At 37.9% G+C, this 128969-nt stretch overlaps 3 protein-coding genes across 14 annotated transcripts; 1 reads left to right on the top strand and 2 right to left on the bottom strand.

Moving 5' to 3' along the window:
* Nucleotides 1-1090: 1090 nt before the first annotated feature.
* Nucleotides 1091-15856, bottom strand: cuedc1a (CUE domain containing 1a). Its single transcript, XM_052117197.1, has 11 exons — nucleotides 15696-15856; nucleotides 8398-9002; nucleotides 6929-7030; nucleotides 6358-6484; nucleotides 5051-5279; nucleotides 4324-4389; nucleotides 4058-4147; nucleotides 3712-3805; nucleotides 3182-3237; nucleotides 3028-3103; nucleotides 1091-1896 (listed from the first exon to the last, which is right to left on the bottom strand). Coding segments are annotated over exons 2-11 (1173 nt in total). The 5' UTR covers nucleotides 8730-9002; nucleotides 15696-15856; the 3' UTR covers nucleotides 1091-1895.
* Nucleotides 15857-19571: 3715 nt separating this feature from the next.
* vezf1a (vascular endothelial zinc finger 1a) lies at nucleotides 19572-51561 on the bottom strand. 3 transcript variants are annotated; one of them, XM_052117174.1, is made up of 6 exons: nucleotides 51464-51561; nucleotides 39524-40293; nucleotides 31313-31382; nucleotides 30939-31104; nucleotides 24329-24364; nucleotides 19572-22816 (listed from the first exon to the last, which is right to left on the bottom strand). In XM_052117174.1, the coding sequence occupies exons 1-6, from the start codon at nucleotides 51497-51499 to the stop codon at nucleotides 22455-22457; spliced, it is 1440 nt and encodes a 479-aa protein (XP_051973134.1). In that variant the 5' UTR covers nucleotides 51500-51561; the 3' UTR covers nucleotides 19572-22454. The 3 variants fall into 3 exon arrangements, with proteins under 3 accessions (XP_051973134.1, XP_051973135.1, XP_051973136.1); XM_052117175.1 differs by having other exon boundaries at nucleotides 39524-40290; nucleotides 51464-51524; XM_052117176.1 differs by lacking the exon at nucleotides 24329-24364.
* A 3962-nt stretch (nucleotides 51562-55523) lies between these two features.
* Nucleotides 55524-120750, top strand: myo18aa (myosin XVIIIAa). Of its 10 annotated transcripts, none has more exons than XM_052117153.1 (47): nucleotides 83643-83742; nucleotides 85282-85430; nucleotides 86068-86108; nucleotides 87881-88852; nucleotides 89476-89553; nucleotides 89736-89792; nucleotides 90224-90289; nucleotides 90975-91062; nucleotides 91663-91769; nucleotides 91878-92054; nucleotides 92145-92355; nucleotides 92823-92965; nucleotides 93074-93174; nucleotides 93469-93532; nucleotides 93610-93754; nucleotides 94885-95049; nucleotides 96183-96273; nucleotides 96361-96553; nucleotides 96713-96799; nucleotides 96935-97076; nucleotides 98171-98330; nucleotides 98528-98714; nucleotides 98884-99088; nucleotides 99993-100102; nucleotides 101287-101352; nucleotides 103122-103250; nucleotides 104249-104392; nucleotides 104861-104950; nucleotides 105110-105229; nucleotides 105436-105556; nucleotides 105787-105914; nucleotides 106188-106342; nucleotides 108862-108985; nucleotides 109082-109282; nucleotides 109383-109493; nucleotides 109578-109682; nucleotides 110791-110937; nucleotides 111042-111155; nucleotides 111908-112024; nucleotides 112126-112209; nucleotides 112309-112446; nucleotides 112693-112878; nucleotides 113506-113645; nucleotides 113913-113957; nucleotides 115186-115308; nucleotides 116206-117656; nucleotides 119437-120750. In XM_052117153.1, exons 2-46 carry the CDS (start codon nucleotides 85394-85396, stop codon nucleotides 117641-117643), a joined length of 7653 nt encoding a protein of 2550 aa, XP_051973113.1. In that variant the 5' UTR covers nucleotides 83643-83742; nucleotides 85282-85393; the 3' UTR covers nucleotides 117644-117656; nucleotides 119437-120750. The 10 variants fall into 10 exon arrangements, with proteins under 10 accessions (XP_051973117.1, XP_051973120.1, XP_051973113.1 ...); XM_052117151.1 differs by lacking the exon at nucleotides 83643-83742 and adding an exon at nucleotides 83878-84020; XM_052117154.1 differs by lacking the exon at nucleotides 83643-83742 and adding an exon at nucleotides 83886-84020 and having other exon boundaries at nucleotides 85331-85430.
* Nucleotides 120751-128969: the final 8219 nt, after the last annotated feature.

A 128969-nucleotide genomic window follows, 5' to 3' on the forward strand; every position in this document is an offset into this window, starting at 1 on the left:
ATCTTTAGAGGCAATATAATTGTGGGCAAGAAAAATATCAATATTTTGCACTCAGTACCTTTTGTCTTTGTGTCATCTTGGACTTCAAATCAAATCACTTATTGTCACATGACCATATGCACAAGCGCAACAGTGTGTGAAATGACATCATGACAGCTATGAGACATATACCAATTTACAATGAACAACATATTTACACAACACAATTTACATATATAATGTAGTGACACCTAGCTGCTTGGATGCAGCATAATTTAAAATCAATAGTTTTAAATTAGGACAATAGGACAGATACTGAGATTAGGTGAGTAGTATTCGGCTGGTCATGTGATTCTAACATGTCAGCCCCCATATGCAGACCCTCTCCATGTAGAATAAAACAGTTTTCATAAAGTTACTGATATGACTTCAGTCTTCATTTACTTTCCCACATTTCCTGCATAGTTACAATTTATGTCTTTAGGAGTTAAACTTTTTAATGAGGAAAAAATTACTAAGTGCACCTTTAAGTCCTTTTTTACTACAAATCTCAACTTTCTAGTTCACATTCTTCTTTTGTTTTTGGTGATTTACAATCCTTGTGAATATCATCACCTACTGGCCAGAGAGGTGAAAAAAAATAAAAAAAACTGTATAGTGATCTGTTTCTCACCATATTGCTCATTAAGACAATATTTACACACTGGAGTCATGTGGATTACTTCATACTTCCTTTATTTGCTTTTTGGATCTTCAAAGGTCTGGTTACCATTCACTTGCATTTTATGGACCAACAGAGCTGGGATATTCATCTAAAAATCTTTGTTTGTGTTCTACATGAGAAAGAAATTCAAACACATGTTCGATGGCATGAGGATGAGTAGATGGTAGAATTTTTACACTTTTTGAGTGAACTATCCCTTTAAACTTATTTATTTTATTTTATTATAAAATGCATTGTTCTTTTATCATTTCTAACTCTAAGTAAATTTGTACATGTGAAATGCATTTTATAAAAATACAAAAAACAGAATTTTCACTGGAATCGTTTTAAAAGTGAAAGGAGAAACGAGGATGTGTTGATTTCAAAATGTATTTTATTTACTAGCAAACAAAATGATTCCCCTGAAAATCAATACCAATCTTGCTGATTTACAGTGAGCTATTAGCCTTAAATTGTGAGAATTACAATTTTAACATTACAAACTTAATAATTGCTATCTTGGTGTAAATACACACAACCAGAGAGATCTTACTCACACTAAGAATCAAAATATCTTTCATTAATGTTTATTTCAGAAAGGAAGGTTGAATTTTCAAAAAACCTTGTACTTAATTTTCAAAATGCCTTTTTACATTGTGAGTAGGTTGAAAACCGCATACCAACTAAACCTGATACTTATATTTAATAAATCACCCAGAAATGAATCAAAGTAATATTATCTATCAAATAAGATCACAAGTTCCATTGAAAATATCTTTAAGAATGGAAAAAGCAATTATCTATAAGTATGAGCAGAACTGTACATGATACAGAGACTTTCAGGCCATTTGAATTCTCCTGAGATATAAACACAGATCTTCTTGTCAGTAAGCAGTAAGGTTTTGTGCTTGTGGATGTTCTAAGTCCTGAGTCCCAGCACATCATGAACACTGACACAACACGGCAGTCGTCTTAGCACACTACCTGATCTGCGACACTGCATGGCAGTAAGAAACTAAATCAGAGCCAGTGGAATCTGAATATTACCAACAATAGTGGATCTATGATGATTTCATGATTCAAATGTCACTTAAGCATTGCAGGAAAAAATGTATAATCTATAAAATAAATATAATTTATAAGTAAAATCTTGGTGGTTAAAGTAGTTTTCAGAAATGTGTTGTCTCTGGCTGGCCCGACCAGGATCCGTCCATCTGCCAGGGAACAAACAGGAAGGAATGGAAAAGCTCTTGTTAAAAAAGTGTAAATTAAAAAAAAAAAATTGTATCTCACACTCTCTCTCACACACACACACACATGTTGTGTTTCCATGTTTTATGGGGACTTTCCATAGACATAATGGTTTTTATACTGTACAAACTTTATATTCTATCCCCTAAACCTAACCCTACCCCTAAACCTAACCCTCACAGAAAACTTTCTGCATTTTTACATTTTCAAAAAACATAATTTAGTATGATTTATAAGCTGTTTTCCTCATGGGGAAAAATGTCCCCACAAGGTCAAAAATGTTGGGTTTTACTATCCTTATGGGGACATTTGGTCCCCACAAAGTGATAAATACACACTCACACACACACACACACACACACACAATTATGTATTACTTATTTTATAAAATCTTTCAAAATAGAAACAAAAGGACTGTGAGCTAAAATATTTATTTTACTTTAATATCTGGAGAAATCTTTGACAATCTGGTAATGTTTTTTTTTTCCAGTCTGCTGATGTTTAATGGCTATATTGGGAATAAAGTGCATGCATACTTTGCATACAGTATATACTGTATACTGCTTTCAATTTGTTTTTTAAAGTAGTATGCGAAAAAGTATGCAACAACACTTTTAAAACAGTAGTATGGTCATTGTCGTTACATTGTCCATCCATCCATCCATCCATCCATCGTCAACCGCTTATCCTGTGTACAGGGTCGCGGGGGGCTGGAGCCTATCCCAGCTAACAATGGGCGAAAGGCGGGTCGTTACATTGTATCATTTTAATTTGTATGTTTAATTCTCAGAAATAAATATGGTTATTCTGCAGTTGTATTCAAATTTTGTGTAAAAACACCATAACGTTTGCAGTCCGATTAAATAATTAGGCAAGAAGGGGATATGGCAAAAATATAGCAGATATTACTTCTAGTTCATTCACCACACTGGAAATTGAAGGTCAAGTCGAACAATTGTATTGTACCAATAAAAATGTAATGTAGTATGCTCTGTTGTATAGTGCACATGCTGGTAAAAGTAGGTCATCTGGGTTTTCCATGCATACTGAAAATGAGATTAGATGCTATTCTAAACATGTATTTGTGTCCTTACCACGATATCACTTTCTTATTTGACACCTCTCCCTTCTCTCTTCCTGAGAGCCTGTTGAGTTGGCAGCCTTCCTCCGCTTACAAACACATACACATACACAATTTGCATAATTATGTTTCACAAAATATATGAGAGAGGTAAAGTGAATTTTTACCTGGTGGCAGCCCTATATCATCCAGTAGATTGACAGTGGATGTGGCAGCGCACAGATTGAGAGAAAGTCAAGGACCACACCAGATACAGGAGTTCACATTTATAATATAACACCACTTATCAAATATATTTTCAACCAGCACTTATTAAATTCAAATGTGTATCTACAGGCATCAGTGCAAATCTAGATGGCAACAGAACGGACAAGTTAAAAGCTCTCATATCACTTATGAAAAGACACCAAGGTAATGCAATGTTTGTTTGGACATGTACCATTGCATTACCATTGTATAATTTGAAATACCTTGGAATACCATGTTAATACCATGGAATATGAATATGGTAAGCACTCAGATACAGAACCACAGTATATCGAAGTACCATGATATTACTATATGTTACCATCACTGTACCATGATACCACCCCAGTGCTTTTTTTGCAAGGTTCAATAGAGCCTGTGTCACAAAACCAAGTTTTTATTGTACATTTTTTATGTGTTGAGCTTTATCTGGAACAGATAATGAGGATATGAATGGTGTTTTGGCAGAGTTCTCTTTTTTGACTTCTTCCTTCTGGTCTTCTCAGAAAATGATCTAGCAATCTCAAAAAGCTTCTTCCTTGTAGCTGTAGAGATTAATACCGTGGTTAAAAATGAGTGAGAAATTTGCTTCATAAATTAGCAACAACATAGTCCATGACACTGAAAATAAATGTCTGAATTATTGTTTACATCAATATTGTTCCTCAATATCTTGATTTACAATCTAGTTTATCAAAGCAAATGTGTGTACAAGGCCTCCTCCAGTATGGCAGCACTTAGATTGAAGAAAGTGCAATGGAGATGCGGCCTCTGGTACGTGTGCATGTTTTTCTTACATTTGCCCATGTGCTTGAGTTTCTCCAGGAACAAGGCATCATCAGAGACATAAGAACAGGCCTCCTCAGAACCTGAGCCACAGTTATCACCTAAAGAAAGAGTTACACAGACTTTTCATGATACTGTTCTCTAAGGGAGATGTGTTATGCTCTACGTAGCGGAAAGACAGGATCAGATGAAGCTTCATGGCAGAGCAGAGAAGACTGTGGTCTTTCTGAGTTCTGCAAGTGCCATGTGGCTGATGGATGAAGATGAAGGGATCTACCTTCAGTGGAGTTCTCTGTGCAAGTGGATGAATGACCGCACTGTGTTTTCTCGCACCTCTGACGATCTAAAACACAGCAGGTAACAACGTAACTGAGGGCAGAGATGACATTCAGACACTCCAGAGCGAGCAGTAACAGTGGAAAGACACCACTGCACACAGTGTGTTAGGAATGAAAGCTCTTCATACACACTGTGCGTACAAATGCGTTTGAGCACAATGAGTGAGTAATAGCCTAAATATGATGATGGAAATAATAACAAAGATTTTGCATACAAATGGAGAGAATGTACAGGCTGTAAAAGAGGATTGCACTGTTGATTTATGAATTCTTTCTCTTGAATGAAATGCTAAATTTCATTTTAAGTGGAAGTTATTCATTATGAATTGAATATTTGATATGCATGAAAAAGTGAGAATGGGAATGTAAGAATGAGTCTGTGCATGTGTTTCTCTCCTAGCTACTTTCTGGGACATAAATGCTGAAATATATCCCCAGAAGTTTGCTAAATCTGAACAAATAACTTTTGGAGATGTCCTCAAAAGAAAACAATTATATTAATTATTAGAAGCTATAAAAGTAATTTTTTAGTAGGGTTGGTCTAGTAATTACATTTTATTTCATAGTAATTAGCTTAAGTAACAACCATCAATAAAAGTTAACAGGAAACATATTAATATAGGTAAGTGAATGTGTAAATGTATGTGTGTGTGTGTGTGTGTATACCTATCTCGAGAGCAATGAGGAAGTCTCTGTTACGCTGAAGTTCTTTCATGAACTCCTGATTCTGCAGGAAAAGAGCAATTCGCTCATCTTCCAAATACTGCTTCAACTTGCTGTCCTGTTCAGAGGACCAAACACCACCTGACAGAACACCACTGCTGGACGAAAGCTGTGTCAGGGAAGACAGGGAGGAAGAGGAGGAGGAAGGCTGAGACAGACTGCTCTGACTTCGCTGTGGGGGGATAGAAATCAACAAAGACATTTTTAATGATATGACATAAAAAAGCCATCCATGAGAGGAATGAGTCAACTCTGATCTGCCTTAAAGGGTGGTACGCAAAGGTTAGGCAATCACAACAGATGATCGGACATTTATAAATAGAAGTCTTAAAGATACAGTCACAAAAAACTAGAGGGTTAAACGGAGTCATTCGTATGTTCCCATGGTCCTATGTTCCCCAGATTTATACGGCACATAATCAACACATGACAAAGGGTCCCATGTTCCCCAGTTCCCAGGATCCCATATTCCCCAGCTCTATATAGCACATAATGGGAACCTGAAAAACATATTCCCAAGCAATTCATAACCACAAAATCTATATTTACTTTTTTTAATTTGTGGTGCAAAGGCCACATTTCCCTTGCTGTTGAAAATCTCATCAAACCAAATCATCAAAAATAGGGTCAAATCTGACCCACAGAGAACATTGGTTTTTAAAAGAATCGCATGCAGAAATAAAACATTTTGGGTAGTTTTGTGGATCAAACCCAACCCAAACCACAGATTGAGTCAATTTTGAGAAAATGTCATCCACAGAACCACCTAGACTCTTAAATGTTCTCTGCCGTGTCAGATTTGACTCAGAACACCACAGATCTAACATTGTTTTTAGAAACCTTCAAAATCAAATAAAATGATAACATTGGTTTTGTATTTATATAACTGTTTTGAAGTCATGTTCCAGTAAAAAAATTGGATAATATTTATGAAATATTTAATTTAAAACAGGTCAAATTTGACCCGAACACACTAGGGTTAATGTGTGTTAACAGAATATTGAACTGGGGAACTTAGGACCTGGGGAACAAAGATACGCTCCCTGTTAAACTAAAGCAACTGCTTTTGATACATTACTATGAAGCAAACTTCAGGGAAAATATTGGACGCTTCAAAAGTGTCGAATATGGGCCATGTAAATAAAGTAAAAATGTACAGTAAAGGAGTTGAGTTCGATTCCACTACTTCATACAATTACACTGCTGTTTCCTGATGAAACAGTCCAAGGTTGGAAGTTTTTGACATTTACCTGACGACTCTCTGACTGCTGAGGCAGGATCCTCAGGAAGTCATCGGGGAGGTTGCCTAGTAACGGTGGATTCCAGTTCCTGTAACCGCTAAGCTGTTGATGCCCAGGACGGGGAAAATCATCGAACCTGGCAACATAGAATAATATAATACATATAAAATAAAACCAATTTCTTCTCATAAACTAGAAAGATCAGGTGTGATCCTGACTTTGTGATTTATATAATTTATAAGATGCTGTTGTTTATTGGTTGTTGTTTATTTGGCTACACAAACTAAATGATCAGATGTGTCAATTTGGGATAAAAGGCATACTTTAATAAAGAACAATCAAACAATTTGGCCTCCAAGACTTTGATGTAAAAACATGAAACTACCAGGCAAACATGAAGGCAGTTTACACACTGACTAAAAGTGTAAATAACTGTTAAATTGATTACACTACTAGACTGAGAATCAAAACAAACTAAAATTTAAACAGTGAACTTTTACACTTATCAAGGAGAGACTAAACAGCCTCTTTCTTAGTTATTTCTTCAAAGGTGAGAAACACTGTTAGATGTTTTTCTTGCCTGGGTGGTGGGGTGGACGGAACATCTGCAGGATGCTTTCTGTCATAGATGTGCATGTCATAGGAGGGTGGGGCGTAAATGGGTGGAGGCTCCTCATCTGAACTGTAGAGGTCAGAGGTCACAAACATAGTCCAGATTCAACATTTTATTCTATGATGAGACATTAGGTGATATGTGATAAACAAATTCCAACACTGAATGGAATCTTAGCATGCAGCATTCAACCATCTCTGCAAGTCAAAAACAGAATGCCTCACAGTAATAAATGAACCGACCTGATGGTTTGAGTTTTCTTTCCTGTGTTGACGTATTTCCCATTGAAAGAGTAAGTTGGTGAGGAACATATCGAAGAGCTTGTTCCTTTTTAAAGAAATAGCCAATAGGCTTTAGTTTACAGCTTGGCCAACGCATTGCCAATGTGTGTCCAGTTGAACATGCTTAACATCAGGGCCGTTTACAGCTATAAGCGATATAAGCGGCCACTTAGGGCCCCTGAGCCACCAGGGGTTCCTGCAAAGCATGTTTTTTTTATTATTTATATAATTCCTCCAAGTAGGAATTTGCTTAGGGCCCATATGCTCAGAAACAGCCCAGCTTAACATTCATTTTTGCGTTTCTGTGGCGGTAACAAACCTAAGTACTCAATGGGGTGATATGGTTACTTTCAAAAGTCTGTAACATCAAACTAGATATGTTATTATTCAGGCAAGTTGCTATATATATATATATATATTTACTTTACCTTACTTGCAATATTCTTTTCAAACTGTTGCTCGCTGTAGAAGCCTTTGTTGCCACACTGCGTTGTGTTATGAATTGTGGTCTGACACATTTTGGAATGCAGCAATGCACAAAATCAAGCTTTAGTAGCTAGAAGTGTCTGGGTTTAAGAACTTGCGTAGAGTGGGGCCTGGGTAGCTCAGCGAGAATTGACGCTGACTACCACCCCTGGAGTCGCAGGTTTGAATCCAGGGTGTGCTGAGTGATTCCAGCCAGGTCTCCGAAGCAACCAATTTGGCCCGGTTGCTAGGGAGGGTAGAGTGACTCACATGGGGTAACCTTCTCATGGTTGCTATAATGTGGTTCTCGCTCTCGGTGGGGCACATGATAAGATGCACAGATTGACGGTCTCAGATGCGGAGGCAACTGAGATTTGTCCTCTGCCACTCAATTGAGGTGAGTCACTATGCCACCACAAGGAGAATGCATTGGGAATTCAAAATTGGGGAGAAAAAAAAAAGAAGAATTTGCATAGAGTATGTTTGAGCCTTAAAAGCCACAAAAGTCTAGATTTCATGGGGTCTTTAATTGATCTTTGGAAGCACACTGTCATGGTTTGCTTTGGTTAACATTTAACAATAAAATTAACTTATCTGCTTGTCAACATGTAAAGCTCCATAAGTCACGTAAGATTTAACACAAGTTCAATTGAGAAGATTCTCTTGTGTATCAAGATCAAAGCATCATACAAACTCTTTCTCCTGGTTCCTTGACTAACCTCCGGAGGAATGCTATCATCAGAATCCGAGCTGTCGTCCGTGGCTTGACTGTCCAAGCTAATCTGCAGGAGCTGGTCAATGGTGGAGTCCACAGAGCCACTGTTTGCCCTCAACACACACTCAATAACATCATGCTCCATGCTGGGGAACATAGTCTTAAAGTCATCCATAGCCTGGCTAAACTCCAAGCATCTAACCTGATATGGAGCATTCCTACTGAGCTCTGACGAGGTAGTGCTACCTCCCCGCGTACTGCTGTCATGGTTACTGTTCCCGTTACTCCGGCGGAAAAGGCTGGTCATCTTTTACAGACCTTCCCTGACTCCACCCACTCAAAACTGCCCATCCACCAGTGGCCCCACCCCTTTACCTATGCACCACCTCCAACCTCGCCGTTATCCACTCATAATACCACTGGAGCTGAGCAACTGTATGTAGAGAGGCAGCATCGGAAAATGTTTCCTTTGCTGCTGATATCCAAATCTCAACCACATCCAGGGGTGACTGGGATTCCCAGAATGCCTTTTTCTCACACTCTCAAAGCAAAAGACGAACAGCGGCCAACTTCCAAAGACCTAGATAACAACAGAAAAATGTTAATCATCAATGCATGATCAATGTAAAGCAATGTAACAGTTATAAATCTTTACATCTCTTATGTTTGAACTTGGATCATTAGAATAATGTCAAATTAGTGGCTTGGACTCTGGAACACAGTATAAAATCAATGTCAAAGTCCATAAAATGGCATTCGCAACTCATTTTACTTCCATATTGTGACATATTTCTATAAAACAGAATATGAACAAGAAACAAATAGTGCGGGACTTAAATTTTATCCACTGGAAATGTATTGGCTTGTAACATGTGGCCATCTCATACAAAAACGGAGTCAAACATTAATGCAAGTTTGTAGTCAATTGTGAGAGCTGGCAACCCCTTTTTAGGAGGCTTTTCAACCAGGATGTGGAGGCTGAAGGTCAAGCTCATCCTAAAGACATATCCCAACAATAATGCTTTAAAAAAAGGAATTAAAAAATATGTCTTTATTTGCAATTATTGCCACACGTTAACGTTAATCGCAATTAAATTACTGCATGACGCAAGATTTTAGAAAGGACAACAGTAGCCTAAAACAATGACTAAATTACTTTTTTTCCCATCCTAGGTCAAGTCAACCGAAACGTTGTTTTAGAGGTGGAACAAGTTAGTATATTTTGATACACACACACACACTAGGGATGTGCACGAGTAGCCTAATGGAGTAATTAAGTACTCATTTTACATCGAGGAGTTGGATGAGAGGAGACATTATGGATAATTGTCCATCATGTCTGTGGAATTCTAATTGAATTGTACCCTGCTTGTATTCAGTTCTTGTTGGAGTCATGCAAACCAATGGATGAGGATCTGCTTTTTATGTTTTTTATGCGTGTTTTACACGCACGCACGCAAGCACACACGCACACACACACACCATGAGCCATTCAGTGGTTATCTCCCATTGGTTATTAAATAGTTCAGGGTCACTGAAAAGACAAGGCTTCCTATGCATCCTTCATAAAGACAAGTTTAGTATTACATACACTTTCAAGTCTCAAACATGTCCCACCTACATCCCCAAACACTGTACTCTTATGTATACAATGTGTTTCATGTACTTAAATATGTGCAATTTCTTTATTATTATTGTCATTTATGTATGTATTTCATGCCAAATATATTCACAGACTTGCACAGTTTGCCGCTGAGTGCAACTGTAGCAGCTTACTGATGTGTCTCTGAAGTGCGGCTTTGCCCTTGTGAATAACATACAGCAGAGAGCTGACGTCATCCATAGTTAATACGGACGCTGAGCTGATATCGCTTAAGCAGGGGTCCATCTGACCCACTGAGATGGATCAGAGCAGAGGAATGCCACATGGTGGCAGATCTGATTGATAATCATGCAAGAGATTTCAACACAACAGGGGAGTCATCAAAACAGGGTAAACGCTAACAATCATTCGTCTTCAGCTTGTGGTGCAACACAGGAAGCTTGTTATTTCAAATTACATCCATCATCAAGAGCAAATTAGAGCCTACTGTCTCCATGGAAACTTCCATGTCTATCAATCCAGTTGTCTGCCAGCAGACCGTTGGAGTAACTGATTTGTTAAGCAAGCTCAAAATAAAGCAATTTTTTTTACAGCAGGAGTGTCATGTCAAATCAGCTTGCACCTTAGCATTGAACCCAATTAAAAGCTTGCAAAATCAATCTCGCAATTTGTCAGATACAGTTGATACTAAATCAATAAAAGTTGCAACATATGTGTGATGCATTTAGGAACTGAACTGAATTAATTCAGGTCAAACGGAGTCACCAAGTCAAGCACACTACAGCTAATTGAAGAATAATTTGTTATCATTATTTTATATAGTGCAAGATGTGTCATCAATAACTTTGGCTTAATGCTGCATTTCATTCAAATCGGAAAGTCGGATTTTCAAACTTCATACTAGCAAAAGTGCAATGGAATGCCATTTGAAGTTGGAATTCTAACATTGAAGCTTGTGCGGAAATATTCAACTTCTCCGAGATGCAGGTGTGTGACATCACATAAACATGTCGGCACCCAGGGAGATCCTCAAGTGATAAACATTCACTTTTATTAACTAATATTGTTCATGTTTCCACATTACATGATATTAAAGCTTGTTTAACAAACACCTGCAGAAACAGGTGTACTCCTTTGAAGATCGTACACCTGTAGCACAAATGCTTGCACTACATGGTCGACTTATCAGTTGGGTTGCTAAGATGTCTCTGGTAACAGCTAAACCCCTGCCAAGCTTGAATGGAATGCAGCATTAGAATGCCTGTAAATTTTAAATGCGTATCTGCTACAATTATAAATGTTTTTGTGATTTTGTGAACATTTCGAGGAGTACATTATATACAGGTGCTGGTCATATAATTAGAATATCATCAAAAAGTTGATTTATTTCAGTAATTCCATTCAAAAAGAGAAACTTGGATAATGTATACATTCATTCCACACAGACTGATATATTTCAAGTGTTCATTCCTTTTAATTTTGATGATTATAACTGACAACTAATGAAAAACCCCAAAATCAGTATCTCAGAAAATTTGAATATTGTGAAAAGGTTCAATATTGAAGACACCGGGTGCCACACTCTAATCAGCTAATTAACTCAAAACACCTGCAAAGGCCTTTAAATGGTCTCTCAGTCTAGTTCTGTAGGCTACACAATCATGGGGACAAAGACTGCTGATTTGACAGCTGTCCAAAAGACAACCATTGACACCTTGCACAAGTCAGTTTTAGATGCCATTGTAGAAATGTAATTTTCACAGTCACCCATGATTTCTTTAATAAATGAGTGAACGTGTCAAGTAACTGGACGGTTACTGAGATTAAGCAAGTAGTATTCGGCTGGTCATGTGATTCTAACATGGCAGATCCTCTCCATGTAGATTAAAACAGCTTTATAAGGTTACTGATATGACTGGAGTCTTCATTGTAACGTGAGTGGTCATGATTTCATACATATTTTGCAAAATAAAATTTATGTCTTTAAGAGTTAAACTTTTTTTAATGAGGAAAAAACTACTGAGTGCACCTTTTGATGTTTAGTGAGTATGTAAAATTATAGGCTTCACATTTATGCATTTAAACCCTCCATAAATTGGCCCCATTCACTTTCATTGTAACTTATATTATTTATTTATTTTTGAAGAAAGAAAAAGAGGGAAAAGTAAAAAAAAGAAAAAACACTGTGCCACATATGCTGTCGATTGAGCTTAACTATTGAACCCGGAATATTCCTTTGGACTAAACAAAAACCTTTCAATTTCATGGGGCTTTTATGGAAAGGATTAATTAAAAAAAACTGGCACAAGAAATACGCTGGCATGCATACAACCGTTGTTAATAACAATCAAGCATAAACAACATTTTTTAAAAGTAGAATTTTAAAGATATTGCTGCCAAAATCATCAGACTTTTCTGTAATACTTTGCCAAATTCCAATGCTGTGCCTGCGGCCAAGAGGAAGAGTGATATCCATACGAGCAGATTGTGGCGTCTGACAAGGAGAACTGTTATCACCACAGGAGTCGTCTGTGGGTTAGTGCTTATGTCAGAACACACACCTGCTGTCCCTGTATAAAACTAGCAGCACATTCACTGGCACCTCTCTATGCTACACTATCATTAGCTCTAATGGCGGAAAGAGCACAGCCCAAAACCACTAAAGTAAATCACAGAGGAACAGATTTCAGCAATGCGGAGATGAAAATGAGCAATACTTCAGCATCCTGAGGCAGGAAACACATACAAGCCATTGGTTACACGTCTCTAAACGTATAAGCTAGTTTACCCAAAAATAAACATTCTGTCATCAATTAATCATATAGTTTTTCGTGGAACACAAAAATAGATATTAGGCAAAATGTTAATCTCAGTCACCATTCACTTTCATTGGATAACTTTTTTTACAGTGCAATTGAATGGTTACAGTCTTAGTGTCAATCCCTAACATTCTGCCATACATCTCCTTTTGTGTTCCATGTAAGAAAGCATGCCATATGGGTTTAAGTTGACATAGTAAATGACAGAAATTTTATTTCCATTTTTTCATTTTTTTTTTTTTTTACATTTCTCGAAACATTTCATGAAACAATTCACTATTTTCTTGAGATTATAAACACAGCCTCAAAACTACACACCGATTTGTACAAACCACAAACTTCCATGTCAAAAAAAAAAAATTTACACAAAAATATTCTGACAAAACTTGAAAATTACTTCAAATGTCACAAACCCAACAAACACACAAACTATTGCACTGCACACAACACTTGTTGGATCAATTCAAAACACTGCTATAAAAATGTCTATGAACCAGGGACAGTTTTGCAGGTCAAATCTCTATATGTTTTGTGGTTATAGCACATTATACTTTATAAAATATTGAATTGTGTTAAAAAGTTTATTTGGGAGTAAGCCTTCATGACAATACTGTAAAGTGATTATATGTGAAATCACTGTCAAAAAGAAAACTCAGTGACTCTACACTAGCAAATTGTTACAGAGAAGTCAGCAATAGCATAAATAAGTAATGTAATACACTGTAAAACTGTAAGTAAGAGATGGCACAAAACATCATCCTACTCTGCATTGTAAGATGCTCCCCAGTTCTGCAGAAACACAGTGCAACCTTTTTGACATGGAGTGTCATTTTTTATTTTCCTGGTCAATAGCCTCCCATTCAGCTCATGGAAACACACGGTGTGATCATGAGGAAAGATTACATCAAGATATAGATTGGAATGCAGGTGCAGAATTTATATAAATAAGTCTACTGTACTCTCTCGCCATTGCTGGCGTGCCAGTGATTACCCCTCTGCATGCCACAGGTTGCCGACCCCTGCAGTAGAACCTGTCAGGTTAGACAAAGTAGACATCCATTTTCACAAATGATCAGAGCAAGTGTAATGAACATGTAATACAGTACAGTATGTGGCCTCTAAACAATAGAAGCACTGTAGGTTACTTGTCCACAGTAAGTATCAGTTACTGCAGTTCCAGTACCTACCTATTTTCTTGTCTGAACTTTTATGTAAATGATAGATGTAACCATAAAATGACTCAGATTTAGTTGGACTTGTTGCACAGCATTGTTGTACCATGCACAAGAACAGTCAACCATGTAGTGTAAATATCACCAGGGAAAACTGTTCTTCTGCCCCTTCATCTTCCTCTTCCCCTCAGCTCCTGTCTGCAGTCTTTCTGCTTTCCATATCTTCATTGTTGGAATCCATCCAAACCCTGAAGCAGGACCAGGACCTTTGATAATGTCCTTGTTTTTTTAGCTGGCTCAGCTGAGTTAAAATGGGCAGAGGAAGCGAGGACAGCAGAAAATTAACTCCAGTGTGTTCTTAAACGGATAGTTCACCAAAAAAATGTATTTCTCCCTCATGCCATCCCAGATGTGTATGACTTTCTTTCTTCAGCAGAACACGAACAAAGATTTTTAGAAGGATATCTCAGCTCTGTATGTCCACACAATGCAATTGAATGGTGGCCAGAAATCTGAACATTCAAAAAGCAGATAAAAGCAGCATAAAAATAATCCAAAGGGCTCCAGTGGTTAAATCAATGTCTTCAGAAGCGATATGATAGGTGTAAAAACAGATAAATATTGAAGATTTTTTACTCTAAATCTCCACTTTCATTTTAAAATTCTGAATTTCACATGTGGCACCTGGTTAGTTTCCCTTTCATATCTGAGAGTGAAAGTGAATGTAGAGATTTATAGTAAAAAAGGACTTAAATATTGATCTGTTTCTCATCCACACCTATCATATTGCTTCTGAAGTTAAGGATTTAATCTGAGTTTTATGGATTACTTTATGGATTACTTTTATCTGCTTTTTGGACCTTTACATTTCTGACCACCACTCACTTGAACTGAAAGGACCAGAGCTGAAATATTTTTCTAAAACAAATCTTTGTTTGTGGTCAGCAGAACACAGAAAGTCATACACATCAGGGATGGCATGAAGGTCAATGATGAGATAATTTTCATTTTTGAGTGAACTATACCTTTAAGCCTCTCAGTTGCTGGTAACTGAAGTTGAAGGCGTTTTTCAATTTTACCAGGAAAGCAAGATTGGTTTATGATAATAATAAGGTGTCCTGTCTTTATTTAGCTGTGTAATTAATGCCAAAACGTTGCTGATTTGTTTATTTTTGCACATCATTATATTGTTTAGAAATGCATATGAAACGCATCACAAAACCTTACTTAAATCCTGTTTTATAATTATAGCCTATTTTATATATAATATAATATATATATATATATATATATATATATATATATATATATATATATATATATATATATATATATAATGTTACAGAGCATTATTATTATTAGGTTGCTTAATGGATGCTGAACGGTTCAGAGGCACAGATGAGCCAGACTGTCGATAAATAACAGACTCTGCTGACTTTCAGACAGACCATCAGTACCACAACATGGGCCTGTTTATATAAATGACGTTATTAGAGCAGAACGGATTCATTTGAAGGCCTTTCTGGTTAGAAAAATAATAATAATAAAGAGTTTAACGAGAAGCAGAACGTCTGAGCAGCGCCTCTGTAATGATTAAGATATTTATAAACGCGCCCTGAAATTATCTAGTTGACTTTATATGAGATGAATCACGCAGTAGAATGAGGATGAAATCTTACCAGGCGGACAGGGAGATTAATCGACGCTACATTCCTCCATGCTGTAGGCTACAAAAAGTTACATTGACTGACAGCAGAGTGTTGGTGTTATTCCAGTGCGTTTACAGTGCGTCAGATGGTCTGGGTATTAATCGGCTCTTGAGCTCTTGTACTGTGGGCAGATTATCTTCATTTTACCGCAGTCAAGAGCATCCTAGTGGATACAGGTGGGTAAAGCATCTCATATCACGCCAGACATACTAATAACCTTAAATTAATATATAAATAAATCTTATGTCAATTAGATTTTTTTTTTTTTTACATTAGTATAGTGTTTTGTGCATAAGAAACATGTTACAATAGTTTTGTAATAAATATTGTTTGTATTTTAACATTTAGGCCTATATATTATATTGTAATATATAAATCTGCATTTCTGCAGAGCTACACGCCCACTAGAAACCTGCGGTCGGCTAAGTAACGTCGCCTTGTTGTACCAACAAAAGAGGCACCAAAACACTTTCTCGGACTTTCAGTTTCATCAAACCACGTTGGTGTAATGATCTTCCCAAATCCATCTGTGAAACTGACTCACGCATCTTTTCCAAGAGCACTTAACTAGTCACTAACAAAAAAACAAAACAAAACAAAATTGCACTTGTATATGTTTTGAGTATTCTGATGCTAGTGAAACTGTGTAATATTGCACTTTTCGTACAAATGTCTCCTAAGATGATTCACTTATGTTTTCCTCTTTTGGAAGTGGCTTTGGATAAAAGCATCTGCCAAATGAATAAATGTAAATATATAATATTAATATCTTACATATTAAAGCAATAATTAAAAGTGTCTGTAACAGACTCGAGTGGCTTTTTTGCTAAACAATAAAAAACACCAATGTGTATAAAATAGTTGCATTTAATAATAATAAAAGTATAATTATATTTAATTTTTCCCATTCATTTTTTTCCTCATAGACTTTTCATAAAATCCTTCATAAAGAGTTCTAAGCCATGAACCATACCATCCAGTTCTGAGGTGAATCAAAACATTACAAACTTTGATTTGAAGCAAAAGGGTATTTGAAAATCGGACAAAAAATATAGGTACAAGACTGTGTACTTACCATCTTTCATGAGGCCATGAACTACAATCCCATGAAGAATTGCACATGACGTAATCAAATAAAGAATGATGGAAATATATAGAACTGATTTTTGATTTTAGGTTGTTGATAAGTATAGAAACAATACATTTTAAATTTACTGCAAAATATTCAGATATATACAAATATATGTAGTTTAAAGGTGTAGTATACCGACGCGATAGCGTCATGGAAGTGAGTGCTCGCTGCAGGACACAGGCTCACCAAACTGGACAGTTAAAGACTGGAAAAACATTGCCTGATCAGATGGATCTCATTTTCTGTTGAGGTACACAAATGCTAGGCCCACTGCATTCTCAGTTTTTGGTTCTTGGCTAATAGAAGGGGATCCTGACTTCTGCTGTTGTAGCCCATCTGGCTCAAGGTTCGACATGTCATGCATTCTGAGATGCTGTTCTGCTCACTACAATTGTACAGAGGGGTTATCTGAGTTACCATAGCCTTTCTGTCAGCTTGAACCAGTCTGGCCATTCTTGACCTCGTTCATCAACAAGATGTTTCCAACCGCAGAAGTGCCCCTCGCTGGATGTTTTTCTGTTTGTTTTAGGCACCATTCTGAGTAAACTCTAGAAATTGTTGTGCGTGAAAATCCCAGGAGATCAGCCATTACAGAAATACTCAGACCAGCCTATCTGGTCACCAACAATCATACCACAGTCGAAATCACTGAGATAAAAACAAATTCCCATTCTGATGGTTGATGTGAACATTAACTGAAGCTCCTGATACATACCTGCATGGTTTATGCATTGCACTGCTGCCACACAATTGGTTGATTTGGTAAACGCATGAATAACGTGTACAGGTGTAGCCTACCTAATAAAGTGGTCGGTAAGTTTATGTACTAAAAAATAAAACAGAAGCATGTGGCTCCACACTGCCGAGATCGTGATTACTGTTTTTCTTTTTTACCCGTCAAAGTTTAAGGAGTGGATGGATGACATGAAGCTGGACTGAGGTTAGTTATGTTGATATCATAAACTACTTTGAGTTTTTATATCGTTAATTATGGAGACTGGAAACAGACAGTGGCAATTAGTGTCATCATGATGGTGCCCAATGTTTGGCCAGGAAAACTATGGATTGAATTCAAATAATCAGGCCCTCTTTTGGCTTCTATTTTTGTTGGTTAGCAGGCGGTAAAAATTTACTTCCGGGTTTCCCCGACTTTGTTTTGTGCAATAAAACAGCTTTTTGCCATGTTTTTCGCTGCAAAAGTAGCCACCACGTTTTCCTTAAAAGTAATGAATAGGTAAATATGGTAACAGGGCTGCTTCTACGACAAACCACGCCCCCAAGTGTATTTCATCCAATCAGAATTGAGTCGGAACCATTTGTTATATACAATTTTTTATTAATATATACATGTAGCCTATATAAATATATGTGCACCCCAAAAAAATTATAACAGAAATGCCCCGGATTCCCTTAGCTTTTTAATGAGGGACATAGCCCATTTTATTTAAAAATTTTACAGTTCTCAATGTTTCTGTTTGCAATCTCAATGTTCCTCAAACATCCAAATGAACTGCTTTCATAAATATTAATGAAGATAAATGCTCTTAAATACTAATACAGCTGTCTGTACTTACAGACACGGGCAGATGGCGAACAGTGGCGCCCTGAAAAAAGCGCAATTGTTCTTTCAATGGGGCTCATTGTCTTTCATCCCCGTTGTGAGGCGACAGTAAGGAGTGAAACAAAAGACCTTGAACCCGGAGCACCTGCTCATGGACACGAGATTAAACCCCGCGATTATTGTATTGGGATCCCGGGGGCGCGTCACGCCCGATCAAATGATGCGGCAAGCGTGAAGACGTGAACGCGCACCAATGGAGCCAATGCACATGGAAATTAGTCTTAACGACCAATATGAGATTTCTCGAAGAAAAAAAGGCAACATGTAAGATTAAGGAGCTAGTGTACGGGGGAGGGGAAGATTTGAACAGGACCAGATGGAGAGCCATGAATTAGAGATGAAAGCAGGATCATGCACATTGACAAAACTGTCTGTGATGTGCAATGTTTAATGCTGTGCTAATGCGAAACTGTTTGTGTGGAGCCGTAGCCATACCTGGATTGAGCTGGTCTGCATTCTTCATTCCTAGGCTGGACTCTTTTGTGTTCCTAGTACAACTGTATGGACAGACTTTCAGGAAAGCATCTTCCTCAAGTGATTCAAATATAGAGCCAGAAGTTAGTCTCATACACTCAAAAGATATTTTAGCCTATTTAAAGATGTAAACATTACAATTTCACAACAAAATCCCATCAAATATATGTTGTTTTTTTTTTTTTTACAAAATTAAATAAAAAATGACTTATAAAAGATTACTTAATTCAATTCCCCACACATTTTCAACCCCATAAAATATAATTGTTAACCCATAAATAATTTAGAGCAGAGTTTAACATTAAACTTCTGTTCAGTATAATAAACCCACAGTTTTCCATGTCTGGAAATAAAATGTTTAAATTTCTATGCCTGTGGGAACCATGTCAAAGGGATATCTGTGTGAACAGAGATCCTGAAAGTTTTCCATTCCAAAATATTTCAGAAATGAAGAATTTGTCAAGGTGTCCAAGGTATCAGCATCATCATGCAGACAAAATAAATAAATTAATAAATGTACCAACCAAACAAATTTTGATATAATTGTAAAAAAAAACATTGGCAAAAGTCTCTTACATATATACACAATAATCATGTTTTACAGTTTTCTTTTATTTAGACAACCCAAATAAAAGGCACATAAAACATTACGCATGTTTACATAATTATTTCTCACAAACTTAGGAATGTTTTTACTTTCTGCTACATAGAAAGCCTAGTCTTCATATATACAAAATTACCATTGTTAATGTACTAATACAAAGTTTTATAAAAGGTTACTTGGCTTTTCTTCGCTCACTTGTCTATCTGTATTCTAAGATCCTCCAAGCTAAACAGTTCTGTACAAACATATACATTCAACCGCTTTCACAGGGGCTCTAAAATCATTCAGTTCATCAACTGAATTAAAATAACATTAGAATCAATAATAATAAAAAAAAGTATACTTCATTGGATTTCATTATTGGTTTAAATTTGGCAAAGAGGCAATCGTAATGCTTCTACCAAAGAAATGCATAAACACATTCTCACTCTTTCCCAAACTAAACTATGGAAACATGCTGTTGTTTGTTCTAGTGTGATGGGAGAATGACAGACAGACAGACAGACAGACAGACAGACAGACAGACACACAGTCTGATCAGGAAAAGCATCTTCCTGAGTCTCAGTGCTGGAGTGGGTGGCATCTATTCAGACATTAGGGATCGTCTCTCACATTACAAACTGTGGTGGGGAAACTACCCACAAGAATTGCATTCAATTAAGTCAAATAATTAGTGTTTTCACTTCAGCAGTCTCTTCACTCTGGCAGTTGCTCCAACTGCAGGAAGCATATAGAGGAAGTTGCTGCCAAAACTCAATATAGCATAGAACTTTCCAGAATCTGCCTGTATACATTATTTCTGACTGAGGACCTGCTTTATGTAGAACGAAGCCTCTGGGCTTTAGCTAGAGGACAATATTACCAGATAAAACACCCTTTGAGCAGGCTCGATATGAATTACTGGAACCAATTGAAATGAGCAGGATGGTTAAGATCTGGCAAATTTGAGATGTCTTTCTGCTTTCACTAAAAAATAAAATAAAACAAATAAAAGGGGTAAAATATATTTACAAACAAACATGAATAACTTTAGGGTTCCATTGAAGCCATTAGAAAGAACATTAACTAAATTAATACCAATTTACTGAACTATTCTCTGCACAACACCGGAGCAGAGCATTTATAAAAACAATAGTTTTGTCAACAACAAAAAAAACACTTTATATAATACTATAAACTACAAACTCAGGCAACAAATGTCCAAATGAAAACTTTAAAAGGCATGGCTCCAACCATTAGATTGCGCTGTTTTAAATAAGCTGTTTTTTAACAGTCACTTTTATCCAAGTCCACACTTTGATGACGTAATGCCGCATAGACTGACGGATAGTAGTTCAATGAAGTCCCCACAAGTATTCCACTATTCTGAATCATGACTTTATATACGGGACACCCCACACATAAGTGATGGAGGCAAGACCACAAGCTTGCATGCTGCGACAGGGCCATAACGTCACTTTTTTTTAAAAATGAGATAATACTGCCTCTTTAGACTAGGGATATGCATTCAGTGCAAGACTTTTCTTCTCCATTCTGTATGAAAAAGTACACCTACAACACCCAACAATGGTCACGTAAACAATAAGAGAACAAAGCTGCCCTCCATTCACAGAAATAAAACAATAATTTTTGTAAACAGTCTTTCTAAACACTACAAAGGTCATTCTCATGAAACCTGTCACAAAAAATATCCAGGCCACCCAAAATCAAAATAAATTAATTAATTAATTACATATTGCTTAAAAGAAAATGAAGCGCATTTTAGCGGTCCAAAAAATGTACTCATAAATGGGAAAATTACAAATAAATATATATATGACACACACACACATACATACACACTGTGACAAAATAATATTTATATATACATATATATTTGTAATTTTCCCTTTGCAGTTATTAGAGTAATTTTACATATATATAATTTTTAATGCAGACATAAATAAAATATATATATATATTGTATTAAAGTGAAAAATTGTTTAAACCATACTTCTTAATAAAATAAAAAATCTTAATGGCCCTAATAAAGGCTTCATTTTGAATATGCAAAACATAATTTCTTACTTTTCTGCTTTTGATTTTGGGGTAAAAAACCTAGACATGTTTTTGTGAGATTCACCTACATATAAAGAAAAAGAAAAAACTAAGTATATAACTGATGGTAAAAATAATAGCCAGAATACACAACTGTACCTCTTGAAAAATCCCATATGTATGTGCACACACTGAAACACACTATGGGAAAAAACTAAATAATTCATCCATTTACCAAAAAATATGAAAAAAATAAAATAAAAAAATCTTTCACAATGGAAGCAATTGCCCCTTTCGAACTAATTTGTTTAAATACTGATTTACACCTCTACAACTTAGAAGAACCCACCAGCACTCTGCTTATAAAAAAAGTGTTCAAAATGCATGTCAGTTATTGCATTTGTCCTGTAAAAAATCCATTGCTAGGGTCAAAGTGCTCAGAGGAGCTTACAAACGTCCCGCTACACAGCTGTTCAACTTGCGCACAAAATGCTAAGTTAAAAACATGGTCAAAACTCCAACAGAGAGGTAAATCAGCCAGAGCAAAACTTCCACTAGTGTTGTGATGCAGCCATGTGTTGGGGTTGTTAAACAAATAGTTCATGCAAAAATGAACATTCTGTCATCATACACTCTGGAAAGGCTAACATTCTGCCTAATATCTCATTCTGTGTTCCATGGAGGAAACGAAGTCATACAGGTTTGTAACAACATATAGGATTGAGTTAATGACAGAATTTTCATTTTTGGAGTAACTATCCCTTTAATCCAACACATGTGTTGGGGGTCGGGTTGGAACTCAGATGGCACTGAGGGCAGAAGGCTGGTCAGGTAAGTCTGTTAACGACCCATCTCATGTCTCTACCAGTGAGGAGAAGATGGTAGGACTTGGGACAGGAAGCTCATGCTGTCCATGGATCTCATGGCGATGTTGAGTGGCGTGCCGATGTTCATGGACATGGGTGTGGTGATGGCCACAGGGTGGGCTATATTCATGGGCGCCGTTGCTGGGATGTTGACGGAGGTGATGTTCACGGGGCCGGTTATGGTGACGGGGTGTTGCAGGTTGACAGGAGATGTGATGTTGACAGTGTTGGTGGAGATGTTCATCTGGGCAGCTATGGTAATTGGGTTGTTGGTGTTGCCGCGGTTTATTGCCGAGGTAATTGGGGCGGAGGCTGTGACCGATGCAGTAGAGGCAGAGTTGCAGATGTCAGTGTTGTCTGTTCAGGATGGAAAGAGAGAGTTTAGGCATGTGTTAAAGGTATTCATGTATTCTTCTCCCGAACTCTCTGGGTGTCAAATATGTTTGAAATATAATTGTGATTTTGACACTGTGGAGCAGTCTCCCATCACAGATTTTCACTGTTCCATGGACATATTTATTGTTTTACTTACCATTTTGCAACATTTATTGGGGTTTTGATCTGCAAAGGTTTTATCCATCTTATTTATAGGTTTTGTTTTTCACTCTCATTAACACATTCTTATGTGATTATTCAAAGATTTTGCATTTAAGAAACGAGAGGTGAGGGTTCATTTAATTTTAGTTATTTTATCTCCCCAATATGGAATGCCCAGTTCCCACTACTTAGTAGGTCCTCGCGGTGGCGCGGTGACTCACCTCAATCCTGATGCCGGAGGACAAATCTCAGTTGCCTCCGCATCTGAGAATGTCAATCCACACATCTTATCACGTGGCTTGAGTGCGTTACCACAGAGACATAGCATGTGGAGGCTTCATGCTATTCTCCGCGGCATCCATGCATAACTCATCACGTGCCTCACCGAGACCAAACCATATTATAGCGACTACGAGGAGGTTACCCCATGTGACTCTAACCTCCCTAGTAACTGGGCCAATTTGGTTGCTTAGGAGACCTGGCTGGAGTCACTGAGAACACCCTGGATTTGAAATCGTGACTCCAGGTGTGGTGGTCAGCGTCTTTACTCGCTGAGTTACACAGGCCCCCGAGGGTTAATTTGATTTCAAATATTGAATTTTCAAAAAATTGTGTATTTAAGCCAGTTGTCACTAGGGGAAAGGAAGAAAGATGGACGACAAGTGTTTGAGTACATGGACAAGGTTATGCCAGGATTGCTTGAGTGAAATCCAAACTGGAGTGGTGGTGGCGTAGTGGGCTGAAGCACATAACTGTTAATCAGAAGGTCACTGGTTCGATCCCCACGGCCACCACCATCGTGTCCTTGAGCAAGGCACTTAACTCCAGGTTGCTCAGGGGGGATTGTCCCTGTAATAAGTGCACTATATGTCGTTTTGGATAAAAGCGTCTGCCAAATGCATAAATATAAATGCAAATATACTTGTTTACCAGCCTCAATTGTTAAGGCAGGGGAGTAGGTCCTGCTGTTAGTCCCAAAAACACTTATTTTTTATGTAACCTTGTTTTTATGATTGCTTTTTAGCACTGTTTATTTGCACATTTTGCACCCCTAATGGATTAAACATCTTTTTTGAATGTCATTCCTTCTCTCCGTTGATCACTCCTTGTTTAAGAAAAAAAAAACTGAAGTTCCATCATCAGTGGAATAGGCTATTGGGGCTGGCAATCACATTTTTCAGTTCATGATTTCACCTAAATGATATAAATAAAGCATGTGCACACAATAGGAACATAGTTTGTTTTGAACAACAGAGGAAAGAGGAGAGCAAATGGTTATGGTGTGTGTGTACATCTACTTTCCCACTTGGTTTTGTTTTGTTTCGTTTTTACCTTTTCGTTGCCCTGAGTAGTTCCACTGCCAGTCTCCTATTCAGAAACAGACAGAGGGTTATGAAGGGCAGGCAGCTGCCTGCAGTGATGCATTATGAGACCCATATCAACACAGGGCTGCAGGTCTATGCGTGAACTCATAAATGACTATAACTTTACAACAAATGCACTTTCTATAATAAAATGATTTAACTCCTTTCAGCCAATTCAAAGAAGGCAGATTTAAAAAACAAAAATAATTTAGCTTTTTAAATATACAATAGTAAGTCTAACAGAAAAAATTATCAGATAATCAAACAAGAGATTGAGCTAATCACGGATAAGCAGACAGACATGTGAAAACTAAACTACATGAGACAGATGCATTTAAATGTGAACTCTATGATAAATGGAGTGTTAATGCATGAAAAAAAAATCCTTAAAAAACTTTAGAACTACAGTTGAAGTCAGAAGTTTACATACACCTTAGCCAAATACATTTAAACTCAGTTTTTCACAATTCCTGAAATTTAATCAATGAAAACATTCCCTGTCTTAGGTCAGTTAGGATCACTACTTTATTATAAGAATGTGAAATGTCAGAATATTAATAGAGAGAATTATTTATTTCAGCTTTTATTTCTTTCATCACATTCCCAGTGGGTCAAATGTTTACATACACTTTGTTAGTATTTGGTAGCATTGCCTTTAAATTGTTTAAATTGGGTCAAACATTTTGGGTAGCCTTCCACAAGCTTCTCACAATAAGTTGTTGGAATTTTGGCCCATTCTTCCAGACAGAACTGGTGCAACCGAGTCAGGTTTGTAGGCTTCTTTACTTGCACATGCTTTTTCAGTTCTGCCAACAAATTTTCTATCGAACTGAGGTCAGGGCTTTGTGATGGCCACTCCAGTAGCTTGACTTTGTTGCCATTTTGCCACAACTTTGGAGGTATACTTGGGGTCATTGTCCATTTGGAAGACCCATTTGCATGTGTTACGCCACGCAAACATTTCTGCAGCCAGGATAGAGAGGTATACAGTCAGCAACAAACATGCACCTTTAAATAATATCCATCAACGGGTCATATAGTTCTTATATTAAATTATAATAAAATGTGTATAGCAAACGTTTTGCAAAGACAGGTTTTCAAAACACGGTTAATTACACTCTCTTCTGATTATCGTAATTATAGCATTGCAGTGTCGTATATCAGTTTGGTTGCTATGTGATGTCTCAGACAATCAATATGCCCCTTAAAATCATGACATAACCCATCTCAAAATTAAATACAAAATACGCTTCCTCTTTGACATGTTTGTGTTTAGATGTCAGGTAATTGTCACTGAATTTCAAATTAAGTGAAAAGCCACATCATGCTTGATCACCATCGATCATAGTTTTCATGAACTATCATTGCTGCCACGTCCGATTATACGAGAACTTGTGCCCATCCCTAGTTTCCTCCAGCATCTTCACATGGTCCTTAGCTGTTGTTCTGGGATTGATTTTCATTTTTCGCACCAAACTATATTAATCTCTAGGAGACAGAATGCGACTCCTTCCTGATCGGTATGATGGATGCGTTGTCCCATGGTGTTTTTACTTCAGTACTATTGTTTGTAAAGATGAACGTGGTACCTTCAGCCATTTGGAAATTGCTTCTGTGGACGAATCAGTCTTCTGGAGGTCCACAATTTTCTTTCCTGAGATCATGGCTGATTTCTTTTGATTTTCCCATAATGACAAACAAAGAGGCACTGACTTTCCAATTGGCCTATCAGAAGCTAATTGTCTAAAGGCTTGACATAATTTTCTAAAATTTTTCAAGCTGCTTAAAGGCACACATAAGATGAAATTGTGATTAAAAGTGAAACAATCTGTCTGTAAACAATTGTTGGAAAAATTACTTGTGTCATGCACAAAGACTTGACAAAACTCTAGCTTGCTAATATGAAATTTGTGGAGTGCTTAAAATATTAGTTTTAATGACTTCAGCTAAGTGTACTGCATGTAAACCTCTGACTAGCACCATGTATGCTAGGAATGATAGAGGTCAACCGATATTTCTTTTTTGACTCGATTAATTGATTTTGACTGACGGTTTTCCCAGAGAAACTGGAGAAAAAGTTGAATGCATTAAGTTTTCTTAAAGACGATTAACAAATGTACTGTCAATTTAGCATAAACACTGGTTTGAATGGCAGAACCTTTGTGATTTGTCCACCTGAAGTCATTACACTGAAGCACACCTCAAACACAGCAGTGATTCAGTGTAAATTGTTAAAGTGATGGGGAAAGGAGCTCTTAACACTATTTGTTGTACAAAATATGCCCAGATGGAACTTGTGACAGGAATCAAGTATTTTTCAGCCTAATTAAGGCACATTTTAATTACCATAGAGTCACGCCAAGTCTTAACTATCACCAAAACGCAGGAGACGTTTTTGTCTGCAAGGGCTTTTCATGTGAAGTTCAAAGTGGCGCTTGACGCTAGCCCTGAAGCAAATCATGATAAAAGATTCATGATGGCTGTAACAAAGCAAATTGCCAGTCTGCCGGCTGATTAATATTGTGGAGAATGAGAGTTTAAGAGATCAAATGCCTATTGCAGTGGTTCTCAACCTTTATTGATGAACACCCCCCATCCCCCCCAATTCGACTAAAAAAACAAAACAAAACATAAAACACAAAACTCATTATTTGTGTTATTTGCTCAATGCAACTTCGATGCATGATTGCATCATTTGAAAGTTTTGTTAATAAATTCAGCAGGCTTACGCATGAATGAGACCAAACCTTACGTTTCTTGAATTAAAACAGATGGAGGGCTATTTCTGGGGCCTATAATATTAAAATGCGAAGACAGAAACTAATAATAAAAGTGATAGTTAATATATTTTACATTTGCCTTTTTTGAAAATTTGTATTTATTAATTAATTACTTTTATAGTTTTAACAGTGGTATTTGTAAAAAGACCATAGTAAACACATGGAAGCATGGATCTTCTTCACTACCATGGTTAGATGTAACATCATTTCTAGCAAACAAACTATGGCATTTTTGTAATTATGGACAGTAGACCTATTCTACACACATGTAAAAACAATAAATACAAAATATTAATATTTATAAGTTGTAACAAAAATGTATTATATTCCCTCACTCCCCTAATGTAGCTATGACAAATTTAATATAGATATATGCAACATAATAATATTTATTATCAGCCTATTTCAGCCTAAAGTACAGGTACATTACTATAGTAAATTCAAGGGTGATCCATTGAGAACCCCTGACCTATTGCAATGAATATGCAACCTATGTGGGGACTAGATCTTTCAATGAATCAAACCCCCACTTAGATTTTGGGAAAAGATTAATGTTACTAAATTGGTGTGTTATTAATGCTTTTTCTATCTTTACAGACTACTGTGGAAGGCTTTGTTTGGAAAATATTTATAATCATTATATTGTTTTGTTTTCTTTCCAAAGAAGACAAAAAATTAATTTTGACAGGAAAAGAAGCATATTTAGAGTTGATTTTCAGCACCTTCAAAAACTGTGATGAATTGCGATTAACTACGAAAAATTATACGATTAATAACGATTAAAAAAAATTATCAACTGACAGCATTAGTTTTTACATGATACAGGACAATTATTATGAATCATCACTGATGGTCTACTATTGATGAATGATGATCTAAAGTTGATGAATTGCTGCTCATAAAGTATTTGTTTTATTATATGACATTGTTTAATTGATAGTGTTTATATTGTAATATGTTTTAGATGATCGAAAGAATGCATAATTTGTGTGACATTTAAAATCCCCATTCTATTTCACGCTTGTTTAGATACAGAAGTTCCATTTTATGCACAAAATCCTTATTTTTTTTCAGTTATTTTTATTTTGGTTGAACAATAAACTGCATCTAGCATTTCATTCATTTTGGACTCTTGTTGCTGGATTAAGGACAAATAAATTTATATTTTTTAAACCCATTCAATAAAATACTTTTGGCCGAGTAATCAGTTATTGGCTTTGTCCACCACCTTAGTTGTTGCAAAATCCAATATCAGTCGACCTGTAAATGAATGATGCCTCAAATCATGTGGCTTGTTGAGGATAAGTGTTACTGACTACTTATGATAACATAAAAAAAGATGAAACAATGGGTGCTTTTGCCTTGGGCTAGTAAGCATATACTTCATACGAAATCAAAGAATGAATGGATGTGACGTCATTTAGAACAAAATTTGGCCAAAAAGACAATGTTTTTGCATTCTTTTCGGTAGTTCGTAACAGCTCGCATGGGCAAAATTTTAGGAAAAGTCCTAACAGTTTAACACCTTTTTACTGCCATTGGTCCACATCATCAGTAGGTGTGACCTGGAGCTCCACCTACCTAACGCTTACAGCTCATTCTGTTTATTTTGTTCAGTCAGTCAAAATAAGTCAACAAGAACAAACTGACATTTAGAATTATCAGTGATCTCATGCAAATTTACCTACTGTACATCTAGCAGGGCTCTTCAACTACTTTCTTGCGTGGGCAATTTTATCCAGATGAAAACTTGGCAGGGACGAACATTCCGTATTCATCTTAGCCATCACTTTCTTCGCAAGTAACACTTTACTTAAACACCCTTAATACTGTTTGTTTATTTATATTAGAATAGTCACAGGGTATACTGTATTGAGTTATCATGTTTTAAGGTCGGTCCATAAATTCCTTCATAAGAACTGGCTCTTAATTAACAAATAATTTATCAACTTTACTTTAAAAATAAATACAAATAAACAAACAAAACATCAATCCTTTTTCAATTTTAGGGCTATATATATATATATTTTTTTTTTTTACAAATTATGAAAACAGAGGAACATTTAGATCTGCTAAATCCCTCTCACAAGAAAAAAAGAAAAGTTAAAATGACCATTTTCTCTATAAAGTATCATCTTATTCAGTGAGGGGGAAATCCTGCAGATAATCATAGGGAAAAGAAAAACAAACTGAGTTGATGCTGTTCATTCACAGCTGTACAGAACCAAATAGAATCCAAATCAAAAGAATTTGCATGTCCATTTCCACATTTTCACTTTTCGACAAGACCCTGCACAGATGAGACAGCCCGTTTTACACTTCAAGAATTCTTTTCAGCACATCTACTTTGAACTCTATACAATTAAGAGATATATATAAATACATTTGATTGAAAAAGACATGATCGAATGCTCACCTAAACGGTGCGATCCATGTTTAGCAAAGCAGTGTGTCTAAGCTACTGCATGAAAAGCTTAAAACACACACTCCGGTATGGACAATTGATGACGGCTGACGCATGTGCCAATGAGTGTTGTTTTGTTTTTTTATTTTTATCCCCTTTTTTCTCCCTATTTTGGAATGCCCAATTCCCACTACTTACTAGGTCCTCACGGTGGCATGGTTACTCACCTCAATCCGGGTGGCAAGGTACAAGTCAAACCGTGCATCTTATGGCTCGTTGTGCATGACACAGAGGAGTCTCCACATGTGGAGGCTCATACTACTCTCTGCGATCAACGCACAGCTTACCACGTGCCCCATTGAGAGCAAGAACCACTAATTGCGACCACGAGGAGGTTACCCCACGTGACTCTACCCTCCCTAGCAACCAGGCCAATTCGATTTGGAGACCTGTCTGGAGTCACTCAGCACACCCTGGATTCGAACTAGGGGTGGTAGTCAGCATCAATACTCGCTGAGTTACCCAGGCCTCCCCCATTGAGCATTGTTAAACTTGCTGCTGATTGCTGAGCCTCGCACCTATGAACAGCACAGAGAGCACTCTGGTATATCAGACAGCAAGGCAATTTTATAAAAAAATCTGATGGAGGGCACATTTGGGCCGCAAGTTGACTAGCCCCTCATCATTCTTGTCTTTATTCTGCACATTAACACTTATATATACTGATCTTGCAGCGGTGTCAGTGTCATCATAAATTACAATAACAGCATGTAATCGGTGCTTATTATGGCCGTGTTCTAATAACAGTAATTATGGTTTCGGTGCTGTTCAAACCCAGTATGTCCTCTTTCTGCAGAGTGCATATCATACTCAACACATATTGTGTCCCTGACTTTTTCTTGACCCTGTCATACCTTATTCTTACAAAAGGTTGTTATTAGTCAGTGCAGATCCTGCATAAGAGAATGATGACAATTTTCATTTATGGGTAAACTATCCCTTTAAGACCTGAACTAGAAAGTAAAAGGCAATGGCAAGCAAAAAATAGTCTAGAATGTTCCACAAAACCATGCAAAGGATTAGAACCTCGTCTGATAGGATATACCTGCTTTAGCAAGCCCTGTGAAACTAATTTGTAGTACTAAATGTCTGCACTGGGGCTCTTCAACTCCAGAGTAAATGGAATAGGGGGGACCAAGTCACCTCTAATAAACCAGAGAATTTGGGAGCTGACAAGACAGCATAGAGCTGAGAGACTCAGAAAGGAGAGGATGAAAGATTAGTAGAAGGATGTTGGTACTAGAGCTACATGAGTCACCCAGAGAGGCGGGGAGAGTTATTGACTGGACAAGAGGCTAATAGTATGTTGTGGCAGCCAAGCACATTGCACTTACCTTTGTTACAGGCATTGTTGAAGTTGGTTTGGCCGTGTGTTTTTAAGTGGCTGGTGATGTAGGCGGCACTCAGCATCTTTCCACACACATTGCAGGTGACCTTCCCTTCGTGCCGAATCATGTGTGACCGGAGTCTGTCTTTGGTGGCAAAGGCTGATGTACAGGCCTGCAGTGAAGATTCAAAACTTTATCACAAACCATCCAGTTTGTCTATATATGGTTACATTACACTTCAATTAGGAGACGCATTCTTGTCCACCACTATTTAAAGACTTTTAAGTTCTTTACTCAATGCTGGTAGCTAATGAATTACTCTTTCTGGGGTTTACATTTGTTTCTAGCGATGATGTAATGAGGTCTCTGATTCTGCTTACCGTTACTTGGCATTTGAAAGGTCTCTCTGAGGAATGAACGTGTTTCACATGGCAGCTGAGATGGTCTGGCCTGAAAAGAGATAAAACAGTTGGAGAACATTATTGGGTTGGAAAACAACTCCAGACACTTTTAACACTTTGGAATTCTACAAAGAAAAATATTGTGAAAATGTTTTTCATACTCTCACTAATATTTTACATTTGTCTGCTAACAATGTCCAGCAGTGTATGTACATGTTACACAGGATAGTGTAAGGCATGTCATTTCCACCAAATCCTAAATTCTGTTTCTGTGGTGGAAATTACGGTGATTATTTTTGGTCCTTTTGAGTCCTTTTTTTTGCCAAGGTCAATTTCATAGCATTTTATATATCCTAAATACACACATAATTAAATAATATTCACACTTTTTGCATAATTTGGCAAGAAATTACAGCTTAATTACAAATGACAGCAAATAAAAATACTCTGCTTATAAGTGATATTTGAATTATCTTTAAATATCAATGGACTTAAATCACAAACATGTTCTTCACTGAAACCTTGACTTGGTTGAAACCTTGACTTGGTTAACATTTAAGTATATATATATATATATATATATATATATATATATATATATATATATATATATATATATAAAAAAAGGTAGGGCCATTTTTTTGGTCCAAATGATGGCACAACTGTGGTGAAAGTCTTAATTTATACATATATATATACACACACATACAGTATCTCACAAAAGTGAGTACACCCCTCACATTTTTGTAAATATTTGATTATACCTTTTCATGTGACAACACCGAAGAAATGACACTTTGCTACAATGTAAAGTAGTGAGAGTACAGCTTGTGAGTGTAAATTTGCTGTCCCCTCAAAATAACTCCACACACAGCCATTAATGTCTAAACCTCTGGTAACAAAAGGGAGTACACCCCTAAGTGAAAATGTCCAAATTGGGTCCAAAGTGTCAATATTTTGTGTGGCCAGCATTATTTTCCAGCACTGCTTTAACACTCTTGGGCATGGAGTTCACCAGAGCTTCACAGGTTGCCACTAGAGTCCTCTTCCACTCTGGTGGATGTTAGAGACCTTGTGCTCCTCCACCTTCTGTTTGAGGATTCCCCACATATTCCCCACATATTAGGGTTTAGGTCTGGAGACATGCTTGGCCAGTCCATCACCTTCACCCTCAGCTTCTTTAGCGAGGCAGTGGTCGTCTTGGAGGTGTGTTCGGGGTTGTTATCATGCTGGAATACTGCCCTGCGGCCCAGTCTCTGAAGGGAGGAGATCATGCTCTGCTTCAGTATGTCACAGTATATGTTGGCATTCATGGTTCCCTCAATGAACTGTAGCTCCCCAGTGCCGGCAGCACTCAGGCAGCACTCATGCAGCACCAGACCATGACACTCCCACCACCATGCTTGACTGTAGGCAAGACACACTTGTCTTTGTACTCCTCGCCTGGTTTCCGCCACACATGCTTGACACCATCTGAACCAAATAAGTTTATCTTGGTCTCATCAGACCACAGGACATGGTTCCAGTAATCCATGTCCTTAGTCTGCTTGTCTTCAGCGCGGGCTTTCTTGTGCAACATCTTTAGAAGAGGCTTCCTTCTGGGACGACCAATTTGATGCAGTGTGCAGCGTATGGTCCGAGCACTGACAGACTGAACCCCCACCCCTACAACCTCTGCAGACATGCTGGCAGCACTCATACGTCATCACCTGGCCAATACCATCCCTACAGTGAAGCATGGTGGTGGCAGCATCATGCTGTGGGGATGTTTTTCAGCGGCAGGAACTGTTAGAATAGTCAGGATCAAGGGAAAGATGAATGCAGCAATGTACAGAGACATCCTTGATGAAAACCTGCTCCAGAGCTTTCTGGACCTCAGACTGGGGTGAAGTATCATCATCCAACAGGACAACGACCCTAAGCACACAGCCAAGATAACGAAGGAGTGGCTACGGCACAACTCTGTGAATGTCCTTGAGTTGCCCAGCCAGAGCCCAGACTTGAACCCAATTGAACATCACTGGAGAGATCTGAAAATGGCTGTGCACTGACGCTACCCATCCAACCTGATGGAGCTTGAGAGGTCCTGCAAAGAGAATGGGAGAAACTGCCCAAAAATAGGTGTCCCAAGCTTGTAGCACCATACACAAAAAGACTTGAGGCTGTAATTGGTGCCAAAGATGCTTCAACAAAGTATTGAGCAAAGGCTGTAAATACTAATGTACATGTTCGTTTTTTATTTTTAATACATTTCACGTTGTCATTATGGAGTATTGTTTGTAGAATTTTGGGGAAAATAATGAATTTAATCAATTTTGGAATAAGGCTGTAACATAACAAAATGTGGAAAAAGTGAAGCGCTGTGAATACTTTCCGGATGCACTGTATATAAATCAACCCTAAAGTGCCAAAACAACACTGGACTTGCTCACATTCTCAGATATTCAGATTGACTTCTGCATGAACTTCTGAAATATTCATCCAGCTATCAGGCGATCAGACTGACCTTATAACTGCTGTGAGCTAGAAAAGATGCTCATTCCCCAATGTTGCAATCAAATTTAAAGTAGATTTGGATTAAAACAAACGTAACAAGAGTGTTTCTAAAATACGCCAGAGGCGTTTATACATTTTTTTTTTCTGGTGGCATTCTCAGAGCTCGAAAAACAGCTGTTTCTCTCTGTACTTTGACTTGTGGCAATGCATGACTAATAATCTGGGGATTCATTTCAGGCATAGCAACATAAGCAGGAAGAGGATGCCTGTCTGATGGTCTCACAGCTCTGCTGTTTAATTTCAAAATGAGGTTATAAACAAGCTTACTGACTCCCAAAGCAGCCGTGTGTCTGTGGCCCCTGAGTGACTCAAAGGGAAACCCCAGTGCTGATCCTCTAAGACAGAACAAACAGGAGGGAAGGAGGGAATAACAGAGGAATACGAGCACCCCCCTCCTTCTGTTCATGCAGACCCTCTGCATGCTGGGCTCTACAAAGGCAGGCGGTCAAATTCATTCACAACAACTATAAATCAGCCAGTGTCAGCCAATAGGAACGAGACAATCTTAACATCATCAGAACAGCAGATGGTGGATTCGGCTCGAGCTTTGAACAAATATTTCAGCAGACAGTATTAAACACACTGACATCACAATCCACAAACAGCCCAGTTTTAATGCAGGATGGAAATCAGCCTTCTTACATATCCTTTAAATTTATATATTTTTAGCATTATTTGATGTTTTCATAAGTGTTAATTGTAGGGTTGGAAACAAATTAAATACTGGAACCGAATGATTCATGATGTTTGGTTTTGTTAATGGCTCTTGAGTATGCGCAATTTTTTTGCAGATGTATATGGAACGCTGTACTAAAATACTTTAAGGAATGATCCAGGGTCAAATCCTGGCTCAATCAACAGCATTTGTAGCATTATGTTGATTACCGCAGAAACGCATCACATGATAATAATAAAAAAAAATTGCGGTAACAGTAAGGCACTTAAAATGACCAGAAATAAGTAACTGATTACCCGTAAACAAAAATGTCTTTTTTTTTAAGTGGTGAAAGTTGGCTTTTTATAAATAAAGCGCTCAGCCCATGTTCAGATATTTAGCGTCTGATGAGCTTCAGAGTTTCTCGTACCGCTTTTGCATTTCCTTTACACCATAAAAACAGATCCTTGTCCATTGGTATTAGGGCTGCAACTAACGATTATTTTGATAATAGACTAATCTAATGATTACTCGACTATTCGGGCGATTATTTCAATGATTAATCATTAGCACTTAACCAACTATTCAGCTTGTGCCCCGAGTTAAAAGGTTGTATTAAATGTGCTTGCTAACAATAAAGAGGACAGAATCATCTTTTAAATATACCTCTAAATGACATTCACTGAATTAAAGTCTCAACTGAAATTAATTTTAAATCAGTGTTTGTCAGTTTCCCATTTAAATTAGTCTAAAAATCTTTAAAACAAGATACAATTACTTCAGAAGCAACATTTGTGATATTAAGAATTACTGCATCTTGAATATAAGTGTATTTTGTCTACAAGTGTTTCTTATATACAAAATACAATTTTCACGTTTATACTTTTGCCAGTGCAAAGACAAAATATACTTATATTCAAGATATATTCTCTGAAAGCTCTTATATGCTGCTTCTTAGGTGAATGCATCCATTTCTTTTTTTAAGGATTTTTTGATATTTTAAAATATTGTATTTTTTTTTTTACTCTCAGAAAAAAACATTGTCTTCTGTAGTATAGCTCTTAAAGTAAATGTACGTTGTTTTAAATGTTTCAGATATTTATATTGGAAAACGAGCCAAAAAAAATAAAAAATAAAAATGTATTTTGTTGCAGTATATGGGGCAAATACCATTTCCATCCATCTTTAACTCATAAAAAAACAAACAGTCTCCTTTTAAAGCTACTTATTTCCAATTTTCTTTATTTTAAGAAACAGTGACACATACAGTTGAAATCAGAAGTTTACATACACCTTAGCCAAATATAAAAATTGTTTTTCACAATTCCTGACATTTAATAATAGAAAACATTCCCTGTCTTAGGTCAGTTAGGAATTGTTTAACTTGAGAAGCTTGTGGAAGGCTGCCCACAATAAGTTGCTGGGATATTGGCCCATTCCTCCAGACAGAACTGGTGCAACCGAGTCAGGTTTGTAGGCCTGCTCGCACATGCTTTTTCAGTTCTGGCCACAAATTTTCTATCGGATTGATGTCAAGGCTTTGTGATGGCCACTCCAATACCTTGACTTTGTTGTCCTTAAATCAGTTTGCCACAACTTTGGAGGTATGCTTGGGGTCAATGTCCATTTGGAAGACCCATTTGCGACAGTTCTATCTTCCTGGCTGCTGTCTTGAGATGTTAAATATATCCACATAATTTTCCTTCCTCATGATGTCATCTATTTTGTGAAGTGCACCAGTCCCTTCTGCAGCAAAGCACCCCCACAACATGATGCTGCCACCCCCCTATACTTCACAGTTAGGATGGTGATCTTTGGCTTGCAAGCCTCACCCTTTTTCCTCCAAACATAACAATGGTCATTATGGCCAAACAGTTGAATTTTTTTTCATTAGACCAGAGGACATTCCTCCAAAAAGATCTTTGTCCCCATGTGCACTTGCAAACTGTAGTCTGGCTTTTTTGTGGTGGTTCTGGAGCAGTGGCTTCTTCCTTGCTGAGCAGCCTTTCAGGTTATGTTGATATAGGACTTGTTTTACTGTGGATATAGATACTTGACTACCTGTTTCCTCCAGCATCTTCACAAGGCCCTTTGCTGTTGTTCTGGGATTGACTTGCACTTTTCGCACACCAAACTACTCTAGTAGTGTGGTCCCACGGGGTTTATACTTGTGTACTATTGTTTGTACAGATGAACGTGGTACCTTCAGGCATTTGGAAATTGCTCCCAAGAATTAACCAGACTTGTGGACATCCACAATTGTTTTACTGAGGTCTTGGCTGATTTCTTTTGATTTTCACATGATGTCAAGCAAAGAGACTTTGAAGGTAGGCCTTAAAATATACCTCCAATTCAGTACACCTCCTATCAGAAGCTAATTGTCTAAAGGCTTGACGTCATTTTCTGGAATTTTACAAGCTGCTTAAAGACACGGTTAACTTAGTGTATGTAAACTTCTGACCACTGGAAAAGAGAAACAATCTGTCTGTAAACAACTGTTGGAAAAATTACTTGAGTCATGCACAAAGTAGATGTCCTAAACGACTTGCCAAAACTATAGGTTGCTAATATTAAATCTGCGGAGTGGTAAAAAAAAAATTTCTTCAATTCAAGTTTATGTAAACTTCATGTTTGTTGTAGTTTGTAGACTTCAATTGTATTGTATATTATGATTCAATACCTCATGAATCATCACGTAATAATCATCCTGCAGCGAGTGTGCACGTGAGAGATGAGCCCCATAGCATGCATCGGCCGGGTGCAGTTTCAATCTCTCTCCCCCTTAGATCGGGTATCTTCACGCGACTCATAGAAACCGTATTGACTGCAGTATTGACCGCAGAGAAATGCCAGTTTCAGGGTTTATACTTATTTACATGACCTGCTTTCTTATTATTTGAATTTTAATAAAAGATGCATTAAAGATATAACGTCGTGCTGTAGCATTTCTTTAAAGATGCAAGTTTTAAACAACGAGAGTGCTTCTGTATTTACTTATTTTGAATTTTTGCATAATTCTCTCATACTTTGCGATCTACATCACCTAAAGCTGTTAGAAGAAGGGTAGAAGCACGCGCAGCCTGAGCTAAAATTAAAACTTGTCCATCTGCCCCAGATATCCTCTCTTTAATAATATTTGTATTATTAATTTCATTTAAAATGTGTAACATTAACATGACAGTATTTTAACTAGTAGGGGTACACTGATCGATCAGCCACTGATCAAAATCGGCTGATTTTTATCTTAAATCCATGCCTAGATTCAGGGCCAAACTTTTTGCAGCATGTATACACTGCTACTCTAATGACTGAGAGCTTGCTCAGCCCCTTGATGCATAAAGTGTGGCCACTGGAGGGTGAGTTTGTGGCAATTCTAAGCATTCACACATTTAAACTTTCAGACATGCTGTAATTTAGATGAATATGCTGGTTTGTTTGAAAACATATGTAAGAATAACGTATATGATATTAAGGTGCCCGTTTTCTAGTCAATACAGTAGTTATTCTGACTCGCTGCACAGTCAGCATGGAGAGCATAAAGAGAATGCAAACAGGCATAAAAATTAATTAAACAACAAATAAACATGTGAATACAAATCTGAGTATATGTGATGTGTGAGCCGTGATCATGAGTGCTATTAGCTTCTCTTTCAACATGCGCGCTCTCAGTGTCAATCAAAAAAGCACTCTCCAGGTGCTCTCAGTAACTCATCTCAGCGCTATTACCAATTTAATTGAGGATACCAATTAATGTCAGATTGATGTTGGTCAGAAAGTCACTAATAACAGATATAACGGTTTAACCTAAAATAACGGCACGGCATTTGCTTAATAATTAGTGATATGTATTGCAACAAAACGCCAGAGGCAGTAAACAAATCATAAATACTAATGATTCCACACATGAGCAGTTTTGAAGCTAGTAATAGACATCAACAATAGTCTTATTTTTTAACGCATCTCTTGCCAGTATGTCACAATTACCTTTGATATTCACAACAGAACTATTCATAACTGTTTTCAATACAAATAAATGTTAACAATTCACAATTAATATAATTTTACTGTTTGGGGCAAAAACATAACTGCAGAATATAACTTGCAAAAGTGTGGCTCACTTTTGCAAAAAAAGGGCACACCAATAAAAATAAAATCAGTATCAGCCGATCTAAGTATTAAAGAATCAGTGATCGGTATAGGCCTCGAATTTCCTGATCGATGCACCACTAACAACTAGTAATTCCAGCATCGACTAGCAGCATCAGAACAGTCAACTAGTCTCGCACATCCTTAGTATCAATAGAGAAGAATTGAATTAATTACTTAACATTAATGGACTGGCCCCATTCATTTCCATTATAAATGAGTTCCTGTATTGTTTTTACACATTCAAAATAAATATAAATAGGGTTGAGTTAAAATCATTTTTGTGGTCACAAAAGGTGTTGGTTGAGCTTAACTTGTATTGAACCCGGAAAATTCCTTTTAACATTACCTGCGCTGCTCCTGAAAATACAGTGTCACTGAGAGATAGATTTTTATCCTTAATAAAGTGATGAGAAGGAAATAATCGGTGCTGCAAAATAATAAAAGGACGATCAATGGAAAAAACATTCTTCTATTGCATCTTCACTGGTAGCATGCAACAAGAAACATACACCACAACCAGTGCAGCCTGATACATGAACAAATGACTCTTTATGTGCCAGTTCTTCTTGATGAATCATTTAAAAATAAATTAATCTCAAACAAACAAGTTCTTGGTTTGAATCTGTCGGGCTGTATTTCACTGATCAACACAGATTTACTAAACGGATTGTTAAAGCACCAGAATCCTTAATTGGAATCAGAACTGCTAAAATTCCTTATGATTCCCAACCCTAGTTATTTGGTGGTCATAACCTGAACATTATTTCTAAGATGAATTTAACCTAGGGATTCAATCGTGTAAGTGTAAAAGTGTGAGAAGCTTTGTGTACCTTGAGAAACCCTTTCCACACACGGAACAGATGTAGGGTTTGTGTACACCTCCGTCATGCGAGCGCACATGATAGGTCATGCGATCTTTTCTCTTGAATCGCTGCTGGCATATGTGACACTCAAATGGCTTTTCGTCCGAGTGTGACAACTTGTGACGATTTAGATGGTAAACGTCCCGGAACGCTTTCCCACACATTTCACAGCCGTGGTTCTTCTTTACGGGCTTAGGGGGCTTTTTGGGGGCACTATGTTGGGTCACGTTGGTCATGGAAGTCGGGGACATGATAGTGGAAGCTGAGGATGTAGAAGTAGTTGCAGTGGAGAAGATACCAGCGATGGTGGAGATGTAAGAGGAGTCGGCTGTGTTCTCCCGGGGCATGGAGGAGATGAGTGAGACCATGGTGGGCACAGCTTGTGCTGTCTTTTTGGGTCTGGACACCATTTTGATGCCGGTGTGGCAGGACTCGTGGCGGCGGAGGTGGTAGCTGTCACGAAAGGCCTTGTTGCAGTAGCCGCAGATGAACGGCGTTTTGCTCTTGTGCTCTTTCTTGATGACTGGCATCGGACCGCCTCCACCACCATTTCCACCACCTCCTCCCCCTGCCCCACTGGCTACGTTGTCCTTGAGGAGTTCAGCGGCGCTGACGGGGGGCTTGTGGTCCAGTGGAATGGGCATCACAGGCTTCTGGTCCAGCGGCTCAGAGTTTAGCAGAGGCAGCAGGCTGTTTGGGGCCACCTGATGCTGGTGGTGAAGGGCTTCATTAGCCTGCTGGAAGACAACAACAGAACCAGGAGATGTTAAAACAAGATGCATGGATACAGAAATTTAGGAAAAAACAAGCATCACCATTACTATTGCTCATACCTAGGTTTAGGAATTTGAGCAAACCCCTAACACTAGGTATTAAACTTTAGGTAACTCGTCCCCCCACTCTTTGTGCTATGGATAAACAATGATACATTAGGAGAGGTTTGCTATTACTTTTCTAACTGATTTGAGCCAGGCAGAGGATAAAAACCATGGTGAAGAAATGCAATTGACTGAAATTGAAGAAGGGATCAGAGCCATATCTAGGGACAAGACTTTATTTCATATAAAATTTAAAAAAAAGCTGTCTGCAGATCTGTTCTGATGTACCCAGATCAGGGTATCACAGACAGGTTTAACAGATGTCTGGGCCTCTGGTTTGTTTGAGCAAGATTAAATACTACAAAATCTGGTCAGAGTAATACAGACTGCTCTACAGACTGAGTTACTGTAAGAGTGCGTGTTCTGATTAGCAATTCCGCCAGCCTGTGGGATGACTAATGCTGAGCAGGAGTTCAGGAATGAACACACACATACACGTTCATGCAAATACACAAACACAGAACAGCTGGTAAAAAAGACCCCCCCCCCCCAATGATTTGATTCAGAATTTCTCATCTAGGCCCCAAACTAATGACACAAATCTAGCGATTACGCAGCAATCGTGATAGAGCACATGCTGGCATGAATGCAGGGTGCAGGGCACAGCATGTGCACTCTGATTAACAGAACTCCAAAACAACGGCGGGTCACTGAAGAATCTAAATCTGTCCGGCGTAAAACGATCTGCCGACACACTCCCAGTTACTCATGTGACTGTGAAATGAACTGTAGTGCAAGATATGATTCAGCAGGACAGTAAATAACTCAGCTAAACTTATGAATGAGACTAGTTATGCCAAATTTGGTTTGTTCAAATCCCTAAGTATAAGACATAGTAACAGCGATGCATACTTTAGCAAGGACCACTTACTACACTTAATATTACACTGCAAAAAAAAATTTATATTGTCATAATGAAACTTCTCTGAAGGCTTATGATTGATGACTCAAATGAACCGATTTAACCAACGATTTGCTAAACTGAATCAGACTTCTCAATGTACCAGAGAGAGACATTCGTCTGCTGCATCTCTGAGCCTATTAAAAGACCCAATAAAGTGCAGCAAACACCCTTCTCAACCACTATTGATGTTCAACGGAGCATCCAAATCATGCACAGCCCCCACAAACCAAGAAACAGCCCCTATCCAGCTCAGTAAAACACCCTCACCCACAACACACAACTAATGAGCAAAAATCGTCCGTAGATTTCAATCCTGAACAAGTCAACAAAAGGTTAAAGGCAGTTATTAGGGCTTGACCCCTGAGGGCATGTCTTCATCGCCTTGATAAAACGACAAGGCCTGTCTGAGGCACAGGAAACACACACAAACTCACAAAACAGACTGAAGGCATCAGGAAGGAGAGATGCTGTTGATCTCTACAGACGCAGGGTAAAAGAGGACAGCACAATTAAGATTTGCGTTCTCTGCTGCAATCACTGAGAGGGCAGGGTTAAATTCCTGACCTTTTGCATTCAGAGCCATCCATCCATCTCATGGCGCTGACCGCCACGCAGACAGACGTAAGACAAGAAAAATGAACGCTTCTTTTTGCTTCTTATTTCATCTGCTCTATTGTGATGGACACAAATCGGAGCGGGGATGCCCTCATGGATCTGCAGGGGGTCTTTGTTCTGGAGTCTTCTCCGATTTGGATCTCTTATTCATGAGGAGAGCTGCATATCTCCACACACGCACACAAAACTGCTTGTCCACTTTCTAGAACATCCTAGTATGGATTTACAAAATTACCATAAATATTTTTAAAATCAACTAGTCAGTGGGTTGTCTAAACAACAATATCTATAATTCCACATGTTTGTAAGACCTCAAGAATTAATTAAACATAACTTTCTTGTTTACAAGTTACCTCCAGAGAGTAAGCTTCCTTTAAAGTATACTTAATTTAGGATTTATCTTACATAAGGTGTGTGACCTCTTTTCGATGAAATGTCGGCAATTTCATAATTTCAGCACACAACTGGCTCCACTGAAAGACTTTCTTGTTACACTCCACAGTCCAGCTCAGTAGGTGGCAGTAATGGACCAAACGCTGGATTGCCAACTGGCAATAAACATCACAAGAAGAAACAACACATTCTTGCCTGTAACAGCACTATGGATCATGATTTGTATTTTTTTTAACTAAATAGTACATAAACAGCAATGGTGTCAGAGTCGTTGTTCTGTTCAGTTGATAGCTGTATTGCATTCAGTGCTGTCTTGTTTAGTACAGAATTATATCATATTAGCCAGATAGCTAGCTGCCAGCTAGCAGCTACCAAGCCTCATTGCCGGTTTCCATGGCAGCAGGGCTGCCTGATAAAACTTCCTAGCAGGCTGATTTCATGAATGAATACACTGCTTTCAGAAAGTATTCAGACCCTTCATTTTTTTCACATTTTGTTATGTTGCAGCCTTATGCTAAAATACTACAATTATTTTGTTTTTCACATTACAGTTTTACACCTACACTCCATGCCCCATAATGAAATATCACATTGACTTAAGTATTTAGACTCAACAGGTTAAATCAGTACTATGTTGAAGCACCTTTGGCAGCGATTACAGCCTCAAGTCTTGTTGGGTATGATGTGACAAACTTTGCACACCTGGATTTGGGGATTTTTTGCCATTCTTCTTTGCAGATCCTCTCAAGCTCTGTCAGGTTGGATGAGGACTGTCAGTGGACAGCCATTTTCAGGTCTCTCCAGAGATGTTCAATTGGGTTCAAGTCCTGGCTCTGGCTGGGCCACTCAAGGACATTCACAGAGTTGTCCCTAAGCTACTCTTGCATTGTCTTGGCTGTGTGCTTAGGGTCATTGCCCTGTTGGAAGGTGAACCTTCGGCCCAGTCTGAGGTCCTGAGCGCTCTGGACCAGGTTTTCATTAAGGATATCTCTGTATTTTGCTGCGTTCAGCTTTCCTTCAACCCTGATCTGTCCCCCAGTCCCTGCTGCTGAAAAACACCCCCACAGCATGATGCTACCACCACCATGCTTCATCGTTGGGATGGTATTGCACAGGTGATGAGTGATGCCTGGTTTCCTCCAGACATGACGCTTGGAATTGAGTTCAATCTTCATATCATCAGACCAAAGAATCTTGCTTCTCATAGTCTGAGAATCCTTTAGATGTCTATCGTCTGGCCAGTCTGCCATAAAGCCCAGATCGGTGGAGTGTTGCAGTGATTGTCGTCCTTCTGCAAGTTTCTCCGATCTCCACACATGATCTCTGGAGCTCAACTAGAGTGACCAACTGTTTTGTTGCCTTCCCCAGATCTGTGCCTCGTCACAATCCTGTCTTGAGCTCTGCAGGCAGTTCCTTTGACCTCATGGCTTGGCTTTTGCTATGATATTAATTTTCAGTGGTGAGTCCTTATACAGACAGGTAGATTGATGTGAAAATAAAAAAACTAACGCGAGGCTGCAACATAACAAAATGTGTGGAAATAAACGGAGTCGGAATACTTGAATGCACTGCAACTTTGCTGAAAAGTTCCTGAGTGCTGAACAGTTCCTGATCCGATCGTATAGATGTAGAACATCGGCTAAATATTGAAAATGTATTTTTCTCTATATATATTTATATAGTTTTATCACCCAACCATAGTCAAGACATGTTTTTAAAAGTTGAACAATTTTTTACTAAATGCAGCATCTTCAAAAATGCAATGCTTGTGCTGGTTCACCAAAAAAAAAAAAAAACAGCCAGAGAACCAATGCAACAGCCAAAGACATCAGTAAGGTATTATTTTAAATAACTTTTCTGACAGGGTTTTACCATCCAAACTAACTGGCATAGTACCACTGCTAAAAATATATACAAATAATAAGATGAAGAAAAATCTAGGAAAACTAATCCTGTTTTCCTAAAGTCTGTTGTACTCGATTAGTCGATCACTGTCACCAATCCCTATCCTAGCCATCATTTTCCAGGCATGTTTGGGGAGTTTAGACTGCACCAGTGTGTGTGAGTTAGAAAGTATAACTTTGCTAGCATGTGATTCAGAATAACTGTAGCCCTGCTGCGTTGCGTCTTCACACCACTCTGACAATTTTGATACAAATTGGCTCTGAAGGCTGAGGTCAGTGTAACGTAAATAACAGAGAAAATGAGTTCAGCAAGAGAATGAGTTTTGAAAAGCCAGGGGTCACACAATAGAGATCTTGCGAAGGGCCCGAGCTGGATGCTGAAACACATGGTAATTCATTTTTTGGGTAAAGCCTTCTTAAATTTGAATTTGAAAGGAAACAGCAAAGAAGAAAGGGTGATTAAACGGGTAAAAAAATTCTACAAAAAAACGGTGTGCTTGTGGGAAGGCAAACAGCTCATAATACTACAAAACTCAGCTGTTCACAACAATTAGCCCCAAAGGACAAAACCCAATGCATAATCTCCTTGCAGTTCACATGTTTTCACAGGCGTACAAAGTTTGCGTTCCACTGTGACTTTGCATTAAACACATCCTGGCATTTTGAGTGTCTCCAACAAACATTTCCACTCAAAACATTCTCAGATGAGCAATGCTCACATCCCAGAAGGTCTGACATCACCACTTTTCATCATAGAAAGTTCATTGTAAGAATAAAAGTCCAAAGCTTTTCTGTGGAAAACAGAGGTCATGTATACACGGATCCTCGGAGATGATGGAAAAGTTCAGAAGGTTGCCTAGTCTTTGCAGTCTGTCTGATTCACAAACAAGGGATGTGTTTTATGTGTCTGTGACTGATGAGTCACCAACCTGCCTAAGGTTGGTGATGACAGGATTGCAGAAACTTTCACTGGTCTACAATAACCCAACCAGCAAAGGACCCTCACATCTCTCTCCATTCCAGTCTGATTTGCTCATTAAAGGGTGACCGAAGAGCTGTTACACCACACAGAATGTTCAAGTCATGAATCACAAAGATCTTGGCTGGACAACTGCTATAAGAAGTTCTTAAAGAGTTCTGCACACTAAATGCCCATGGAAGTGATTCACCGTCAAACTGAAGTTCATAACTGCTACAGCCTCATTTTGACTGTGACATAAACTCAAGCCACCACATTCACTATGAGAGTCTACCAGAAACACAAACCATTTGAACAGTTAGAGCTCGATATCTGGGTGATGTCTAGATAGTAGCCTAAACCTTGTACTGCGAAAGTTGTTTTATGAAACTCTCACGTTTAGAGGTCTACCCATAGTGGATTTTGCAGATAATTGAATAATCGGCTGAAAAAAAAAAAAAAAAAGATTTATAGACCTTACCATGACTGGCACAGACATAGATGCTAAAAGAGTCCAAAATTAATAAAGTCCCAAATGCACTTTATTGCTGAACCTAAATCCCATTTATGACCACAAAAACTAAGATTTGGTGCAGAATGTGGAACTTTTAACTATAAACAAGCCCAAAACAAACAAGAAGCACTTATTGTGAAAATACAGAGACTCAACTCCGTTACAAATCAAAATCAAATCCCTTCATTCTCACTGAACCATGTACACAAGTGCAACAATGGGTGAACGTCTTGGGTGCGGTTCCAAGCGACACAGCAGTATGACAATTACAAAAAACATCTGATTTACACATAACATAATGCTCTATATTTAAGTATTTAACAAATTAATCTTTTATTGCTTACACAGTATATTCACCAGATTAAGAGTTTTGTGTAGACATTTAACCAGATGACGTTCAATAAGGAATATGGTTCATTATTTTTCCCAAGTTATGAACTTGGAGACACAACGGATGTATGTGCTGACGGGGCAGGTTTTCATATAGCCTCGTCACATTTTTCGTTGCATTTTTGCTTTTCAATTTTTTATCATTAAAATATGGATGAATATTGGTAATGATGAAAATAAAAAAAACTATTGGCATAGTGTTTTGCAGATAGGGCTGCAAGTAAGGATTGTTTTGATAATCGATTAATCTAACAATTATTAGAATGATTAATCAACTATTTGGCGATTACTGCAACTAGGGTCGCACCGATACCACTTTTTCTCTTCCGGGCCGATATCGTAAATCTCAGTATCGGCTGATACTGATCCCGATTCCAGTGTTGTTGTTTTTTGGCATAATTAGTTTAGAATATCTTTACATTATTGTGTGGAACTAATTGGGAGTACTCTTTAATATGTAAAGAAACACAAATCTCTAACTTCACATTATTTCAATATAAATGTATAGCTTATTAAGAAACACTTTATTATTAACTAGTATACTGGATAATGTAGCAGCAATATTAACAGTAATTCCAGTATAATCATCAGTGGAAAATATTTCAACTACTATCTGGACTTTAAAGGGTAACTAAACCCTAAACCCACTTTTTTTAGTTAATGATCTGTAAGCATGGGGCTTTATTAGTACTGGTCATTGATTCAAGTAATTTTTTTGACATTTGTGTATAAAGTGTTTTAATTCTACAATATATGGTGTAAAAACGTCTGAGTGCTGCCCTCTTCAGGTTGAACGGTGGCTACTGCAGTTGAATTTACCTATTGGCTGTTGCGGTGCCTGTGGCGTAAGTGGTGACAGCTGGCGTAAGCAGGTTCCAGCTCACCACGCCAGATTCATGTACATGTCGTCTTGCAACCGTGTGAGGAATAATAATAACATAGAGTCTGACAGCAGCTGTCAATTAATCCGTCACTACGAGTCTCAGCTGCCCCCCGCACTCGGTTCGTTCCCTCTATCCCCGCCGGGGTCTGCCCACTTTTCCTGCATTTTCAAATATTTCTAGTGGGTGGAGTCAGACTCTGAGCAGGTGTTTAGTTAACCTTTAAAGGATTCAGATCTCTTTTTTGTTCAATTTAATTGTAAGATATCAGCTCAATTTTCATTCACACAGTTATTTTTTGGAACCCATTCAACTTAAATATTATTATAATTTGTAAACAAATAATAATATATTATAATAGTAATATATTGTAATTAGGGCTATCGATTTAACGCGTTAATAACGTGCGATTAATTTTACAAAAAATAAAGCTTTAAAAAATTAAGCTTGTAGTACCACCTGTTTACTCCAGAGGGCAGTAAGTGAAATTTCAGCTGTGTGAGCAACACACAGTTTATTACAGTGAACAAAACAACCCTTCAGCGGACACACAACACAAACGTGCGTTACGTTCTTGCGTTCAAAACACTTGATGGAGCGCAAATGCGAACCAAGGGATCTCAAGATGAGTTTAAAGATTGAGTATTAAACTATATTTAACTTGACACAGTGACCTAAACATATTACTTTTATGACGCAACACACCAAAGACACGACAAGCATGTCTGACGCAGGTCGTATGGTCTTTACATCACAAATATTTAATTACCAACAAGGTTAAGGAGGTGACCTTTAAACTGTTACACCGTTTTTACCCAGTCAATCTTTATTTAAGAAACATGCTCCCTGAAATAGATCCACTTTGCTCCTTCTGTAATGCTGTAGATGAATCTGCCCCTCACCTTTTTTGTGAATGTGTCCATGCTGTAGTATTTTGGAGAACATTTTGTTTGTTTGTACGTACCTCTATTTTAACTAGTTTTTCTTCGCTTTATAAAGACGTTTTATTTGGTTTTCACAATTTTGATAACAAGTAAATATTTTCTGATTAATCGGTTTATTTTTCTTGCCAAGTTTTTTTTATACATAAAAGTGTAAATTTATGCCTATAAAGCCCATATTTGCACTTTTTTGTAAAGACTTGAAATATTATTTAAATACTCTTTGTACCTCCAACAACTCCAAATCATGTAAAACCATTGCACTGTGTAATGAATATAATGTCTTGGCATTATTGTAAAATATATCTGTAGTATTGTGTACTATGTATACCCCTGGCTTGTTTCTAAAAAAAATGTCTCGCAGGTGTACATTGACGGGTCCTTAAACAAGCCCTCTCTAACCTATTGACAAATTCACTTTTGAAATGGATTGCTGTGAACTGTGTGCCAATGATTGACTTACGATCAATGATATGGTAGTAAACAATACATTGTATTCTAAAGCCGCTTTTTGAACTGTCTCAACAATGATTAACTCTTCTGCTACAGGAATGTAATGCATTTTAATTATCTTAATATTTTATTATTTTTTAAATGTTATTTGGGAGTAGCGCTCAAATATTGGGCACCGCGTGAAGGCATAAAAATATCCGCAAGTGTGTGTAAACAGAGCAGCGCCATTCACTGGCACAATTTTGTGATTCATAGAGCTATCACACATATTCAAGTGGCTTTGAATAAAATGCATCAGTCATATGAACTACTTGAATTGTGTTTTTATGGTTCTTTTACATCATTTCTTTGAGCTTGACAGTAATGAACATGACTAACACACAGTATCAGATTTGGATCGGGCTCGTCAGACCGATACCTGATCCATCAAAAAGCGTCAGGAGCCGATACTGATCCAGGTATCGGACTGGAGCATCCCTAATTGCAACGATTAATCATTAGCTCTTAACCAATTATTCAGCTTGTGCCATGACTTACTAACAATTAAAAGGACAAAATCTTTTAAAAATACCTCTAAATTACATTTACTGAATTAAAGGGAAAAATGCTTTTTATTAAGTTTAAAAAATTCACTGCAAAAATTCCTATTGTTATCAAATGTTTTTGTCTTGTTTTCCATTTAAAATTGTCTACAAATCGTTAAAACAAGATATATATATACTTGAGAAGCAGAATATAAGATATTTAGACTTTAAGAATGTTTCTTAAATATTAGTGTATTTTGTATATAAGTGTATTTAATCACTTGGTAATACTTCTGCGAGTGCAGAAAAGACAAAATATACTTACATTCAAGATCTATTGTATTTAAGTCTAAATATCTTATATGCTGCTTCTCAGGCGAATGCTTCTTTTTTAAAGGATTTTTAGATATTTAAATAATATTATATTCAACATTCTCAGCTAACAAATTTTTCTTCTGCTACTTAAGTAAATGTACATTGTTTTAAATGAGTTTTAGATATTTTATTTGGAAAACATGCCAAAACAAAAACAAATCAAAAATGTATTTTGTTCCAGTGTATAATGGAGTGAAGACTTTAATTACTCACCTTTCTGTTCACTTCAATCCATCTTTAATTTAAAAAGACAAACTCCCTCGTATTAATAAAGCTGCGTATTGCCAATTTTCTTCGCGATAAGAAATGCACAGGTACATATATTATGATTCAATAAGTCGCGAGCCATCATGTTATAATCTAGCTGCAGCAAGTGTGTGCACTCGAGGGACAAGAGTCCCCACGACAGAGTGTGCATCAGCCGGCTGCAGTTTCAATCTCTCCCCCTTAGATCAGGACACTTCGTGCAACTCATTGAAGAGGTGCTGACCGCACAGAGAAATGCCAATTTCTGAGTTTGTAGTTATTTAAATGACCTGGTTCTGTATTATTTTAACTTTATTAAAGCTATAACGCATTAAATATAACTGCATTTAAAATGTATAAGATCCATTAAAGATGCTCCACCTGCAAGTTTTGCTTCAGCAAAGTGGCAGCTCCAGCTCCACTTATTCCACATCGAGAGTGCTTCTGTATTTACTTATTTTGTATTATAATTCCCTCATACTTTGTGATCTACATCACCTGAAGTTGTGAAAGTTTAGAGTGCATCTGGACTGTGAGCTGTGTGATTCTTCCTCTCTTCAGTCAGGTGCCAATGAACTGCAGTGCTGCTCTTGCACGCCATCGAGTTTAATGTTATCTCATGTTACGTTAAATAAGATCAAATGACTATTCGACAACGAAAATTTTTGTTCACAACTTTTTATTGTCACCGTTGTCGATAATGTCGACTAATCATTTCAGCCCTATTTGCAGATAACCGATAGTTCCAAAAAACAACCATCGGCACCGATATATCAACTACTACTACTTACGAGATTAAAATGTTCCTGCTATGAAGTTAAGGGGTAAAAGTAGGGTTGCTATGGGACTCTTAAACAAACAAGTATAAATGTTGCATGTGAATCTTGCAAGACTTTGCAAAACTAAAGTTACCATCTAGACATGACCTCCTATTGGAGCTGCTCTACACATTTCTGCCTCACAGATTCCAATTTGACCCATAATACCACCCTTTTTTTAAATGGAGGAGATAAAGAAAAAACAACAAGCATCTTATGTGCCTTCAAGAAATATGAAATCGTACAAATTAAGATCAGGTTTATTAGATCAACTCTTATTATACAAAAAAATAAATTATGAAAATGGGTCAATTAAATGTTTCTCTGGATCTTTTCAGTAGTCATATATTAAATTATGTTGTTTACATAATTTCTAACAGAGAAAATTACAAACAATGTTACAAACAATCTACACCAGAAGAAAACACACTTACTAAAATAAAAAAACTAAAGCTTTCAAGATGGATGATATAAGTGATTAAGCAGTCAAACTTATCAACTCATAAAGTGAGTTTTCATGTGAACTTTCCTCAATATCAATTAGAAAGACCGAAATATATATGGGATTAATATAATGGAAGGGTAGACAGCTATACAGAGAGTCAAGTCAAGTGGAGAGAGAGACCAAGGGAAATAGAGTTAAATCTACAAGACGGAGACGTAGATAGACAGATAGACAGAGATATAGATAATTAGACAGAGAGAGATAGCCAGAGAGATAGATAGACAGAGGGAGAGATAGGAGACAAATACAGCTAAATATACAAGAGGGAGACGGAGATAGATAGATAGAAATACAGCTAAATCTACAAGAGGGAGATGGAGATATAGTGATAAATAGCGGATGTAGGTTTAGATCTACAGAGAGAGAGATAAAGATAGAGGGACAGATAGAGAGGTAAACATTGAAATAGTGTTAGTACATCTACAGGGGGAGCGCAGCTGGGTGCCCGGGACTCATCTACTATTGTTTTGCTCCAACTGCTCAGTTTCAAATATCTCTGTTTATAAACAAGACTGAAGCAGTCAGACCGGCAGCATGCGTTGAGTAGCGTCCGGAGTGTATGTATTAGAGAGTGCGAGTGTGTGTGTATGAAAGAGAGAGTTTCTCACCTGAAATAAGAAAGCGCTCCAGCTCTGCTCCATCATCGCGTCTCACTCACTGAAACAAAGCGCTCAACATGGCAGAGCGAGACTTCCGCCACCCCGCGGACCACACCACACGCTGGAGGGGGGAAACATCAACAGTCTGCGTGAAGTACTGATAAAAAAACCCTTACTTTTAAAAACAGGATGATGAGAAATATACATATTTAAGGCTTTTCTTTGAATTTGGGCACTATGTCCGTACTTAAAATATACATGCGACGAAGTGTTGAATTGAATAATTTTCAAGACACCCCTATTTTTCAACTCCACTTTGATAGACTCTCGAGACGCTCGAAAAACAGAATGAAGTTGATGAATCGTGCGTAACTGTCGCGAGACTCCCCCTTACCGATTTATCCGCATTTTTATACGATTTAACAGGTCTATGTGTGCATTTAAACACATGATGCGCTAGTTTTCATACATTTAAACACATTATTATGAATATTAATAATAATTTATCTTCCTGCATACTTTTAATCACATGTCTGATCTGCAACCTCGTGCGTTCACGTACAAAGCTTAAAAACAAGCATGCCGTGCAGCATCACAAGATGCAGTAAAACAGAGGACGGGAAATGGGGACCGTTGTTCTTGTAAATCCGCCCAAGACAACCCACACTTGAATGTTTAGCTGAGATCTCAGACAATCTCGACTAATTAACTTAACCAGATTTATTTTCGGCAGGGTGCCTTTCTGATAGGTCAAAAGCGCTTGCAAGGTCATGCAAATAGTTTATGTTTTTTCAGAAATTCTATAATCATTGTTTTTGCTTTGTATGTCGGAGTTTAACAGTTTAATTAATAGGAGCATTATTAAGAAATTCGTGTTTCTAAGTTTCCAAATGAAAGTTTATGAGGTTTTAGTTGCAGCTATCAGAAATATTTTGTGGCTCCCAGATACAAACGGCAGGTAAAAAGGAGCATTTCTTTTCTAAAAGCTTATTGTTTATGGCTTGGCTGATACGGTTGTGTTGTCAATTGTATGTGTTGATTAGTTGTTTCATTTAGTCAGTTTTATGGACTTGTCTACACATTTTTGAGTAGCTTAAAGGAATATTCAGGGTTCAATACAAGTTAAGCACAATCGACAGCATTTGTTGCATAATGTTGATTACCACAAAAAATGTCTGTCCTTTTTCTTTAAAACAAATAAAATAATATTGAGTTTACAGTGAGGCACTTAAAGGGAGTGAATGGGGCCAAGTTTAGGAGGGTTGAAAGGCAAAAATGTGAAGCTTATTATTAAAAAATAAAAACACGTTAATTCTGCTAAAATTCATTTATTATTTAGCTGTAAAGTTGTTTTAATAATAATTTTTACAGTCTGTTTTGGGTTTGTTGACATTACATCGTCTTGGCAACAAAGTTGTAAAGTTGGCTATACCTTTACACAGAAAAGTTTATTAAGGGATTTGATCACACTAAAATCATGTTAACATAAATATTGTTTATGTCTTGTGGCTAAAAGTTTAAAACAGTGAGTATGTTAACGTTTACAAATTGGCCTCACTCACTTCCATTGTAAGTGCCTCAATGGAACCTCGATTCTTAATTTTTAAATAATTGCATTTATTTTTATGGTAATCAATGTTATGCCACAAATGTTGTTAACTGAGCTCAACTTGCATTGAACCTGAAATATTCCTTTCATTTCTGGCATCTTTGTACTTTCTTCATGTAGTCAGACTCCAAGACTAGAACCTATTGGTGAGGAGGTTTATTAATATGAATTACTGAAACATCACGAATATGCAACAGATTGGAATTTTCTGGATTATTTTTGTACATAACTGTAGTCACAAAATTATTGCAAACGGGGAAGTTTGTGGTCCAGAGGAGGGCGCTATTCCCATAGAAATGAAACAGCCCACTAGAGTCTCTTGATTTTAACTTAATAGTTATTCTTTTTCAGTAAACTTGGTCTAATACAGTTAGTTTTATTTATTTTTATATGCATTTTTTACTTTAAGTAATATTCCGGTTTCAATACAATTTAAACTAAATTGGCAGAATTGGTGGCATAATATTCATTATCATAAAAAATAATCTTGACTTGCCCCTTCTTTTCTTTAAAGGGGGGGAGGTTGATGTTGGAGGGGACGAGGAGGCTGATTGCACCACCTTTAGTGAGCTCCTTACGCCCCCCCCTTTACACAGTGCCCCTATGCATTGCATACCTTGTGTATATGGTTTTTGCGCCTCTGGAGTCTTCATTTTAATATGAGTAGTCATGATTTCATACATATATTCAGTTATATCAGTAACCATATAAAAAAAAAAATTCTACATGGAGAGGATCTGCACATGAGGGCTGACATGTTAGAATCACATGACCAGCCGAATACTACTCGCTTAATCTCAGTAACCGTCTGGTTATATGACACTTTCACTCATTGATTAAAGTGATAATGGCTGACTGTGAATACTACATTTCTACAATTACATCTGAAACTGAAATCTATTGATTTAAATGATGCTGCATCCAAGCCGCTAGGTGAACTTTAAAAGGTACACTCAGTAATGCATGCAACCATGATTACTTTAATAAATGAGTGAAAGTGTCAAATAACAGGACGGTTACTGAAATTAAGCGAGTAGTATTCGGCTGGTCATGTGATTCTAACATGGCAGCCCCCATGTGCAGACCCTCTCCATGTAGAATTAAACATCTTTTATAAGGTTACTGATATGACTGGAGTCTTCATTTTAATGTGAGTGGCAAGGGCATAGCAGCCAAAGGGGATGTGGAGGACACATCACACACACTCTTTAAAAAGGTGATTTTTGCCATCCACACTTTTCCAAGCTAAACCCTTACAAGTCCAAATGGTGGATTTGGATACAGTATTCTTTGAGTTTTGTTACACAGGAGTTTCATGAGCCGAAACAACACTTACGCTATAGACCGTCAGTCAGACAGTCTAATCAATGTGGCTTCGTTCATTTCTACAAAGTTGCTTTCAACAATGCTCATTTATCCTTGTTTTGTATTGACATTGATGTTGATCTAAATTAATAATCTAGAGATGAGGAACAGACAAATGATAGTTATTTATCGGCATATTGTTCTTGATTGGCAGCATTACGTGAAATGCACTGCAGAAAAACTAAACAATGGACAATACTTCTTTTAAGCACACATTGTATGTGGAGTTTATATCAGCGCATGAGTCTTCATTAAGTTATGCTTTTTACATTATGTTTGTGAAGTAATAGTTTGAATGGTTGTTTTTTCCAATTTAAGCAGATTACTAGATCTGTGTTAAATATTTAAAGCTATTTTTAATGTCAGTATTCCTCCAAACTGGAGGAAAAAAAGATCTGCTGTGCTCTTAGAAACACAGAAGCATTTTACTGAAGTGAATAGATCGACACACTTTTTATACATGAAAATAAATGGATGTTATTGAAACTCATTATAATTATTATAAGTCTATTGTTGTCTTTAGATAAAAGTCATGCTCAGCAGCTAAAAATAAATTCTTAAAACCTCAACAAAATCTCTTTGTAGACATACAAATATTAAAGGATTATTTTCTTTTGATCGTTAATTCAGTGACTAACTCATTTCACACAAGGCACACATTTGTCTCCACCTTCTGGCATCACCAGAAATGGTCACTGAATCATTAAATGGATCTGAATGAATTTTGGTGAATGTAGTCAAAACACTCGATACATACATTTAAATACCACAATGCACAAGCACAGAGTAAAAAAATAAAAATTGTTTGTGATTATTTTAACTGATTTAAGTATTTATTCTGGACCCGTTTGTGCTCATTCTTTTATTGTCATGTGTGAAACAGAAGCAAGTGCCGCCCACTTTAAATTTTGCAACACTTTAATTTAAAATACTACAAATATTAAAAGTAAATAATACGTATATAATAATATAATACTTACATCATACTGATATATTAATAATGCACCTATTGCGAGCCACCTACTGACAGCTCAGTCATGAAGAAGAGATGCAGTGAAGCGTTTAAAACTCCTCTTGGGCAGATCATTTCAGTGGTGTGTGTGCGTGGGTCGCGCGCTCAGTCGGCACGTGTGTCCCAATGACCGTCAAACGCTTGAGACTTTCCACCGCACCGGTGCAGCAGTTGAGTGCGCACCGGGCATCGTTGAGCTATTTCAGCACTGTTTCAACGGTAAGTTTGATTCTCTTTATCAGCATTTGTTTTGTTATACATGTAAACATACTGTCTGTTACGCTTTTGCGGAATAAAGAGGCTTAGATGCGCATTACGCGCACTAGGCTATATCATTCACCTTAAACTCATATGTTGTGATCTATTTTATACGACATCAAAGATGCATGTATGAATGCCTTAAATACTGCATTATGGGGTAAAATATTAATGGCACAAATAGTATGATATGTAAACTGACATTCAGAACTGAATCAATGAGAGTTTATGAATATCGTTTTTATTTGGCGTTGAACTAATCTGTAAAAATAACCGATATTATTATGCTTGTGAGTTCAAGCCGTGCCCCACATATATTCAAATATCGTGTTAAATTGACTTTCAGTTAATGAGAAAAGAGTGTTATTTCCTTTAAAGAGGAAAACAGTGCGTTTCAACATTCAGGAGGAGATAAGGAGTTTCAGGAAGTGACTGATTGTACTCGTTTTTCTTGGATAAATCAGTCAGCTTTTCCCGATTAAGATACATTTTTAAATAATGTGGTGTTTTAATTCATAGTTTTGTCACTACTTTAGCAATTTAGCAATTGTGGTTAGTAGTTAAACAGTCGTTCGACTATCTTTTGGATTTGTAGCCTACCTGTCAGGAAAGGTAAGAACAGCCAATGGGAGTGCGTTACGTCACACAAGGGTCTGCCGTCACGTGCTTCCTTGAAACGCTTATCTTTTGATTAATAAATTATGTGGTTTACTTAGCCAAGCAATGCTAATCTCTTTTAAATAGATCACAAATAACAAATATTGATTATTTGAAGAACTGCTTGACATCTGAATGAAATATTATGCCAAGTGGTGTGCCAAAGATAACCAAAATCTGTTGTGCCGATAATACACAGTATAGCTGGCAAACAAATGATCTACAAAAGTGCTTTACGTGGGCGATTAAAACCGTATAAGACACCACAAATGAATAACCAAACAAAGACTAACAATAAGAAACAAACTACATACATGTTACATTCATTCAAAGGCCAATGAATATAGATAAGTCTTAAGACATGATTTAATAATGTAGAGTATTTAATTTCACAGGCTATGGCTGGCTACAGAAAAGTCACAATCACCTTTTTTTTTTTGTTTGTTTGTTTTTATATATATATATATATATATATGTTTAAAACCTTGGTCCAGGACTCCAACATTCACTGCAAAAGAGAGTATAAAAACATTTTGTACTTGTCATTCTTATGTTTTACAGGTCGGCTTCACCTGTTGTTGGTGTGACCTTGGTTCTGTGGGCATCACTGAATGCCAGCACTGATCTCCACCTTTTAGATTGTGATAAAAACAACATTAGATTGGTAGATTCGTTATCTGGGCATAATCATGTTCCACCTGATGAAGAAAGATAAAGACAAGGAGAAGTATGGAGCAAAGAAGGAGAAAAAGGAGAAGAAAGAACGTATGTCTCAGGCTGAGCTGAACAGTTTAGAGGAAGTGGGCGTGAGGAGAGGTTTCTTTAACCGTCATCGAAGCGGATCTAAACGGGATTCCAAAGGGAAGCTGGAGATATCTAACCCCATCCCCATCAAAGTAGTCAGAAACACAGAGCTCAGCCTGGCAGACATGGACATTGAGAAAGTATTTAGTCAGGGTCACATGATCACCACAAGGTCCTGCGATGACATTAAAGGGGTTCAAGACAGCCACCAGCCATTTGTCAAGGAACGGCCGGCCAAGTTTGGCAGTCTGATGAAGCAAAACTCCCAGGTGGGGCAAATTATGAAGCGATTTTCTTTCTCACAGAAGAGCAAAGAGGAAAGTCCTTCAGGGTCGGCTGCACCATCAGGGCAGAACTCAGCCAGTCCCTCGCCTAAAGTTGAGGTCAAAGTATTCAATCCACAGCCACTATATATGTCCCACTCAGTCGCCCCTGATAAGAAGTTCCAGATCCCTGAGATAATTGATAGAACATTCCCAGCAGACCTGCGCTTACCCGCTTTGGCACCACCACAGGTTCCTGTGCCTAGAGAGTTGGAACTTCAGCGACGCAACACAGGGGATTTTGGCTTTTCTCTTCGTCGCAGCACTGTTGTGGACCAGCGGTCCGATGGGTCACTTTATCGAAGAGTGGTCCACTTTGCTGAACCTGGTGCTGGGAATAAGTTCCTCACTTTGGGGCTTGTGCCAGGTGACCGTCTAGTGGAGATCAACGGGCAGAATGTTGAAAGTAAAAACAGAGATGAGATCGTGGAGATGATCAGGCAGTCTGGAGAGACGGTACGTCTAAAGGTACAGCCAATCGTAGAGTTGAGTGAGCTGAGTCACTGCTGGTTAAGGAACTCCAGAGGGCCATACCAGGAGGTTTGTGAGGTGAGTGTGTTCCTGTAGATCAGCTAACCCTAAACGTACTCCTAAACCTAACCATATTGAGTGTGTAACAACAAAGTTTTACACTTTGTTATTATCACAAAGATTATGAGTGTGGTGTGGGTTTGAGCCCGGATCGTGTCCATTTCCTCTTTCTTTTCCATAAATTTCCTTATCTTCATCAATAAAAGTGGGAAAAAAGGCTTCTCGATGAGATTGTGTCAACATTCAGAAAAGTAAATCAGAGCTTTCAGTATTTTGTCAGAGTGATTAGGATCAACCGGTGCCTGTTAGTCTGATTCATTTCGAACACTCTCTTAGATGTTTCTCATGTAAACCGATACAGTTTTTGGGTACGTGTTGTACATTTTAGATTAGATCAGCAACTTTTTAGATGGAAGATCAGTTACAGCCTGAAGGATTCCTTTTAATTTAGAGCAACATGTTGCATTCCTGTGGATATCTGAAAAGGCTGTTGTGCAGAGAGCTGTTGATGATGTCAACAGTGTAGAGTTTCAGTGAGGTGGCTTGGGGGGTGGTGGGGGGGGGCTAATAACTTCTGTTTAATGTGTTTGTCTCTCCTACACATAATGCACATGTGCCTTTGTAGAGTCCCATTACAGAAGATGGTACAGACCCATCTGAACAGAATGAGTGGCAAAGAAATGGAGAAAGAAAGAGAGCAAACCTTAAAGGTCCGTACTTATGCCCACAATGCCGTTGAAGACCCAGTGAAATCAAAATTGGAGATTTGTGGATTTTATTCACATCTATTAGCTTTGAAGCCATCTATATACTAGCATACACCTAAAAGTTGAAAAAGTTAACCTTTAGCAGATAAACGGACCAAAAATATTGATGACTCATCTTGCACTTCTCAGATGTTTGTCCAATCAATGCTCTCTCGAATAAGCATGTCGGACCTGCAAATACCTCCTGCAACTGCCTAGCAAGTAGCAAAGTAGGCTTCATGGCTGTCATGTAAATAAATTGGCTTTATTTTTAAAAGGGACAAACCCTTTGGTATGTCCTGCACAAATATACTGTTTTAATATGGAATGCATGAACATGCACTTTTGGGAGTATTTACACATGGTCACTTCATGCGTTTTTCCTTTGGATATATATCGATAATCATTGGGAAAATCCTCCAATTATCGATGTGTGATAAAGGCATTGATCCTAAGCCTAGTTTTTACTGATCGGATTACTATCCTATTGAATAATCTTGATCTTTAATTCAGATTGTTTGCCAATTAAATTGATTTCACTTCCGTGATTATGCTAAGGCCGGGCAAATTTAAAAGATGTGTTTTATTATTTGATTCCAAGATATTTTGCCCAGTGAGCTTGTGTGTCTGTGAGTGTGCGCATTGTGTATTTTTTCCCTCAGGCTTGTAGTAGGCATGATATTTCCATGCACCATTTTTTTTTTCTTTACGTTGACGTAGAGCTGTTTGAGCAGAGTGATGTTTACATATTTGGCTTTAACAGATGCATTAACACTTGACCAATTTTAGAATGTAATGCGTCTCAAACCACCTCCGGATTGATTGGATTGAAATCCTGTAAAACACAAAGTGTCTATCTGGTCTGTGTCTCCGGTCCAGTCTGGGTTTGGCATTTCTCGGTTCTGCATTGGTACAGGTCCAAGCTTTCAAATAATAGATGGTCCGGGTAGTACATATCTCTAGTGCTGAGTCACCTAATCAGTGGGAGAGAGAGAGATAAAGGGGAGCCGGAGACACAAGTTAGAGAGAGAAAGAGACACACGCATCCGGCGTATGTGTTTAGTTTAAGTTGATTTAAGTAAGTTTTATGTTATTAAAACTTTGTTGACTGTTCAGCCGGTTCCCAGTTTTTTTTGTATTTTTTAAATTTTTTTTTTATCTCGCATAAGATAACTTCAACTGTTTGGCCTTTTGAACTATAATAATGATTGCTCGTTCACTGCCACCTCTTTTAACATTAGCATTGCTAATATGCTATCGTGTGCATTAACTCCGCTCTGCCTCTGACGTCACTAGCTCATTGTGGCTCCGCTCCGTTTTTCACCTTATTTCTCAGCCCGTACTTTCTCATCCTAAATTTACAATTTTGCAAATTACAACTCACACACGCACACACAGCACCATCATCACTGTCTGATCAAGGCCAGGTCTTCTCGGATCGACTCTGGTATTACACAATGTTAAACTGACCCGGGACGCGCAGCAATGGAATGGGACCCGACACGGCTGACCATATAAAATGTGGATTTGAACCCCTAAGGTCCCGGGTCGATTCCTGTGAAGACCTCTACTAGTGCACCCTCACGGGCCGGCCACACCCTCCTCCTCGTCACATATCCATCTCGAGTCCATCTTGGAGGGCATTTAAACTTGGTCTTTTCATAATCGGATAGCTAGCCGATAAGTAAAATTGCAAGAAACCACCACGTGTAAATAACCCCTTTGATTTCATGGGGTATTTCAATGGAGAAATACAAAGACCAAAAGAGTCTTTTTAACAATTCACAGAATTGTTTTTTACATTAGGATATTTCCCCAAAATGATATTTAGAAAATATTCATGAGGTCACATTCCATCTCCTGGTAAATTGTACAAATATTTGTTTCACTGTTTGCAGACTACAGAAGCATTAGAATTTCTTTACTTTGTCTGTTTCCTTTGCTGTATTCCCTTGTTGCTCTGTGGCATATTTATGTCACTACAAACTGGCACGACTGAGCGAACGTCCCAGTTTCAGAATATGGGCTGCTCTGTTGATCTGGCAGTTCACAAAGTAAATTTTATTATTATGTTGTAAGGCATTGATGAGTCTTATGATAACAATAAGACATAAGGTCAGATGCTTTGGGTGACATCAGCTCTTTTTTGGTTGACATCAGCTCTTTGTTCCTGCAATCATCTGTCATAATGATTCCTCTGATATTTCAAAACTTCAGCAGCCATTTTCTCAGACAATAAGTGCCACAACTTGCATAGGAAGTCATGATGAAGGTTCTATTTTCCTATTTATTGGGTGCTTGACATATAAGCTTGAAAAGAAAATAGAAATCAGAAGTTGTTACATTTAAAACCATTATATTATAGATGCTAAAACTTTTTTACTTTGCTTAACCTGAAACTGTCACAGGGTGACAAATCTTGCATTGTACACATCTATTAAATAAGGATCTGTTTTTTTCCCCACAAATTGGTCTACTGATATCAACCCTTTTAAATACAGTATATTTTAGTGCATACATTTTTTTTTTATTCGTTTTTAAGGATTTTTTGAAGGTTGGGAGACAACACAAAACAACAAAATCTATAGCGTGTAAGTTTTGTTTTTTACATTTTGACAAATTAATGTTATTGAACCAAATAAATTTTGAATAATGGTGGTCATTTTTCAACTTGATATTTTTTGCCCTTAAATATATTTGTACACCCAAAATATATATACATCCAAAAATAATAATGTATGAGAAATTTCTTTTAATTTTTACAACAGTATTCAAAATGCAGCATACATGTTTTTATGCTGAAAACCACATTTATCAAACTCAGTGCGGAACTACAGCTCTGTGAGGAGATTAGAGTGATTTAATCGTGACGTATAGAAAAACATGGTGGGGAGGTTAAAAAATAGAGAATATTGTGTTTGTGCACATTCATATTTGGTAATTCGAACCATAAGAGGTTTATAATGGTGCAGCTGAGATCATCTGGCCATATTAGATCCTGGTCCTACTAACAGAGCTGCTCTTTACACAAGCAGCATTACATCAGATGTGAATATGGAGATTTTGAAGAGGTTTTGTCAAGCTAATCAAATGAGTGTTGAGTGGATCACATTGCCTCCTTTTAACTGGTCTGAGTCACCGGGACCTGCAATCAATCCAACTAAACCTGTTGTGCTTGCTTGCTCATGTTTGAATGGGTTTGTGTGTATGGAGAGACCTCGGCCCTTTACACGCTTTCTGCTAATGGATAACCAGAGAAAACTCCAGTGTCAAAGTCTGACTGGAACACCAAGCATCAACATTAAAGTTTATCTGTCTACAGGGTTAGGGAGTAACGAGATTACATTAAAATACAAAATATAAGTAACTGTATTCCACTACAGTTACAATTTAAATCATTTGTAATTTAGAATAGTTACATTCAAAAAGTATTTTGATTACTGTAAAGCAGTTCAATGGAAAGGAGGCGAGAACCGGCTTGAAGACATAAATAATATTTCAATGATCAACTTAAACAAAAGACAACCACACACATGACGGCCATGTCCGTAAACGATCTCTCTCTCATCGCACCACCGTCCGCAATCGGCCTTTATCCCTCTCGGATGCTTAATTAGCCTGATAAGGGACCGGGTGTGTATAATCACGACCCGGCCCCGCCCTCCACCCTGTCACAATTACCAAAGAGATTTCTTTGCATTTTATTGTCATTTGTTTCATTTAATATTTAGTCCTTTCAGATGGAAAACATAAGTGATGTGATCCAAACGTGCATTTGAACAGTGGTGAAACATTTTCTTATGATGTGTTACATTCATACGAGCAGACAGAGAAGTAAGTTTGAAGTAAGTTTTGAGCAGAAGAAATAGAAATAAACCTTGTATAAATAATCAGATTTATGCTAAGATAAAATGCTATTTCTAGCCATTTTACTGTACATGCACATGTTACCAGACATCATATTTTTTTATCAAGAAAATTCACGTTAGATCATAATTTCTTTTATATTAGGGCAAAAATCGTATTCTTGATTACAATTTTTTTTATTGTTTTCCTGTAAAAATATCAAAAAATCATTAAAACAAGATCAATTAGATTTATCTTGTTTTAGAAATAACACAGCCTTTAGGTTTTTCAGAGAATGTATTTTTAACATGTGTATTTTTTCTTACTGTACTTTCAGAGTTTTTGTAGACAGAACAAGTGAAAAAATCTACCAGTGCTGAAGAAGTAATCCAAAGTATTTAGAATATGTTACTGACCTTGAGTAATTTAACAGAATATGTTCCAAATTAATTTTACAGCATGTATTCTGTAGTGGAATACATTTCAAATGTAACCCTCCCAACCCTGTATGTCTGTCTGTCTGAGTATATTTCCTGTATCTGTCTGTCTGTCTTAGTATATAACCTGTTATACAGTATATCCGTCTATCAATTTGTCTGTCTTAGTGTATAACCTATATAAAGTATGTATGTGTGTGTGTGTGTGTGTGTGCATTTTTGTGATATACCAGGACAATTTTGTAAGTTATTAACTGGTAATCACAAGGTTATTATGCTATAAATGTGCTTTATGAGGACATAGACTAGTGTCCCCATATTTGAAATCGCTTAAAAATCATACTAAACAATGTTTTATTGAAAATGTAAAAATGCAGAAAGTTTCCTGTGATGATTAGGGTTAGGGGTTATGTTAGGTTTAGGGGATAGAATCTATAGTTTGCACGGTATAAAAATCATTATGTCTATGGAAAGTCCTCATAAGGATAGGAAAACAAACGTGTGTGTGTGTGTGTGTGTGTGTGTGTGTGTGTATATATATATATATATATATATATATATATATATATATATATATATATATACACTCACCTAAAGGATTATTAGGAACACCTGTTCAATTTCTCATTAATGCAATTATCTAATCAACCAATCACATGGCAGTTGCTTCAATGCATTTAGGGGTGTGGTCCTGGTCAAGACAATCTCCTGAACTCCAAACTGAATGTCAGAATGGGAAAGAAAGGTGATTTAAGCAATTTTGAGCGTGGCATGGTTGTTGGTGCCAGACGGGCCGGTCTGAGTATTTCACAATCTGCTCAGTTACTGGGATTTTCACGCACAACCATTTCTAGGGTTTACAAAGAATGGTGTGCAAAGGGAAAAACATCCAGTATGCGGCAGTCCTGTGGGCGAAAATGCCTTGTTGATGCTAGAGGTCAGAGGAGAATGGGCTGACTGATTCAAGCTGATAGAAGAGCAACTTTGCCTGAAATAACCACTCGTTACAACCGAGGTATGCAGCAAAGCATTTGTGAAGCCACAACACGCACAACCTTGAGGCGGATGGGCTACAACAGCAGAAGACCCCACTGGGTACCACTCATCTCCACTACAAATAGGAAAAATAGGCTACAATTTGCAAGAGCTCACCAAAATTGGACAGTTGAAGACTGGAAAAATGTTGCCTGGTCTGATGAGTCTCAATTTCTGTTGAGACATTCAGATGGTAGAGTCAGAATTTGGCGTAAACAGAATGAGAACATGGATCCATCATGCCTTGTTACCACTGTGCAGGCTGGTGGTGGTGGTGTAATGGTGTGGGGGATGTTTTCTTGGCACACTTTAGGCCCCTTAGTGCCAATTGGGCATCGTTTAAATGCCACGGCCTACCTGAGCATTGTTTCTGACCATGTCCATCCCTTTATGGCCACCATGTACCCATCCTCTGATGGCTACTTCCAGCAGGATAATGCACCATGTCACAAAGCTTGAATCATTTCAAATTGGTTTCTTGAACATGACAATGAGTTCACTGTACTAAAATGGCCCCCACAGTCACCAGATCTCAACCCAATAGAGCATCTTTGGGATGTGGTGAAACGGGAGCTTCGTGCCCTGGATGTGCATCCCACAAATCTCCATCAACTGCAAGATGCTATCCTAACAATATGGGCCAACATTTCTAAAGAATGCTTTCAGCGCCTTGTTGAATCAATGCCACGTAGAATTAAGGCAGTTCTGAAGGCGAAAGGGGGTCAAACACAGTATTAGTATGGTGTTCCTAATAATCCTTTAGGTGAGTGTATATATATATATATATCTTCGTTTAAACTAGATACAGTATATTTATCTATCCTGTCTGTCTGTCTGTCTTAGTATAAACACACTGAGCATTTTATTAAGAACACCTGTACTCCTACTTATTTATACGATTTATCTAATCAGCCAATTGTGCAGCAGCAGTACATTGCATAAAATCATGCAGATACGGGTCATCTTCAGGTAATGTTCACATCAACCATCAGAATGTGGGAAAAATGTAATCTCAGTGATTGTGACCGTGGCATGATTGTTGGTGCCAGTCGAGCTGGTTTGAGTATTTCTGTAACTGCTGATCTCCTGGGATTTTCACACACAACAGTTTCTATAGAGTTTACTCAGAATGGTGCCAAAAACCAAAAACATTCAGTGAGCGGCTGTCCTTCGGACAGAAATGCCTTGTTGATGAGAGGTAAACTTAGAATGGTCAGACTGGTTTGAGCTGACAAAAAGGCTACAGTAACTTAGATAACCACTCTGTACAATTGTAGTAAACACAATAACATCTCAGAATGCACAACATGTCGAACCTTGAGGCAGATGGGCTACAACAGCAGAAGACCACGTCAGGCACTTTATAAGGACCATATGTTCCTAATAAAGTGCTAAGTGAGTCTATAACCTATATGCAGTATATGTATCTATCTGTCTGTCTTGGTATATAACCTATATACAGTATACTAGATAAGTATAAAATAATTTAATTTCAGATCCATTTTTTTGTAGGTGCTTATAGGCGTGGAACCACAGAGAATATTGTTTTGTTATGAGTTGTAATTTCTCTTTGTGTATGTATAGTGCAGGACAAACAAAGATATATTCAGCATTTTTTTTTGTATGTAATAAATGGGCCTGAACGGAAGCTGTGCCCGCAGAATTAAGCAGAAAGCTTAGCAGATTTACGCATACATCAAACATCTGCAGTCACATAATTGTACACATGCCTGACCCTTTCCATGTTAATTTAGTGAAATTTAGTCTAATAAGATACATATCATCTTTTCTAGTATTCTTTTTATATACATCTTCTTCGTAGACCTCTGGTTGAAAACCTTGGCCTAGATCATGTAGTTGCCTGTATGCAAGGACATTTATACATCCTAGTTGCTTTTGGACAAATTTACACAGACAGAATCATGACTCTTCAGGCAGAGGAGAGGGAGAGAATCTGGAACATTTACAAAGGCACTATTCCATGTTTTGTCGATGGTTACCAAGTGCTCTCCCACTACATGTAACCAAACGCCACTAATACACAAAGAGAATACTATTTTTATGACAATAATACAGAATGTTTATCAGTGTGCCTTCAGTCTCAGATGATGATGATTTTATCAGGAGGGAAGATGTCAACCCAGCTGCTGTACCCCTTATGCACCCTTTATAAGTATGTGGCAGTTCTGCCCAGCCTGAGGAGGGCAGGAGTCCCACCGGGATTTTTACTGCCCCACTTTAAACCGTTCTCGCTCAGAGTACAGAAAAAGCCTTGACAGAATTGGGAATGGCCTAGAAGCAGTTATTCTATATTAAGATTATGATTCTACAGAAATCTGGAGTATGCCACTCTGGAGAGCTGTTTGGTAAAATGTGTGTTGCTTGTTTAAATGGATGAAAAAAAGGTTGTGATTAAACATAGTGGGGCAAGTTCACTACACATTGTACTGCCCCATTTTTCATGTTGTATTTCAGCACAAAAACCTGCATCTTATTCACTAACAACCCGCAATCCGGTTTAACCAGACACTAAATGCAAGTTCAGCTCAAAATGACATTTTTGTCATCATTTACTCACATTCATGTTCTTCCAAACACTTTCACAACCATTCACATTTATGGTGACTGAGACTTTTTACTATTACAAGTGTTCCACAAAAGAAATTCCAACTAGTTTGGAACAACATGGGTGAGCAAATGAGGACAGAGTTGAAATTTTTGGGGAGAACTATGTTTTTAAATCTATGTCAGGGGTCGGCAACCTATGGCACTCGTGGCCATGCTGGAGGGGAAACAACATACCGTATGTAACATAAAAAAAACATGACAAATTAGCACCAAATGTTTTACTGTGTTTCATTTAGTGCATCAGGTGTTAAAACTACACTGATAGCACATGTAAATAAACAATGCCATCAACAGTCGCAATTCATTCTTAGCATATTACTGGCAGGAACTGAATTCTGTGTTAAAATACTTCAAGAGGGCAGATCCTTTTATGTCATTCAATATGGCTTCATGACAATATAATGAGAGGTATTCATCCAAATGACGGTGCTGCTCTGAACATGACAGGAACTACCTATGATTTTTTTTCAGTAGGTCTGATTGTTTTTGCCGATAGTTACCTGACGAACAGGTTACAGCTGCATTTCTCTAGTGACATGAGCAAGACTTAAACACGCTATCGCCTCTGCCTCTCACACCCTCTCTAGTCCTCTTTACTGAAGGATTAGTCTCTGAATGAATGAATCGGTTTGCTTTTCTCACTCTTTTGTGTGAGACTGCTAAATCTGTTGGGAAATCAGAACATGCTTTTGTTGTCTTATCTTGACTGAGGTTTACTACATGAGCATGTTTTAAATGGAACATGTCATAGACAACAGGATTTTTCTTGCTAGTTTGGAATAAAAAAAAAAGTTTCATATAGTTTGTAGACATACGCATGTTCAAAAAGCAAAGCTTATTAAGCTACAAAACTGCCCATTTTATATTTTAACAACTAGTTCAATATTCAGCAACTTGTCCCATCCTGATGAATGACAGTGTGAACTGTGAACTATGCTGACACACATAGGTTAGTCTGTCATAGCAGATGTAATTTGCATAGTCTTAAAGGTGCACTCAAGCATCAGGTGAACTTGAACTTATACTGTTACCTAGTAGCAATATGAAGAATTATTAGCATAGGAAAATTGTCAATTTTGTCAAAAATATAGAGCAGAACACTTTTTGTAGCCGCATTGGTTCCTGAAGAATTTTTCCCATTCATATTTTCCATCGAGTTTAAAAAAAATTCACAAGAGTTCTAAGGCAAACCAACCAGCTCACAACATTACACACTTTGATTGCCAAAAAGTATTTGAAAATCAGGCAAAAAGCTGTAGTTACAATCTTTCATGAAGGAATGAACTACAATCCCATGAAGCATTGCGAATGATGAATTAAAAACGATGGAAAATATAAAACTATTGATTTTAAAGTTGTTGATATAAGAATAGAATCTAATATATTTTAATTTTATTGCAAAAAATGATAATTAAGCAATATCACATGAGCAAGAGTGCGATTATAGCCCTACATCAGCACTGCAGAGTGCTGTAGGTAATCACAGCAGTGCTGATGTAGGCCCATGTATCATGATTGTGTGTGATATTGCTGATATACAACAGTCCAATGAATAAGTATTAAAAAAAATTAGGAGAAAAAATGAGTACGGTCATAAAAACGCATTTGTGCATGAAACTACTTTATTACACGGCGGATCAGAATCTGCCATTGCTGGTTCAAAACAAATGATGCGTCCAAGCCTCCGTTATTAATTAAAAAAATTTCACTTCAGAAATCGTATCACGGCTTGTGTTGTTTCGAACAAGTTATTTGATAAACAAGGATGGATGTGGGGTGTGTGTGTGACATGGAGCGTGTGGTCACCTGTTGCCACACCCAAGCAGCGATGCTGTCAGCTTTCTGGAGATCAGCTTTCTCAGTGGGAAAATAGCGTTGCAAGAGTCTTTCTCTATAGAAACCACAACGTCCTCCACCATTTTGAACAGTACTTTTCCTCCAATGTGGAAACTTCAGTAAGAGGTAAGCACCTAGAGTTGTGTAATTGGTCTGTCTGTTGTGGCTCTCAGCTGTGATGAGCCGTAATGCTGAAGTTGTTAGTTTAAAGCTATTTTCTAGCTGTAGTTGTGTAGTAGTTATACTAGCAATCACGTGCTGTTGTATGTAAACAATGACTGACAGATTCAATTCATGTCACCTAACTGGCTAATATTACACACAAAAATGATCTTTTGCCACCACTTGCTGGCTAACATATGTAATGTCAAAAAAATAAATAATAAAAAAAACATGTAAGAGACACTTTTACAGTAACTCTTAACACATATGCACTACTCTTACACTAGTTTAGAACACAAGCGGAGTGATACTCAGAGTGCTGATGGTGTCAGATCATCAGTGCTCATGGAACATCTCCCATCCAATCAGAACCGAGGACTGGAACTAACTGGTGTGTGTGTGTGTGTGTGTGTGTGTGTGTGTGTGTGTGTGTGTGTGTGTGTGTGTGTGTGTTTGTATTAATATATATGAAGTTTGAAAGTATAGGGAGACCGACTCGATCTCATTCACATTGCATCACGGGGATGGGTGTTTGCTGCAAAGCTCTTTTGGTGCACTTTGTTCATTGCGATTTTCTGATTTGTGGAATGTTTCCCTTCAGGATCATGTGTAGTGTAGTTCTTCACCATAAATTCCATGATTAAACATGATTTTTAAAAATGAAATGGAAATGACAAAATTCAACAGAAGCACATACAAGAGATTAACAAACTCTGAGCTCAATGTAGGTCAGTCTTTAAAGGTTTATAAGTTATCATTAAAAATAATTTAGTCTATGGAAAAAATTTATGGGAATTTTACTTCCAGAACCAGTGTAAATTGGACACTTGTGGAGTTGGCCTCATTTTGCTCAATTTGTCCAAGTTTTAGTAATTGCATTTTATTTTAATTTCATTCATATATTAGATTATTTTCAGATTAGAATAGTTTTTTTTCCCCTACTGTCCACAACATTATCAGAACAGACCCATTTTTGGGTCACATGCCTCCAGTTGAGAAACAGTAGAATGTTGTAGATGCTGTAAAATATGGCCCCTTTAAATTTGTGTGAAGTTAGGGTCATTTTCTTTTCTTTTATTTATTATTTTGCATAAAAACAAACCAATTCATAAACAGTCAATCAATATTACAGTCAATTCTCTTCTTCTATGGCTATTCTAAATATGTCCCACAGTGTTTGTACAGAAACTGTCCTGTATTTGTTTTTGGCTCTCATTTTCTCTTCTCTAAAGGGGTTCAGCAGCCTGCAGTCTATGAATGTCATCTGACTGCTCTGAGACAATCCGCCAATGAATGGCTTTATTAACTAGTGTTAGATTAAATTAGATTATATAATTGATTAACTTGGCTGCACATCAGCCACTGTACACTGGAAGTGTCTGTCCTCTGTCATCAGTGTGTTCTGTTCTTCCATTCTTTCTGTCACATCTCTCTTTTTGTTTTCACTTAACTTCCAGACCATTGACATTGAAGTATTTTTTTAGCTGTCAGTGTCCCACCAGTCCTGACGTGAGACAAAAAGGGCCAGCAGTGAAAATGTAAGGGATTGTTCACTCAAAAATGAAAATTCTGTCATCATTTACTCACCTCATGTCATTCCAAACCAGTATGACTTTTCTTCTTCCGTGGAACATTAAAGGAGAAGTTTAGCAGATTATCTGAGCAGCTCTCTTCCATAAAATAAAAGTAGATGGGGACTAGGGTCAAGCTATAAAAACAAAAATGCTCTATAAAAGTATCCAATGTTGTCCATACTTCTTGTGCACCATGCTACATTTCTTCTGAATCCATATGATTGCTTTGTGTGACTAACATACTGAAATTTAAGTCATCATTCACTGAAAACCTGCTTGGCAGCTGTGGTCACCATTCACTTTCATGTATGGAGAAAAGCAGTTTGGACATTCTATTATAAATAACTGTTTTCCACAGAATAAAGTGAGCCATATGGTTTGGAACAACATATGGCTGAGCAAATGGTGAGAGAATTTTAATTTGCAGTGAACTATCCCTAACATTGGCACTGGTCACTGGACAGACTCTGAGTGGCTTCAGTCTGGGCCAGAGGGTGATAATCAGGCTGGTTTGGATCCAGCTGAGATCTGTAGCTCAGTGTGATGACCTGCTGCTGTTTTTGGGCTGATTTGTGTTGGTATTTGGCAGCAGGACTTTGTGAGGCTGTTCTGTATTTTTAACAGGTCATGCTGCCATTTTACCACTCAGTAAAATGTGACTTTGTTATGGGAGAAGCCAGAACCACTCTCACCTCCATCCTGAAGTAATTCTGACAATTCACACCCTCAGCATAGTGCACAGGGTTGTGTGTGTTGTTGTTGCGACAATGTGAGATCAATAATTATTTAATGTTTTTAAGAGATGTCTTGTTGTTAACATTTTTTATTTGTATAGCACATTTCACAACACGCATCATTTCAAAGCAGCTTTACAGAAAATCATGCATTAACAGAAAATGAAACTGTAATATCTATAATGTCTCTGAGTCATCATTGTGTAGTTTGATTAAATACGGTTGTAAATTGTGTTTAAAAATAAGTAATTAAATAATTGTATTTAGAACCCCTGTGAGCAAGCTGAAGGTGACTTCCAAGAAACACAAAACTCCATAAGATGTTGTTTAATGGAGAAAAATAACCTTGAGGGAAACCAGGCTCACTGTGGGGGCCAGTTCACCTCTGGATAAAAGGCATTAACATAATGCCAATATTAGTTGTTTGTGTGCATTGCATGTGTCATGGTTTAAAATAAGTTAACCAAGTAAGTATTAAGAGCCATGTCACTGTGTTAATCACACGTGCCTGCACTTCATCAGTGACCAATCAAGGACTGCATTTATACCCAGCCTTCACACTCACACTTTGTCTGTTCTTGCCAGTGATTCCCGGAGACTACAGACTCCCTAGTTTGTGTAGACCTTCCTGTGCACATACTTACCTTGTTATTATTCCCCTCATCAGAGTTTTGTATTCATCCTCCATTTGTTCCCCAGCGCTTGGACTCTCGTGTGTTGTTTACGTTTCCTGTAAAGATCATAAGACTATTGACAGGGAAACAAATAGAACTATATTTGCGTAGATGCCATGTAATTGATTGCAGAGTTGTAGATTATGATATGTAAGGGACCCCGCCCGATTGATGGACCAAGCTTTACTGATGTTTGTGAAGTTTATTGAGTCCGTTTTCACTCCAAAAATCACCGTAAGAGCTGATCAAAGAAAGTACAGAAGCGCGCATTAACGACTCGTCCAAAACTCTCTCTCTCTCCGTTACATTATCACTAACATACAGCGAATTACACAAACAATAATTACAACAAACAGTAAACAAATATATATATACAGACCTTATGCCTTTTCGGGGGGTGCTTAACAAAGTGCAAAGTTTATAGCCTGCGAAACAACTCTGATGAACTGCGTGCTCTCCTTTTCATTGCCCGTCTAGCTCCCTAGACTATAATACCTGTCAAAATAAAAGTCCCTCCTTAGTAAGACAGATAATGCATCTCTTAAACCTATTTAAACTCACAGAACTATCAAAAATGTATACAAAACAAATTAGAAGATTTATCACAGCAAAGTCTGTTACACTCCCACCAAATTATCAATGTTATTTCAACATGCATAATTTTCAAGCATAAGTAATTTTCACTTATAATGACCCTTGTGTGTGTGTGTGTGTGTAAAGTCCTTTTGAAGATGTGTTCACTCCGCTTCCAATAATAAGACCAACTTCTGAGCTGGTCTCTCTACTACTGAGACCTTGTTTAACCGTTCTCCTTTCTTGTTTAGTTTTTTGTCACCAAGTATTATTGTGACCTTCCTTACTAGTCCATCTTGGCTAGTTACAGTGTCTATGATACGACCTAGTCTCCATTCATTTCTTGGAAGGTTCTCATCTGTATCCATGATGACATCACCAATCTGAAAATTCCTTTTTGGAGCATGCCAGCATTGTCTAGCAGCGATGTTGTGGAGATACTCTTTTTTTCCATCTACTCCAAAACTGTTCAGTAAGGTACTGCACCCGTCTCCATCTCTTTTTCCCATAGATGTCTTCTCTTATGAACTTTCCTGGTGGTGGTAGGACTGTAGTGGCTTTCATGGTAATCAGATGGTTAGGTGTGAGTGGTTCTAAGCTCTTGGGGTCGTTCAGGTTGTCCACTGTAAGAGGACGACTATTAACTATTGCCATGGCTTCATAAAACAAAGTGCGCAGTGAAGCATCACTGAGCCTGCCAGATGCGAGGGAAGCTGTAGCATTAAGAACACTCCTTACAGTTTTGATTTGACGCTCCCATATACCACCTGCATGACTGGAATGAGGGGGATTCAAAACAAAATCACACTGTTTATCTGCAAGAAAAGCAGTAAGCCTTTCTGGATCAAGTTGCTGTAATGCTGAGTTCAGTTCGTTCTTAGCACCGACGAAATTGGTACCTTGGTCGCATCTGATCTGCCGTACTGTGCCTCTGATAGCAATGAAGCATCGTAAACTGTTGATGAAAGCATCCGTGGACATATCTTCCAACATTTCTATATGAACGGCTCTTGAACAAAAGCAAGTTAGAAGCAGACCATACCTTTTGTGCTGTTTTCTTCCTTCTGTAGTCATGAAAGGACCAAAGCAATCCATACCACAATACACAAACGGTGGGGAAGACTCTACACGTTCTACAGGAAGATCACTCATTCGTTGTCCTTCAACAGATTTTCTCAACTTTCTACAAGGTACACAGTTGTGAATGTAAGATGTGACAGCTCTGTTCATTCCAGGTATCCAATAGCCTGAAGATCTGATAGCATTAATCGTGAAACCTTTCCCTTGATGCTTAACACTTTCATGATGGTGTGCAATTATCAGCTTAGTTACATGATGTTCTTTGGGAAGAATCATTGGGTACTTGAATGCATGAGTGCATGACGAGTGACTTAATCTTCCTCCCACCTTAATCAAACCATCCGTATCTATGAAGGTGTCTAGATGATGAAGTCTGTTATGACCTGGAAGTTGTTTACCTTGACTCAGGACATTCATTTCTTTCTGATAAACTTGTTTCTGCACTCCTTTTAGAATCAAGCATTTTGCATGTTCTTGTTCACTTACAGATGCTGGTGAATTAGTTTTAACCTTCTTAATCCGCCTCAGAAGGCGTGCAATGGCCTTGACAGCATTAGACCAAGATGAGAACTTAGACAAATGGTCTACAAGATCTTTACTTTCTGTGGTTTCGGTTTGAAACGTCTGAATCTTTTTAACTTCTGGATCACCTACTGGAAGCTCAGGTATAACATTTGAGGTATCTATTTCTTTCTTCCACAGGAATGAAGGACCTGAGAACCAGTTGGATGAGAGCAATTCATTTATTGTTCTTCCTAGAAGCATTGTCTGCTGGGTTATCATCTGTTGGGACGTACAGCCATTGTTTGGGTACTGTGCTTTGGCGTATTTTTTGGACTCTGTTGGCTACAAACGTATGAAAACGACGGGCATCGTTATTTATGTATCCCAAGACCACTTTTGAGTCAGTACAAAATAATTCATTGACATTGGTGAGGTCAAGCTCTTCTCTGAGCATATTGCTCATTTTGACTGATACCACAGCTGCCGTCAACTCTAATCTTGGTATTGTAGTAATCTTTACAGGAGTAACCCGGGCTTTGCCAATGAGGAAAGTGCAATGAATCTCATCCTTCTCATTGATCATTCTCAGATAAGAACACTGACCATAACCACAGGTACTTGCATCAGAGAAATGATGTATTTCTGTTTTTACAGTCTTACCGAAATCAGCAGGTACATAGCATCGTGGCATGTCCACCTTTTCCAGATTGACAAAGTCATTCTGCCATTTCTCCCACCATGGGCTAAGAGCAAGGGAAAGTGGATCATCCCAGCCTGTACCCTGGTGACACATTTCTTGTAGGATCCTCTTACCATTGAGAACATAGGGAGCTACAAAGCCCAAAGGATCATATATGGAGGCAACAGTAGACAATATGCCACGACGTGTTGTAGGTTGACCTTTTAGTGGGATATGGAATTTGAAGCTATCCTCTGTATGTTCCAATGAATTCCCAGAGCTCTCTCAAGTGGCATGTCATTGAAGGTAAGATCCTTTGTTTCAAAGTTTACAGCACGTTCTGATGCTGGTATGCTCTGCAGAACAGTGTTGTCATTTGATACAAACTTGTGAAGTCGAACACCTCCTTTTGCACATAACTCCCGTGCTTCTTTTGCTAGCTGAATTGCCTTTTCCACTGTCTCTACACTTGCGACTCCATCATCAACATAAAAGTCTCTTATGATGAACTGGGCGGCTAATGAGTGTGATTGACTATGCTCACTAGCTAGATATCTTAGTCCATAGTTTTCGCAGCCAGGCGAAGAAACTGCACCGAAAAGATGCACTTTCATTCGGTAATCTTGAGGCGTTGAATTTGTGTCTCCGTTTTGCCACCATAAGAAGCGCAGGTAATCTCGGTCGTTTTCCTGGACATGAAACTGGTGAAACATTTTTTCTATGTCACATATTACAGCTATAGGATGTCTTCTGAACCTGACAAGGACTCCTGTGAGATTGTTTATCATGTCTGGTCCTGGTAACAAATGTTCATTGAGACTTGTGCCTTTAAATTTCGCAGAACAATCAAAAACAGCACGTAACTTGTCTGGCTTTTTTGGATGGTAGATGCCATGATGAGGTATGTACCACTTTTCACCATCAGTTCCATCATCATTCACTGTTTCTACATCACCTCTTTCAATTATGTCATTCATGTAAGTAATGTAGTCTGTCTTGTATTTCTCGTTTCTACAGAACTTCTTATTCAAATGATTGAGTCTGACTTTGGCAAGCTCTCTGTTATCAGATAAGTATGGACGTTGTTTGAACGGAAGAGGCATTTCATAATGTCCTTGAGCATTTTTCTTTATGCCTTCTTTGAGTTTGTCTAGGAACACAATATCATCCTGAGAAATTGTCTTGTCATCTACCGTGACATCCTTAAAGTCCGACTCAAGTACACGTATGGCATCCACAGGTGTCAAAGCTGGAATCTCCTTTGTGGCTATTCTGTGACAAAGACTGACTGCTGTTGATCCATTGATGCCTGGTGTGGAGCTGCCCACAATACTCCAACCTAAGTCAGTTAGAATAGCATAAGGTTCATCATCTTTACCTAGTATGACTTGCCTGGGAGCTAGCACTCTGGGGCAGTTGTAACCAATTAGTAAACCTACTTCACAGCTGAGAAGAGGTGACATTTCATCTGTAATTACCTTCAAGTGACTCCAGCTCTTAGCCGTTTCCTGCGTTGGTATGTGATTACGATTGACAGGAATACACTCCTTGGTGTATAATGGAGGCAGATTGATATGTATTGAGGAATTGTACCCTCTCACACGAAGATCAGATACTCTTTTACTTTTAATGATCATATTGTCTCCCATCAAGGTGGTAAGTTTGAGTTTAATTGGTTGAGTATCCACTTGCAGTACATTACTCACTTCTTCATCAATGAAAGTGGTGTCACTCTGAGTGTCTAACAAAGCATAGACAAGCTGTTCATTGGATGGATTTTTGACGGACGACACCCATACAGGTACAATCATAGATGTAATGACCGAATGACCTTCTCTTGTGATATTGAGTGACATGGCATCTGTAATCTCACGCTCACGTGCACGCTCATTGCTTACCGTTGGTTGCTTTCGGTTTCCGTTATACTCATAGTTGTAATCATGAAGACATGTGGGATGTCGCAATTTGCATACCTCACATGTGTGGCGACAGCGACATTCCTTAACACAGTGGCCTGGTTTTATACATCCAAAACAGAGTTTGTTGTCTTTGACGTAGGACCTTCTGTCTTTCAGAGACTTCTCCATGAATTTTGGGCACTTATTAAGTTGATGGTTGACATCTTGACACAACATGCATGGCGTTTTTAACTGTCCTTTAGCCATTGTCTGTTTATCAACGTTTACTGTTGTTTGTGTTTTATAGACAATTGCTTTGTTTCTTTTGGTTTCATTTGAGATTCTTCTCTCATGAGGTGACTCACGTGAATGAAGTGCATGTAAAGAAGTGATAGGATTACACACTATTTCTGCTTCAGTTGACAGGAATTTTACAAAGTCTTGAAAGCTTGGAAATTCCTTGCCGTCCATGAGTGTTGTTGTGACCTGGCGGTTCCACCTGGAGGCTGCCCAGTCAGGAAGTTTCTGTACCAGCTTTTGATTCTCCTCACAGTCGTTTAATATTTCCAGGCCTTTAACATGAGGTATGGCTTGCAGGCAGGCATTTAAGAAGTCTGAAAATGTTCTCAGACCTTCTGCATCTTTGGACTGTATTCTAGGCCACTTTGACAGCTTTTCACGGAATGCTCTTTGAATGACAAAAGGCTGGCCGTATCTTTGGTTAAGCCTGTTCCAAGCATCTTTGTAAGCTTCTTCATCATTTCGATAAAAGGTGCCTTCAAGATATTTGTGTGCTGAGCCACTGACATACTTTTTCAAATAATAGAGTTTATCCGCTGCTGAGATGCCTTTTCTATCTATAAGTGACATAAATGAGGCTTTCCAGTCCACAAACTGAATTGGGTCTCCATTGAACACTGAAGGCTCGGGTATGGGTAACCTATTGATGGCTATACTGTCCTGAACTGCCTGAGCAAGGTGAGACACTTCACTGAGAGTTGTTGACTGGATAACATTGTATCGCTGTTGTGTCGAAGGGAAGATTTCGTTTTTCCGACTTTCATGTTCATTCTGTTTTGACTGACTCTTTGTTTCCTGCTTTATTTCTTCATCATAGGATTTTACTCTGGCCCGAGCCACCTCTAAATCCTTTTCTATCTGCAGCCGTTCTAATTCAAACCTTTGAGTTTCTAGCTCTTGTCTGAGCTGCTCTTCTAGAGTTCTTATTTTTTCCTTTTGTTGTCTTTCCGTTTGCATCATCTTGTATTCAGCCTCTTTCGCAGCCAGCTCTGCCGCAGCATCTGCTCGTTTGCTTGTTGTACAAGAAGATCTAGAATGGCTGCTGACACTTGTTTGTGAAGCACTGGAACCATATATGGAATGGGCATAACTATGAGCTAAAAGTTCATGTAGACGGCCCCTTTCCTGTTCTGCATCAAACTCACCATCTACTGTTGTCAACCTTTCCAGCACAATTTTGACAATGTCATTGGTCACGGCTTCACATGCATCAATTTTTCGTCTTAAATCGGCAGCGGGTGTGACATGTTCCCTTATTTCACTAAAGATTTTCATAATACTGTTCTTTTTATCCTCGAGAGTCAGCAATTTCAGCGAGCTCCTTATCAGAGATGTCTGATTTTAAGTCATGTCTTGCTTTACGAGCATCTAATTTCCATTGGTCATACAAAGTGCTTAACCTTTTTTCTTTCTTACAGCACTCATCTTTCTGGTATGCAAGCATTTTCTCTGAAGGAATATGTGGACGTTCTGAACGTCGAGGGAGTCCTGCACTGTCTTGTGGAAGACACTGAAGTTCAGATGTATTTTTATCTTTACATTTAACTGCTCCTTTTCCTTGCTTTTCCTTTTTACCTTCTGATTCCGTCTGCAGCAGGCTTTCCGAATCTGTATCTACCGTATCAATTTCCATAGTCAACTCACTTTTATGGCGTTTCAGCTCCTTAGACCATCACGCTGATTCCATCGTGCTGCAATTCAATAACGATCGTCACGTTGCCACCATGAACAAGCACGTGCAGCGGATATCTGAACCAGCGAAGGTGAAGCTCTTACTGTAAGGGACCCCGCCCGATTGATGGACCAAGCTTTACTGATGTTTATGAAGTTTATTGAGTCCGTTTTCACTCCAAAAATCACCGTAAGAGCTGAACAAAGAAAGTACAGAAGCGCGCATTAACGACTCGTCCAAAACTCTCTCTCTCTCCGTTACATTATCACTAACATACAGCGAATTACACAAACAATAATTACAACAAACAGTAAACAAATATATATATATATACAGACCTTATGCCTTTTCGGGGGGTGCTTAACAAAGTGCAAAGTTTATAGCCTGCGAAACAACTCTGATGAACTGCGTGCTCTCCTTTTCATTGCCCGTCTAGCTCCCTAGACTATAATACCCATCAAAATAAAAGTCCCTCCTTAGTAAGACAGATAATGCATCTCTTAAACCTATTTAAACTCACAGAACTATCAAAAATGTATACAAAACAAATTAGAAGATTTATCACAGCAAAGTCTGTTACATGATACATGTTTCTAGTTCCGGCAGACCTAACTAAAGCAGCCTAATTGAGTAAATTAGGTATATGCTTGGCTAAATAGATGAGTCTTTAGTCTAGACTTAAACTGAGTCAGTGTGTCTGCGTTGCGAGCGCAGAATTTAAGAGTATTCTAAGGAACTTTTTCCATCCCTATAAATTATTTTCTTTCCTGTTGATGTAATCAAGGCTGCATGAGCAAGGAAAAGTAATATTAGCCAGTCATGCTGTAACCTACTTTTCGTGATTCAATAAAATCCTGATGCTTAAAATCAGGTCCAGCCCTATTTTATTTTCCACTGACTTATTTTTCGGTCATATATAAATGACATTACAGAAGTTAAATGCATTTGAATGTCATTGTTTCATCTGTAATTAAAATAACTATTAATATGCCATATATATATTATTATTATTATTATTATTATTATGTCTTCAGTCTGACTAATTGTGTAGCTTGCTAAAACAATTTCATAAACCTGGTGAAACCCTTTGAGATTACAGTTTTAGAAATTAACTTGTAAATCAATTATTGTCCCAGAGAATTTGAGGGGCATTTTTTTATCTTTTTGAGGGAATTTCTTTTCTAACCAAAAGAAACTGTCTCTCATCCGTTTATGTAAAATAAATTACATTTAATTAATGCAAAATCTCTATATTGAATTTGTATTACCTGTTACCCTAAGAATTCAATCAAAATCAACTCATATGATATATGTCTATAACTAGGACTATAATAAAATATTAAGCAGCACTGTATATATATCAGATGTTCCAAACTAAAATACAGAAGAAACACATTTTGAATTTAGTTTTTTGTTTTTGTTTGACATTTTAGCCTTAAACCCCTCTTAAGTGCTGACACTGGTTTCTTGTATTGTTTACTTGCTGATTTGGATTCTCATCTACACTTTTTCCATAACGTAAATGTTATGTAAATCACAAAGCAAAGAGAACCAGACACTTTGCTGTCATGTGTCTGCAGGGCTGATGCCCTCTGGGTTTATCTGAATAAGAAAAACATGATTTTTTTTTTTTTGCTATCTTTGTGCAATAGTGTATGGTTTTGTAAAGCAGGTGTTTAAATTGGTTTCACAGGAATGTGTGATTTGAGGATCCACCTCTTCTCATATCATGCTACATCACTACTTGTTATTTAAAATGCGTTGCTTGTTATACATAGTTAGTGCATTATAGAGTGTTAACAGAGCACGCCCTCTCTTTCAGCCATCCTTGCTATTGAAGTATTTTTCACATAAATGTTTTTGATCATAAGAGTTTTAAGCCATGAACCAAACCAACCAACTCAGAGGTGTAACATACCATTACCAACTTTTATTGTGATGCCAAAAAATATTTGAAAATTGCACCAAAAGACTGTGTACCTTATGTCTTTCAAGAAGGATTTAACCACAATCTAATGAAGCACTGTGAATGACAATCACAATAATGTATTAATAATATATATAGAATCAGTATATTGCAAAATATTCAGATAAATACAAAAATATAAGTAGCATGAGAGTGTAGAGAGATTGACGTTATTAATGGAAGTGATCGATCCCTGCTGGGCTCTTTTGTCACAGTTTGTTTGCAGCGATTCTCTGATTGGTGGGAGTTCACTCTCAGGATCATGGCTAGTGTAGTTCTTCACCAGACATTCCACTATTAAAGATGATTTTGTTTTTAATAATAAGTTGAAATAACACAGATTGGTGGCTTTAACAGAAGGTAATACCGTCAGTTAATATCCTTTGATCTCATGGTACGTCTGTCTTATAAGATTGAAAAGTTATCATTAATAATCATTTCCCATATGGATAAAATGAATGGGATTTTTACTTCTTGAACCAGACTGTTGTACTCTTGAAAAAGCTACACTATTTTAAAAACAGCTGAGCTTCTGTTGTACTACTGACTACATGATTAGATTAATAGTGGCACTACTTCTAGCTAGCTGCTCTTCAACACAGTTTGCCATCCATGCCAGTTAAAATTTAGAAGTTCCTAAGAACTTTATGATTAAATGTTTCATTCTATAGACCTTAGATATAGATATAGCCAATGTAGACACCGTATTTACTTTGATGTAAACTAAAACTAGGCTGTGAGGAATAGTACTGTCCATTTAATATATTGCATGTCCTAGGCTGTACCGCCGCTCCCTACACGCATACTACGCAGTTGCGTAGGGCACCAACTCCCTAGGGGGGGCACCATTTTACCTTAGGAGGGCACCAGAATGCCCACCGGCTGCCCTTACTCTAGTTATATGTTATTCAAGGACCCAAAAGCAGTTGTAGAACACAGACGATCGCTTCACGCTCATATCACGTGAACCTCCCCTTGGAACTCGGTGTAGGGCATCAATTTGGCCAGTGGCGGCCCTGGTCCTAGTTCACATCTAATTTTCATAACCCATGTTTTCCATTGTTGTTAATATCCACTAGGAATTTGTGGGAAGACTGATTTGTAATGTATCATCAGCTGAACGATGCAACATATTAAACATGTATGCCATCAGATTGTAAAAATGCCATCAAACCTAAGGTCTGTGTCCTGGATTCCCCTCACTGATCCTGATTACAAGGATCAACTCAGTTCTCCTTGCTGTCTCTTTTCATCGTCTGATGCTTTTATTCTAGATTTTATGAAATGAGTCTTGAATGTATAATGTATATAAGTGAAGATGAATTGGACTGTGTGGCAGAATTGCTGCATTACCACTCCCTATTAGTAAAAGGTGGAGTAGCAAAAACTGCTAAGAATAGAGTCAGCTAGGCTTAAAAGGAGGGAGGTGCCATGGTTCATTACCATAGTAACAGGTAGGCTATTAGGTGGGGCTTAAATTATGTTTAGACCTCCCACTTTTGTGTAACTGAGTACCGGTTTTGAAGTGATCATGTTTGTTACACTCCTAAACTCTGCACTTCATCATACGGGTAATGTAAGTTTTGATGTGAATGTCAGTGCATGTGATGTTTGCCCCTACCCCCTTTTTCAGTCTACTTTATCTGCATCTCTAATCCCTATAGTTGGGAAATTAAAGACTATTGTAGACGTTTGGTGGAGTACACATGAGTACTTTTTTTTTTTATTTTTTTTTATCCTATTTTTACAGCATTGAAGTCTTGAATACTGCTGAAGAACTGCTCTTAGTGAAAAGGAAAATTCACTGATTCATTAGGGTCTTCTTAGAAAAAGCCAAGAGATCCATCGTTACAGGGAGCTAATCAGATTAAGGAGCCCACCATGTCCTCCATTGAAAAAATCCAACCCATTTGTCCTGAATTTCAGAGCTGATATGATGCGACAGGATGGGTCTGGGCTGACCTACAACCCCACCAACATACAAGTCCTCATGGTGGCTTTGTATGTACTTGGGGATCATTATAATCACTTTTTATGTTTGTTCATGTTGTGACTAGTGGTTGTTGTGAGTGTTGTAATGGGAGCCTGCAGGTACGTGATTGCTGTGCAGTGTGTAAACCTCACTCCCCTGGCCTCAAGAGGTGCACTAGTGACTGACGCTAGAGGCTGTAGCCTTTAGCCTCCTCGTTAGCATGTCTGCCTCCCATGCTGGAGATGCCGGTTCGAATCCTGCTCCGAGCGGGTCGAGCAGTACCAGTTACATGAGCAGGGTTGGGGAGTAAGGGAATACATGTAACAGGATAACATATTTAAAATACAAAATATTAGTAACTATATATTCCAATAGTTGCAATTTATATAGCTGGTAATGATTTGATGGACATGATTGGAGGTATCATTCATGTCCATAGCAAAAACGGTGCAGAACGAGTTTAATATTTACAGTTAGGAGTTTGTTGAAATACCTAACTTAAAGAAATATATTCTCTTATCATTTACTCACCCACATGCCATCCCAGATGTGTACGACTTTCTTTCTTCTGCAGAATACAAACAAAGATTTTTAGAAAAATATCTCACCTCTGTAGGTCCATACAATCAAGTGAATTGTGGCCAGAACTTTCAAACTACAAAAAGGTTCAGATAAAGGCAGCATAAAAGTAATCTTTATGACTCCAGTTGCTAAATATATGTCTTTAAAAGCAATATAATAGGTGTGGAAATATTGAAATACAGATAAATATTGAAGTCCTTTTTTACCTTAAATCTCCAGTTTCACTTTATCAATTTTAAAGTGAAAATGGAGATTTGGCTTATTGTAAAACAAGATTTAAATATTGATCCGTTTCTCATCCCAAGTGATTGCATCACTTCAGAAGACATATATTAAACCACTGGTGTCCTATAGATTACTTTTTTTGGAGCTTCAAAGTTCTGGCCACCATTCAGTTGCATTGTATGGGCCTACAGAGCAGAGATATTCTTCTAAAAATATTTTTTTTCCCTGCTGAATACAAACAGAAATTCATATACATCTGTGATGGCATGAGTTGAGTAAATGATAAAATAATTTAAATTTTTTGTGTGAACTATCCCTTTTAGTGAGCAAAAGCAATATTGAGGCTTGCTTTTGCAAAAAAGGACTAGTAAAGACCGGCAAATTAAATTAACTTACTGGATGAAGTGTGCACAATTCCTCCCTCTGGTGGATCTTTGAGGAACTGCAGGATTTGTTTTATTCAAGACTTGTGGCAGTGCTGTGGTGGTGGGATTTGTTCTTGTAGTCTCTGTTGATGAAGTCTGAGTTTATTGAATTGGCTTGGATTTTCTGAAAAGTCAGTTTATCCACTTGATTCCATTTTGTCATTACCAGCAAAGATTAAAGGTTTGTATGTGTGTGTGTGTGTGTGCGTTCGTGCTTGTGTGTGTTTGGGGTCAGAGGAGCACTGGGGTGCATGGTTATTTATAGCCTGAGTGTCCTGCAGCAGCTGTCACCCTCCCTCTCCAGCCTGCACTGCTACGCAACTTCTTTGTCGTAATGTCCTGCCCAATGTTGAGCTCTGCTCAAGACTTCTGCCCATGGATATCCACCTGAGCACGCACGCTGGCCTGCTTTTCACAACAGACGGAGGGAATTCGAGGCATCCGCTGTGTGTTTGACAGGTATCAGAGTGAGGATTTAGTCTTCAGGACAGCCTAGTGTGGGTGTAGGTGTGTTGTGGTTACTTCACATCGGGGCCTCTTGTCAATTGCTCTATTTATAGTGAATGTTCTGGTGTGTGATAAATGCTCAGCCATGTCTACTGCTAGCCTGACCAGCACTTTCACAATTGGGTTGGTTCAGCTCTGTTGATTCTGATATAAATTGATTCAATAAGGCCATATTATTTAAAAAATATGTTATTTTCTTTGTTTGAAAAACAAACTTTACTGTAGTACAACATAAAGTCAGGTCAACTTTGGCCAAGAACTGGCCATTCGAAGGGAAGGGACCATCTGACTAACATGTAAAACAACAAACCACAGTTCACTTTTATTTTAGGTGAGATTTTTACTAATTTAAATCTAATATAATTATAGCATAGCAGAATAAACAGGTTTAGTTAAGGCTTTTTAATTTAGTTACTAGTAAAGGAACGTTACTGGTTTAAAGTTAATCTCAATCAGCAGTATTTGTGGCATAATGTTGATTACCACAAAAAATTAATCAGAGTCGTCCCTCTTTTAAAAAAAGCTAAACTTACAATGGAAGTGAATGGGGCCAATCTATAAATGTTAAAATACTTACCATTTCAAAAGTATAACCACAAGACATAAACAATATGCATGTAATTATGATTTTTCTGTGTAAAGTTAGAGCCAATTTTACAACTTAATTCTCATGAAGACGTAACACTAACAGATCTAATCCTAACAGAAGAATTAAGTGCTATTATACAATTATAAGCTTCACACTTCTTCCAAAAAGTGCCTCCATTCACTTTCATTGTAAGTGCCTCACAGTACCCTCGATTTTTGCTAAGGAAAAATTTCAAATAATTTTTTGGTAATCAACTTTATGCATTAAATGCTTTCGATTGAACTTCACTTGTATTGAACGTGGAATATGCCTTTAAGGAAAACTCTGGAATATCTTTCAATGATTCAATTTCTTGAACCTTTTGACTTTAATTGGTCAAAAATCCATCAATTAGTTCTTCATAAACTAATGACAGCAGCACCTCCTGTCGCTCTTTTCTAAGTTTACCATATTCACTACTAAGCCACTTTCAGACATAATTAAAGCTGCATCATTTCAGTATTATATTGTTGTGTGGTTGTTTGACTGACTGAGTGTCATGTTGTACTTTAAGTCTAAATGAAGCTTCCATTTCACTGTAACTTTAACATATTTGATTTCCATCCCTCCTTTGCTCTCTTGTAGCTATTTAGAAGACCTGTTGATATCTCTCATCTGTTCTGCATTTCACCAGTTCTGTATACTGCCTTTGCCCCAGCCCATCTCTCCTCTCCTCTCCTGAGCTGTCTGTTTCTCAATGGCCTTCTCATCTCGTTTCTCATTTTGGGAGAAAAAGGGAAGTATAGTTTTATATCTGTTCATGTGTATTAACTTTTTGTTTACATAAGACATGGTGTTTGAAATAGAAGAGGCCCACTTTAAATGTATGTCAAGTTTTTATACCCATTTTCACCCTTTCTCTGACCCTCAAAATTAAATGTGGTACTTTTTGTGACTTCATATATCTTAACTCTTTTGAACTGTTTTATTTCAAAAGATGAAGGAAAATTTAATTCCTAATGATAATGACCCCTTTAAAGTGTGCTTGATTTCATATTATAATAGTGACTTATAGTGTCCCTAATCCATGTTCAGCATATACTTTAGCATTAGGTGTGCGTGCGCGCGCGCGCGCGTGTGGGTGGGTGGATGGAGTGGGCTTTAGTCAATGAGAGATCAAAATGATAGAGGTTAGTCTTCAGTCTGACAAAGGGATAATGAGCAAATCTTCCTGACCTTTGTCTCTGTGTGTTCACATTCCCTGAACAAACAGGAATGCCCAGCACATAGTGATACAAAAAGCTGTCACTTTGTACATAGGAAGAATATAGGGTGAACAGGGTTAGTTAGAGGGCCCATCCAGCACATATCTCAGGTCTGTTGGTTTAATCTCTGGTTTAATTGTACTATTGTGTACATCTGCCCTCCTACAGGTCAAAGATGAAAATGTACCAGGTGCCAAAGGCTCCAGTGTAAGTGAGCAGTGTCTTTGTTACTTTATGACTCCGATTTCAGATGGGTATCTGATCTGAGATCAGACAAGATCACATTTCCCAGCTTAGCACTCCTCTGCATTGTTATTTTGACTGTGGTTTCATTCTAAAACACATATTGTGTGTAATTTGCATATACTGTATCATTAGGAGGTTAAAAATATGAGGTTGTTTAGAAAATGGTTTGTGACCCTAGGTGTGAACTGAGAATTTAAAGATGAGTTAAATCTCGAAGATGACACTGGTCTTTCTCCTTTGGAAAGCAATTGTTCTCCTCCGTTATTATGGTAGGATAAAAAGATTTCTCTATATATATTCTTTATCAAGATGAAATTGAGTAGAATAGTATGAGCTGATGCAAACAGAAAATAAGTTGTTTTTTAAAGGGCTTGTTCACCCTAAAAAAATACATGAATAAAAAATAAATAAAACCATGTATGACTTGCTATCTTCTGTGGAACACAGAAGGAGACATTAGACATTATGTCTCAGTCACCATTCATTTTAATTGCATTTTTCCCCTTTTAATGAATGTTATCGAGGCTGCCATTTTCAGCATCAGCTTTTTGTGTTCCATGGAAAAAAAGAACGTTTTGAAGGTTTAGATCAGAGTTATCATTTTTGAATGTTTGTATGAGGCTGTACTGCTGCCTTACTCTAGTGGGTGGGGCCTGTTGACATAATGTCTTGCCCTCTTCCTCCAATCACAGCAGAGGTGGGAGGGGCAGCTTGAGAAGGAAAGAGAGGGAAAGACAAGGGGGAAGCACGTAAAGGATGCTGCGCTAAGGATGTGTGTGTGTGTGTGTGTGTGTATGTCTGAAGCAAACGTGTGTGAGGTTTGCAAGTCATCATGGAGATGGCGGGCTGGAGGCCTGTCCGGCGCGCTCAGAGCACTGCTGTCGCTTTCATTGGGCCGCAGGAGGCTTTGCACAGTTGGAGGAGCACCAGCATCATCACCTTTAGGATAGATATGAAGGTCTGTGTCAACACAAGAGCTCATTGTTAGTATCTCTGACTAAAGTTTGATTTGTGGTCTGAAAGGCTCTGAATCTTTCTGGTTCTGAATTGTGCATAGTGGGCAGTATGTGTGAGAAAGAGAGAGACTGAGAGAAGCCTAGGGCCTGTGTGGTTCATCCTGTAGAGATTCCAGGGCTGTGAGCCAACGATGCACTGCAGTGACCTTAATTACTGTGTTTGTGTGTAAACCTGCCTTACTTTGCTGAAAAAAGGACTTCACAGTTTCTGGTCATTTGGAAGAAAGAGCAGAGGTTTTCAGATGAACTTGGAGTATTTGGTGAGTGGTATGCAATAGATAAACTCTTCCATTCCTTACTGCTGGGCTGGAGAGTGTGAAGACCATCTGAGGCCATGATCACACTATTATGTTTGAAAAATGCATAAATTTATCTATGTTTATACCACTTATCCACACTAGTGCGGTGTTTTAAAAACACTTCATTACCGCATACTTTAGGAAACAATGGTGTAAGGACTCTGAAAACAAAAACAGATTAGTGTGGATGTGGCATAATATTCAGAACAGAACTCCTATCTGAAATCTGTTATCTTTTGGGGAAATTTGTGCATCTCTTGAATTATTTTCCCTGTGGAATTTTGCTTTAGCTGTTATAGAGAATATCATAGGTTTTTGAGATTTATAACGTTTGTTAGCTGCAGTACATTTCTGTAAACAGGTGCTTGTTTTGTGGTGACATCTGTACGTGTGTGTGTATTTGGGGTTGTGTGAACAGTCGGACAGTGAGAACAGTCCATCGCAGACAGCGGTGAGTGGTGCAACCGATCAGCGTTCAGTGGCACCAAACCAAGAGCGCTCACCAATTGAAGACCAGCAAAGCAACCGCTGCATGAATGGGCGTCATGGTGGTGTGGAGTCCGACTCATTGGCGAGGACAGGAATGAATGCGGCACAGAGGGTTACGCCAAAAATGGGATCAGTAGAACAGGCTTCTTCTTCCACGTCAGTTCCCAAATCAAGCCCCCTCCAAACTGGCCGCTCCAAGGATAGAGACGACCTTTCTGCTGGTTTGACAAGCCTAATGGGCCGTGCGAGGACTAAAGAACACCGGTCTCGTTCGAGGGCTGCTGAACACAAAGAAACCCCAAAACAGGTCAAAGAAAGTCAGATCTCTTCAGAGGAGGCAAAAGAGGAAACCCAAACATCCGTGCCTAACTCTGCATCCAGTTCACCTGCTTCTAAAGTGGACCCTCTTGCACCTCCCTCTGGATTCATTCCACCTGCCAAGCCCAACCCACTCGCTCCACCCACTGGGTTCATCCTAGCTCCTAAACCCAACCCTTCCACTCAACTTGCATCCAAACCTGATCCTCTGGCCCCACCTGCTGGATTCATCCCATCTCCTAAACCCAACCCCCTGACTCAGCTGACATCCAAACTTGATCCTCTGGCCCCACCTGCTGGATTCATCCCATCTCCTAAACCCAACCCCCTGACTCAGCTGACATCCAAATCTGATCCTCTGGCCCCACCAAACGGATTCATCCCAGCTCCAAAATCCAACCCCACCTCTCAACCTCCATCTAAACCTGATCCTCTGGCACCACCAATGGGATTTGTTCCCACCCCAAAGCGAGACCCATTTGCGCCAGTGTCAGGATTCATCCCCAAGCCCAAAGTGGACCCATTAGCACCCCCTGCAGGCTTTATTCCTGTGCCACGGACCACAGCTGTACGAAAGCCAGAGGTACAGACTGCACGTGTTTCTGAATGCTTTTCAAATGCATGTTTGTTCAGCAAGACAACAGTGTTAGTGGATACATGAAAGAAACCAAATCTGGAAGATTGATTGAAAGACTAACATCTCACCATATCTCATAATAATTGCTGTTCTTCGCCCTCGTGTAAAGTACACTGCAACATGCTGTCATTAACCTTATGAAGTGGATTGAAGTGGTAACTCTGAAACCACTTGATTACTGATTTTGACTCTTGAAATCATTGTCTAAAGCACATAATCTCTGGGTTACCTTTCAAACCCCACATCAGATTTAACATCCTGTTAATAGGTAGAACTCATATAAAAATTTAAGGAATGTTGTGGCTCATGGAGGATATATTGGACTAATAATTAATTGGCAGTGAGCATGTCAATTCCAAACTTTCTTTTTTTGTAAATTTAAGATGCAATTTTGGTGTGTGATGTTTGGATTGGAACTCTTACTGCATGTGAATTTGTTTGCTCCCATGGTTCTGTGTGGGATGGGCCTTATTTTACTGGCTTCTGGCATGGTTGTGGAGTGTCTACTCATTTGGATGTGTTTCCATGCAAATGTACTGACAACCAGCGTATGTGATGTTGCTGTGAAGGTTAAGGGAGTGTCAAAACCTTCGGCTGCTCCTGCAGGAAAACTTCCATCCCAGAGTGCCTTTGTCGACAACCAGCAGGTTTGTGTTCTGCAACTGGCAAGTTGACTTGTATGTATGAGAAAATGAAGGTTTTTAGCTGTGGTTTTGAGAGAGTATTGTCTGAAAATGAAACCTAGTTGGTTTGAGAATAGTCACACTGCTGATCCTATTGTTGTCATGATAAATTTACCTTCACTGACCCTGTTTGGTTCCATCTGTAGGGGTCTCCACTGATGCCCATTTCAGAGAATCACAAACATCTGGAGCAGAACTTTACTGTAAAGCCTCCTGTTATCACAGTCTTTCTTTCTTTCTTTCACTATATATTTTGCTTTTCCTTTAATTCTTTCTTTTGCCCTTTATATCTTTTGCTTTCTTTTGCCCTTTCTTTTCTCCTTTCTTTCACTCTTTATTTTTTTTAGCTTCTTTCAGTCTCTTTCTTGCATTCATCTTTCCTTCTTACCTTCCTTTCTTTAAGTGTTTAATTAAAATTCACTTGATGATTTTATTTTTTTTTTGTCCTGTTGAGGTCATTGTCTGGTATTGATCTGATTTGACAAATGTCTAAGTAATTGCAACTTTGTAAGGTGCTTTAATAGCTGCCTCTTGCCCTAGTTGTATTAATTCTATGGCCTCTTTCCTGTGAAAACATATGTATAACTATCTAAAAACTGACCTCCGCTGTGTTGGCTTTTTCTGGCCCACTCAGGCCAAGGCAGCTGAGGACCCTGTGGCTCTCCTGCAGGTTGCTCATGAATCTGCCAGTCTGTCTAAGGTTTGTTCACTGCTCTGCCTGTGTCTTATGTCAGTCTCAGAAGAGTTAAATAGTAAATTGTAGTAAGGAACCAAATAGTGGTCTGTCATAGTTCAAGACTGACTATTTGGTTTTACTCCTCTCTGTATTGAATTAACAGTTGGAATCCTGCCTTTGCATCTGTATGTTTGCTTGTGTTTGGTTTTCTGTGTGTTCATTTTTTGGCTGATGCTTGTGTGTAAAGAGAACTTGTTTTTGATTAGTGATAGTTGATAAAGTATTGCTGCTGATTGGCACTGTTGTGCAATATCAAAACACAGTAACTACATTTTTAGTCAAAATTTAGTTAACTTATGACCAAAATCAGGTCTCTATAATGTGACGGATGGGTTATGCTCAGCTATGTCCAGATTCAGAGCAAACAGAATGTAGGAAATGTAGGTATGAAAAAATCCACACTAAAATCAAATAACCTTAAAGCCATTTTGTTTTTATTGTACAGTGCTGCAACTGTTTTGTTGTGCTTGAGATTATGTATTCTTTAAATTATCCAAAATAAACCAACATTTTCATTTCAACATCTCAGACCGTTTTCATTTCTAAAGCCACACTTACAACTGGATGTCACTGTCACAGTATCTAACCTAAAAACAGGACGAAAAAGTAATCAAACGTGTTCTGACTTCTTTTTCCTCCCTTGCTACAGGTGAAGACAGAGGAGCAGCTTGCTGCAGAAAAGGCCTGGTACAACACTGAGAAGGTGTGGCTAGTCCATAAAGATGGCTTCTCTTTGGGTTTGTACCTAAAGTCTTGCATGATGAATGTATGAACATTACATTTATATAGTGTTTTTCTGACACTACACTCAAAGCACTTTACACCATGAACATTTTTGGTCTCTCCTCAATCACCACCAGTGTGCAGCCATAGTGCACTCACCACATATTGGTGGAGAGGAGAAAGTGATACTGCCAATTAATGGCTGGGGATTATTAGGAAGCCATGACTGATAATGGTGGGAATTTGGCCAGGACACCAAGGATATTTTTAATGATTACATGTATTCAGGACTTCAGTTTAACATCTCATCCAAAGGTGTCCCATCACTATATTGTGGCATTAGGAGCTACACAGTCCACAGGGTGAGTCCTGCATGACTCCCTGATACCTTTTCCAGCAGCATCCTTAGTTTTCCCAGGAGGTCTCCCATCCTGGTACTGGCCAGGCTCAGCACTGCTTAGCTTCAGTAGGCAACCAGTCTTGCGCTACATGGTGACATGTCTTCTGGCCAATGATGATAACTAGCCCAGTTCAAGTGATAAAATGTTTTACTGTATGCTGAGATTTTTTAATACAGCTTGTTTATAGTCTATATTTTTGGTTTGTCTCTATAGCAACTCAACTCAAGATGGACCCGGGTTCTCTTCCAGAGGGAAAAGTGAAGGTCAGACTGGAGCATGATGGAACATTACTGGAAGTTGACGAGGAAGATGTGGAGAAGGTGGGTCGAGTGGTCCCTCTTCATTTACTCATCCATCCAAATATAATATTCAAATTATCTTAATATAATATTTCAAATGATCTTATCTATCTCATGTCTGTCTGTCAGGCAAATCCCCTGTCATATGATAGAGTGGAGGATCTGTCGTCTCTTCTTTATCTCAACGAGTCCAGCATTCTTCACACTCTGCGTCAGCGCTTTGGCGGCAACCTGATTCACACTTATGCTGGGTCCAACCTGCTTGTGATTAATCCTCTCAGCTTCCCTGCCATGTATTCAGAGAAGGTATACATTTTTACAAAAAAATCCTAAACTTAACGTTGTGTTAATGCATGGAGAAATGGAATGAGATGAACTGCTGTCTGTTTGTGTCAGGTGATGCAGATGTTTAAGGGCTGCAGGAGAGAGGAAACGGCTCCTCATGTCTTTGCTATAGCACAGTCTGCATATCGTCAGCTGCTGACCACACGTCAGGACCAGACCATCGTGCTGCTGGGCAGGAGTGGTAGTGGAAAGACCACGAACAGCCAGCACCTATTGCAGTACCTAGTCACCATCGCAGCAGGCAGTGGGAAAGTGTACTCTGGTAAGGAGGTGGAGCCTTTGTAGATTGTCCTCCTTCGTTTCCCAGATTTTAATTGTGTCTTTGGATAAAACAAAAATTGTATTATTTGGACAGTGACCAGAGGAGCTCCAGTGTTAATTTTAGACAGCTTTTTGTTTTTGTCCTTTTGAATGTTACTAAAATGACATGTACTATTTTAGTTGAAAAAAAAGAACATATTTTAGTTAAAGATAATGTTAAAAATTACAAAAACATGTGTCAGACTGTAATCAAATATTAAAACATTGAAAAAATATATATAAACATGTATTAATGTAAACATGTTTCAAACAGAAAAGATTTAACAACAAAATAATCATGTGAAAATTGTCCCTGTTATGAAAACTTATGATTATACTAAAGTATTAGCCATGTTTATAGTTATGAGACTGTTAGTAAAATTTCGGTTTTAGACAGTTTAGAATTATATTATATTATATTATCCACAGCTGAAAAATGGCAGGCTGTCTACACTGTTCTGGAGGCATTTGGGAATTGTAGTACAGTCATGAACGGGAATGCCAGCCGCTTCTCACACATAGTCTCTCTCGACTTTGACCAGGCAGGACAGGTGGCCTCTGCATCTGTTCAGGTAGGGTAGAGTGAGGTGATTACTTATAATTTCAATGAAGTTCACATAGGATGGAAACAACAAGGAGATTGACAATTTTGTCTAATTGGTTACATGTCTCTCATATAGACCATGTTGCTGGAGAAGTTCAGGGTGACCAGACGACCAGAGGCAGAGTCAAGCTTCAACGTGTTTTACTATCTGATGGCCGGGGCAGATGCATCTCTAAAGTGAGTTAAAGAAAGAGAGAGAGACACTGCGTATTGATTTGCATACTTTTAAATTAAAGCACAAATTTCTCTAGTGATGATAAAGTAAGGCAGTACGTCTGTATTGGGACATATATGGACATCAACCACATCATACAATTGTGCCTTGACCAAAATACATTTATACATTGCAATTTGAATGCGTTAATTGTGCACTATTAGTCTGACATGCTATATACCGGTAGTATACATTTTATGCAATCTGTGATACATCTAGAGAGAGAACATTGGCTAATTAAAGTTTGTACCATTCAGGACTGAACTGCACTTCAATCACTTTGCTGAGAACAGTGCATTTGGGCTCTTTCCTCCTTCTAAGGTAAGAGATACTATACAAGTTCATCATTAAATGGCAGAACTACAACATACTGTATATCTCTGTGTTTTGTTGTACAGCCTGAGGACAAGCAGAAAGCTGCACAGCAGTTCGCTAAGCTACAAGCTGCCATGAAGGTCCTGGGAATTTCTGGTGAAGAGCAGAAAACAGTGTGGCTGATCTTAGGGGCAATATACCACCTTGGTGCAGCTGGTGCTACAAAAGGTACACCTACTTGCTCCTACAGTGTCTGTCTACACCAGTACTATTGTCTGAATTAGTGAGAAGACATTGGAATAAAAGCACATTAGCCAATATGATCAGTAACCATATTGGCTAATTAAAGATGAATGTATTAATGTGCAGGTGTTTGTTTTATGAACAGAAAATGATTGGTGTGCTTTACTAGTAAATGCTTTTTATTGAGGTTTTGTTTGTTGATGCAGTTTCTGTCGTAGATGAGAAGGGCAATGGATAAGCTTTTGAACAGCTAATGATAGTCACATGAACAGCTAATGAGTGCTTTATCAGCTCATAATCAGCTTGTGATTGACCTGTGATTTTCTCACAATGAGTTCAAGATCTGCTCATGATCAGCCAACCGTTTGCAAAAAATATGATATTAACTTAGATACATTTATAAATTGAGCCAACAGACCTGAATTAAGGTCACAGTGAGTGTTTGTATTTGACATTTGTTTCTCAGAGTGTATTTTTACTTCTGTCCACTAAGAGTCAGCAGAGCCCTTCCAGTCATTTAATCAAGACAGCAAATTACTCTTTGGGCTCTTATGAGCAGGTGGCATGTGTGTTACTGATGTTTACAAACAAATGTCATTTAATCTTCAGTGTTTAACATGGTTTCTCTGTGTACAATAGTTGTTTTGTCTTTAACATTCGAATAATTTGTTTTTATTGCATATTGATGTTGCATGCTGCTGTCCACTTCATAACACAGAGACAGATGCAGGTAAACACTCACACTCTCTCTCTGTCTCTCACACTCTCTCTCTCTCTCTCTCTCTCTCTCTCTCTGTCTATCTGTCTGTGTCTCAGAATGAAAGCAGGTTGTTTTATGTTTATTTTATTTATTTAGCATCCTAATCAAGCTCTGTATATCAGTCTTTCATCTAGCTTTGTGTGTGTTTTTCTCTGATGTTGAAGGCCAGAATGAAAATGTTTGTTCTCTTTGATCATCAATCCAGGAGATGAAAGTTTCTCCTTGTTCTATGAAAACTTGATCAGAGAGCTTTCAGTGTTTGTAAAAACTATTGTCACCGTAATGTGAATGGTGTTCTAAGGATGTTTTGTGGTAACATTGTTCTAATGTGGTTGTGGCTGTTTGACCCCCTCAGCGGGCCGAAAGCAGTTTGCCAGGCACGAGTGGGCACAGAAAGCTTCATATCTCCTGGGCTGCACACTGGAAGAGCTCTCATCCGCCATCTTTAGACTGCAGGGCAAAGGCTCCCTGCCCCGCTCAGCCAGTGTCCGACAGAGTACAGATGATACAGACAGCTTGGGTACCAGTACATAAACTTTTTGAAATATGAATGTATTTTTATTCACTGAATTCCTTTACAGGCACTGGTCTGTAAATGTTTCTGTATATTTTTGTTAGCGATCTTAAAGGAATAGTTCACCCAAAAAATAAAACATTTGTCATTCCAAATCTGTATGGATATTTTTCCATGGAATAGAAAAGTAGAAATATTTGAAGAATTATTGCAATCTTGCCATACAATCATAGGTTCTAGTGACCACATAAAAAACCCCATAATAGCGCCATAAACGTTGTGCTTAGAACATACATTCTAAGTATTCTATTATATTCCAATGCTTTTGAAGTCATATGAAAGCATTGTACTTTTTTGACAGAAAAAGTAACCTAACACAACATGGCATTTTAAATTCTGGATACAAGCGTGGGCTAGACACAAGCTTCAGTGGAGGGTAAAGATTATCAATAAATAACTACTAAATTTTGTTCTGTTTTTCCACACAAAACTACCGTATGACTTTAGAAGGCTTGGTATATTGTGCATTAGTCATATAGATTGCTTTGATGTTTTATTTGCACTTTCTGGAGCGTAAAAGACATGGTCACTATGAACTGCTGTTATATGGCAAAAGCTGTATAAAGATTATTTTTGTGTTCCTTGGAATTAATAACAGCATACAGATTTGAAACAATGTGAGTGTAAGTAAATAGTGAGCCTGTTTACTTGCAGACCAAGACGATGATTACTCTTCTAAAATCAGCTTATTTGAAAAACGGACAAGGTATAAATCCGGTTTTACATGACATTTGAAATAATTGTTATTTTTCTACATTTGATGTCAAACCGTGAAGAGACATGTGCTCAACACCTGCGTGTATTGGATGAGCCGGAAAGGTGTTTACATGGCATGCAAAATCAGTGTCAATGAATGGGCAAAAATCTACCCCTGTCAATAGTGTTATTCATAAGACGTTTATGGCCATCACACCGAAAAAGGAACCTGGTTTATTGCATTTACATGACCTCTTTTGTAGGCTTATAAAGTATAATTGGTGTAAGAACGTGCATGTAAACTCGCTCGGTGACAATTTTAAATGTGATTAATGTTTCCCTTGCTCCTTGTGTTACAAAGCAGTCTTTTTATTGTGTTTCAGCATCGAAAGCGACTGCAGCAGAGTGTTTAGAATCCATGGCGTCTAGTTTATACTCTGAACTTTTCACGCTTCTCATCTCTCTTATTAACAGGTAAGTAGTCAGTGGTCACCATAGTGTAGCAGGAACTTGTTTCAAATCAAGTGAGCCATTCAGATGTCTCTCTCTCTTTGTTTTCAGAGCTCTGAAGTCCAGTCAGCATTCTCTCTGTTCTTTGATGATTGTGGACACTCCAGGATTCCAGAATCCCCGTCAGGTAAAGAACCAGCGTGGAGCCACGTTTGAGGAGCTCTGTCACAATTATGGTCAGGAGCGACTGCAGACGCTTTTCCAAGAGCGAACGTTTGTACAGGAGCTGGAGCGTTACAAAGAGGTGCACATACTCTTAACACAATCATAATGGTCTTACATAATAGTAATGAGTCTTACTCATGAGCTTTAATGTCAGCCTTTATGTGATGAGGCAGAATTATAGTCTATTTGAACAAACTTAACTTCTTTGTGATAAAAGAACTACTCTATTCTCCTTTAGGAAAACATTGAGATCACATTGGATGACCTGGAGCCTAGCCCTTCTCGATCATTAGCTGTGATTGATCAGTCCTCTAGTCAGGCCCTGGTAAGATGCACGTACAGGACATAAATCATTATTTGTGTTTAGAATAAATTAAATGTTCTCAATTTAATGTTAAATGTGTGTTTGATGTTATATTGCACCTTTTAAATAATTATTCAATGTGGGTCTGTGGTTCAGGTACGTACACTATCCCGGACAGATGAGGCGAGGGGTCTGTTCTGGCTGATGGAGGAGGAAGTTCTGCAGCCGGGAGGATCCGAGGACACACTTCTCCAAAGACTCTTCAATTACTACGGCCCTGCAGAGGGGGAGAGCAAAGGTCATACACACATCTTCTTAGCTATGTAAATAATACAAATAATTATACATTATTTGTATTATTATTATTATTATATCTATGAAAATAAATTTGGATTACTGCTGTCAGTCGATTCTATATATTTTTTTTATTGCATAATGTTTTGTAGTTAATCATGATTAATCGCAGATTTTGAAAGTTCTTAAATTTTACACTAAATATAATTATTTTCCAACTGAAATGCATTTATTTCCATCTGAGGAAAGAAAACAAAACAATATGTAACATTATAATGGTTTATTAACATTTTCCAAACAAAGCCTTCCACAACACCAATTCAAGTAACATTCAACATTTCGCAAAGTCTAAGTGGAAGTTTGGTTATTGAAAGAATTATTCTCCCCAATATGTTGCATATTCATTGCAATGGGCATTAAATCTCAAACTCGCATCCTCCACAATATTAATCTGCCGGTATACTGTGGCTATTCACTTTGCTATAGCAATCGTTAGCTGCGTTCATGATTCATGTCAGGGCGGCAACATCAGCGTCAAGCGCCCTTTTAACTCCACATGAAGAGCGCTTGCAGACAAAAATGTCTCATTCTGCGTTTTGGTGATAGTGAAGACGTGATGTGCTACTGTGGTAATTAAAATGCATCTTACATGGGCTGAAAAATACTTGATTTCTATCACAAATCCCATCTGGGCTTGTTTTGTACATAAAATGGTGTTAGGAGGTCCTTTCCCTATCATTTTTTCACTGACACCGAAGCGCTGTTGTGTTGTCAGTGCAATGATGATATAAGCTAATCATAATTACTATAGACAAACCCTAAAAATGCTTTGCATTTTTAGACATTTGGCAGACGCTTTTATCCAAAGCGACTTACAGTGCAATTGTTACAGGGACAATCCCCCCCGGAACAACCTGGAGTTAAGTGCCTTGCTCAAGGGCACAATGGTGGTGGGTGTGGGGTTCGAACCAAGGACCTTCTGATTAACAGCCCTGTGCTTTAGCCACTACGCCACCACCACTCACAATTTCTTTTAAATAAAATACAAACACACATTCTGCCCTGGATTCATGTACTGCATATCTTGTTTTGCTGCAGGTCACACTGTGCTGGTAAAGAGTGAAAACACGCATAACTTCCTGCTCGGCCACAGTCATGGGACAGATTGGGTGGAATACGACACAAATGGTTGGCTGAACCTTGCCAAGCTAAACCCCACCCCGCAAAATGCAGCCAATCTGCTTGCGAATTCCCAGAAGTAAGATTCGCCCACAATCCTTTGCTCTTGTCACCTCCGTATCAATGAGTAAATCAGAATCTACTTAAAGAATAAGTAATAAATTCTATATATTATAAATAATCCATATAAACTATTTTTATAACTATATAACTAATATATATTGTTTTCTAAACAATAACGAAAACATACTTGAGTTGTCCCTGTCATTTCAACAGGAAGAGCATTAGTGGATTGTTTGTGGGCCGCTCCAGCAGTGCTGCGGTTCTGAGCGGCTCTATTGCTGGGCTGGAGGGTGTCTCTCAGCTGGCCATGCGTCGGGCCACCGGCATGAGGAAGACCTTCACCACAGGCATGGCTGCAGTCAAGAAGAAGTCTCTTTGCCTTCAGATAAAACTTCAAGTGGTGAGTTTTTGAGAGGGTCATTCAATATCGCTCTCTTTTTCTTTCTTTGCCTTTCAATTTTAAATGACTGATTCTTTATATGCAATATTGCGAAAACATCAACACAAATAAGGTACTTCAAATGGTAATAAAAAATTATAATAAAATTATATATTTCTTTTTCTGTCAGGATGCTCTGTTGGATACCGTCCGCAGATCCAGAGTTCACTTTGTGCACTGTCTGTTACCCCGAGCGGAGGCACTACGGACAGCAGGGTCCCCAGAGGCCCCAGGGGAAATCTGTGACCCTGGACTCATGCAGCTAGATGTGGCTTTACTAAGGGCTCAGGTCCGTGGCTTCAAACTGCTGGACAGCTTGAGGATTTACAGACAAGGTGATAAGAGAGAATGAATAGTAATGTGGAAGATGAAGATGTGTGATTCACAAGACAAGACAAAATAAAATCAAAATTGAACTTATTTATTTTCTCAATAAATGTTCCTGGTCTTACTGTTCGCAGTTAATCAATGCCCTTAATTCTAAAGATAGAAAGTGTTGGTTATCATAATCCTTTATCAAAATAGTTTGTAATAACTTTCTCTACCTCTGAAACAACTTTTCTGCTTATCTAACCAAGGGTGTGGGGGCAGGGAAAATAATATTAAAGAGATAGTTCTCCAAAATCAAAAATGTGATCATCCCAGATGTGGATGACTTTTTTCTGCTGAACACAAATGAAGATTTTTAGAAGAGTATTTCAGCTCTGTAGGTCCATACAATGGGAGTGCATGGTGACCAAATCTTTGAAGGTCCGAAAAGGATATAAAGGCAGCATTAAAATCATACGCCTCTAGTGGTTAATTCCATGTCTTATGAAGCTATATAATAGGTGTAGGTAAGAAACAGATACAAATTTAATTCCTTTTTACTATAAATCTTCCTCCCTGCCTAATAGGTGGCGATATGCACTAAGAATGTGAATCACCACAAAAAAAATCAAAAATAATGTGAACAGGAAAATAGAAATGGAGATTCATAGTAAAAAAAAAGACTTAATATTGATCTGTAACAATTTTGTAAGTCATTTAAATCTTCTGCTGATTGAATAAATTTAAATATAAATGTAAAAAAAGCATGTAAGAAAACTCGCAATTGGAAATACTTCAACACAGGACAGAAAACAGCACTTGTCAATTTATTTCATGGTGTCTTTAAGTTCATAGTGAATGCTGTTAAATGTTGTCTCTTTACAGTTAAAATGGTCCAATGACCAATTAATCCATGCATTCCTTGCACAGGTTTCCCTGATCACATGGTCTTCTCTGAGTTCCGAAGACGCTTTGACGTTTTGGCTCCTCACCTGACCAAGAAACTGGGCCGAAACTACATTGTGAAGGATGAGAAACGAGTGAGTAGTTGTTTAAGAGAGAAAATTGCACATCAGTAATACAACAAGAGCTTTAGAAATGACAAATAAACTTTTGAGCTCCATTTACTCTTGTGTGTTGTGAATACAAGACAGTAATGAACTCTGGGTAATTGTGGGTTATTGTGACGGCTTAATCAAGAATCCCCAGCTGGGCCTCTGACTCAAATCAATACACAGAGCAGACAGGAAAAATGTAGTAATTGCTCTGGGCTTTAGTGCTTACTAAATGGCCACATGTACTGCAATTATCAACTTGAAAAATGTCTCCGTCCATGGGGCCTCCAAATCTTATTTTGGTTCAGTGATTGGAGAGGCCAATGAAAAGTTTTCTACAAAATCCTAAATGTCACTTGGCCCTGAGCATGTAAAGCGCTGACAGGGTCCCAAATTAACACTCGCCATGCACCAAATGTGAGTACAAATGTAAATAAAACTTACATAAATGTGAGGTGTGTAATTTTTTTGTGCCACTATAGTCCAATGGAAAGAGCTTTCCCTATCTGCCATTGGTTGAGTGAACAGACTGCCTCAACCCAGAATTCCTACCATTGCTTGATCCAATGTGGCTGTCGGCTGAATATTAAACAGCTCAATAATTGATATAGAGAAAAAAATTGTTTAAAAATATTTTTTTAAATGATGCAAAATCACTAGTATGAAATATTTTTCTCTAGTAAATTGTCTCAGTTCAGTTAGGAGTATTCATTTTGGTCCCTGATGCAGACTTTTTTGGGGTAAAAAGAGCATAGAATGATACCCTGTCAGAGAAGGTCAATAGTGTTGAAAGTCCCAGTGGAAGGAGGAAAGATGCAAATAGAGAGAATCAGAGAGAGACAGAACCATGTTTCTCTTGTATCAGCGTTTCAGTGGAGGGTTTCTTTGGAAACCGATTCAAACAATGGCCCTTTAGTTGTTAGGGGCCAGCGCCCCCTTTAGTGGTGTAATCTAGATGGGGCCTTTCAGATAGATCAAGTTCTCAAGACCTTTCCGCATGAGAGAGTGTCAGTGTCACTGTGGGGGCTGATGGTCGTCTGGACAGTTTAGGGCCAATAGCAGACCTGAAAAGCAGAGACTGACCAGTGTGTGGATGTACACATGGGTCAGTAGTGTTTTAGTAATGTAGACTGTGTGAACTAGAGATGACACGGTGTGTGTTGTTGCAGGCAGTAGAGGAGTTATTGGAGTCCCTGGAATTGGAGAAGAGCAGCTATCACATGGGCCTGAGCAGGGTGAGTGCACACACCTCACACACACACTTCCCTTAATTCTGTCACCTATGAAGCGTTGAAGGATGCAGGTAAGTCTGATTTTAAATAATTTAAAAAAGTAGAAGGTGATAATACATTTTTGTTGCAATTATATTTGCCATTAACATTAGCATTTAGTCATTTTGAAGGCACTTTAATCCAAAGCAACCTACAAATGAGGAACAGAATGAGCAATTTGTTATACAAAATCTGCTGCAATAGTAGGTAGAGCAGTACAGAAGCTAGACCAGAAGAAACAGACTAAGTAAGAATTATTATAATATAGATTTTATTAGATTTTATTCAATTTATTACATGGTTTTTGGGTTGAAGGAATATGAAACGGCGTTTACATTACACTAATACTATAGCTTCATATTTTTTAATGTTTCTATTAACAAACTATTATAACAAAGGCACTTCAAAGTCTTGTCAAGCTGAGGTCAATTATCATTCAATTAACATGTATACATGCTGGACAAGGCCGAGCTACAATAGAATTATATATGTCTGTTAGTCAGACTTTGTAAAAATTTAACTGGTACTATTGCAGTCGGACTAAAGAACATTTTAAAGACATATTTTTGTTTTGACTGGAAACAAATTTGAAGGGCATGTATACGTACTGAATGTCAGAGGCTTAACACGGTTTGATGTCATATTTCACAAGATTTGTTTATTCATATTGTTGTACTCCTTTATTTTTTTCTTTTAATTTTTTTTTTTTTGAGAGGGCACTGCCTCCCTTGCCTACTCCGAGAAAACACCACCACTGCTGCTGTGTGTATTTTTCTGTGAGTGACTGTAAACCACTCGCGGTTTACATGAGTCCAAGTGTGAACTGCTTTGTTTGTTTGAGTCTTTTCTAATTCTTCTGTCTTTCTGACATTCTGCGCCACCACTAATCAGTCTAAACAGACGCTGGCGTGCAACAGTTTAATCCCATCAGCTGAAAATTCACACAGAGCCGAAGAGACCTCAGAAAAATACATCAGCGTTGCAAACAAGTCCCACCTGACGTGCTCCCAGAAGAATGGCAATTTATTGGACCGTATTATAAGTTGGAATAGTTGGTAATCATTTTGTGGCAGCTACAACTGGCTTCAGGATTTGTGAAGGCTGAACTGAAATGGATTACAACATTAAAGATCCCTTCACAAAGGATTCAAGCAGTGAAAAACATAATGATTTACAATTCTACTGACGTCTCCTGTCAGTCCTGCTTGGCTTCTGCTGTTACAAGTACTTGAAATGCTAAATAAACTCCAAAAATACATTAAATGGATATTGATTCATGGAGTTGTTGTTCAGATTGTTCTGGTTGGCTGTCCTGTTTTGGATATGATTCTTGATGTCTCAATTTATTGGATTGGTCAGTTGGATTGGAGAGATTACCTAATTGGATGTGTATAATCACAAGAGGTCTTCTTGGTTTTCGTATCTATTTATCCAGCTCAGGTGTAAAACAGTCTGAGCAAACACACTCACAAACATTTTTCTGATACATTTGTTATTTTCATTTAAAGTCTTCTTTTTGTTGAATTTATTTAAGTCTTAATTCTTTTTTTATATGTATTTGATTACATGAGCAATGTCAACTTGCTAATGTTATGTTATTGAAGCTCTATTACAAATTAAAACATATGTTTGAGAATACAGCCCTATGTTCATACCCTCGGTCTCCCTGATATTTTATAGAATAAACACTTTTTGGTAGAATAAACCCCCAAATGTGTGTTTGTGTGTGTTAGGTATTCTTCAGAGCTGGAACTGTGGCTAAACTCGAGGGACAAAGGGATGAATATACCAGACAGAACATCACACTGTTCCAAGCAGCCTGCAGGGGGTACTTGTCCCGGCAGGCCTTCAAGAAGAGGAAGGTAGTCATTTTCCCTCCACTGCATATCCTCTGTGTTTCCTTTCAGTCCTGAGCTGAATTTGAATGTCCGCCTCTGTAATCAATCACAGTCTCCACAAATATTTGTCCTATGTCTGTGTACTAAAACATACACAAAACACTGCTGCTAAAAAATATTTTCCTCACTGGTAAACAAAATGCCACAGATGCCATGCTATCAATCTGGAACATGTCACTGTAGTAGTAGTTCAAAATATAAAATCTTTTTTTTTTTAAACAATGATCCTTCTCCTATACAATCCTTAGAATCCATATGGAAACCATAGAAACCATTTAGAATCTATGTAGAATCCCTATAGAATCCTGTAGAAATCCCTATAGAATCCTATATAATTTATGTAGAATCCCTAATAGAATATTATAGAATCATATTGAATCTCTATAAAATGTGTAGAATCCCAATAGAATACTCCAGAATTCCTGTAGAACAGTTTTTCCCAACCCTGTTCCTGGAATCCCCCCAACAATGCATATTTTGGATATCTCCCTAATTAAAAACACCTGATATTCTAGTAGAATCCCTATAGAATTCATAGAATCCTTGTAGAATCCCTATAGAATACTACAAAATTCCTATTTAATCCCTGTAGAAGTCCTGTAGAATAATTTACAATTATTGTAGAATCCCTTAAGAATGCCTATAGAATCCCTATAGAATCTAAAGTCTAAGGACACAACTTGCTACCAGGTGACATATATTAAGCACAATTTGTCACCTGTTCAGTCTTTATAGAATTCTAATATTCAATAAAGCGTCATAAACACGTTCAGATAACATTGAACAAGAACAATTATATTTTTTTGTCAAGCTTTTAATACACTAAATTTCATGTCATTCACAGATTAAGATCTGTCTTATCAGCATGTTTGCTTTGAACCACGTAATACAGAAACTTAAAATCAGAAGATACAGATCTGCTCACACTGTCTGTCTCCCTTTCTTTCACACTCTCTAAACAGATCCAGGATTTGGCCATCCGTTGTCTCCAGAAGAACATTAAGAAGAATCATGGTGTGAAGGACTGGCCTTGGTGGAAGCTTTTCACCACCGTACGGCCTTTAGTAGAAGTTCAGCTCACTGAAGAACAGATTCGAGGAAAAGACGTGAGTCTGTCTGCCTTGCTCTTTACTTCATCTTGGACTTTCTCGCTATACAAAGCCTCTGTCAGTCTATATGATGGTATATAGATTTGGAATGTCAGATGAGGAGGAATGGAAGGTTTATCTGCCTGTGCGTATGTGGGTATGTGATAGCGTTTGCCTTAAAAGTGACATGATCTAGGGCTCTTGTTGCATCAGCTGTAGAGCTGCAGCATCCCTTTGATTTCGGCTCCCATCACATCTCAATCTGAGCTCAAAGCATTTGCTTTGGAGATGTCACATTGGTGTCTGCCCTCTTCCTTAACCCAGCTAGAGGCAGAGAGTTCTGCCTTATCAAAAGAACATCAGACCATCACAATATTAGTTTAACAAACCTCAGGCCAAAGATGTCCTGGTTCTTATCTAAATATTCAGTATTGTCTTGTTAACACTGCTTGCACTAGTGAGAATTTTGTCATTTCTGACTCGTAGGAGGAGATCATGTATCTGAAGTTAAAGATGGAGAAGGTGGAGAAGGAGAGAAATGAGCTGCGACTGACTTCGGATCGTTTGGAAAGCAGAGTAAGAGACAAGTATCTGATTTGACTTTAGGACTAGGCAAAGCAGGGCCTCATTTCATTGTCCTGCTCTGGTTTGGGATTGGCAGAACTGGTGAAAACAAAAGTGAATGAATGGGTTCTTTTTTTGTAAGTTAAAAAGGTTATATTTGTGTTAATGTAGATCACAGAGCTGACTGCAGAGCTGTCGGATGAGAGGAACTCTGCGGAGTCTACGTCACAGCTGCTGGAGACGGAAACAAGTGAGAGGTTACGGCTTGAGAAAGACATGAAGGATATGCAGGTATGTAAACTCTTGGACTGACTGACTGAAAGTTGTGTTTAAAGATTTTTGGAGGAACTTTCTGTTTATTAAATTGTTTTGCAATCAAACTTGTTGAGGAGGTAAAAGAGTGAGTTTTTAATGTATGAGGAGGTTATGGTGGGAGTGGATTTTTGCAAATGGGTTGCTGTGGAATATACCTGTTCCTGTCTTCTTTTTAATTGCAGGTGAAGTTTGTTGCTGTTAAGAAACAGATGGAGTCCATGGAGATGGAGATCATGGAGGCAAGGCTCCTCCAAGCATCAGAACTCAACGTTGATATGGACAACGACGATGATGACGATTCAGGTACCAAAAATGAACTGCAATACAGATGACCAATCAGAGCACAGCCAGAGAAAGTGTGGCAACCCAGAAGCTTGACTATAGAATTGCTTCACTATATAAAGAAAATAGCCATTATTTTAGAGGAAGTGAATTTTTCTCAACTGTATGGATGAAGAGACTGGCCAATTGATTTAGAAATTGGTTATAAACTGCTCAACATGACACACTTTAACTTAGTACATTTTTGTCAGGTGGTGAATGGAGACTGAAATATGAACGAGCCATTAGAGACACAGAATTCACAAAGAAGAAACTCCAGCAGGAACTGGATGACAAGCTGGAGACAGAACAACAGAACAAAAGACACCTGGAGAGAAAAGTCAGTAAAACTAACACACTACACACAAGCACACACACGTACACTCATACACACGCACACACTCTGCATGCTATATACTATCTGGATTCAAACTGCAAACATCTGCTACAAAATCAAATATGGACTTGAACAGCTCAAAACTCTCCAGAATGATGTAGTTTTTATTCCCAGATGTGTGTAATATTCTGACATTAGAAACCAGCAACACTTCATGACAAAAAAGTGGAAAAATAAATAGTTTATTTGTCTAACCTTGCCCCTCTCACTCTGTAGTTAGCAGACTTGCAGGCCGATCAGGAGGAGTCTCAGCGATCTATCCAGCAGCTGAAGAAGAAATGTCAACGACTGGGAGCTGAACTGCAAGACACCAAACTGCACCTGGAAAATCAAGAGGGACGCAACCATGAACTGGAGAGAAAACAGAGAAAGTAAGAGCCAGTTACACACATAAAGGCGCATACCTTAGTTTGTATACAGTCTTCACGTTCTGATTATAGAGACTGTTGTTTGGGATTTTTAGTTGTTTGGTGGTTTGGGTTGTTTTGTTTTATTGACCTGTCTGATAGTTTAGGCTGTTTGTTCACTGTTGATTGTTTGGAAAGTTTGATTGTTCGGGCTGTTTGTTTACTTTGTAATTTGTTTCTTTTATTGTTTTATTTTTTATGCTGTTTGTTTATTGTTACAGATTTTTGTTTACTGTCTGATTATTTGAGCTGTTTGTCTACTGTATGACTGATTGGGCTGATTGTTTACTGTCTGATTAAGTTATTTGTTTATTGTCTGATTGTTTGGCTGTTTATTTACTGTTTGTGTCCTTCCGGTTTCCTTGGGCTGTTTGTTTATTGTTTGGTTGTTTTGGCTGTATTTTACTGTTTGATTGCTTGTCTGTTTGTTTACGGTTAAATATTTTGGGCTGTTTGTTTACTGTCTGAATGTTTGAGCTCTTTGTTTACTGTCTGATTGTTTGGCTGTTTTAGTTTTTGCCTGATTAAGCTGTTTGTTTACTGTCTGGTTGTGTGGGCAGTTTGTTTACTCTTTGATTGTTTGGACTGATAATTTACTGTTTAGGCTGTTTAATTGTTGGTTAATTGGTTGCCTTATTTTAATGCTGCTGTATAATGTTTAGTATATGGCTGATGCATGTGGCTGATGTTGATTAGGAAGCAATTTAATGCTTAGATTGGGAATTAATTTTAGATCGTATAAAAACATTAGACATGGAGCTACAGTAACTAGCCCTCAACATGCATGACAACTCATGAATAATGTCTGCAGAGACATCAGGCCCAGCCTGTGGGTTTGTATCAAATTATATGTGGTTTCTTTTTAAGAGAAACTGGGATACTAAGAAATAACATGTTCATTTAACATTTTTTTTTTAACATGTAGGTTTTAGGATAAAATGTATATGAATGTATTAGGGAAAGTGCATCATTTATGTGCTGTGACTGGTCATAATTTGACCTTGTTATCACCATTCAGCAGTTCACTTAAATAATCCTGCACACTTGCATGAATTATTTAAAGGACTGCATGTACATAAAAAATGCATGCAGGCTAAAATAATTGTACAAAAAGGAAATGTGTTTTAAAAAGGTTTTAATAGCATGTCACACCACAGAACACTGTTGACAACCACATAGCTATGCAAAATCAATGTAAACAAAATGTGTAAATGTGAATGGAAGTTTAAAAGATCTGTGAAAATCAGGTGCAGTAATGAGGACATAATAAAATGTGTAAATAACATGTTTTTATTTAAATACAAAAATATTTAATTTAAATATGGCCTGCACATAGACAGATAACATCAAACATATTAATATATATATATATATATATATATATATATATATATATATATATATATATATATATATATATATTAGAAAATAAACAAATACAGTATAGCATAATATACTATTTGAATAATAACTACACATAGCCTACCTTTTCAAGAGCAGATCTTTGCTGATAGCTTCGTTGGTTAGATTATTTCCTCATATCTTCCCTCTATGTGAATTTTGCGTCCTTATGTCGGCAGTTTGAATTGGTTTCTCCAGATAATTCTTGTGAAAACATGACAAGCCATTCACAAACACTGTTTCTGCCATTCAAAATGTGTTAAATTAACACTCAAAAGACTTAAATAGCCACAAAATATTTAACATTTGCAATGGCTTATTTTCTGCATTTCTGTCAAACTTGAGCACTTTTGAGGTAGGTGATGAATCTGTCGTTAAAAATACTGTGAACAATGCGGTTCTCTTGTTACCAATAATACACAGACATCATGAATAAATTATGCTGATTACTGTGTTACTGGTTTTGCTGTTTATTTAGCTGTTTTGCTACATTTATTTATGCCTTTTGTTGCATTTGTTGTCACTTTTTTAGTTATTTGTCATGTGGTAATTATTGAGAGCTCGTCTTAATGTTATTTTTGGTTGTCACCGTTATTGTTATTTGTGTGTTAAATGATCAGGTCCATGCACGGCTGAATAAACTCCGTGCATCGTGTAGTGCAGCTTGCTTCTGGAATTTGAAGAGTAGTTATACTTTGGTGTTGTCAGGATTAGCATGTTCATTCATTTTGTACCCCTTCCTGGGTGCCCCATAGTGTGTTGGTGCCCTAGACAGTTGCCTATATTGCCTATAGGACGGGCTTCCCCTGAGAGACTTGAAGCAGAAGGAATTGAAGGAAGTCCACATTACTTAAACTCTGTCCAATCAAATGATCCGTTGCTAACAACTCAAATAAAAGTTTTATGATCTAAAAATCCTGACAGCTACAAATCAGATTTCATCAGAGAGAGGAAATTCATGCTTTGGTGCTACTGACTGATGTTTGATAGCCATGTAGGCCCATTGTTGATGTGACTTTTATATTGCGGTTAAAATTATATCTCTCAGCACCTGTCTGTCTTCCTCTCTGATGTTCTGGCAGGTTTGATGTGGAGCAGAACCAGGTTCACGAGGAACTACAGAGGGAGAGGAACCAGCGGGAGAAACTGGCCAGAGAGAGAGATATGTTGTCTGGGGAAATATTTACAATTAGACAACAGATACAGGTGAGAATTAAGACGTGTGTGTGTGTGTGTGTGTGTGTGTTGGTGTTCTCTTCCCCTTTTTGCTGTGTATAGATAGATGTGCTTTTGTGGATGCAGGAAAAGGAAACAGAGCAGTGTGCTGTCAGTCTGAAGTTGGAGCAGCTTGAATCCGAGCTCCAGGACCTATCCTCCCAGGAGTCAAAAGATGAGGCATCACATGCAAAGATTAAGAAACAATTGCGTGACCTGGATGCCAAGGTCAAAGATCAGGAGGAGGAGCTTGATGAACAGGCTGGAACCATTCAGATGCTTGAACAGGTATAGAAAGGGAGGGGTTAAAAAGAAGTGGATAGTGACTTTGAATATGAAGAAGAGAATATCAATATGCAGCCTCATGTGATCTGTATGTGTGATTTAGGCAAAGCTCCGGTTGGAAATGGAGATGGAGAGACAAAAACAAACACACTCCAAAGAGCTGGAGGGTAAAGATGAGGAGGTTGAGGAGATCAGACTGTCCTGCAGTAAGAAGGTGAAGATCAAGGAACTAGATTTTCAACTTAATCATTTCAAACATACATACAGTATTTGATAATATCTCTTTTGTGTGTTACAGCTAAAACAGATGGAAGTGCAGTTAGAGGAAGAATATGAAGATAAACAGAGGGTTCTGAGAGAGAAGAGAGACCTTGAGTCTAAACTGATGACCGCTCAGGAACAGGTACTGCCACAACACACACACATAAAAAACACAACTCTACACAACACAATATAACACACATCACACAACACTAATGCTCAACACAATTTAACACTCACTACTACACAATATAACACTTAATTTCACAACACAATATTACACACACACCACACAACCTGGTAACACTGAACAAAACAGAACACTATATAACACAACATACAATATAACACATTGCAAACAAAATATAATACACACAACACTACAAACCACAATGTAGCAAACAACACAAAATATCAATCAACACTGCACAATATAGAAAACAACGCACAACACAAAAACACACAAAATAATAACACCCAATAAAGCATAATACAATGCTACCGTATATAACACAATATTACACCTAACACTACACAACACCCAATATAGCACTTTATTGCACAACACAATATAACAAGCAATGCAAAAAACATACACCTATGTAGCAAACAACACAAAATATCAATCAGCCCTGTACACAACAATAACAACAAAGCATAACACAGTGGTATATAATACAATATAACACATCCACTACACAACAACAAATACACAACTTTATTGCATGACACAATTAACAAACAATGTAAAACAGCCCACAATAACACTCAACAAAGCATAACACAATGCTATAAAACACAGTATAACACTTAACACTACACAACACACAATTTAACACTTTATTGCATGACATAATGGACAATGCAAAACACAATATAACACCACACAACTTTAGAACACTCAACAAAACATTACACAAAGCTATATAACTGACAACACTACAAAACACAATACAGAAGACAACGCAGATCACAAAATAACACACAACACTTCAAAATACAATAACACTCAACAAAGCATAGCATACTGTAACACAATATAACACACCAAACAACACAACATAGATATCACACTACAGTATATAACATTGCACAACATAACACAAAACATCATTCAGCACAAAAGTACAACATACACAACAAAATATAACACAAAACAACTCATCATGATGGATGTGTTATTCTGATACCTATATGTGTTTGTTGTTGTCCCTGCATGTTTATTTGAATTTTTGCAAACTTAACTGCAGGTTGGTCAAAAGGACGTTGAGACAGAGAAGCGTCTCAGAAAGGACCTGAAGCGCACAAAGGTTCTGCTGGCTGATGCTCAGATCATGCTGGACCATCTGAAGAGTAATGTGCCCAGCAAAAGAGAGATTTCCATTCTCAAAAATAAGGTAGGATCGCACAATTACCCAGTAGTCTAAAATACAGTAGACAGTCACAACAGCTGAATTTGAGAAGAACTTGTGCATGTGTGAACTCTGTTCCTCTGGTTTAGTTGGAGGAGTCGGAGTTCGCCTGTGCAGCTGCAGTTAAAGCACGCAAGTCTATGGAGCTGGAGATTGAAGACCTTCACATCCAGATGGATGACATTACCAAATCCAAGATGTCTGTGAGTCAATCTCTGTGGCACTCTCCTCAATGAACCAAACACTTCTTCAATCGCTTGCCATTTCCTGTCCCTTCATCATCCACTCATGCTTTCATTGGATAACCCCACATTTTCAGACTGTAGACAAGTTTGATTTACTGTAGTTTCTCTGGTTATTGAGCAAGTTGTGTTATGTACATATTTAAGTGCAATTTGCAGTGTAGTTATTACTTGGTAGATGTAAACACACTAATGTCAGCCTGGACATTTGGTAAACAAAGAATTAATATATAGCATGTCCATTCCCTCCTCTGCTTAACCTTCACTGCATTCGTTTCTCCCTATCACATAACAGGCAGCTTTAGGATTTCTGAAACATGTTACATAATTAAATGGTACAGTTGGTTTGATTTACTTTGAGGAAGAGGTGATGATGTCAAATAGGAGAGTTTAAGGGATGTAATCTCCTTGTCACTGCCTCAACCAGAAATATGCAATTACTGTGTGTAATTACAGTATTTTAGTCCTACTCTGGTTCTCACTCTAAAATGGCAAAGCATAGTTTTTAAAGCACTGCAATACTGGGGCTTAATAATGGGATTGTTATGAAGTGTTTTCTCTGTCATTAAAAGTTTAGTTTGTGTCATTTAGATATAACTGAATTTTACTTTTTAGGCTGATTACATGAACTTTTCTTTTAGACATTATTAATGTCTCTTGTTCAAATCTTTGGTTCTTCTTCAACACGCTCTTTTCGGTCTTGTGTTTCTCAGCTTGAGGAGCAGGTGAGTCGTCTACAAAGGGAAAAGAATGATCTGCAGTCTCGCTTTGAGGAAGATCAGGAGGACATGAACGAACTGTTGAAAAAACACAAAGCTGCAGTAGCTCAGGTGGCCTAACTTCCTGTTTGCCACATCACACAGACACATAAGCACCAATGTAGAGCTAAAATAACTGTGTGTTTGTGTGTGCATGTGTGTTATGAATGTAGTCTACCAGAGATCTGGCACAGCTCAGCGACCTGCAGACCCAGCTGGAAGAGGCCATGAAGGAAAAACAAGAGATACAGGATAAGGTACCAAAAATCTTCCAAACAAATTTCAGAACATCTCCATATCTTGCAGGACCTCAGTGTGACATTTTTTTTTGTATTTTTTATTTTTTTTAATGACAGCTCCACTCCTTGCAGTCACATCTTGAATTTCAGGAGCAGTCCATGGTGGAAAAATCGCTGGTCAGCCGACAGGAAGCTAAAATCCGTGAACTTGAGACAAAATTAGAATATGAGAGAACCCAGACTAAACGCCTGGAGGTATGCATGAAAGTTTGACTTGCATATGACACAATTACAACCTACCTAAAGCCCCTTTACCATTCCTTGGTTTTTAAAATTGGTTCAAAATGGGTCCAAAAATTCCACTATGCCAAGGAAGGGAGACAGCAGTCAGCGTTTGTGTCAGCAGCATTTATTGTGTTTTTTTGTTTTTTTAGTGCTTGTCCTTGGGTTTCTCAATCTCGCTGTACCTTATCTCTCCATCTGTCCATGTTTGTCCTCCAGTCTCTTGTAACACGGCTGAAGGAGAACCTGGAGAAGATGACTGAGGAGCGAGATCAGCGTGTCACCAGCGAGAACCGGGAGAAGGATCAGAACAAGCGCATGCAGCGTCAGATCCGAGACATAAAGGAGGAGATGACAGAGCTGTCTAAGAAAGAGGCAGAAGCCAGTCGCAAAAAACATGAGCTGGTGAGTGTCAGAGCAACTATTAGAAGTGCATTAGCTGGGGGGCCTGCATAGCTCAGCGAGTAAAGATGCTGACTACCGCCCCTGGAGTCACGAGTTCGAATCCAGGGTGTGCTGAATGACTCCAGCCAGGTCTCCTAAACAACCAAATTCGCCTGGTTGCTAGGGAGGTTAGAGTCACATGGGTTATCCTCCTCGTGGTTGCTATAATGTGGTTCGCTCTCGGTGGGTGGCGTGGATGCCGCGGAGAATAGGGTGAAGCCTCCACGCGCGCTTTGTCTCTGTGGTAACACGCTCAACGAGCCACGCGATAAGACGTGCAATTAAGGCAATTGAGATTCGTCCTCAGCCACCCAGATTGAGGCGAGTCACTACGCCACCATGAGGACTTGGAGCACATTGGGAATTGGGCATTCGAAAATGGGAGGGAAAAAAAGTGCATTAGCATATAGATGACCTTAAAGCTATTTTGATTTCAAGTAACCACATGGCTCCGAACTATGGTATTTCTTATGTAAGAAATGGAACCCAAAACAAATTTAGAAGCTAATACTGTAATTGCAATAGTTGGTGTTACAATAGTAAACCCATTATCAATGTTCAAACTTTGACTGCTTGTCTCTTGAACAGGTAATGGATATTGAAAGCTTGGAAGCAGCCAATCAGAGCTTACAAGCAGATCTGAAGTTGGCCTTTAAGCGGATTGGTGACCTGCAGGCCGCTATGGAGGATGAAATGGAAACGGATGATGACGAAGACCTCATCAGCAGGTACGAGGAGTGATTAGCCTATTCTCTAGTCAACTGTTCCCATGGCAACATTTCTTTTGCTGTTTATCTAGAGCTGATAGAGATGACCACTGCATGTCACTATCATTAAGTGTACATACACAACTACTTCTCCAGTTCTTTCAGTATTTTCACCATCTCTGTATCTTTCACTCTCTTCTGTGCAATGGTTGCTTTTTTCTTGAATTGATTGAAATTTTCCCCCTTTCCTCCATTCTTTTCTTCTCTTTTCGTTTCTGTTTTATGCAGTTTACAAGACATGGTGACAAAGTATCAAAAAAGAAAGAACAAAACGTGAGAATAATATGTGGTGTTTGTTTCTCACCTGTTGTTGGTTTGAGTTTGTAATTACAATTGTTGTATGAATCTGTCTTCAGACAAACCACGCATCTAAAAAACAAACAAAAAAAACAACAGCCATCAGAATCAGAGCATGTTCATGTTTAACATCATTTTAAGTTTGCTCACAATCATCTTTGCACTTTGTTCTATATTTAAATGCAAAAAACTGAAACCTTAAAGGGATAGTTAACATAAAAATGAAAATTCTATCATTATTTATTCACCCTTGTGTTGTTCCAAACCTGTATGACTGTCTGTTTTGAGTTTCTGTGGAACACAAAAGGAGATGTTAAGCAGTCACCATTAACTTTCATTGTATGAAAAAAAGATGCAATAAAAGTAAATGGTGACAAACTAATCTACTTTTATTTCCAGTGTAAGACATAGTAAGACATAGTCATACAGGTTTGAAGCAACATAAGGGTAAATGATAACATCATTTTCATTTTTGGGTGAACTATTCCTTGAAGTTAACCCCAATGGATGATGAGTTGTTAAAAATCTGAATAATGAACAAAATTCCCACTTCCCAGACCGAATTATGATTTAGCAAAAGCTCAATGAATTTCAGTTGCATCTTGTTGCTGACTTGTGTCTGGCAGGTTGTGTTGTTGTTGTTGTTGTTGTTGATGTTGTGTGTTCTATGTGATGTTGTGTGAGCAACTGAATGGAAGTGGGGGAAAGAGAGGAGGGGAGAGTCTGCTGCATTCAGATGATTGCAGTAATTGGGTGGAACTGCGATATGCAACCAAAAGAAGCAGATTGTCACCGTAGATTAGTGTCTGGTTCACGGTTTGAACTGTGTGTAATAGCAAGTTAAATTCGTCCAGAAACAGCTGCAGTCTAAAGCCACTGCACTATGTACATGCATGTCATTTATGTAGGCATAGGTATATTTATGTTTGTGCTTGTGTTCCCTTTAATACATGTAAGGCATTTATCTAGTTTCTCATTTGCCAACATGCCTGATGTTCATTTGAATAACTGCAAATACTTACAGTATAGGACTGATATGAAATGGGCCATTGCTTAGGGACATTTAGGCATTGGCCTGACTTTTTTAATTTAATAGAGTTGATGAAAGTGTCTTTTCCCAAATTTCTTGTAGTGTGTTTTTGTGACCAAAGTGTTATAATAATCTAGCCAACTGCCCATCTGAATGAAATTCTTTTGTTGGCAGTGGCAATGAATCAGATATGGACTCTGAGGTGGAAGACCGTGTGGATGGTGTGAAGTCATTGCTCTCCAAGAGCAAGGGATCCACCAAGACACTCACTGATGAGGGAAGCTTGAAGACCCCCAGGTCAGTATGGATCTCTTTAAGATGTATGTTAGATTTTCATTTCAAGGAACGTGATTGGGCCCCAGAGCTGGAAAAATGCAATCATTCCTATTACACTATAATCACACTATTTACTGTCAAATAAATAAATTATGCTTGTAACACCTTAAACCTAATCTTGACAATCAGTTTATCATTTAAAAGCTTCAAGACTCTAGATTTGATGTCTTAAATCTATATTATGACAAAAATGTTGGAACAATCATATTTACAGAACTTTTGTCAGGAGTCCTACATCAAAACAGGGAGTCCTAGCCTTTTTTTTATGCACTCCCAACAAGTCTGATCATCCAGCCTTTGGTTTAACTCTCATGGAAATGGTCCAGTAAACAAAATCAACTAGAATTTGTGTCCGCAAAAGTTACAAAATATCAACGCATTTCTTCAGAGTGAATTATTCATGTCTTTTCTTCATTAAATTGTGCACTTTGAGGTGTGTTCCAGTATTAAACCACTGTACTATGCAACAGTTAGTTTTAGTCCTCTAATCTGATTGGACAAACAGCTTTTCAAATGTGCTGATACAAATGGCCTATCCATTTGTGAGAAGTGCTTTTGACCTCAAGACAGCATTTTTGAAAGTGTTGGATTCAAGACCATGTCTCACCATGAGCTACATGTACGGTGTTGTTTCACATAAATATTTTTATAAAGCTGTTGCGTAACTTTCCTCCTGCCATTAGGAGTTTTATTCCTTTTATTCCTGGGTTTGGTGTAAATTGTGTTCCTAAATTACCTCATATTTCTTTCGTTCTTGAATATTCATGTTTATCTCTGCCACAGTGTGTATCATCCTGTTTCATTCATTGATCATCTCCAATTCTGCTGCTGTTTTCATGTTTTTTGTGTCCATCTCAGACACCCAAATGCAGCTAATGCAGATGTAAAAGATATGAAAGAGGGGAGGGAGGGTAAAGAGGGGAAAAATGAAGTAAGAAAAGAGTCCGATGAGAGCCGCCCAGTTTCTGCGATGAGCTCGCTCAGCTACAGGAAACGCTCCCATCTAAAGGACTGGAATGGCGGCACAGGGGATGAGAGTTCCCTATTCAGTGCCTTGCGGGAGCAGCCGGACATGCCTGACCGAGCGTCACTGCGCAAAGCTAGGAACAAATCCACTGACGGGCCTCAGATTGGTGATGATCCGGATGACCGGGGTTCTGTGATTTCCCAGGCCTACTCTGAGGCAACCAGCAGGGCCAGAAAAGGCTTGGACCGCCGCTGGACCAAGAGCAGTCCGGAATTTGATAAGGAGTCTACTGTGTCTTCCGTGGCCCCAAGCCGAGCTTCCACCCACCGGGGGTTGGACCAGGATGATGATGCTCGATCCGGTGTGAGCAGCTTCAGTTTGAGGCGTAGTACCTCCTGGATGGATGACAATCGCAGCGATTATGAACCAGTGGGCACCAGTCAGCGATCTAGAAGCCGTAGTCCTGGCAACACCAGCATTAGTTCACGAATATCTCTGGCCCGCAGCACACGTCTTAGCGAGTTTGGTGTTCGTTTGAATGATAATGATAATGATGATGATGTTGATTCTGTGAGCGTGGCTGCGTACAGTCCGCGCTTGCATGGCCGTAGTCTGTCCACCCCAGCTCAACTGCGCTCCTCTGAGAACCCATTGGATGCTTCTGACGTTAAACCAGTGAGCCATCGGAACTATCTGGACCCCGAGCTTGAAAAAGCCATCAATGAAGTCCTGAGCTTCAAGCCTATCAAATTTAAACGTCGCAGCCTGGAGGATTCAGATGAAGAGGAGGGAGGAGTTAAAGTAGGAGAGAATGAAGACAGAAAGAGTGTCAAAAGTTTGCTGCATGAAAAGGACAATGAAGATCTGGGTCGGAGTGGGTCCAGTCTTAGACGCTCGGCTTCGGGTTCTGCAGTGGATTATGGACGCTGTGGAAGCTCGCTTAGTTCCTTGAGCTCCAAGAGCAGCAGCAGCAAGAAGAAGAAAAAGAAGAAGAGTAGACGCTCAGAATCCGACAGTTCATCCAACGAGGGTCATGCACGACGACGCTCCAGACAGAAAGACAAGAAAGGTTCCAGACGGAAGAGTGAACCCCAAGAGTCTGGATCTTCAAAGTCAGAATCAGATTCAGAATCATCTTCTAGCTCTGCATCAACCATCTCTTATCGCAGCTCAAACAGCGTGAAAAGGGCAGCTGCACAGAAAGCCTCTGATGGTGATCAAGAGTGCCCTTCTGAGGAACGACCCCCCAGCAAAAAAGAAGTGAAGAAACAAAAGAAAAAGGTGGACAGTCTTGTGATGAAGTATCTCTACAAGCCTGACAGTGATTAAGGATCATAAACAGGTGACAGTGGACGGAAGGTGTGGAAGTATTAACTCCATAATAGCATGAGGTGGGACAGAGTGAGGACTGAGGTTTTCAATATCTTTTTTTGAATTGTCTATATCTAAATGCATGCATCATCCAAAAATCTCAACAGTATGTAAACATGAATAACATCCTTGAGAACATTATATCTAATGGCATGCTTTTTGTTGTTGGATGGAAAAGCATGATTTGACTTATCAGCGCATTGTCATGTGTTTAGAACAATGACAGATTCAAACATGTGCCCACGTACTAATGGACAACTTATTCTAACCATGATTTCAACCTGTTGGAGATGTTCCTGGAGCAACATTCTTGTTGGTCCTGGAACAACAACACAATCAATCAATCAAATCAATTACATTTTAGGGCTAGGTTAGGGCTGAGGTTGGGACTTTAACAGCATTTTTATCAACATATCATTTCCCTTTTAGGGTTGGGGGTTGGAATAAGGTTAGTTCAAGGACCAAACGAAGATAACTGTAACCAACAGTGAATGTATACATAAATCTTCAGGAGCTGGAAGAGATAATTCAGCAGAAGCTGACTGAAATGGCAAACTGAAAAGTTTATGGAAGTTTTGTATATAGCTTGAGACCTCTGATATGTTGAGACATACCATATTGATCCAAGACAATATTTTATTTAACTAGATAGGTAAAGTTTGTCAAGAGCAATTATGATAAAGGCTTGACAAAGTTTAAAAGTTTAAAGTAGTTTTAAAAGTTTTAAGTTGGTTATTCAGACATTACAGTAAGAAAAACAGCCAGCTCGCTAGTTAGCAAGTTAGTTAGCCAGATTAACCAGCCTATTGGGTGCTACTCAGTCGGAAGGCTGCTGTCTAGTTAGGCTGGATATCTTGGCTGCCTCGTCAGAAGGACTGGTCTCAGAAGGACACTGCATAACTAGGCTGCAGCCTTCTGAATGAGAAGCACCTTGTGACTAGGAGGAGGGCGGGTCTGGGCCGTGCGCACGGCCGGCCCCCAATCGGACTAATAATTACAGGAGAGGGATAAGGCCAAGCCGGATGGGGCAGTTCAGGATAGAGAGAGCCACACGCAGCTGCCGTGTGTGTTTATGTTTGTGTCTTTTTTCGTGTGGTTCCCACCACCTCCATGCCCATTTTAAACCTTGTTACACAACTATAGATAGATAGATAGATTTCCTATCAGTTAGAAAAGACAAAGCACACCACTTCAGAATGGAAATTTGGTGGATGTAGCTTGTAAGCTCTAGGAGGAGTGTGTGTTAGAAATGTTGGTCTCAGTTTACGGATTTTTGAAAAACAAAAACTAAAATAGGTTTGTGGAACAGGGGTAGCCAACCCTGCTACTGGAGATATACCATCCTGCAGAGTGTAGATTCAACCCTAATCAAACACTTTTGAACCAGCTAATCAAGTTCTTCTGGATTACTTAAAAAAAAATTACAGGCTGGTGTGTTGGAGCAGGGTTGGAGCTGAACTCTTCTGGAAGGTGCCTCTCCAGGAGCAGTATTGGCCACCCCTGTTGCAGAAAAACAATTATTATGTAGAGACAGACAGAGAAGATTAGGGTGAGGGGAAACAGTGAATTATTGTTTTTCTGCTTTGAAAGTGTGTGCTTTTGTGACCAGTCAAGGACATTCACTCATGACCTTTGTACTGATATTGATCGGTGCATGCCATTGTGACCTCTTGTAGAGGCCAGGTCTGCACTAAAGGTGTTTACATGCTCCTTTCCCATTTCTAAAAATAAATTTGTCTTTTGTCTTTCAGTCCCCCTCTCTACAGATCACATTCAGTCGAACGTGCTGAAGACAGTGCTGGACTAGAGAAAGGACATATGATCGTTAAAGACAGTGATGTTGACACCCAGCCTTTAGAAAGCACAGCGTAGGTCTTATCTGCTGCTTATATGCACTGAAAAGTGCCTCCATTTACCTCTCATTTATGGGAAATGTGTGGAACTTAGGTCTGTTTTAAGCCTGCAATGGAGCTAAAGCCCCTCCCATGTTTTCTGCACCTGCGTGGCACATGTATTTATTTAGACCTCACATGTCTCAATCAACTGTCCCGCTAAGAAATATAAAAGTAATATAATGTGAAAAAGAATTAAATTTGTATCTTATCTATGTTTATTTTGTTTGTTAGAGTGTCTGCTTTTTGAGACCTTTTGGCCTCGAATTTGCTTGAGTGAAATGCATAACACTGCTTTAGTTTGGAGTAGGGTGAAATAGTGTGTTTATATTTCTCTTCTTTCTGTCTGTCTTTGTTTAAAGGTGCACTCAGTATTTTTTTTGAATATGTCATCTAGGACTTACAGTGACACCTAGGGGTGTGGATGCTGCATCATTCAAACGGAATAGTTTTTAGTTAACAATGCTATTGTAGAAATTCACTATTCACTGTCAGGCAGGATTAATTTAATCCCTGGGTTAAGTGTCCAGTAACAGGGCGGTTACTGAGATTAAGCGAGTAGTAATTGGCTGGTCATGTGATTCTAACATGGAAGCCCCCATGAGGAGACCCCTCCATTTAGAATAAATAAAATGGCTTTTATAAGCTTACTGACATGACTGGAGTCTTCATTTTAATGTGAGTGAACATGATTTTATACATGTGTTTCAAAATTACAATTAATTTCTTTAGAAGTAAATCATTTTAAATGAGGAAAAAATTACTGAGTCCACCTTTAATTTGCTTATGAGCTGTTCATTTTCCTATGGAAGTTAATCTAGCACAGGTGTACTGAACAGAAGGATTTACAATCCTAAACCCCTATATGATTCAACAGAGTTTATTTTAATGTGGGATGCATCATGTTTGGGCCTTAATGACATTTATATCCTTTAAGTAAAACTAACAGTAATTTACTACCATATAGTTTAACTAAAATAAAAATAAAGCATATTGATTATTAATGGGAATCTAATAATTTCTGATATTGTGTCGGAGTCTGTGTGTGTGGTACGTGCATGCCTGCTACTGTATGTGTGTTTTCGCCATTGTTTTTCTATGCATTAAATAAGAATGTAGACTTTTATTATGGAAATACGTAAAAAAAAAAAGAGACTTTTATCCATGCAGTGGCTTATGCAGTAAAAAAAAACAATAAGGTATATAAAGCAATATCTATACAAGAAAGCGTTTTACAATAGTTTTATTGTAAATAAAAAATGTTGATACATTTTCATGGTTGTGGTTTATTCTGTGCTTTTTAGCTGTTCTAAAAGAGTTAAAGAGTGACAGTAGGTTATAGTATCAGTAACATATTGATACTGTACCTCGAAATGGAATATATTCCCTTCCCAGTGTCACTGTTGTCTAAGCCATAAAATCATATCAAGCTAATACAGAGGTTTACAATACTTGGATATTGATCTGTTTCTCACCCACACCTATCATATTTCTTCTGAAGACATGGATTTAACCACTGGAGACATATGCAGTGGTTGAAATGGCCGATATTCACTAGGGTTTTTGTTTTTTTTCTTTTAAAATAAATGTAGTATTCAAACTTTCTGTTCATCCATGAATCCTCTACTTGCAGCAATGCAACTGTTCAGCATATACTGTTAATTAAAGCTGCTAGTTTAGGACCTGTGAGGAGTCTTTATCTCAAATTAGAGAATCTGATGTACTTCTATTCTTGTTGTTATGCATCTGGGTTTCCACGTATCTCTCTGTCCCATTTAGATCAAGTTTGTTTTCTTTCAAAACTGAAGTGCATGGAATGCACAACCATTTTAACCATTCTAACAAAAAGAAATATTATTTTGTACTGTTAACATATTCAATTATTTCTTAAGGATTATGTGACACATTCTTTTCTTTGTAGACTGGATAAATAAAAACATAAAACACTTATTTCGGATTATAGAGATTATATCTCTGTAATTTATAACCACATTACACTTGAGAAATGAAAATTCTTGGTCGACTGAACTGAAACTGAACATTCTGAACACATCGTTTCCCCTTGAATTAATAATAGCTACTGGATATTTCCCTTCATTTTAATGAATGGGCATTTGCTGTCAGCCACACTAAACCATGCCACTAGCATTGAGTCTTTCTCAAAGAAGAATACCAATACAAACAGCACAGCATTTATTTGTGCATTAAATTACACGTATGGTATTCTGTGCAAAGAAACCTGTATATTTGTGCATTCTTCTGGTGCATGGATTGGTCAATTAAGCACGTGTGGATCTGTTGCCCATGGATTCCTCCGTACATCTGTTGATCTGTTGCGTGAATGTGTTCTGGCCACTCATGATGGTCAACATTGTGCAACCACAGACACACGCAGAAGATCACATGCATTTATGTGCAGTACCCACAAAGCTTTCATAGGCTATTTAGTGGAGAAAATATAGAAATACTCTTTATTCCCCTAACAAATGTAGCCAGTTTTGAATGGGAACAATACTCCCCCCATGAAATTCAGTCCGGGAACTCTGTTCCCCCGCATTCCACCCCCATTTCCAGCCCTGGTCATATGTATCACCTTTACGCTGCCTTTATATGCATTTTGAAGCATCAAAATTTGGTCACCATTCACTTGCATTGTATGGACCTACAGAGCTGAAATATTGTTCTAAAAATCTTCATTTGTGTTCAGCAGAAGAAAGTAAGTCATACACATCTGGGATGACATGAGGGTGAGTACATTTTGAGAGAATTTTCATTTTTGGGTGAACTATCCCTTTAATATTGTGCTGTGAAGCACAGATCATACAGCAGTTTTGGTCATCAGTTTGGCCCTGCTTCTGACAGGGATTTTGTCTGTTATGTTCTGGTTTATATATATGCTTTGTTTGTTGTGTAGAGCAAATATTGGCTGGGATACTGGCCTCTTACTGTTTTCTGGGTTCTCTAAAGACAATACACCTGACAATTCACATTAATAAGGAGAATGAGAATCAACTAGATTAGATCGATTAGAATCAACAAGCTTTAATGTGATACATTTAAGGGATAGTTCACCCAAAAATGTAAACTTGTCATCACATATAGTACTCTCCATCTAGTTCCAAACTGGATTGTTGAGGTTGCTGATTATCATGTGAACTTCTACACAAATTCCTCGATTTAACTGGTCTACAGCTATTCGCTGCAGTCCTGGAGCTAATTAACACGTCCCTCTCTGGGATTAGAATGGATTTCCTCTGCTTTGGGCCTTTGGCTAATGGTATTTTAATGTGGCCGTTGTCAGACAAAGTCAATATAAATATTAAATATAAAACTGATCCGTTTTTATATCAAAATATAAAATGGATCAGCATTCATCAAACAAAGCGGCTAATGTTTTTTAACAGCTTTGTTTGTGATTGCGGGGCTGAGAGTGTTTATACTAATAGACACATGCACACTATATTATAATATAAGAAGTATAGTTACTTATTTAGAATAAATTATATTTTGATATATATTTTGTTTTATTTTTCATGTATCAAAGAGAAAATGCTACAAATCAGGACAAATCTAGAACAGGATTCATTACTTTTACACTGAAATTTCCTGAGACGTATCTGGCTGTAAAATCATATTGAGCTACACATAATACATAATATACACTTAAGCTACACAAGTATATTCTCAGGCACTTATTAAGTCTAAATAGATGCACAACTTACATAATTTCAATAGTACACCCAAATGACAATAGTCATATCATACTATCATGTGTTAAACGTGCTATAGTTTACTTCCATGTTGTTTTTTCATAAAATAGCAATGTCAAATATAAATCAAGTCAATCACTGAAACAACAGCGCCACCTTGAATAAGAAATAGCATGTATAATATGCATGTATTTGGAATACTGATAACTGAAACCATTATAAAAACTCTCAGGTCACTAATGACCCGGGGTATGCGTTTAAGGGTTCATGTACCTGTTCTGGATTCAATCCAGTTCTGATCTGATTTACTGATTGGAACCATGGCTTGGCAGTGTATGTGCTCTGACACTGTTTTTAATCATTTCAATACCAAAAGTACAGTGGATGTGTAAAATATTGTTATTATTTTAGAATAATTGCGGTTCTGTAGATGTAGCTAATATAGATCCTTTATCTTACAGAGTTAAAGCAAGTGACTGATTCAAAAAGAAAGTGTTCTCCAGAAGTGTTTGGGGTTTATCAGACATCTTAAAGTCCATGGATTTTTGTGCCAGTCTCTATGGAAGCAGGATGAAAACAGAAATGAATAATGCTGCTGATGTGATATCAAACAACAGACAGTGGTATTAATCAGTGCACTGTAGGAATTCTTTGTTACTGTCATAATATTTGCAGTTTGCTTTGTTGTGCAGCCTTGTGCAATGTTTCAGCACACTCAACACAACTGTCACCCAAGCTGCTAAACAAAAACAATGCTGGAAAAAATCTGATTGACAAGAATGAGCAAATGCTCTCTAAAATAGTATTAGATGAAGTATAGCACTGCAGTCACTGCTTGAAATGTCATGTCAACTACCAAATTCCTGTTAAAATTACTTGTTAGCAGTCTGAGCTTTAGTCCCTGCCTCATGAATATTAATATAACCACCCCTACATGCAAACAGAGTAATGTTTGTTCTTGCCTGATGCATAATGTATTTGGCCTTAGAAGTATTCACAGATGTGAGTATGCTCTCAGATGCAACGGAAGAAAAACTTTCTAAATACCGATTTAAACCTGTGAGTTAGAATTTACCTGTTTCCTCCTGAGGTGTTTAAACAGAACTTGGAAAAAAAACCTTTGTGCAAACGCATTAATGTTGTATTATGTCAGCTCATGCTGATACAATCTCAGCAGATATTCTAGAAAGCACACAGACTTAATGCATAATGTAAAATGTAATGAAAGTAAATGGAGAGAGAGAGAAAGAGAGAGTTTAGGTAAGTTAAGACTTAGATATTCCTTGATACAATTTGTTTTAGTTCACATAACTGAGTTGAGTTCACACAACTCTGAAAAAAAATTAGAAGTTTAAAATTGTGTGGGTCTGCGGGTCAGATTTTATCTAAATTGTTTGCCACAATGAAATAAAACCTTAATGAACATACTAAATATTGTCTTAATGCAAAAAGGTTTGTGTGAGGGTTAGTTTCGGTATAGAGGATATAAAATATAATTAGCTCAGTATAAAAAAAGCAAAGCAAAGTCATTGAGTCATTCTAGAAAACTCCTGAGCGATCCTGAGAAATAATCAAATACTTTGGAGGTTTAACATGAAAATAACGACAGTTTAAATATTTGTGGCATGATATTTTTTCAGCGAAGGTTAAGACCTATCTACTGTAAATTTTGCACCTGTGTCTATTTTGACAGAACAGCCAGTTTGGAGCGGTCTACACAGTTTTTGTGTAAATCCTTGAATCCCATTTCAAACTTTGAGCAGTTTTCTACTTTCACCATGATGCCAGTGCGTCAGTGACTGTGTGAGTTGTGCACTGTATATAAGTCATGTTCAGCAATAGTAAAGTGTTACTGCTAAAGAAAAAAAACATTTACAATTACATCAATGATACGGTAAACTTTAAAATATAAGATGTCATCTTTAAATGCAACATCATCTTAGTTGCCTATAAATGCATTCTTAGAGTTTGACACTGTTCCAAACCAGATGAGATGTGGCAGTCATTTAGTTTAATGGTCTGTAAAGTACTGTACATACTCGCCCCACACTGGGTCTCATTCATCACATTTATTCATTTACATTCATTTATTTAGTAGAGGTTTTTATCCAAATGAGGAATTATTTTGTCAAAATAGGGCAATAACATGAGAAGTGCTGCAATACAAAGTCTCAAATTCCTCAGAGAAGTACAAGTAGGGAGCACTGAAAAAAGGTTTTAGAGTTAAGTTAAAGTTTAGATTAAGCAAGTTTTTGCACACAGTTCTTCTAAGCACATTTTAATGGTATGAAATGAAGTTCCTGACATAATATTGAAGTGAGAGAGTAAATTTAACTTAAAAATGTCAATAACTTTTACTTACAAATCTGATGTACATGATATTTAAATAAGCTTAGTAACATTTAAATGAACATTTCACTAGAACATTCCACGTTTTGAACTTTCTAATAATGTACTATATGGCATACACTGCAAAAAACAATCTGTTGTTTTTACAAAAAAAAACAACAAAAGAAAACTGGCAGCTGTGGTTGCCAGAATACTTATGTAAAAAATACTGTAAACATGTATGCAACTTTACTTTTTGCAGTTTAAAACCGCTATTTCTACTGTATACTGTATATTTTACAGTGCAGTATCAACATTTATATTATTAAATAATAAAATGTATATATTCACTTTCTGAAACTGTAAAAAAAAAAATCAGCTTTTCACTTTATAATGTATTGTTAATCATTGTAGAAATTACAGAAGGGCACATGATGACATGAAGTTTATCAATAGTGGCTCTTCCAGGAGCAATGACCAATAAACATGTAGAGACAGCTCAGGGTCACTCACACAAACACTAAACAGCAGCAGGGTTAGGGTTAGGTACATGTGAAATTAAAATTATGCAATAAACATTAACTAAACTACATATAAATATAACACAGAACAACCCAAAATACATAACTGATATTAAAAATAAGAAGAAACATAAATATTCCCATAATATATAATGAAATGTAACTGGTCATGCAGAGAATTCTGGGAAAGCCCGATGACTGTTTTTTACTGTAATTTTAACAATAATTTACAGTCAAAGGTACACCCCCAATTTCCAAAATTTGGGACAGTATGAAAAATGCTAATAAAAACAAAAAGGAGTGATTTGTAAATTAGATTTGGTTATTATAATCTGGTTCATTCTCGTGGCGTAAAGGGCAAGACGAAAATCACTTCTGAATGAACGTGATTTCTGATCCCTCAGACATCACTGTCTTAAAAAACATCATTCATCTGTAAAGGATATCATGAACATGGGCTTTGGATTACTTTAGTAAACCTTTGTTAGTCAACACCACTCGCTGCTGCATCCTCAGATGCAAGATAAGACTTTGCTATGCAAAGCAGAAGCCCAACATCAACACTGTCCAGAAGTGCTGCCGACTTCTCTGGGCTCGGTCTCATCTTAGATGATGTCTGTATAAGCAGAGAGTGTGTGTGTGCAAGACTGGCCTGCCTGCTGTCCTGACCTGTCTCCAATTGAGAATGTGTGGCACATTATGAAGCACACCATATGGCAATGAAGACCCCGTACAATTGTGCAGCTAAAGATCTACAGAGAGGATGAATGGGGGAAATTCCACTTTCTAAACTTAACAAACTTGTGTTTTCAGTGCCCAATTGTATTGCCTTTTTAAATATATATATAAAAACAATTTACATATATTTTACAGTAACTACATGTTAATACATGTTTGTATATATTTTTTTTTACAGTCTTTTACCATTAAAATGACAGAGATTTTTAACAGTGCACAGGAAAACTCCATGCATGCTATATAGTCTATGAGACACCATCACGTTGCATTACTGGGAATGGTATCACAACATTGACCTGTGCATGCAGACCTCAAAATTTGGTGCAAAAAACACAATGATTGTGACTATTAACAGATAATTATTCATTTTGTTTGAGAATGAATGGGTAATTTGTAGTAGAAAATGAACTTCATACTTCACAAATCAAAACATTTTCAAATGTAACAACAAGAACACAAAAAATGGTGCAAATAAACATGAATTATAGAAGCCCAGTGCATGATAAGAACAACAGCTTCAAAAATATCTGTAAAATCTACTTATTTTATTTACTTCCGAAATATACTCAAATTAGCGAATAAATATGACAACGTTTTCTACTTGAGGACCGATACATGAAGACGCATTGTAAAAATAACAAATAATCATAAATAATATTAATTCATAATATTAAGCATTCGTTTTTACATGTTTGAATTAAAAACAAATAGCTAAATGGCTGTTTAGTCAGCAGCCCAAATAAAATAAATGTAGTGCATGTGGAGATGATTGCTTCATTACCTTGACACATTGGTCATTCTATTTCACGGTGGAGATTTTCATTAGCTAAGCAAACTGACTTTTTTAATAGCTGAAATCACTGGCTGAAGGATTGAGCAATGAGAAACAAGGATTAGCCACAAGACACAAACTGTTTGGCCGAAAACACAATACACGATGTGAATAGAGCCAAAAGTGGAATGCAAAAAGTGGTGTTCAAAACTGGGTAACAACAGTGCCCCCAAAAATATTTAGACACTTAAGTAACACTATCATTAACAATGAATTAATTTCATTTATTGGATAACAAGATATAAAACCAAATTGTAATGCTGGAGCTTTTCTCAGAACTCACATCACTTCTTTTAGCCATTTTTGTGATTATTTTTAACCAACTGGTTCCAAGATTATTTTAGTGGATGACCTCCATCACAATGAATATGTTCCACAAATTTAACAGCCGGAAGGTTCCAAATCAGTGGCAGAGCTGGGGGTGGTGGGAGTGGGTGAGCAGGGTATGGGATGGACCGAAGCCTGCCCCATTGGACACCCCACACGCAGTTGCTGTTTTAGTCATTTTTTGGCACAATTTAGTTCTTTAGAGGTGAAATCTTCTCTGTACAAATGTACAAACTTAACATGTGTGCACACAAAGGTTGCCGCACCTCTCCGTCCCAGGTGTCATTGTCCTATCTATCACAGTACTTTCCTTACACCTGTTTTATCACAACACACTGCAAAATATTCCTGGTCCATGCCCCCATAAGGGGGCAAATAGATTTGTTATGAAAAAAGTTCACAGTGTGCTCACATTGACTGATCCAATCACAATAGAGATTAATTTATTATAGAATACTTGAGATGTTATGAAAAGCCAAATGTGATTGAAATTAACAGGAAATGGTTAACCCTTTTCTGAAGTAGCAATTTTGAATAAGAATTATCTTAATTTGTTACTCAAAAAAGCATCTTGATGTCTCAAATGCATTTGCCTAATTTGCCTAATTTTGCCTTATAACTATTGTCCCTATATTTACACTATATAATTTACACTATATGCTATATTATGGCTTATAGTGTATAATATATATATATATATATATATATATATATATATATATATATATATATATATATATATATATATATATATATGTATATATAAAGGTGGCGAAGGGAGCCTTTTACCCACATTTGGGGTAAAAGGCTCCCTCTCCACCTTAACTGTATTTTTATGAAAACAACCTTCTGTTATTATTCCTTTTTTCTCACAAATGATGTTGCTCCATCAATATCCAATAAAAATAAATGTATTTCTTCAATCTTGAAAAAAAG

Source organism: Xyrauchen texanus, chromosome 44 (assembly GCF_025860055.1).
Source record: "Xyrauchen texanus isolate HMW12.3.18 chromosome 44, RBS_HiC_50CHRs, whole genome shotgun sequence".
Classification (NCBI taxonomy): Eukaryota; Metazoa; Chordata; class Actinopteri; order Cypriniformes; family Catostomidae; genus Xyrauchen; species Xyrauchen texanus.

Coding starts and splice junctions, on each gene's coding strand:
- cuedc1a (XM_052117197.1), bottom strand. CDS start 8,729: ATGACCAGCCTTTTCCGCCGGAGTAACGGGAACAGTAACCATGACAGC. Junction 4,148..4,323: donor CACAGAGAACTCCACTGAAG/GTAGATCCCTTC, acceptor CTCTTTCTTTAG/GTGATAACTGTGGCTCAGGT. Junction 3,238..3,711: donor ACTCTGCCAAAACACCATTC/ATATCCTCATTA, acceptor ACTTTCTCTCAA/TCTGTGCGCTGCCACATCCA.
- vezf1a (XM_052117174.1), bottom strand. CDS start 51,499: ATGATGGAGCAGAGCTGGAGCGCTTTCTTATTTCAG. Junction 40,294..51,463: donor GGAGCGCTTTCTTATTTCAG/GTGAGAAACTCT, acceptor GTTGTCTTCCAG/CAGGCTAATGAAGCCCTTCA. Junction 22,817..24,328: donor CTACTCAGGGCAACGAAAAG/GTAAAAACGAAA, acceptor CATCCTGAACAG/ACAACACTGACATCTGCAAC.
- myo18aa (XM_052117153.1), top strand. CDS start 85,394: ATGGCCTTCTCATCTCGTTTCTCATTTTGGGAGAAAA. Junction 93,533..93,609: donor GGCTCTTTCCTCCTTCTAAG/GTAAGAGATACT, acceptor TTTGTTGTACAG/CCTGAGGACAAGCAGAAAGC. Junction 109,683..110,790: donor TGATGACCGCTCAGGAACAG/GTACTGCCACAA, acceptor ACTTAACTGCAG/GTTGGTCAAAAGGACGTTGA.